Source organism: Canis lupus, chromosome 8 (assembly GCF_011100685.1).
Source record: "Canis lupus familiaris isolate Mischka breed German Shepherd chromosome 8, alternate assembly UU_Cfam_GSD_1.0, whole genome shotgun sequence".
In the NCBI taxonomy this organism is placed as follows: Eukaryota; Metazoa; Chordata; class Mammalia; order Carnivora; family Canidae; genus Canis; species Canis lupus.
In genome coordinates, this window is record NC_049229.1 from 26465563 (window position 1) to 26575980 (window position 110418).

The following is a 110418-nucleotide window of genomic DNA, read 5'->3' on the forward strand; positions in this document are numbered from 1 at the left end:
TTGAAATAGCTTCATAACTGGTTTCTGGGAACAAAGGAGGTGAAAGATTAAGAGTTACTGGAGAAAACCCCTCTCAGGTATTAGCATTAACCACTGCTGTTTTGGGCTTGGAGTTAGAGGTAATCTGTGTAAGACTATTTTTTAAGGCATAGGTAACTACTACTTCCTCTGTCCTCCTAAAATATTTATTTGGAGCATCCTATTCTTTTTCTGAAAATACAACTATTCCTCAGTAAATACTGTTTTAAATGTTAAGATTTTTTTATTAAAACTTTATGTATATGATCTCCAAAACATCTCTTCTTCTTAGAGCAGATTCTTTGATCCAGAGGAGTAATTCTTGGCTGACTAAATTTGCATTGCTTGTTGTCAATTAAATTCTTCCTGCAAAAGATTTCTATATAACTTCTAGTTTTTCATTTAAAAAATCACATATATAAAGCAAACATGGCTTAAATAAAAAGAGCTGCCATTTAACTACATCTTGTTCCAGGTGTTTTACATACATTATTTGATTTAATCCTCACAAATTACCCTAGGAGGTACTGTGAACCCAGATCAGAGATTTTAAGCCCAGGTTTTATATTGCCTTCTAAAGTTAATTCATTTTTATTCTTTAAAACTAAGAATTCTAGGGCGCCTGGCTGGCTCAGTGGTTGAGCACCTGCCTTTGGCTCAGGTTGTGATCCCACAGCCCTGTGATTGAGTCCCACATCAGGCTTCCCACAGAGAGCCTGCTTCTCGAGATCTTTGCCTATGTCTCTGCCTCTCTCTGTTGTGTCTTTCAGGAATTCTTTTAAAAAACTGATTTGCTGCGTATTTAACTTGTATCGAATTTTTTTTTAAAGATTTTATTTATTCATGAGAGACACAGGGAGAGGCAGAGACACAGGCAGAGGGAGTAGGCTCCATGCTGGGAGCCTGATGTGGGACTAGATCCTGAGTCTGCAGGATCATGCCCTGCACTGAAGGCGGTGCTAAACCGCTGGGCCACCCAGGCTGCCCGTGTATCCAATTTTTACATGTTCTTGTAGAAAGTTATTTTAAGTGGAGTTTTTAAATTTTAAGATTTTATTTATTCAAGAGAGACACAGAAGCAGAGGCATATAGGCAGAGGGAGAAGCAGGTTCCATGCAGCAAGCAAGCCCTTTGTGGGACTCCATCCCCAGACTCCGGGATCACGCCCTGAGCCAAAGGCAGACGCTTAACCGCCGAGGTACCCAGGCATCCCTAGAAAGTCATTTTTCATCATCAACAAATCAAATATATCTATGTTGGGACAAAGTGCCAACCAGCTGTTATACCCTTACCCCTTGCCCTTTGCCTTTGCATTCTTATTCATCTATGAGCCATCCCATGTAAATATCTTGGCCAAATTAAAATCTTTGTACAAAATGCAGAATTTTTTTCATAACCCATACGCTTTGTCACTTTTTTTGATACTCATGTTTTACCTCCCATGGGTTACAAGGCTCACTTGATTTTCAGCCTTCCATTCAATTTTCAGTGGTTTACTGCTTACTTTCTCAAACCTGTGACCAAGAAGTTGCAACATTTGAGTATCTCCCAAAATGATTTCTAAAAAATCTAGTTTGTGCCATCATGGACTCACATTTTTTTCATAGCTTCAGAATCTCTTGCTTTATTATTTTTTTAAAATTTTTTTTAATTTGTTTATGATAGACACACAGTGAGAGAGAGAGAGAGGCAGAGACACAGGCAGAGGGTGAAGCAGGCTCCACGCACCGGGAGCCCGACGTGGGGGTTCGATCCCGGGTCTCCAGGATCGCGCCCTGGGCCAAAGGCAGGCGCTAAACCGCTGCGCCACCCAGGGATCCCCAGAATCTCTTGCTTTAGAACTGTTTTGAATTCCTGCCTTACATTCAGGACCAGTCTAAAAGGGTGCTATGGTGCTGTCCCAAAAACTATGATGGAAAGGTTATCTGTGTTGTCCAGTAGGGGTAGCCACTCAGCATGTGTGGCTGTTGAGCACTAAATGTAGCTAATGTAACTGAGCAAGTGCATTTTTAATTTAAATACCTATATATGGCTAGTGCCCCCCGTAATTTGCAAGTCAGCTTTTTATACCTCAACTTGGATACTCTGCCCCAGTCAGCTATAGGCAGGCCTAATTTATCCTCTTCATTTACTCTTTTCAAAATCTGATTTGAGACCTTTCCCAGCAGCTCATCAGTCCTGATTACGAATTCATCTAACACATAAATGAAATTGACCAGAAAAAGTAAAGAAAATAGTTTTTTTCCCTGCTAATGTGATTTATCTCCATAACCTAGCTGTAAAGTTGGGAGGTGGGATTCCTGTATTCTTTATATATAAATGCAAAATTCCAATTTTGTGGAACTAAATATAAGAATTTGAGAAGAGGATAAATCTTAGTTCATTGACAAATTTGCTATCATTTCCCTAATTATGAATCACGTTAGGCATGTGATTCTATTTGGATTTCAAGAAAACACAACATATTTGAGTAAAAGTATCACTGCATTTATTTTCAAATGCGTAATTCTTCTACAGCGTCAACATTTTCCTCTCAAAATCGCAAAGCTTAGAACTGGATCACTTGGCCTTTTCTCTTCTTATCTCCTCCCAGTTCGAAATGCTTGCATCTCTTAATGGCCAGCATCCTCTTGGACCTGCAGTTAGGTTCAACGCATTCAAGCCTCAGCACAATCTTCTTTGTGGTTTTAGCCTTCTTCCGGAAAATTGGCTTTGTCTGCCCACCATAGCCACTCTGCTTCCGATCATAGCGCCTCTTTCCCTGGGCATAAAGGGAATCCTTGCCCTTCTTATACTGGGTCACTTTGTGAGGCTGATGCTTTCCACACTTCTTACAGAAAGTCCTTCGGGTTTTGGGAACATTGACCATCTCTGCAGTGACGTTGTCTGCACGACGAAAACTGGTGAAACATTTAAAATTACAGTAACAAACGTTAAACATTTTGAATAAAGTGCTCTAAAAATTTAAGAACACATTAATCAGTAATGTATAAACCCACCAAGTACTCCTTTTACATAGGAGTCAATACATAAACATAAGAGTGCACGCCTTTTGGGAATGCTTGGGGCATTAATGGAATTAGATTCACTAAAAATCCGCACGAGCAGCAGCACAGGGGCGCCCAGGAGACAGCTCCCCCTACAACCCGGGTCCTTCGGAGCTTGAGTGGTGGCGGTTGCCCAATTTTCTCTCTCGGAGACGGCCGCCGTGGTGGACTCTTCCTCGCAGCCCCTTCCTCCCTGTTCTAGCTCCTGCGTGGCCCGGCCCGGCCCGGCTCGGCCCGGGGGCGGGAGCGCTGCGGCCCGCCGCAGTTCCTTCTTCGGCAGCTGCCTCGTCTGGTTTCACTTTCCCCTCCGAAGCGCCGTCACCCGTCAGCAGCCCTGAAGGCTGACGTGTCCTTAGTGTCTCCGGCCCACTGGCCGCCATGCGTGAGGAGCCCCTTCCGAGGGGAGACGCCAGTCCCCTCAGTACCAGGCCAAGGCGGCGGGTGGGGCCCACCCCAGACTCCGAGCACCGGAGGCTCCCGCGGAGACCCCGGCCCTCCCGCCCCAGCTTACCGGGAAACTCGGCGTCCACCCGCCTCACCGCTTCGCTCGCGCCTCACAGGAAAGGGAGGACGAAGCGGAAGTAGGAACTGGGCGTGAGCGACAGCGCTACGGCCCAATAGGCAGCAGGCAGCGGCGGCCTGGCGTCTCCGGACGCGTCCGGGAAGCTCCAACCAGCGGCCCCAGGGGCGGGCCGGAGGGGTGTGGGCCCGAGGGCCGCGGCGCTCGGCGGGCCAGTCGCGGGTTGTCAGAACGGTCGCCGGCGGAGTGGGGCGAGGCTGCGTCGCTGGCTCCCGGCGGCCTGGGCCCGCGTAAGGATGAGAGAGCGGAGGACGCAGGGCCGCTGGAGGCGCAGGTAACCCCGCGGGGGTGCGGTGGGGCCGCGGCGGGGCTTCTTCCGGGACCCGTGCTGAATGGAGAGGACCGAGGCGACGCCGAGCCGCGGCTCCTAGCGGCGGGGCCGCTGCCCGAGCTGCCGCTGCCAGGCGAGGATGTGGGGAGCCTGGGCGGCTCGGGGGAACTGAGACCCTTCGGGCCCCAGGACCCCCGGGACCCGAGATGAGTTAGCTGGGGCAGCCGCGGGGGCCAGTACCGACTGCTACAGGCCAAGGCGACGGCCACCACCCGCCCGCCCCTTCTGTGCAGAAGCCGCTAGCTCCTTTTCGCGCCCGCCCGCCCGCCCGCGCTCCCGGCCCTGGAGACCATGAGGTTCCGCATCTACAAGCGGAAGGTGCTGATCCTGACGCTCGTGGTGGCCGCCTGCGGCTTCGTCCTCTGGAGCAGCAATGGGCGACAAAGGAAGAACGAGGCCCTCGCCCCGCCGCTGCTGGACGCCGAGCCCGCGCGAGGTGCGGGCGGCCGGGGCGGGGACCATTCTGCGGTGTCCGTGGGCATCCGCCGGGGCTCCAACGAGTCGGCGGCTCCTCTGGTCCCGGCGGCCCCGCAGCCCGAGGCGGACAACCTGACGCTGCGGTACAGGTCCCTGGTGTACCAGCTGAACTTCGACCAGACGCTGAGGAATGTAGATAAGGCCGGCTCCTGGGCACCCCGGGAGCTGGTGCTGGTGGTCCAGGTGCATAACCGGCCCGATTACCTCAGACTGCTGCTGGACTCACTCCGAAAAGCCCAGGGCATTGACAACGTCCTCGTCATCTTTAGCCATGACTTCTGGTCCACAGAAATCAACCAGCTGATCGCTGGGGTGGATTTCTGTCCGGTTCTGCAGGTGTTCTTTCCTTTCAGCATTCAGTTGTACCCCAACGAGTTTCCAGGCAGCGACCCCAGAGATTGCCCCAGAGACCTGGAGAAGAATGCAGCTTTGAAGATGGGATGCATCAATGCTGAGTATCCCGACTCCTTTGGCCATTATAGAGAGGCCAAGTTCTCCCAAACCAAACACCACTGGTGGTGGAAGCTGCATTTTGTATGGGAAAGGGTCAAAGTTCTTCGAGACTATGCTGGCCTCATTCTTTTCCTAGAGGAGGATCACTATTTAGCCCCAGACTTTTACCATGTCTTCAAAAAGATGTGGAAGTTAAAGCAGGAAGAGTGTCCTGAGTGTGATGTTCTCTCCCTGGGGACCTATACGGCCATTCGAAGTTTCCATGGCATTGCCGACAAGGTAGATGTGAAAACTTGGAAATCCACAGAGCACAATATGGGTCTAGCCTTGACCCGGGATGCCTATCAGAAGCTGATTGAGTGCACAGACACTTTCTGTACTTATGATGATTATAACTGGGACTGGACTCTTCAATATTTAACTGTATCTTGTCTTCCAAAGTTCTGGAAAGTGCTGGTTCCTCAGGTTCCTAGGATATTTCATGCTGGAGACTGTGGTATGCATCACAAGAAAACCTGTAAACCGTCCACCCAGAGTGCCCAAATTGAGTCACTCTTAAATAGTAACAAACAGTACTTGTTTCCAGAAACTCTAATTATCAGTGAAAAGTTTGTGGCAGCCATTTCCCCACCTAGGAAAAATGGAGGGTGGGGAGATATTAGGGACCATGAACTCTGTAAAAGTTATAGAAGACTGCAGTGAAAAATCACAATTACAAAAGCAAAAGTGACAGTCTTCTATTTTTGATATTTGTCCAAACAGAATATACAATTGAATAAAAGGGTTTAGAAACTGGTTTCTGCTTTAATACGGAAAAAAAAATTATTGTAAAAGGTGTCCAAATATGGTAATCTTTTCCTTCGATGTCTGATTAAAATTTAAACACAAGTTTTCGAGAGTTGGGTTTTAAAGTTCAATCTGTATCTGCTAAAGGTAATCATTGTTAATTGGTAAAAGAAAAATTTTATTTAAATTGCATCTATTAATCTTTTTATCTGGAACTTTGTACACTTTTCGACTTTCAAAACTTATTTTAAGTACAGACTTTAAAAGTGTCTTAGCAGTAAAAAGTATTACAATGGAATTATTAGAGTATTAATGGAACAAAGCCCAATTTCACTCAACACGGTTACTAGGAAGGGATTACTTCACTGGTTTTATAATTCAAAAGTTATGTTTGTTAAACACCCTAACAGAAAAGACATTTTCAGTATTACAGATTCCTGTATTATTGTGTTAAGATTTGCCTGTGCTTTGGAACCTTCATAAAACACACTTTCTTTTGGAATGTATTTGATTGATAAGAAAGTTTAAACACTGTTTTCACCTCAATGTAGAAATACAGTGGGTTTTTTTTTTCCTTTAGTGCTGCCAAAATAAAATACTCATTTTTGCATAAAAAGGTTCCCAGTTATTTTGCAGAATAAATTTTGTTGACTCTTTACACCAAAATTCAGTGAAGGTATTCTAGAAGTTTTAAAGTTTACATCTTCATATGAACTATTTGTATATCATATTCATATAAACTGCGTTTGAAATAAAGAAAACCCCACTCTTGACAATGCATTCCCTTTGGAAGAAACTGGCTTTCAAATTGGCCAGGCACAGATAATGAACAATAAAAAGCTGCTGTGTAAGTGAATACAGACTAAATTGTTTTCAAAAGCGAGAAATGATAGAAAGTTCAGTCATGCCAAAGTGAAACCTATTCTAGTGCCAATTTATTTTTAACTGAAATCATACTTTTTAAAAGGACATGGTAAATAGGGAACATGCTTAATATTTATTCCATATTTAATGTGGAAGTTTAATTGCTTGCATTCAATCAGAAATTACTCAGAGTCTAATTTCTGTGTAGCTATGACATCATTTCAGTCTAAGAATATTGTGTATTAAATGGACAATTTTGAAATTATTTCATCAAATAAGAGTCCTGTTATGGTTGAGAAATGCATATGGTCGTTGTAGGTGGAACAAATAATTCTTTTGCTTTATGAGCTACCTTTATATTCCCCTCACAGCCCAATCTCGTTCCAGATTTTATAGGGGTTATAAATGTAAATCAGGATGAATTGCCAGGCTTTGTACTAACTTTTGGTGCTCTGAAAGAGCTAGTTCAAAGAACTAGAGAAATTAGTTAATTTCCAGGACGAACTTAGGCCAGAAGTTTGAATTAGTAGCTCTTTTGAATCAGAAATAGGTGAGTCAGCTCATGGCTTTGGGGTCAGCGATTAGATCAACAAAAAATTTCCTTTCTACATTTCCTTTCATGCTGCACTAAAAATTTTTGTGAGAAAAAGTCTATTTGGATTTTCTCCTGGCCTCCAATAAAAATATTAACTTAGCCACTGTTAAGATATATTATCTGCTGCCCTTTCTTAGATATTACAAAAGAAACTGATGAAAACACTGGCTTTTTTGGTCCATTTTCATGTTCTAAAATTCATAAACGTAGGGGTGTCTGGCTGGCTCAGTCGGTGGAATGTGCAACTCTTACTCTCAGGGTTGTGGCTCAGTCGGTGGAATGTGCAACTCTTACTCTCAGGGTTGTAAGTTCGAGCCCCATGTTTGGATGTAGAGATTCCTTAAAAGCTTTTAAAAAATTCATAAATGTATTCTGTAAAACCAAGAAAGGTCTTAATACTGTAACTTCCAAAAACATCTTTCAAGAAGTTGAATTTTCAAAGGCATCACTATATAACTTATATTTTATTTGTGTGAGCGTGACACACATAATACAGTTGAAGCAAAAATACTAAATATTATTCATTGTATTTGTATTGTGATTGGATGGTTAGTATTTGTTAGTAAAGTTCTAAGAACCTATTTCAAGCATAAATATATCCTATTTAGTGAAACATAAATGCACAGTTTTGAGATTCTACCCCCTACACACACATACTGATTTCTAATTAATTGCATTCTTGAGAATTACTTTTTGTAACACACACAACTTAGCGAATATTTACTTTGAAACTTTATTAAAGTAATGGTAAACAAAAGAAGCCAAAAACAAACAAGCAAATATATACAAGTTGTATTAAAACTAAATGTTTAACTGTCCATTAGAAAAAATATACATCAGAGGAATCACAAAAATCCCTGTAATTAAGGAAACTTTGTATAAACTCTACATGCAAAAAAATAAGTATCTCCAGTTTCCCCATTAGAGTCAAAATTGCAAATTTTAATTTTATATTTTCTTGAATACTTCAAGATAGTAGTTAACAGAAAGATCATCTATTTTAAGTCTAAAAAATTTTTACTCGTAACTTTTAAGCTCTAAAATTATATAGAATTAATCCAAGTCATATAGCAAAGAATTATGAAAACTGAATGCACATTGAGTCACATGATCTTTAATAAACTGCACACTACCGTCCTGTGTATTGGTTTCTCTTATGTTACTGAGACCAGGTAAATTGTGCACTGTAGTTTTGTTTAGTAATGAAGATCGGTCATCTCCATTTAATTCCTTCTCTTCTGTTATTACTGGTTCTTTTAAATCATCTTTTTCCTCATTTGGGTAAACAAGACTTTTTTCTTTCATAAATTCAGGTTCCATTTTTGACTCAGGTTGCTGAGACTTTCCAAATACCATGTGAGAAACATCAAGAGATCCTTGTTGCAAGCATACAACCGAACCACAACTGTCTGTTTCTAGTACTTTATCTGCTATAGATGAATCAGAATCAGTTGTTGAGGTGGCAGGATGTTCTCTATTTTCAGTTAGATGACTTCCTTCATTGACTTTTTCATCCTTTTCATGAAGCTGCTCAGAGTTACTACATTCTTGCAACTATGTCAAGAGAAACAACAAATTAAGAATCTTTGAAAAAAAATAGGAAATTAAATTGTAGTACTCCCTCGAAATAGGTTTGTTTTTTTTTTTTTTTAAGTTGTGAGGTGCTTGAGTGGCTCAGTGGGTTAAGCATCTGCCTTCGGCTCAGGTCATGATCCCAGGGTCCTGGGATTGAGCCCCATGTTGGGCTCCTTCCACAGTGAGGAGCTTGTGTCTCCCTCTCCTTCTGCCCTACCCCCTGCTCATATATGCTCGCTCTCGCTCTCTGTCTCTCATAAATAAATAAATAAATAAATAAGAAAAAAAAGGTGTTAGGGAACAATGCTTGCAGATCTGCAGATAGGCTTCCAGGCTTCCCCCTCAAAGTCCTCTTCCAGATGCTGCCAGTTCTTTTTTAACAGTACAGACAGTGCAAACCTGGCACTAATTCTTGATTAATTCCTTTCAATGACTTCTTATCTCTTTCAGAATAAAATAATCCTGGCCTATAAACCCTTTAGTATTCATTCTTATAAAGACATTCTTGAATTTCTTAAATTTTCTTAAATTTCTGTAATTCTCCAGAGCCACTCTCCTCCCCAATTCATATATATAAGTCAATTGTGCTAGTTAGTAAATAATTTCTGTGTCCAATACTGAAGACTAAAAATAACTAAACTTAAGGTTCAACTAGAAAGAATGAGCAAACTGAATCACATAGCTCCTTCCCATGGTTTGAGAGTCAAAAAGCCTTGTCCCTAAAGTAGGACTCCAACTTCCCAAATGTTAGTTTCCCTGTACCTCAGTGGAAAGTTATTTCCAGATTTAATGAGATATTTGAGAAAATGAACCACAAAATTTTAGCACATAATAAAATACATGCAAAAAAGGTCTTTACTCCTCTTGTCTTCCCAGCCATTCTGTACATTTTTTTCATTTTTAATATATTTTAAAAAGATTTTATTTACTTATTCATGAGAGACACACAGAGAGAGTCAGAGACATAGGCAGAGGGAGAACCAGTCTCCCCGCAGGGAGTCTGATATGGGACTTGATCCCGGGATCCCAGGATCACGCCCTGAGGCAAAGACAGATGCTCAACCACTGAGCCACCCAGGTGTCCCCATTCTGAACATTTAATTTCACTGAGCCACCCAGGTGTCCCCATTCTGAACATTTAATTTAAAGTTATGATATAAAGAAATCAAAAATTTTCTGTCAGGCTTTAACCTTGTCCTAAATCACTACAAAGGCCACCAAATCCTTACCTTAGCATGAATATGAATCTTACTCTCAGTAACCTCAAGAACTTCAATTAATGGTGGGGTTACAGTCATTGGCTGATCAAGTGGAGGGCTCGGGACCTTTTCAAGAACCTCATCGACATTTTCTTCATTGACAAATAGCCTTTCCTAAAATAAAAAGAGACAAAATATTCTGCTTTATAGGTCATTCTTGACACAGTTGATCTAAAAACAGCTCATACAAGTTCATACTTCAGGATTATACTTTGAAAATATTTAATGTTATTCTGATGCTGTCTTGGCAGAAGAAAACTGTATTGTACAGAGCAGTAAGAATAGCAATAGTATATATATATATGAGCCTAAAAGAAAAAAGTCTTAGTTCCTTCTGTTAAGTCTTTGTTAACAATCTGAGATAATCGTACTTACAAATGGTATTTTCCTCTCCTTTTTTTCTCTTAATATTTTATTAGAAGAATAACATCACCTCTAGAGCTATAAATACAGTTGCAGATATAAAATGTAATTTAATTTTAGAATACTTCCTAATGAGATAGCTAATAAATATATACGACAGAATTCATTCAAATCTTGTGACCAGATTGCCTTTTAGTTCTTAGCCAGTTAAGAGCCAAATATACTATTTAAGAGATGTATATTCTATTTTTACACATTGAGATAATCCATTGTGACACTAGCATATAGCTATTTATAAGAATGAAGCAGATTTCAAGAGGATGACATGGAAAGATTTCCAAACTATAATTAGGAAACGCATAAATCACTTTCGCCAGATTCCCAAACACAAACCAACTTGTGCATATTCATGTCAAGTGAATATAGGTATATAGTTAGGATGTTGAAGGGATAACCATATTTAAAATTCATAAAATCAGTTTAATATTGCCCAAAATAAAAGTACTTCCATAAAAATAAATTACCAAATAGTTCATCATTTAGTCCAAATAGGAGGGCAAAATCAGAAAGAGACAAGTTTAAGGTTCTCTTACATTAAACAGTATTTAAACTTAAGAACACCTACTGTGAACGCTGGGTACAGAAAAATCTTAACATTTGGAGTAATTTCCTCGCTATTACTTTAAAGTCCAGAATAACTGTATTAGAGAAATATCCCCCAATTAAATCATTTCTAAGGTTCCTGCCTGTGGAAAAGACACATTAATTGCACAAAAATAACCAAATACTTTGGTTTTTAGTTAGCCCAAGGAAAAATGATGTTTATAATGGAAATGGTTATGATTAAAACAAAGTATTTGCATAAAGTTGCCTATCCTGATGACTGATTTTACTCTTAAAAGATTCTGAATTTAGTGGTCCTAAAGCTCTAGGAAAATTTCCAGTGAATATTTAGGACTTTATAAATCTATTTTGTTGTTGTTGTTGTTTTATAAATCTATTTTGTACTTGTTTATGTGTAAAGTAACAATTCTGACCTTGACAGTCACAAATCAGTCTCTTTAAAATTATTTTCATATAATGCATATAATCATTATATATGTCTATCCACCCATTACTCTTGTGATTTTTTTAAAATTTTACTTTAATATTTAGATCCTACCATGAAATATAAAGACAAATAACTGATTATTATGGTCCCATCAGCCTTACCAAATGTGATGATTAATGAAGTAATTATAAACCTATTTCAGGTATCAAAGATAGAAAACACATTTTCCCTAATCCCATTTTGGTCTAGTTTCTTTGGTAAAATAAGGTTAGTCTTCTAGAAAATCAAATTAAAATAATAGCCTTTAGGTATTCTTTCAACTGCTTATCCATAAAACTTTCTTCCCAGTTTTAAAGTTATTTTTACATTTATTAAAACAATTACAGGGGCACCTGGCTAGCTCAGTCCAAGGAACATGCAATTCGATCTCCCATAGTGAGTTTGAATCCCATGATGGGGAGAAGGGTAGAGATTACTCAAACTTTAGAAATAAATAGATAAATAAAACAATTCTAGAAAATGACTGCCCTTTCCTAAATTTCCCGCTTCTGATAATATAAACAGATAGTCAACTTCATATTCTCACAAAGTATCTTACTTCATTCACCCTGGCTATTTATTTTACCATTTGGGAGAGTTTCAAATTAATCACTTCTCACAGAATATACCCCTCATAAAGTGGAACTTATTATCAAGTATCTAAGAAAATCACAGGAAGGAGTGAAAATTTCTTGCAAGTTAAAGCCCAAGGCTAAAAACTTAATTCTCAACATATATATAATCTGTGCAACTAGTTTCATTTCTGGGAACTTAACCCTTGAATCTGTTAAAAGCTAAAAAAAAAAAAAAATTACATGTAACTCTGATACATATCTCAATGAAAACCACCAATTGTTAATTTATGAGTTTTAAAAAGTTTCTTAGAACTTAAAATTCACAAAGTTCTAAAAAAAATTATCAACAGTGGTGCCTGAGTGGCTCAGCAGGTTGAGGCACTGACTCTTGATTTCTGCTCATGTCCAGGTGTCTAGTCCTGGGGTGAGCTCAAGCTTAGGCTCCTGCTCAGCAGGGGACGTCTGCTTCTCTCTCTCTCCCTCTGCCCCCCTCCCTTTAAAAAAAATTTTTTTTAAGATTTTATTTATTTATTCATGAGAAACAGAGAGAGAGAGAGAGAGAGAGAGGCAGAGACACAGGCAGAGGGAGAAGCAGGCTCCATGCAGGGAGCCCGATGTGGGACTGGATCCCGGGACTGGATCCCGGGACTCCAGGATCACGCCCTGCGCCAAAGGCTGGCGTTAAACCGCTAAGCCACCCAGGGATCCCCTGCACCACCACCCCCTTTGCATCAATCAATCAATCAATCAATCAATTCTTTTGAAAAAGTCAACAGTACTGGAGTACTGAATCTGAAATTCAAGAACTCCAATAACCTAAAAATTATAGTAGCAACTAAAATAGAACACACTATTCATGCAAATTATGTCCTAAGTAAACTAGGTAATGCTCAGCCCTAAGTTCTGGAGTACCTGCCCACAGAGATGTGGCTGATCTTGATGTTAACGTTAACAAGTATGTATACAGTTGATCTTTCAACAACAAGAGGGTTTAGGAGAACCGACCCCCACAGTTGAAAAATCCACCTACAACTTCTGACTCCTCCAAAGCTTAACGACTAATAGCCTACTGCTGACTGGATGCCTTACCTATAACAGTCCATTAACGCATATTTTGTACGCTGTATTATATACTGTATTCTTATGTGTAGAGAAAAAATGTTTTTAAGAAAATCATGAGAAAATACACTTATAGTATTGTCCTGTATTTATCAAAAAGTTCTGCTTATTTAGTGGATCCAGGCAGTTCCAACCTGTGTTGTTCCAGGGTCGATTGTAAGAGCAAATTTTAAAAGGGGGGTGGAATCTTTAAACATAGTTTAAAGAGTCTAGAAAGAACTGTTACCTCCAAAGAATCCTTGTTTAAACCGTAATACCACTCTCTCCAAGGTCCACGGCACTCTGGAGATTTGGCCAGTTCTATCACCGCATTGTTTGGAGAAATACTAGCCACAGGTTCTCTGGTACTCAATTTGTTCTCCGGAGCGAATTGCAAAAAGAAGGAATAATAAACTAAGTCCTGGGTGGAGAAGCATAATTTGTACCGGCAGGGGCTCACATCCCCTTGAAGACTTTGCGGCTGGATCCGAGGCACTTGAATTAGCAGGGTCAGGAATTCTTCATCCTGATTACACTGCAAAGGAGGACACAGAGGTTCCCTGCCGCGGGTCCCAGGCCCACCCATGGCTCGATCCGAGGGCTCCCGGGCCGCGGCCTCCCCGATCGCGCGCGTCTCGGCCCTGAGAGCTCCAGACGCGCTGCCCCTTCCTGCGGAAGACCCCCTGTCACGGTTCCCGGGCGCAGCCCGAGGGGAGCCTCCTCCACCGTGCCCGGGGGCGTCTCCTGCTACGGAAGGCGGCTCCTCCTCGATGCCCGCGGTCCGCCCCGCTCGCGCGTCCAAGTCCCGCTCCTCGGGCTCGGAGGCAGGCCCCTCCGCAGCGGCGCCCGCGGCCCCCGCAGGCCTGCAGTCGCCGCCGCAGCCGCCGCAGCCGCCGGCACCAGCCCCCGCCCCCGCCCCCGCCCCCGCCCCCGCCCCCGCCGGGCCCACCGCCCCCTCGCGAGCGGAAGCGCACGCCGAGCCGTCAGTTCCGGCCGCGCAGACGGCCTCTTCCGGCGCTGCGGCGGGCTCCGGGCGCGCGGCGGGGAGCGCCACGGGGAGCGTGACCACCAGCTGTCGCCGGGCCTTGTGGAACTGCGCCCTGCCGCGGCTGTCGTCCACCGGGTACGGGAGCGACAGCCGCAGCCGGTAGTCCGGCTTCCTGGAGTCGAGGCACAGCCGCTTTCCCGTCACCTCGAGCGCCGCCTGCTCGGCCGAGCGCAGCAGCGGCAGCTCGATGGTGACCACCAGCTCCCGGGGCACCGGGCTGGGGGCCGAGTCCCGGCAGCAGCGGTAATCCTGGAGGTCCACGTGGTGGCGCTGCACCACGCTGTAGCGAGGCTCCGTGGGGGCGGGGGGCAGGACCGCCTCCGGCGGGGAGGGCGCCCGGGGCCGGGGGACCTCTGAGCTCCCGGCCACCGCCGGGCTCCGGTAGGGGTAGGGGAAATCGGGGAGAGGGCTCTCCGGCTCCCCCTCGGGCCGGGCCGGGACGCCCCCGGGGAGGGGCGTGCGCAGCACGGCGGCCTCCGGAGTCCCCTTGTACTTGATCTTGAGGGTCTTGGCATTCCTGCGGTCCAGCTTCACCCCGAACTGCTTCTCGACGGCGTCCAGGGCCGTGGCGTCCAGCATCTGGCGGAAGCGCTCGTGGCGCCGGGCCAGCGCGAGCGCACTGGGGTGGAAGACGACGTCGTAGACCATGTAGCGGGTGCCTCGGCCCCCCGCGTACTCGCGGCCGGGAGCCAGGCTGTAGGGCAGGGACCACTGGCTGCCGGCCGCCGCGCCGCCGGGGCCCGGGCGGCCGCTGGGCGCGCCCACCAGCGCGTTGCTACACACGTTCACGAAGCAGCGCCTGGCGCCGTCGAGGCTAGTGCGCAGGACGTGACCCGGCTGCGGGTGCACGAACCGAACGTCCACTCCGCGTTCACGCTCCAGCGCGGTGATCTCCGCCTCGTAGCGCCGCCGGTTCTCCGGGTCCGTGAGCTCCTCGGCGTACTCGGTGAACATTCGCCGGAACTCCGGGTCCTGGAAGGCCGAGGTGAGCCGCCGGACCTCCTCTCCGCTCAGGTCCAAGTCCTCCAGCGGCGACGAGGCTGCCGCCTTGGCCATGCCGCGCCCGGGCCGGGGGGAGAGCGACCCGAGACCAGCTGGATGGGACGCGTCGCGGAGGCGCTGCTCTGCGGAGAGCGGGGCGGCCGAGTTCCGTAACCGCCGGCGAGAGCAGCGAGCTTAGGGCACGCGTGGGCGTTGCCATAGTGACACCGCCAGCAGCAGGGAGGAGGGGCGGGAATTGGAGAGGGATGGTGAAGGGCCACAACAGCCGAGTTTCCTCAAGTCAACCAACTACTCTACTCACCGCGTTCTTAGACACCTGTGCCACGGGGCAATTACTTTTGCAGAATCACTGTCGTAATAACTGTAATTTCCAGCATTTATGAACGTTATTCACCAGCTGGAACTCAAGTTTAAGCTTGCCTACGCTTTTTACTTTACCAGACCAACATTTCAGTTTTCTGGCCATTTCACCAATTTGTCCTATAACAACTCACATTTGGGGCAAGGGATATGGGCAGGCTATTCATAAGTAACCAATGATTAATAAACATACAAGGCATTTTTTAAAGTTTATTCTTTTTAGTAATCTCCACATCAAACCTGGGGCTGGAACTCAGGACCCCTGAGATCAAGAGTTGCATGTCTCTGACTGAGCCAACCAGGCACCCTGAGACTTTAATAATAAAAATGCAAATGTAAGATCCGACATATTACCTATCTGAATGGTAAAGGCTGTTTTTACAATTACTGTATTTCCTTGGTGGTAGTATATCCTTCCTAGAGAATAGTTTGCTATTCTTTAGAAGCTACATGCTTCTTTCATCTAGCAATTCCAAGTCTAAGACTGTGCTCAAGGCAACATTTCCCATGATTCTAAAGGCTTGGGAAAAATCCAAGAATTCAGTAATGGGACTGGGTGAGCAGATTTTGATACAGCCACACAGTGGGATTTTATGCATTCAGAAGTGATGTTCTAGAATAATATTTATTGACTAAGGTAGTTATTAATTGGTAGTTGTTAAATACAGTGATTGTTTTTCTGTTCTTTGTTGAAACTTTCATCAGCATTGCACACCGTTGATGTTGGCATTACCTCAGTGACAAGACACTTTCCAGGTTTCTCTCCTACTTCTTCAGACACTAGACACTATATAGTCTGTTTTGCAGGTGTCTGCCTCTGTTCCACTTCTAAGTGGAACTGCCTCAAGGCTGGGACCCTATCTCTTCTCCATGTACAGTCTCTCCTTCACAAATATATTTATACTCACAAATACCAGACCTATATATCAAGTTCTAAATTCCAGGCTGGTATCTCCAGTTGCCCATTTGAGGTCTCCATTTCAATGATTGAATGTTTATGTCCTTCAGGTTTGAAGTGACCAAAACTCTAACTCCTTTCCCAACCTCTGCCCTCCTCTTATGATCTCTTGGCTGAATTCAAAACAGTTGACTGCCCCCTCTTTGAAACATACTGTACTCTTGGTTTAAAGAACTCCATCCATGCTCTCCCATTTTCCTCCTTTCCTTGTTCCTCTCCTGCCAGTTCTCTAAATGTAGGAGTCACCAAAAGTTTGTTCATCAGCCCTCCTAATTGTATTTCTTCCCAGATGATCCTATTCAGGCTCACAGCTTGAAATGCCATCTAAGTTCAGATTCATTCTTCCATCAGATACTGCACATTTGCTGCATCTACTACCTATATAGGTAAGCCACTATTTTAGGCACTGGAACAAAACAAAATCATTGTGTTCCAAGGATGTAAAGCAGCTGGTGCTCTCGAATGCTGGAAGTGTCTATTGGATGGATCACTTTAGAAAACTTCTGTTGACTTTAGTGTGTATCTCATAACTAAGAAATTCTACTCCTAGATACATAGCCAGTAGAAACATATACCCCAGGCATCTGAATGGCTCAGTGGTTGAGTGCCTGCCTTTGGCTCAGGTCATCCTGGGGTCCTGGGATAGAGTCCCACATCAGGCTTCCTTCAGCGAGCCTGCTTCTGCCTCTGCCTGTGTCTCTGCCTCTCTCTAGGTCTCTCATGAATAAATAAACAAAATACTTTTTTTAATAAAACCAAAACACATATCCTTGTCAAAAGGCATATGCTAGCATTTGCATATTTACAGTAGCACTATTTGTAATAAACTGTAGAAACTACCCAAATTTTCATCAACAGTAGGATGGACAAATAAAATGTATACATCCACAAAATGGACATGAATGAAGTGTGGACAAATGTTACTAACAAGGTTGTATGAAAGAAACCAGATGCAAAATAATACACCTGTATGGTTCCATTATACAATACGCAAAGCTTGTCAAAGTAAATCTGCTAGAAATCAGGTTAGTGATTATCCTTTTGAGGGGGGAGTGTGCTATTGTGATTGGAGGGCAGCAGGAGCAAGCTTCTGGGGTGAGGGTAATATTCTGATTCTTAATCTTGGTATTGCTAATAGGATGTGCAGTTTGTGAAACTTCATTGAGCTGTATACACTGATGATAGGGGACTTGTATGAATGTATCTTATAATTCAGTATAAAAGTCTTTGAATGTACTTGTAAAAAAAAACCCTTGCCTTCATGGATCTCATGTGGGATGAGCCTAGTGACTCCAAAATTTTATCTCCGGTGTCACACCTAACCCCTGAGCTCTAGGCTCATGCCATTGCCTACTAGATACCTCCACCTGGATGTGTGAGGTATCTAGTAGGCAAAGTACTTCAAATAGAAATTTTTTTTTAAGATTTTATTTTTAAGTAATCTCTACATCCAGCGTGGATCTGACTCTAAACCCAGAGATCAAGAGTTGCAGGCTCTATTGACTGAGCCAGCCAGGCACCCCTCCAAATAGAAATCTTGATTTTTTTTTTCCCCTTTCAAACCTGTTATTTCCCCAGCCTCAGTAAATACTACAGTCCACCCAGCTGCTTAAGCCTAAAACCTGTGTGTCATCCTTGATTCCTCTTTCCCCCACCCTGCACCACTATTCAGTTACCAAGGCTTGTGGTCTCTTGTTACACACCCCAAATACATCCCCAGCTTCCATTTCTGGTCTGGGCCCCTGAATTGTCTCCATCGCAGACTTCTGTAGTAGTTTCTGGATTCGTCTCTTCAGCTCTTCCCTTCTTACAAGCTCTTCTCCACACAGTAACCTTAGTGATCTTGAAAACCAGATCTGCTGAATGCCTTTCAGTAGCCCCACATCCCAATTTCTTAGTTGTGCCTATAAGGCCATCATTGATCCCTAGCCCTGTCCATACTCACCCCCTGGATCATTACACCTTAGCCTCCATGACAACTTCCATTGCTCCTGGGGAGCCTGTGCACAAGCCCTTGAATCTCAAGAACCTAAATGTCACTTTAGTGGCTCTCTGTGACATCTCTCTCCCATTTCCAAATCCCCATCTAAATTTGCCCATTGTTTTTATTTTCATCATGGTTCACATTTGCTGTTTGAAGGTACACAAATGACCTTGCCTTTCTTATTTACCACTGGATTCCTCCCTACCTGGAACATGTTAGGTCCTCATATATTTAATGAATGAATATAATACAGTAAATAAAATAAGTTCAGTATGTATAGTATGATTCCAAATTCTTTTTTTTTTAACCCAAGATACTTTTTTAGGAAAAAATGTATTTGTAGAGAAAAATCTGGAAGGATACATACCAAAATAGTAACATTATCTCTGGTGGTGGAACTGCAGGTCGTTAAAACTTTTATGATTACTTGTATCTCTTAATTTTTCTAAACTATGAACTTGTTTATTAATAAAAAATTTAAAAATAACCTGTCAGGTCTCAAAGATTTATATCTGAAGTGGCTTTGAGGCATAAAGATGACTTCTAGGTCTTTAAAACATGTGACAGATGCATAGAATTGCATCCTTCTCTATTAATCCTGATGGTCAGTGAACATAACCAGTGATTGGTTTCAGCATAAGTTACCTTTGTAACCACAAAGTTTCATCCTAAAGGCATTTCCAAATATAAACACATCATAGTACACATATGACAACAGACTACACCTGGCTGTTTAGAAATGAGAATGACCTTCAGAGTTCCTGAACCCCGTGAAATTATGTGTGTCCGTGTGCTCCTATATGTGGATTTTTCTGATTAGAGGTCCCTCCCTTAAGCTTTCATTAGATCTTCTAAGAAAGGTTCATCCCCCATGACCCACTCCCCACCACCCCACTGCCAAATTTTACTTTTGTGACAGTCCCTTTCCCAAAAGAAGCTACTTGATAAGACAGTATGGCATTGTGGAAAAGCCCTGGTGCTCAAAACACATCTCTTGACTAAAATATAGGAAAGGCTATCCTTATTAAATATGAATGCCTTTTGGGTGAGAAGGATGTGAATATTCAGGCCCATAGTTCTTTATCTTATTTTTCAACAAATACTGCAACTGGGATTTTTTTTTAAAAGCTTTTATTTATTTATTCATAAGAGATAGAGAGGCAGAGACACAGGCAGAGGGAGAAGCAGGCTCCACACAAGGAGCTCGATGTGGGACTCGATCCCAATCCTGGGATCACACCGAGGCGAAGGCAGACACTCAACTGCTGAGCCACCCAGGCATCCCCTCCCCCCACCTTTTTAAAAGTAAACGCTACCCCCAACATGGGGACTCCGACTCAGGACGCCTAGATCAAGACTCTCATGCTCTTCCAACTGAGCCAGCCAGGTGCCCCACAACTGGGATCTTTTTAAATGCCAGCAAGAAGACTTCCCTTTGGGAAGTAGAGGTCCAAAGTGGATGGCCTAACAGCTACTGAAGTGAGACAGCTCTGATAGAACATGCCAACCTCTGACTGGCACAGAACAGAAACAACAGTATCCTGAAGCGATACTTAACACTGGAATTTTCTGTCTGCTATGACCTATTAATTTTAACCCACTGATGAGTTCAACCGTCAGTTTCAAACAGAGGTCTAGGGATCCCCAGGTGGTTTAGCACCTGCCTTTGGCCCAGGGCGTGGTCCTGGAGTCCCGGGATCGAGTCCCGCGTCAGGCTCCCTGCATGGAGCCTGCTTCTCCCTCTGCTTCTCTATTTCTCTATGAATAAATATTTAAAAATAATAGATAGATAGATAGATAGATAGATAGATAGATAGATAGATAGATAGATAGATAGAACAGAGCTCTAGATGATCTTGTATAGCTTCCGTAACGTGGTACAAGAATTACTGTTCAGTAAGGAAATGGAGAGGAGACCATATGATATGGAGCCAGCTTGGCTCTGACCTATACCAGCTGTGTGACCTTGGCAACTTATTTAACCTCCCTGTACCTGTTTTCTTCATGTACAAATTAAAGGTAATGGTGACCCAGTGGGGATTAAATTGCACAGTGAATAATCAACACTTAGCACAGTGCCTAGCATGGTAAACGTTAACGGTACATTAAAGCATTAGAGCAGGGCAGCCCAGGTGGCACAGCGGTTTAGCGCCACCTGCAGCCCAGGGCGTGATCCTGGAGACCCAGGATCGAGTCCCACGTCAGGCTTCCTGCATGGTGCCTGCTTCTCCCTCTGCCTGTGTCTCTGCCTCTCTCTCTGTGTGTGTCTCTATGAATGAATGAATAAAGCATTAGAGCAGTGGTTTACAACCTCAGTCCAAACCTGACCCTCTGTTTTATTCAGAAGACGGGTCTAAAAATGAAGCCCCAAGTATCAAGAACAATAAAAGTGGAGCCTTACTGGTTGCATATCAAGGGTGGCCTACACAGAAAACACATGATTGTGCACAGGGTCAGTATAGAAACATTCTGAGGTTCCTGGGGTGGCTAAGTGGTTGAACGTCTGCCTTTGGCTCAGGTCATGATCCTGGGGTCCCCAGACTGAGTCTCACATGGGCTCCCTGCAGGGAGCCTGCTTCTCCCTCTGCCTAAGTCTCTGCCTCTCTCTCTGTGTCTCTCTCATGAATAAATTTAAATTTAAAAAAAAAGAATCGAAACATTCCATTTTAATCTTACCTGTCTGCTCTGAGCATTCCCTACCATTAGAAGAGGACATAGAACATTACACAACAGATTTTGGTGAATGATTGGGACTCAACTCCTCTTACTTAATAGGTATATTTTATAGAACGAAAGATTGAGTTCCTGTGCTTATAAGGCAGAGAAAGCAATTTTCGTGGGCACAGTCCAGACTGTAATCATGTCTTCATTAGTACAGATTGTGATTTAAATCATCACTAAATGAAAAGTTAGGATGCTTTACCTCAAATTCAGATTTCTCCAAAATGGTCACCTAGGCTGGGCTTCCCACATGACTGACTGCAACTGGCTGAAGCAGAACAGCAGGCCCGTGGGTACACCTGTGTTCCAGTCTGCCCTTTTGTGCACCTGTGTGTTCCAGTCTGCACTTCCTGTGGTTTCCCCATATGAGACCAAGTATTGGTTTTCTCACAGTAGAGAAATCTGACCCACGCCTGTCTCCTTGTGTGATCCACCTGGACCCTGTTGTAAGGTGCACCTTCATGACAGTGCCTCATACTCATATTTCTGGCAGTGAGGTCAGCCATGCTACAGCTGATTAAGCACCAAGTCAAGGAACATACCACCTCCCTGATTTTCCCCAAAACAGAAGTGCAGGATACCCTCCCAGTGCTGCTCCTCTGCTGCCCCATCTTTCAGACTTCTGCTTTTCATTTCCGGACGATGCAGATTCCCACTCGGTTCTAGTTCCTGTCTTAGTCTAACACTTATTGCCTGGTCCTGGGAACTTACCTGCTTGTAGTTGACTGCCTCGCTTCATTTTCACTTCACCTTGCTAAGTCTTAAATGCACCCTGTCTTTCTAGCCACTAAATACAAAAAGATCTAAAAAAAGCTCATCTTGAGAAACAAATCATTGAGGGGAACACTTTGTATCAATTTCCATTTATAACTCCTACCCATCATCTTTCATATTTAGCTCTGGTTCTCATAACTGGGCCAACAACCTTGAAATGTTTATTTCACTACCACTTTCTAGGCCCAGATTGTAAATTTTCCAAGCAACATAGCTTTTGAACTTATGCCTTGATTTCATCTTTAACTGTTTCTAGGCTATTCTTGAAATTAAAGCTCAGTCTTGCTCTTGCAACATCAGAACTAATGTTCTCCCCAAATTTTCCATCTTCAAACCGCTTCTCAAATTACCACTTCACCCTTAACTAATTCACTTATCACTACATTCAGATTAAATTCCATTGAGAAATCTTCCCTTCAATATGTCATTTTTATTTCTTATCAGTCTCTCTTCCCCCAAAAAGCTAATTTCCTTTCAAAGATATGTCTTCCAATCCAGGCTCTTTGTAATAATAAGATTACTCCTACATTTGAAACATTCTTTGTACCCCTAACAACTTCTGTCTGTCATTCAGTTTCATTTCTAGGCTATTACTACAATGCTGTAAACTAAAAGACAAGGGGATGGTATTAAGTAATCACATCCAAATAGCAAAACATGGTGCTTCAAAATAAACTGTGTCTACTAAATGTAAAATCAATGGGGACTCTGTGTTCTTAAATCTCCAGTCCCAAAAGATAATTATGAAATGATTATCTTAGTAATATCCTGACACAAAGGTTTTCACTATCACTAGAATAAATTCTGTGACTTGAAATTTAAACAGTTTGAAAATTGCTGAATTAGGATTCTTATGGTGATAAAAATCTAAGTCAGACTAAAATAAGGATTCAGAAAATCTTAAATACTTGTATTTTTCTTAAAATGAATATTAACATATGGCTAATCTAGAAATAATGAAACTTCAGTTTTTAAACATAAATGTATAATCAGAAATAGACCTTCATGCATACTTTCTATTAAGACAATGCAGAAAATATTTTTGCTGTAAAACTTTGTAGTGTACCATGTTTATTATAACTTAATACCAAAATTTCATAAAATACAGATTTAAGAGCATTCTAGAGTTTATCATACTTTTATTGGAACTTCTCAAAATCACATAAATATAAAATTAATTAGAAACTGATGAATTTTCTTTCTTCAGATACTCTAATAAGAATCTCAAAAACCTTGAAGTTTGCTGAAAATAAAAATTCATAAAATTAAATCTATTAGAAACCTAAGTTATTGTACATTTCTAAGTACTTAGTTTTAGTTAATTTTAAAAATAGGTCATTGCATGCATATTGTTCCAAATTCAAAAGGGGACAGTGTGAAAAATAAACCAGTCTCACACTCTATTTCTGTTCCTGGAAGCAATTATTTTTCCTTATAAAGACAATCTAATCATCTATAAGCACGTACTGGGGGGGGGGGCGCAGCGGTATATGATTTAAAAACACATACGTAAGTGGTAGAATACAATGAACACTATTCTGTATCTTTTTTCAATTAATAATAAATATATTTATAATTTTTAAAACTAATCCTTTCCTTTATGGCTTTGAAATTTAAATATACTCGAAAAGTTCTGAGTAAGTACACACATTTAAATGGGTACCCACTTATTTTTTTAAAAAGATTTATTTATTTTAGAGTATGGGAAGACAGAGGGAGCGGGCAAGTCCCAAGAGACGCCACCCAGAGCCGCCCCCCCACTCCCCCACCCCCCCCCCGTAGGGCTCAATCTCATAACCATGAGATCGTGACCTGAGCCCAAACCAAGAGTCAGATGCTCAGCCAACTGTGCAACCCAGGCACCCCTAAATAGGTACCCATTTAAACTGTTTGTTTTGCTATTATACAAACTACAATAAAAATACCTGTAGCTTTTATGCATAAGCCCAAGTTACTTGTAGGATAAATTCCTATAAGTGGAATTGCTGGCATATCCAGTCTAGGTCTTAAGAAATCCTGTCAAGTTGCCCACCATAAAGGTTTTTACCACATTTTATTCTGACCAACTATGTGTGAAAATGGGTATTTCTCCACTACATCACCAATACTGTGTTTTAAAATAAACAACTCTATGAGAGTCCCTGCTGAAACAGGGCTAGGCTTATCCACTATGTTTTTGTGATTAACACTACAATGTGATTTCACAAATAGTCTACCACAAGATTTCTTCTTTGGAGAAATTACACAGCAGTAGGACCAAACAATTCTAATAAATCTTGAAATTGTTTCCTATTCTCTCAAAAAGAAACTTAAACTTACATCAATCTGTTTGATCAAGCACTAAAAGATTCCTTCAATTATCACTACTAAATTATAGTTTGGAAATCATGTGAAGGCTTTTCAGCATCTGAGTCTATACAAGATAAAGGAATTTATCTTTTAATTTCAGCTATTCTTATAATTCCAGGTATTTCAACTCCATGAATGGTGAGCATCAACTCAGGTCAAGGGCTATACTAGAAGCTTTTAAGGAAGATGGGTACACACATGACTTCTAATATAATAATGTTGGGAACGATCATAAAATTCTGTAAAAAGTGCTTAGAACACAAACAATTGTGTATAGGAATCAGGCAATATTACCCGAAATGTAACTGAAGTGTCTTGTGTATCATAATTAATAAATCAGTTAATATCCTATTGTGGTTTACTTATTTATATCCCAGCTCATTTTATTTTATTTTTATTTTTTAAAGATTTTGTTTTTACATTTGACAGAGTAAGAGAACACAAGCAGGGGAAGCTGCAGAGGGAGTGGTAGAAGCAGGCTCCCTGCTGAGCAGGGAGCCCAATGCAGAGCTCAATCCCAAGACCCTGGGATCACGACCAGAGCTGAAGACAGATACTCAACCTACAGAGCCACCCAGGCACCCCGTATCCCAGCTCATTTTTTTAAAAGAATATAAAATGATTTGCAGAGACAGATGTAATGAAGATAAAAGTGAGGAAATTCAAGTAATGGGAAAATATAGTTCAGAAAATAAAGATGAAGCCAGGGTAATTCCTCTGCAGCTATAGAAGTGGGAGGCACATTTAGTTGTGCTTCCTAGCAGCTAGAGCAAAGGGAGTTTATTAGAGGATTCACAGTCTCCCTGAAGATAAAGAGTTGCTTGGGATAGATACAGAATCCTCTTGTCCTGAGACCTGCTAAAAGTTCCCAGTATTGGTTTTCCTAGCAGAGTAAGTTTCATATCAAATTGCAGTTCAGTAAGTCATTCTAAAGGTGGTTAAAATATGTTCCAGGCAGACAGCCCTCAGTAATCCTGGGGTCACAAAATCAAACACCCTCAGGGGCATCCAGGTGACAACAGGGAACTGTGAAACGAGATGAGTGCTTGCTCTTACCTAAGGGCCAAATCAATTTTGGTTTTATAGGATTCAGTGCGGGCTAGGTATAGTCCAACACTTTTGGGGCTTATAGAAAGGACTAGAATATCCGCAACCTTAATGAGGTTCTGGTCTGGTTATATTTATTCCAAAAACTAAGCAGTAAGTATAGAGTATAGTAAGAATCAAATATATGTCAAATGAGTGAATCCAAGATGAAAATTTACCATATCATAAAGTAAATGGACTTAAAATACTCCATGAGTATTGAGCAGCAAAAACAATGCGTAATTGTTTCTTCAAGAACTATCTATGGGCGCCTGGGTGACTCAGGCAGTTAAGTGTTCATGATCTCAGGGTTCTGGGATTGAGCTCCGAGTCCCGCTCCAGGCTCAGCCAGCAATCTGCCTGAGGGTTCTCCCTCTCCTTCCCTCTGCCCCTCCCACTGCATAAAGGTGTGCTTTCTCTCTTCTCTTTTAAATGAATCTTAAAAAAAAAAAAAATATATATATATCTCTCAAAGAAACTGTTATTCATGGTTTCAGGGTTAGGAAGCAAATGTATTTTTCCTTCTCAATTTTATACTTTAAGCATTATTTGAAATTTTCGTCATGTACTTGCATTCATTTTTATTTGAAGGAGTATGTTAATTACCAAAAAATAAAGACCACTGGGCTGTGTGTTCAAGATTAATTCTCTGACAAGAACCTGGAAGGCATTTATTTGGCCACTTGTTCTTATCTGAAGGTGGGAGCTTTTTCAAAATATAATTAAGAAATCATATGTTAGGATGCCTGAATCCAAGAGAAAGAGTGTCAATAATGCATATTCCTGGGCCCTACAACTAACTAGAGAGTCATCTGATATGTCTGGAATGAGATCCTGGAATTTAATATTACCCCCACCCCAGGGGAGAGCACAAACACAGACCCTCACTACCATAAATTATGCAGCTAGATTTCCCACATTTGGGGGAATCGCAGGGATCAGCATGTATGGAGTGCAATGGATAAGCCTTGCTCTGGGAAAACCCACTTTCATGACCATGGTATCTCCCCTGCCAGGGTAAGTGAGAAACTTAACATTTTTAACTAGTATCCTAGAGAATTCTGATGAGGGTGGTCTATAGATCACCCTTTGAAAACTGCTAATCCCCAGGTAATTATTCTTTTTTCCCAAGATAACACCCCAACCCCCCCCATCATCAGTACACTAACACCCTGCCCTGCCTGCACACACTTCTTTGCTACCAATTTAAGGCAGACTGCCTATCTTTTGAGAATTAAATACATGGAAGGTGGGGCTGACCTCTCAGAATAACAATGTTATCAGGAGTCAGCCTATAAAAGAACTAGCCCACTTCCATGGCTGGCCTGAGATAACCCTCAGAAAACACTTCTTAATCTTTTTTATCACAAATGTGCCATCAAATACATACAATTCTATATCCCACAGCATGACCAGAAGTTCAGCCTAGATCATTTCCAATGGACCACTACTGATATTTTTAAAAACCTCAACAAACCTACAGGGCACCTGATTTTCAGCCATACAACGCCAAAAGACAGGTCCTTGCTGTTTCTGGGGGTACACTTACCTATCTTCTACTGTCTTGTTGGATGGATAAAAAACTTTGAATGAAAATCCACTTCTTGGAAAAGAGCCCTTTGGGGAAAAAAATACCTGTAAGTGAATACTCAACTTTTATTTTTAAAATTCCTATTTTTAAGATCAAATCCCTTGGTCATGACTTAAAAATAAATGTATAAGGTGTGACTATAATGAGACGGATTTTTTTTCCTCATCTTTATAGAGAGAAAGTGTTACTATTAAGTGTCTCCACTTGAAGCAAAAGTCTTTCAAAGTTGACTAGACAGTCACACTAACAGATCTAACTGGAAATGCTTAAGAGTAGCTCTACTCAGTGTACGAATAAACAGTACTGTGCAATGCTACATATGCACGTAAGACACTTGAATATCATGTTCAAGAAAGATTTCCTTCCTGTCTCTCCAGTGAAAAGCTATGTTGATGGCCCTCTGAGGTGCCCCCAAAGCAACTGAGCAGTAGCCATGCAGTGGTCGGTCTACTACTAAACTCTAGGGCAGAGACGGTCTTTTCCTTTCAGTCTCTGTATCCCTGGCACTAATTCAATGTCTGGCCCATTGCAGGCATTCATCAGTGTAAGTAACAAGATGAGATGAAGAGGGGTGCCTGGGTGGCTCAGTCAGTTGGGCATCAGACTCTTGATTTTGGACTGGGCAGTGATCTCATGGGGGATTGGACCCTACATCAAGCTTCGTGCTCAGTGGGGAATCTGCTTGAAGATTCTCTCCCTCTGCCTCTTCCCCTCATCATGTTCTCTCTCTTCCTCTCTTTCAAATAAATAAATCTTAAAAAAAAAAAAAAAATGAAGGGATGAAACAATGTGAAAAGCAAGTTTTGGGCTTGCCCAAAAGGTGGTGCTTTACTAGCCCACAAAAAAGTAGAAAAATTCAGAAATAAGATGTTATCAAAAAAAGCATTAACTGTGAAACGCCCAAAGAGTTAAGTTTAAATAAAGAGGGTGCCTGGGTGACTCAGGCAGTTGAGCGCCTCATGCCTCATGCCTGGGCACTCATGCCTGGGTGACTCAGCAGTTGAGCGCCTGCCTTTGGCTCAGGGCGTGATCCTGGAGTCCCCAGATGGAGTCCCACATCCCTGCTTCTCTCTCTGCCTATGTCTCTGCCTCTCATGAGTAAATAAATAAAATCTTTTTAAAAAAATTTTAAATAAAGAAATGGCCTTATTATGAAAGAATATTGGAAAGTGAATAAAGATTCTAAAGAAATCAGGCCACACATTTCAAACCGTGAAACCAAATCCAGTGACTGTGCTCATTCTCTGAGCAGTTCTCAACCACAGAAAATTTTGTCCCCCAGGGGACATTCAGCAAATATCCTAAGACATTTTTGATTGTTACAACTGGGGGCTGCTACTGGAATCTAGTGGGTAGCCAAAGATGCTGCAAAACACCCTACAATGCACAGGATAGTGCACCATGACAAAAAATTATTTGGTTAAAAATGTCAATAATTCCACTGTTTAAAAACCCTGTCTTAGAGGAAGTTGAACAAAATAAATGAGTATCTGAGGAAAGCAGTAACCAGTAGTAAGTCATGATGTTTCTAGAAATGACCTAGATGAAACAAAAACAGTATTAAGGTCTAAAATACACAAGAATCAAGGAAGCATAGATTAAAAATCACTAATGAAGATATTTTGTTTCACATCAACAGTGCTTATGCAGTAATATTTCCTAAACTTGAAAAGGCAATCATACTTCTGTTTAAGAAATTGTGTCTTGGTAAGAATTTCCACATTCATTGGGTTTAGATTTCTAGAACTTGTATGAATTTCCAAAACTCAAAATCATTCCACAAAGGACATTAATATATTTAAAGAGAATGAAATAGAAATTCTGAAAGCAATTCCCAGAAAGGAATCCCAAGGCAGTTACTTTAAAGGGGAAAATACTTATTTGGATTTATGAGCTTTGGTGTATTTTTTTTTTTAAGTCACATTACTTTACAGTCACATGCTATCTTGAAAGTTGAAGAACTGTGTGTACCAAATTGATTCAATGTTTTATCAAATAGTATATTTTTATACAACAGTAATTTTACTAAATACATATATATATTAAATTTAAAGAAATAACACTCTAATCTTGACAAACTATGACTATATAATATATAAACTATATTCTTACAGGGTTTATGCAGAGGCATTCTGTATTGGTCAGAGTGAAAGGATCGTATTTGTCTGCGATGACAAGGAGATCAGGCACCGGGTACACTCTCAAAGCATAGTCATACGCCCAGTATACCGGGCTGACATAAAGGGGTAGAGGAGTCAGGTGTCCTTGGGATAAGATAGTCTTTACAAACTACAAAAGAATGATAGAAAACAACCTTCAGTTTATTTGTAAAAATTAAAATTGCTAACAAATCATTTAAATGAAATACCAAGTGCCAAAAGGATTCAGAAAATTTAAGAAACAATTAGGAGGACTTTGAATCACAGAGCTTTGGGAAACACTGATATGAAATGAAATAAGGGGCGCCTGGATGCCTCAGTTGGTCAAGTGTCTGCCTTCGGCTCAGGACATGATCTCAGGGTCTTGGGATCAAGCCCCTCGTCAGGCTCCCTGTCTGCTGCTGCTTCTCCCTCTACCCTCCCCACTGCTCACTCTCTTTCTCTCAAATAAATAAATACAATCTATAAAAAAAAAAAAAAAGGCAATAAAATGAACCATCCTGTACTTTAAGGAAAATCTGTAAGTTTTCATTTAGTATCATGTATCATAAAGCTACTCCCCTAAATGGTCATATTGGAACAATTGTACTTACAGCTGTATAATAAACTCAGTTACTAATTCTGTTCACCTAAAAATAATTCCATAGCTTGAGTAATGCCAAAAATAGATATGTAGCCTACATAAACTTTAAATATTAAAAATACTAAAAATGCTCTGTATGATCTACTTCCACATTTCCCAAGGTGGTACATGAATGTACATATAGCCAGGGATTGATAGGTTTATATCAGGGAACCTTGAAGCTACAAGATAAAGACTACACATCCTCCTAATGTGGACATATCATATAAAATAATGAATGTTAGGAACATAAATATTTTTTAAAATAAATATATATTTTGAAGTATAATATAAGATTTATGAGTTTTAAAAGCAAAATAGGAAGCTTCAAAGAAATTTCCTGTTCATTCTAGGTTTTCCCCTGCCCAATAGGGGATACTTCAGTGAGAAAGTTGAGAAACACTCAGTAACAAAAATTAACTTACTGACAAAAATATGTTCAAGTTATTTTGAACCATAAATATAAAAGGGCAAATTATCAAGTGGCTTAAAACATTTTTATATAATGCAACACTTAAGATAGTTTAATGAGGAAGACTCTTAACTTACATGATTAGGAATATCCAAATTGCTACTAGGAAAGCGGACACAGTTTCTGCACATTTTATTCACTAAGTCCTCACGAAAGACAATAATTTCTTGTGTGCAATACTGAATTCTGAAATGAAAACAGTAGCTGAATTTGACTTCCTCAGGAAAAAAATATGAGATAGTTTAAAAGGTTAAAATGTTTTACAATACAAAGCCATTCCCACTTCCCATTGTTTACCACAACAAAAATGCAGCTAGAGTCTATCCACTAATCCATTCATTTGACAGTAATTTATTGAGTTCCCCATATGTGTCTGGCACTGTTCTACGGATGAATGAACTAAACAAAAACACCCCACTCCTCATGCAGTTCATATTCTAAGGATAGGGTAGGGCAGTCAGAGAAAGTAAACAATAAACACAATAACTATGTAAGCAGACTGAGAGATGATTAAGTGTATGGGGAAAAGAAAAACAGGCTATTAGGAATCATTTGTGAGAAGAGAAGGGCCAGAAGCTAGAATATTAAATAGAGTAATCAAAACAGGTAGAGCTGATAATGGAGTCTGCCTTGAGCACAGACTTGAAGGAGGTAAGAGAGTTAGTCAAGCAGATATGCAGAGGAAGAACACCATGCAGGCAGAGAGCACAGGTACTGCAGAGGCCCCAAGATGGAGCATGTCTGGCATGTTAGAGGAACAGAAAAGAGACTGCAGTGACTGGAATGAATGAGAAAGAAAGATCAGACAGGGAATAGGAGGCTAGATCGTCCAGGGCCCTGACTACCACTGTAAGGCTGTGGGCTGTTACTGAATGGCACAAAGGGGATCTCATCTTTCAGAATCAGTAAGAAGGATGTGATATGCCTTTGTGTCAAAGGATTGCTCTGACACATCATTAAGACCAGACTACAGGGCAGCTCGGGTGGCTCAGCGGTTTAGCGCTGCCTTCAGCCCAAGGCCTGATCCTGGAGACCTAGAATCGAGTCCCACGTTGGGCTCCCTGTGTGGAGCCTGCTTCTCCCTCTGCCTGTGCCCTGCCTCTCTCTCTCTCTCTCTCTCTGTGTCTCTCATGAATAAATAAATAAAATCTTAAAAAAAAAAAAAAAAAAAGACCAGACTACAGAAGGAGGGCAGGGGTAGAAGCTTGAGACCATCTAGGAGGCTGTTACAGTAATCCCGACAAGAGAAGATGGTAGAGGGTCACAGAGGAGAGATTGTGAAAGGCAGCCAGATTCTGCATAAATTTTGAAGCCTTCCTTCAAATTTTTGAAGGACTTCCTGAAAAACAACATGTGAGAAAAACCCAAAAGTTTTTGATCTAAGTGACTGGAAGGATAAAGGTGGCATGAACTCTGACAAGGAAAGGTACAGAACAGGTTGGGAGCTGACAGGCAATACACAGATGGTACTGAAAGCCTTGGGAGTGGATAGGTCACCAAGGAGTGAATATGGGCACAAAAGAGAGGAGAACCAAGGACTAGTGTACAGCCTATGATGACAGTGAGCAGCACATGCAGTAAATGCATCATCTTTTCACTTTTCCATTGCAACTTTTCTTAAAGGATGTGTAATGATTCTCAATTTTTAAATCTCCACCTGGTTTTCAGCTTCTCAATTCATTATTAGTGAATTAAATAGTGTTAAAATATTTCTAAAGTTTTAAGAAACCTAAAATAGAAATTTTCTCTTTATATTTATCTCACAATCATCAAAGTTCAGATACAGTTTCAGAATCAAGTTAATTTTGAAATAAAAGGGAAAAAAGTGTAATACAAAATGGTAATATTACCTGCAAGGATTAGTAGTAAAAACTGAAAATGGTACTCTTTGTCTGAATTCATTAGTGATGCTTTCAGCAATTGGTGGCCTAAAAAAACAATTTATGTAGTACAGAATATATTTTATAATCATATAAAATTTTTTTTACTGTTAGAAAAATCTAAACAAAATTTACCTTGGTAAGATGGAACCAAATCCAGGATCCTCTGGTCCAGGTATAAATACAAAACGACTACTGTAGCAAAATTTAACATAATTCATTAAAAAAAAAATTATTGCAACACTATCCAATAGATTAAAAGCAAGTTACTGCCTTTAGTGAATTTTAAATATTGTTTTAAATTTTGTGCATTTTAATAAATTAATTACTACAAATCTCCAGATTAATATAGTCCAACAGCCCTTTCTACAGTGATGGAAATGTCTGTATCTGCACTGTTCAATTACTGGGTGCTTGAACTAGTGTGAGTGAATTTTAAATTATATTTAACTTTAAACAATTTAACTTTAAATTTAAAGAGACACATATGGCCAGTGAGTATCATGTTGCAAAGTGCAGCTCTAGATACTTAAGAGTAATGTCACCAAAAATTCAAAATATAGTTGAAAGTATTGCTCTTCCTTTTAATATTTTCACCATGAATCTCTAGTACAGTGTAACATACATTATCATGATGTGAGGATAATTTTATCTCTTAGCATACTAATTTTCTCAAAATTTTTTCCATTTATTTATTAATAATCATGGATAATAAACTTACAACTTATTTTTTATTTAAAAAAAACTGTTAAAAATACAGCAGTAGTTGGGGCACCTCAGTGGCTCAGTCAGTTAAGCGTCTGCCTTTGGCTCAGGTCATGATCCCAGGGTCCTGGGATGGAGCCCTCCTGCTTCTCCCTCTCCCTGCCATTCCCCCTTCTTATGCTCTTTCTCTCTGTTAAATAAATAAATAAAATATTTAAAAAATATATATATAGCAATAGAAATCATTACCTTTGGTGGATATTTGGATATTCACATATTATGTCTGCCAAAGTTTTTAAGGAATCTAAAATTTTAAAAAGATACACAATTTAATTTGCATATAATACAACCAAAAATCAAATTGTATTTGAATAGATACCACCCACATCTTTTGAACGAAATTAAAATATTATAGATCATTTCTTATCAGTTTAGTTTATATAAATGTAAAAACAATTATTTAATAGACCTTCAATACCTTTCAAAGCTTGAATCTGACTTTTTCCATATGGTGCAGATGAAAAATTACCACACATAATAAAGCAGGTTGGAGGTGCTGGTGAATAACCTAAAAATAAGAGAATAAAATGAATACCACCTTTTGAGTCTAGATATCAGATTAAAAGCCCTTTAACTATGAGGGTTTTTTAAGTAAGTCCTAGGTCCAACATTGGAGCTTGAACTCAGGACCCTGAGATTAAGAGTTGCATGCTCCACCAACTGAGCCTAACCATGAATTTTTAATAATAAAAACTTGCTAGTTTAATAACAACTCATTTTAATAACTATTATTTTTAAATAATAGTAGCAATGCTCCCCATTCATTGAGCATTTATTATAAACTAGGCCCTTCAATGGCTTGATTTTCATAAAATCCCAATAAACTGAGAGATTAAGTAACCTGCCCAAGGTCTCAGGCTGCAATTTCAGACTCCAAAACCCAAGATCTTATCTATTCTTATACTCTACTTAGGACTAATTCTTATTTCTTATGAATACACACACACACACACACAGATATACACACAGTCATTTTTCAAATGTAAAAATTTAAGTCTTTAAGATGGACTCATTTAAAATATTTCACTGCTAAAAAAACATTTACAAGAAAATAGACTACTCAAAAAAAAAAAAAAGAAAAAGAAAGAAAAGGGACTACTCAAAATGATACATTTTTTAACAATTTAGTTTTAAGACCTGATCCCTTGTACTGAGTTCAAAAGAGTAGAAAAGAATGGCACCCACCAGAAAACATGGTGTGAAGTTTTCTCAACACTTCTCCTTGGTCTAACCAAACATCAGATATAAACACAAACATGGCATCTTTATTCTCCTCTTCTAGTTGTTTTAGTTTTGCAGAAGTCTTCACAGATGTATTAGAAGGCCCTCCAAAAAAGTTCACATTTCCATAGTATGCTCTAGATAATTATGACATAATATTAGTTTCTATCCTAATTGGAGATGTTTTTCTTTCTCTTTTCTTTTCTTTTTTTTTTAAGATTTTATTTATTTATTCATGAGAGACACAGAGAGAGGCAGAGACACAGGCAGAGGGAGAAGCAGGCCCCATGCAAGGAGGCCCGATGTGGGACTCGATCCCCAGACCCAGGATCACACCCTGAGCCAAAGGCAGATGCTCAACCACTGAGCCACCCAGGCGTCCCTCTCTTTTCTTTTCTTAAAGATTTTATGTTTAAGCAGTCTCTACAGATCAAGAATCACATGCTCCACTGACCAAGCCAGCCAGGTGCCCCTTGTTGGAAATATTTTTCTAATAATTTTTCAAATTTAGCTTCTTTCTATCTAATGAGGTTATTTTCCCCCTCGGTATACATAGTACCATGAAAATACACTATTTGTAGCACGTAAAAAGCAAACAAGTTTATTTAAGTGTCCTAAAAAAAAGAAATACAAAAATAGTACATACTTAACAGGCTATATCTGTGTCTTTTAAAAATGACTAAAGCAAATATTCAAATGGATCAGGAATGTGGGTGGCTCAGTGGTTAAGCGTATGCTTTCAGCTGAGGGTGTGATCCTGGAGGGTACTAGATCGAATCCTGCAACAGGTTCCTTCTGCCTCTCTGCATCTCTCTCTCATGAATAAATAAATAAATCTTTAAAAAAAAATCACAATTTTCTATGTAGTTGAAAGTTGGAGAAATGGGTATTTGATTTAAACAATATCTAATAAAAGAGACTTTTAAACTAAAAAAAGGGACACCTGGGTGGCTCAGCAGTTGAGCATCTGCCTTCGGCTCAAGTCATAATCCCAGGGTCCTGAGATCAAGCCCCACACTGGGCTCCCTACTCAGCAGAAAGTCTGCTTCTTCTCCCTTCCCCTCTGCCTGCTTGTGTGCTCTCTCTGTAAAATAAATAAATAAAAGCTAAAATTAGAAAAGAAAAACAGCCCAAAAAATGTACTAACCATTTAATGGAACGATTCCACTTCTAGAAATTTATTCTAAGGGATTAAAGAGGTCTACAGAGACTAATCTACATCCCAGGATTGTGAAAATTTGGAGGTTACAAGCAAAGTATGCGTCCCTTTTTAATATTAAAAAAAAAAAGATACAGATCTGTGCATTCATGCTTAAAAGAAACTCTCTCCTTGGATGGATGGATGGATGGATGGATGGATGGATGGATATACATGTGGTTCCTAAGTAACATATGTACATATATAAACGCATCTCAGGTTATAGTCTTAAATCCTAAAAGAAACCTCATCTTGGTTGATTCTATTTTCTTTATTTTACAAAAGAGAAAACCAGGTTCAGGAGTGTTAAGTGATTTGCCTGTGGCCAGTTAGCAGGGGCAAGTGTCAGAGAGCCAGTGCCTGAGCTTCTTGCACTACTCCTGCTCTGCCTTCTATCAACCCCCTCATCTGGTGGCTGTGCATGAGGCTGACACAGAATGGTAATACTCATGGCCAGCTTCCTTGATTTTACCTCTCATTCTAGAGTAGTAATTTTGAAGCATATATGAAAATAAAATGCCCAAACAACAGCAATCTTTCTTTAAATAAATTCCAAAGAAAACCTGTGTTGTAAAAAGCCACAAACTGGCACTAAATGCACTCACTTAAAAGTGAGCTGGCTTGATGAGGTCTTGTGCTCTCCTGAGCATAACCAGCACTTTCCCGTGGACTGCTCCCAACAGGAAGAGAAGCTGCCCTTCCAGTCACTCCCTGCCAGCAAACATGGCCTTTCCACCCTGCGTTTATATAGGTACACTCGAACTCAAATCTTAATCCTTAAAATTCTTGAAATCTTCACTGTCATCATAAATAGAAGCTCAAGATTAGAAGGCAACCTTCATTCCCCCAGACATGGCAAACACAGCAACCACCTTAGGCAGCAACCAGCAGAGGCCTCGTAGGTAAGGAGCGAGGGTGCATGCCCCTGCCCTGCCCCAAGCAGCCAGTCCCTGCGGCAGAGTGGTAGCCAGGTGAGTAAGAATTCAGGTGCCCTGTTGCCAGATCTGGTTGTTTAAGGGAACTCAGAAATCTAGACTTGTATTATGAGAAATCTCCTAGTTTTTAAACATTGGGAACAAACTGTGTTTTAATACTTCCAAGGGAAAAAAAGAAGGGTCTATAAATTATATCTAACCCACAAGCCAGCAGCTACAACTTTTACACCATTATTTAGCCTCTGCTCAAATAACTGAGTGACAGGAACCTCTCTCCTCTCAGAAAAGGTCCTTTTGGAATAACTCTAATAGTTGATGCTTTTGCTTATATTAAAGAGCTTTATAATCTGCCTCCTATAACTTTTAATCATTAGTAGAAAACAAAAAAAAGGCTTTAAATTAACATGAAAATTATATTCCTCTAAGTGTTTTCCTATCTCTTACCTCAGGTGAACTTCCAATCATAGATAACTGATAGAGGAAGACTACAATCTTTCCCATAAAAAGCCAAGGTAAATGTGCTTTCAGTGGCATACACAGCCCAGTCTTCTAACTCACTATTACTCTTTGCATTGTGCACAAAGCCTGAGGCCTTATAATAACCAAGATATGACATCCTATCTTGCATTCATTAATGCCAGTATTACAAGATTCCCATAGAGCTGCAGTCAAACATTTTATACCTAGTAGTGCTTGAGGGTTCCGTGGGCGGAAATCCGAAGGCATTGACGTGAAACACCCGATCTTCAAACCAACCTGAAAAAGAGAAGTTAACAAATCACTTTCATTTGTCCAATTCTTCTTGTTTGAAAGAAAAGAAACTGTGGAACACAAAGTAGAAAGCTAAATTATTGTCTCATCCCCTGTCAACTAACACAGAAGCTGCCACTCCCACCGACCAACGTAAAAGCTTTAGATCCAAAAAGAATCTCAGTTTTATCTACAAAAAGTCATGAAATAGAAATAGATTCCAAAGTAAAACTTTTCACTTCTCAATTTCATGATGCATGTTAGAGTCAGGGAGAGATAAGGTACAGAGATTAGAAAATGTTTCATTTTATGATCCTATGTAAAATCTAGGGTTTTTTTCAACTTTATTAAGCTATAATTCACGTATCCTTATGCTTTACACTTTATAAAGTATGTAATTCAGTGGGTTTTAGTATATTCACAAGTTGTACAACCATCACCACTTATTTCAGAATATTTTATTCACCCCAAAAAGAAACTCCAGGCCCATTTAATGTTGTCAAAAGTATGTTCTTATAAGCAATGTTCTCAAATTATGTCAAGCTCATATATTTTAACCAATGTAAAAACAGTTTTATTGTAGAATGATGAGGACAGGAAAAAAGTATACTAACTTACCTTCTGCTAAAACAAAGCATGACTCTGTGTATAAGCCACTATGGAACTGGTACACAGCAGCTGAGGAAAATATTTCTATACTTGAGGTGGTGATAAAGTCAACAGACATTCTAAGCCCAAAGCCCTTCTAAATAATACATTCAAAGACTTCACACTTGAAACTGAAGAGATCATGGCTTAAAAAATTTTAGGTTTAATGTCCCATGTCTGATTCTAAGATGTAGCTTAGTAATAATGACAGTATAGATTATTCTTAGCATGCTCTAGACTTCCTCAGTGATTTCTTTGGCTTCTCTAAAGAAGGGAGAATTAAGTTTTTTTTTTGTCTCTGGCTACGATTATGTCTTGATTCCTACATCATCATCATCATATGTAAGTTACAAGGGGAACCCAAATAGGTTAACTTGAGAATGATATATAATCAATATCCCCAACTCATGCAACATAGATTTAAAAAAATAAAAATGAAGGATATAGCTTTACTAAGATCCAGTTGTACTGTGCCTGTAGGATCTTCCAGAAAAAATTTTCCCTAAAAAAAGTGAAAAGAAGTCAGTCTGTATTTGTGTAAAAATGAATACTAGAACGAAATCATTAAAATACAACTCTGACAACAGAATATAGTATATTACAGTGGGTTTTTTTTTAAACGAGGAATTCCTAGTCCAGGCCTTTCCATTTGCTAGTCTGGTCGCCTCAGATGAATCACTTGATTAAGACTGAGACTCTTTATCGGTACACAGAGAATGACTACTGCAAATGAAAAGATGGCAAGACAGATGCTCATGGGCTGCCACAGGGCCTCACCAGGTGCCTCCGCCTCAAGAGTCTTCAGTGTCTCTGACAGAGCAGGATGTGGTCTGCAGACTTGCTGGTTCAGAACCTCAGAACTCTCAGTTCAACCAGACACCACTGGGCTAATTTCAGGCCATGCAGACTGGTGGCCTGTATGAAACACTCCTTCCCAACATCTCCTCAGGAAACTGAATGCAGAGGCAAAAGTTACTTGCCAATTGAGGCAGGAGCCTTCCCTGGAGAACATGGCCCTGGATCCTCTGCAGGATTGCTAGAGTAACTGCCATTTCATCAGTCTGAAGGCTGAAAACAACAGTCTGAAGCTTATTAAGTTTAACTTACCTCTTTTAACTGGGTTATCATTCCAAGAACAATCACATCTCCAATTTTGGCTGTACTGCCCAGGAGGGTTTCTATTGTTTTAAGCTTAAAATAAGATAAAATAAATTCTTAAAGACTGAAAACACATTTTTTGAAGAAACTAATCTTTTTATGAATAAGTAAATTTTGAGTGTGAATTTTCTACTTTATAGTAGAAAATCAAATCGAACTCAGGAAATGTAATTTATCCTATAAGAAGCTAAAGTACTAACTCAGGCTCTTAGCAATGACTGTAGTCTCATACCATATTACAGCAGGTTCCCCCTTATCCACAGTTTCATGTTTCATGATTTCAGTAATCCTGTCAACCGCAGCCCAGAAACAGACAGTCCTCCTGAGGAATCGTCAGAAGGTCAACAGTAGTCTAAAGTTATATCATAATGTTTACATCATTCACCTCACTTCATCGCATCACGAAGGCATTTTATCATCTCAGTTCATCATAAGAAGGGTGAGCACAATATATTAAGATATTTTGACAGAGACTACATTCACATAATTTTTATTACAGTTTATTGTAAATAATTGTTCTATTTTATTACTAATTACTGTTGTGACTCTCTTACTGTGACTAATTTATAAATTAAGCTTTATCGCAGGTATGTATGTGTAGGAAAAAACATGACACATACAGGTTTTGGTACTATCTGTGGTTTGAGGCATCCACTGGGGGTCTTGGAACATATTCCCCATGGACAGAGAGTGACTGCTGTGTTCTGAATAATGATAAGTGCATTTACCTTTAAAATACAAAAAAGAATATAAATTTTATTTATTTGGTCAGTATATGTTAATACACACATATATAATTTATAATCATACAGTTTTTGTTGTATTTGCAAAGATTAAGCCATATTATTGTATTATTATACAACTTAATTTTTAAAATTTAATGTCTTAGAAATCATTCCATTTAACTATGAATAGATATACTTCATTCTTTTCAATGAATGGAGATTACCTATTTTTTTTATATATATATATAAATATATGTGTTATATATATATATATATATACAATAATTTATTTTACCAAATTCCTATTAAAGGACACTTAAGTTGCTCCCAGTTTTCTGATAGTAAAACCAGTGCTTAATATTTCTTGCACCTCTCTTGGCCCACTGCATGGGTAGAACTGTTGGACAAATTTCTACAAATTCCAGAAACAGAACTGCTAAATAAAAAGGCATATAATTCTTCATTTTTATAGTAATTACCAAGTGAAACTTTTTTATCTATACCATCTTATGTTTCTTATTACAAATAATGCCTGTTTACTATAAAAATTTTTAATATAAAATAAAGTCATATATAATTGCATCAACCCATAGTAATCACTAACATTTGATATTAGATTTCCTCTTAAAAAACATGAACCTAACATCAAAAGGGGTAGTACAATGTACATGTAAAATAATTTTAAAAAATGAAATAATTAGGGATAAATCTGAAGAAAACAAAAGATATGCAACACCTGTATCCTAAAAACTGGGTTAAACAGATTTCTTAGAAACAAAACCAAAAATATGATCCATAAAAGCAAAAAATTAAGTTGGACTTTTAACAAAATTATGACTTAGGTTCTCTTCTTATTGAGAGAATAAAAGGACAACTGGGGTGCCTGGATGGTGTAGTCAGTTAATCATTCAATTCTTGGTTTCAGCTCAGGTCCTCATCTCGGGGTTGTGGGATCGAGCCCCATATCTGGCTCCACACTAAGCATGGAGTCTGCTTGGGATTCTCTTCCTCTGCCCCACCAACTCTCACTCTAAAATAAATAAATAAATCTTTCCTTTTTTAGTTTTAAGACTTTACCTATTTATTCATGAGAGACGCACAGAGAGAGACAGAGACACAGGCAGAGGAAGAAGTAGGCTCCATGCAGGAAGGCCGATGTGGGACTTGATCCCGGGACTCCAGGATCATGCCCTGAGCCAAAGGCAGACGCTCAACCGCTGAGCCACCCAGGCATCCCAAAATAAATCTTTTAAAAGAGAGAATAAAAGGACAACTTATAGACTGGGAAAAATATTGCAATTTACATTAAACAAATGAATAATTTACATTAAATAAGTAAGCAAAGCAGGAATACAAAGCTGTAACAAGTATTCCTGAGGACACAATTTTTGCAGTCAATAAAGGGAAATTACCATGTAGGTACCATACATAGCAGTTTAAATAGGTAAAGTTACCAACAGGAATACAGAATTAAAACAGCTTGGAAAGATTGAAAAGAACATAAATTACATAGATAAGTCTTAAAGTTACTAAAGTCTGGCAAAAAAAGAGAGGAGAAAGAATGCTTCTGTGCGCATCTGAGTTGCCATAGGAAACCTAATATACATAAGAAAACATATAGATGGTCTTTGGTCAGGAAATAGAATGCCAATCTTCTCTAATAAAAATTAAAAGCAGAAACTATAAATGTTTTCTCATTATGGTGCTACCACCCAACAGTGTTACTGTTTTAGTATTTACCAGACTACTCATCATCATGACTTCTCATCTTCTGCGGCAGAGAATGTAACCTTACAAGAGGCTAGGCCTCTTCTGAACCTGTATGGAACCTCAGAGAAATGGCAGGGTCTAGAAGTAGCAGAAGACGTCCCCCAGCGGGGCTGTGTATGCTGAGAAGAACAAAGCCACAGACAGGCTGATAGTGACTAGGTGCATTGTGTGAACAAAAGTGAACAAAGGGTATAAGAATATAAAAGTGGAAGGAGTACAGGTGACAGAAAACATTCTTCTCACCTCTTCCCCAGGCCCCAACAACCCTGTGGCCTGTCTGTGCTGTCTCATTTATCCTGTAAATGTTTTCCTTAGTGCCTCAATAAACTTTTTACTTCAGTGGACAGAGCACACTTTAGCTGAGTAAGTGTGTGGTGGTCACTAGAGGAGGCCTGGAACAAGGACTAGGATTTTGGAGTGTGAGTGAGGGGAGGACACTGCCTTTCTGATAGCTGATCAGAAAGCCAATGTCATACCCAGCAAATAGACCAAGAGGACTAGAGATCTGTGTTGATGGCCAGAAACTGTCAGGGGGCTACCATAGTCTCAGGGCCTGTCCCAAAGATGGAATCTCTCTTTTTTTAAAAAAAGATTTTATTTATTTATTCATGAGACAGAGAGAGAGAGGCAAAGACACAGGCAAAGGGAAAAGCAGGCTCCACGCAGGGAGCCTGATGTGGGACTTGATCCCGGGTCTCCAGGATCACACCCTGGGCCCAAGGCAGGCACCAAACCACTGAGCCACCCAGGGATCTCAGATGGAATCTCTTTTAGAGATTTACAGGACCCAGGACACAGGGCATCAACTTTATCAACAGGGAGCATGAACAGGTCAATTAGCCAGTTAAACAGCTTTCAGTGATTCATTTTCACTTAAATTTCAATAAATTAGAATTAAGCAATAAATATTTAACTTGTATTCTTACACCCCCTAAATAACTTAACCTAGTTATTAACATTAACATTAACCTATGTTCTAACCTGGAATTTGCTTCCGGTTTCATCAGGGTGAGAACCTATTACTGGAGGAGTAAATAATTCATGTCTGTGGGTCCTCTATAAAAAAAAAAAAAAGAGTCACATGAATTACTGAATCAGACATCTTAAACTAAAATTCATTACAATAAAATTTAAAAATTCATTGAAGTACTCTGACAAAACACCTTTAAACTAATGTTACTATTGCCTATTCTCAACAAATTTGAAAGCCGACATATCTTAATATACAAATATATAAATTCTAGGCAAAAATGTAATTCTGAAAATAAAAAAAATATTTAAAAGAATTTTTTTAAAGAGAAAGCTCTTGTGTAGCTGACAGCAGTGCAGTCTCGGTTGAGGATATGAAGACTACAAACCAAGTATCATCCTCAGAGCACAGGGGTTTATGAGAGACAAAAGTCAAGGGCCACCATACAACAAAGCACCCCAGAGATAAGGGGGTATTTAATGAGATCCTAAACACAATAAATAAGACTTTGCTAGTAAGAAACCAAAAGAGACTGAGACAAGACTTTTCAGGGAGAGGGAGAGATGTGTCACAAGAGAGTTATGAGAGTAAGAGTATTTGGGAAGTGATGGGAAGTTTAGTATAGTTGGCTCATGAGGTGTACAAAGCAGAATGTTATACAAAGTAAGAGATTAGCTGGAGCCTCTGTTTGGGGAACCATCTCCCTCGTCTCACTGTGGTCTATAGTTTAGGCAGGGCTGTTGTCCTTTCCCCCTTCTATAGAAGACCACTAAGGCTAAGTGAATCAAAGTATTCCACCCTTAACCAGTGAATGGTTCAGGGTTGAGCAAGTGCCCCAAGCTAAGAGCTGCTAAGAGGCTGTTGCTAGGAGCACTGGAAGAGTGGAATTCTCTTTCCAGGTGCTGTTGAGGCTACAGGGGCCTCTGTCATCTCATAAAGAGAACTTGTTTGAGAGTAAAATCAATTTTTAAAAATTGCTAGGAGATGGAAAGAGGAAGAAGCCTCATGACTTGTGATATCCTGGAACCAGCCATGCTTGAAACTGGTGGACTCCTAGACCTTTCCACAAACCAATAAATGTCTCTGTTTTAGTCAGTCTGAATTTCTGTAATCTCCAGTAAAAGAGCCCTGACAATATAGACTTTGTATGCCAAGCCAGGAAATTTATCTTCCAGGCAATGGAAAGCAGATATTGAAGTAGAATAATAATAAAATCAGATCTGCTTTCAGGGAGATAACTGCAATAAAAATGTGAATGGACTAAAATTCAACCCTTTTATTTCACAGAGAAGAATAAATGAGGCAAAAAAAAATTTTAAATGAGGCTCAGAAGGGTTAAGTGACACACCCAAAATAATATAATAGACTTTAAAATGTAATTTATTTTTAAGGGGCACCTGGGTGGCTCAGTCCATCAAGCACGTGTGACTCTTGATTTCAGCTCAGAGTTGTGAGATCAAGCCCTAAGTCAGGCTCTGCCTTCAGCACAGAGTCTACTTGTCTCCCTCCTCCTACTCCTCCCTCCATGTTCTCTCTCTCTCTCTCAAATAAACAGATTTTTTTAAAAGATTTTTATTTATTTATTAATGAGAGACACACAGAGAGAGAGAGGCAGAGACACAGGCAAAGAGAGAAGCAGGCTCCATGCAGGGAGCCCAACGTGGGACTCGATCCTGGGTCTCCGTGATCACACCCTGGGCTGAAGGCGGCGCTAAACCACTGAGCCACCAGGGCTGCCCAAACATTTCCTTTTTGTTAACATATTATTCTACTGTCCTCCTCACTCAGACTCAAAACCATAATCATCCATTAGTCTTCATGCTCTCCCATCTCCTTCATATCCACTCAGTCACCATGAATGATGGCTCCCACTGCTCCAGTGTGGTCCCATCTATAACCCTTGCCACTTCCTTCTCCCTCAGCTGTCACTTCTGTCAGGACTAACACTAGAATCCCCTAAGTGTTCTCTCACATTCATAACTCTTCCCCAAATCTGCTGGTAGAGAAGTGCTCACAAAATCCAGCTGTGATTGAAGCTCCCTGGTATTCTAAGGCTCCTTATACCAAGAAACTAGAATCCCAACTACCAAGAATATCATCCAAGGCTCCCATGATCTGGCTCCCACTTGCCTTTCCAAACCCATCCCTTGCCATTCCTTCTCATGAGCCTTCCTCTACACACAAAATGAACCAACTGCTCATCTTTTCCTCCAGAGTTCATTCTTTCCCTTGGCTGTGTCTTTGTTCAACACTGTTACCACCACCTTTTCCCCATTTCCACAAGATCAAATCAAGCAAGGCCCATCTCAAGGCTTTCCCAATTTTCCCAATGAATACATTCTGTTTGTATCTCTTTTACAGCACATATAAAATTCTACTTTATATTTTGTTTGTGCAAATGTCCTTAACTTCAAAGATTGTAAGCTGCCAGAAGCCAGTTTAGTATAGTAGACAAAGGCTGGGCTCAAGTCAGACACACTGGATTCAAACCCTGTGTACATTTACAGTATGTGATCTTTGGTCAAGTTCCTAAACTTATATAGGTCTCAGTTCCTCATCTGTAAAATGAGGATAGTAGTGGAGCATCTGGGTGGCTCAGTCAGTTAAGCATCTACCTTCAGCTCAAGTTATGATCTCAGGGTCCTGGAATCAAGCCCTGCTTCTTCCTCTCCCTCTATCCACCAACCCCAGTTTGTGCTTGCTCTTGCTCTCTCTCAAATAAATAAATTAAAAAAAAAAAATGATGGAAAAAGTGAGGATAATAGCATTTATACATACACTGATATTGTAATGATTAAATGAGGTAATGTCCATACACGCTAAACAGAGTACTCAGTATACTCAAAGCAGGCAATAAATGTTAGCTGCTATTTTTAATCATTACAATTGTTTTCATTTCTGTTTCCCTCCATATGGTCTCAAACATAGACAGCCCAATGAGAGTCTACTGAATGACAAAAACTGGACTAGAAAATCCCATTCTTTAATTAACCCTGAGTCTCATCTAAGTTTAAACAGTCTCATTCCCTTCTCCCTGCTCAGCTTACCTGGTGTAAAATGGTATATCGTTCAAGAAACAGCTCTGCTTTATCCCTTGCTGTTCCAAATAAATTTGGTGCAGGGTGGTTGGTCATTAATAGACTAAAAAAAAAAAAAAAAAAAAAAAAGGAATGCCTATTTATAACTATCTCAATACATAAAGGTAGGCCAAAAATGAATCATGGCTATATGCCTTCTGAAAGAAATGTACATCTGAAATTAGCTTAAAATCAATAGATGGTATACTTACGGAAGAAATTTTTTTCTTTCTGAACTGTACACAAAGCGTGGAATATCAAATGCTCCTATGATATTGAAAATATGTTCTCTGAAAAACAGCCCACAAAACACAGACCTGATTTACTGAAACATAAGAATTTTAGGTGAGCACAAAAATTTGTATTATAATCTTATGGTATATAAATGTACTTTCCACGGGTCGTATACATAATTTCTTAGAGTGTCTTAATCTGGGGGTAAAATATTCCTCTCAGAGACAAGAAAGCATTGCCAGTACTGTCAAACAAAAATCATCATCATCATCATCAAGTTAACTTCTAATTAAGGATGTCATCTGTTGAAAAAGAACATATATGTATAAAAAATTATATCCTGAAAGAAATCTCTCCCCATGGGTACTACTTTTATGAGCTGTAATATTATTAAAGAATATGATTCATTTCCAACAATTTTTTAATCCAAAATATTATACGAAAGTGTCCCAGGAACCAGGTATAAAATAGAAAAAGAACTCCCAAAATACTGGCCATATTCTTGATACTTACAGTGTTAGAGGAAGAAATTCAACAAAATAACTTACTTTTAAACACTATTAATAACATATTCATGTTTGAATGAAGTTTTTAAAAAATTTACAGCACTACTGCATAAATATTGCAAGCTAGAAAATCTTCTCTAAAATTTTATCTGTTTATCTCCCAAATTGAATATGGTAAAAATGTTCTTGCTACCCTTGTGGTAGCACCTATTATAGAGTAGCAGAGAACCAGTAGATTTGAAGAAAACCTGGATTCCAAGTACGGTTCCACCATTTTCTAGTGGATCAATCTTGACAGGTTATTGGACTTGTCATGCCACTTCTTCATCTATAAAAATGAAAGCCTCTCTTATGCCATAATATAATAATTTTCTGACAATTGAAGTTGCAAAGACTGTTTACCATTCAGTCTCCCTGGACCTCTGCATTGGCTAACTGTGGCATAGAAAGAAATAGTTAACATTAATCCCTACTTTATGATTATTATCCTTACACTTCCATACAATCATTTGAATTTCTATTGATGGCTTTAGGGATATGTCATTGTACCCTAGTATCTTAAATAGTGTGTTTGCAAAGTTAAAATTAAAATTTTCTTCAATTTTCCTATTTACTCAGCAGCTATCATATGGCAATGACCCCTATCAGTGATCCCCATTGCCCCCGAAGAGGAAAAAAACTACTAAAGTTAATACTTTCTGTCCATTTTCCTTGTTGTCTTCCTCCCAGTTAAACTTTGTGACTTTTGGGACGCCTGAGTGGCTCAGTGGTTGAGCGTCTGCCTTCAGCTCAGGGCCTGATCCTGGAATCTGAGATCAAGTCCCACATCAGGTTCCCTGCAGGGAGCCTGCTTCTCCCTCTGCCTGTGTCTCTACCTCTCTCTCACTCTGTGTCTCTCATGAATAAATAAATAAATCTTTAAAAAAATATAAAAATAAAAATAAAATAAACTTTGTGAATTTGGAAAGAAGTATCATATTCAAAAGAGGAAAGGAAAGAGGGACACTTGGAAATAAAACCCAGAAAAATTATTGCCATATAAATTTCTAAGTTCCCATAGTTTAAGTTAGTGGAAAGAATCATAAAGGTTCTACCCTCTTTGCCATTCACCATGTGACTCAAAGTAAGTACTGAACTTCTATGGACACCACACTTTCCTAAGAGCAAAAGCAAAATATATTTCTGAATATTCAATTCAATTTATTGGCAGCATACAAAATATAAAGTCATATCCAGTGGGTAGTGGCAGAAGGTAGTAATGGTATAAACAACACTGTAATCTCAAATCCCCAGGAAAAAATAGTAAAGATGAGCCACTGAATAATGAGGTTTATAATGTATTAATATTATATAATAAGAAACACTAAAAAATAACCACTGTAAAAATACTGACCATTAAATATTTCCCCAAGAAAATCACTTAAAATAAGCACTTAATAGGGACGCCTAGGTGTCTCAGTGGGTGAGTGTCTGCCTTTGGTTCAGGTCGTGATCCTGGGATCCTGGGATGGAGTCCTACATCAGACTCCCCACATGGAGCCTGCTTCTCCCTCTGCCTATGTCTCTGCCTCTCTCTGTGTGTCAAGGAAGGAAGGAAGGGAGGGAGGGAGGGAGGAAGGAAGGAAAGGAAGGAAGGAAAGAAAAGAAAGAGAAGAAAAGAGAAGAGAAGAGAAGAAAAAAGAAAAGAGAAAAGAAAAGAAAGAAGGAAGGAAAAAACTTAATGTCTCCAACAGAGGAGAAAAATTCATTTTATCCACATACATAGTTTCATCTACCAACTGACTGCATTCCTGGACTGCCGCTTCCACTACAGATCGTTCGATCATGTTTGATGACACTGAAAAGAGAATTTCAAAGTTCAATTTTAGAAACAGGCATAAAAATCACTTATTTCCACAGATAGCTTTTTTCCTAAAAATAATCTGTAAATACTAACTCTGAGATTCTCATTATATAGTTTTTAGGACCAAAAAAGGGTTGGGCCAGAACAATAACAAAAGCCATATCTCAAAAACCTTAATCTTCTACACTCAAATACTCTTGTAATATCTTAATACACAGCCAAATGGCTTACATTTCTAAATATTGTTTAATAATATAAATTCAGTTATATAAACGCTTCTGTAAACTCCTAGGTTTAAGAAGCTTACATTAGTATAACTTTCTATCATAAATGCTATGTTTCCATAGGCATGATAGTAACAGATATAACAGCTACCACTTCTTAAGCCCTTAGTAAATGTGTGACACTATGCTCAATACTTCACAAGCATTATTCCATTAGATTAGATGTCCTTACAGATAGATTGTTATTCATATGATAATATCTTAAGGGTGCTACTTTGAGAGACTGAATAAATTGCCCCCAAGAAAACAGCTGCAAAGTATAAATGGCAACACAAACCCAAGCCTGATTCCAGAGTGGGCACCCTTGAATACTTTATGTTCTCAGGCAGAACACCATGTGCCATCTTAAATGAATATATACTACTTTTCCACAATTCATGATTTTCCAAATTTTCAACTATAAAGCAATTTTTAAAAGCAAAGGTATATTTAAAATTCTGCCTTTAGAATAAAAAATGAAACGTAATGGTAATTTCTCCTGTATCATAGAACATGTTTCCTACATAATTGAAGAAACTAGCATCGATACAACACCTGAGAGCAAGCCACACCTGCTTCTATCTTTCAGTGTTCTAGAAACACTGGCCATCTGTACTTAGAAGAACTAGAAGAAGAACATTTCTCTTTTGTGGCCCATGTTTGCAGTAAAAGTTTAAATATTTAACCAAAAGATCCCCTCAAGAAAGGCTGGAGCCAGAAGGGAGAATTGGCCCTGCTCATTTACTCATTTCCCCCACCCCCCAAACTTTCAGGAGTACAGAACCCAAGTAAGACAAAGTAGTAGGCATGCTGAGAGACAAAAGTGACCATAAGGAACAGATGAAAATCAGAAGTCAAGTGCAGGATAGCTGGCAATGAGAGCTCCATGAGGGGGAAAAACTTTAAGAGTCTCTGGAGAACATCCCAAAGTTCTAACAGAAGCAGAGATTACCCGTTGGGAAGAAGTGCAACCATGAGTATGTCTCATAACGCTGGAATATCTCAATATGGAACTTCCACTTAAATCTATAAATCTAACTGAGGATGTAGAACAGGTTTTTTTTGTTTTTCTTTCTGAGGATGTAGAACAGTTTAAGAGCTATCAGAAAATGTTACTTACAGGGTTGCTTTTCAACTGCATCGATGATTTTTTCCAGTGCATCCTCAAGCTCTACTTCACTGATAGACTCAAGAGCTTCTGTCAGGTACTTAATGGCTTCACTGGGATGGAAAGAATAGGTGAGGCAGGTCATCGGTAACTGAGGCTCAAAGTTTAATGCCCCAAACTGGCACTCATCAATTTGGCATTAAAATTAGGATCTATTCCCTCTTCACTGTAAGCAGTGCTCACCCCTCCTGCCCTTTCTGAACAAATTCTTCTTTCTATTCTCTGCCAACATAACCATTCTTAAAGCCCCCCAAATCACATCTTTCTTTTAGGAAGCCTTCCTTGACCAGCCCTACCTGCTGCAACCTTCTCTTCCTTCTGGATTATTAAAATGCCTATACACCTCAGATCTGATACATCACAATAGCCTTTTACCATTTATCACCTTACATTTAAGTCATGACTTCATCTGCTTCAATGTGCTGAAGATAATGAATATTTAAGTATATATTTATTGATTTGACAATGCATTTGCTTAAAGTAAACTTTAGTAATTTCATTGTTTTCAATTTTAAAATCAGAAAATTAGACTAGGAAAAATTATGACATATGGATATAGTCACAGAAGCAACACTCACTGAAACCACAAGAATCCCCCTGCTCCAAAAGAACTCAATAAAGCTGAACTTAAAAAAAAAAAAAAAAAAAAAAATCTGGCCACATGCAGAAGAATGAAACCAGACCATTTCCTCACACCTTACACAAAAATAGACTCAAAATGGATGAAAGACCTAAATGTGAGACAAGAATCCATCAAAATCCTAGAGGAGAGCACAGGCTGCAACCTCTTTGATCTTGGTTGCAGCAATTTCTTGCTAGACACATCTCCAAAGGCAAGGGAAACAAAGGCAAAAATGAACTATTAAGACTTCATCAAGATAAAAAGCTTTTGCACAGCAAAGGAAACAGTCAACAAAACCAAAAGGCAACCTACAGAATAGGACAAGATATTTGCAAATGACACATCAGCTAAAGGGGTAATATTCAAAATCTATACAGAACTTATCAAACTCAACACCTAAAGAACAAACAATCCAATCGAGAAATGGGCAGAAGACACGAACAGACATTTCTCCAAAGAAGACATACAAATGGCCAACAGACACATGAAAAAATGCTCAACATCATTCAGCATTAGGGAAATACAAATCAAAATCACAATGAGATACCACCTCATACCAGTCAGAATGACTAAAATTAACAAGTCAGTAAATGACAGATGATGGAGAGGATGCAGGGAAAGGTACACTCTCTCACACTGTTGCTGGGAATGCAAGCTGTTGCATCCACTCTGGAAAACAGTATGGAGTTTCCTTAGAAAGTTGAAAATAGAGCTACCCTATGACCCAGCAATTGCACTACTGGGTATTTACCCCAAAGATACAAATCTAGTGATCCGAAGGGAAATCAGCACCCCAATGTTTATAGCAGCAATGTCCACAATAGCCAACTATGGAAAAGAGCCCAGATGACCATCAACAGATGAATGAATAAAGATGTGGTATGTACATACAATGGGCTACTACTCAGCCAACAAAAAAAAAGAAAAAAGAAATCTTGCCATTTACAATGACATGGATGGAACTAGAGAATATTATGCTAAGTGAAAGAAGCCAATCAGAGAAAGATAATTATCATAATCTCACTCATATGTGAAATTTAGGAAACAAAAGAGGACCATAGGGGAAGAGAGGAAAAAAAAAAAAAAAAAAAAAGACGAAATCAGAGAGGGAGACAAACCAGAAGAGACTCTTAATCATAGGAAACAAACTGAGGGTAGGGGTAGGGGAGGGGATGGGGGGTGGGGTAACTGAGTGACAAAAAATAAGGGGAGGGGATGGTGGGACAGGGTAACTGGGTGACGGGGAAGGGATGGGGGGATAGGGTAACTGGGTGATGGGGAGGGGATGGGGGGACGGGGACCGAGTGATGAAAATTAAGGAGGCCATGTGATGTCATGAACACTGGATGTTATAAAAGACTGATGAGTCACTGACCTCCACCTCTGAAACCAGTAACACATTATATGTTAATAATTGAATTTAAATAAAATTTAAAAAACAAAAAATAAATTTTAAAAAATCCACACGAATTGCTGATTTAGATACCAATAGGGCTCAGAATGAACACTGTCTAAATAATTAGCTAATTGCATGCCATTCTGTTTGTAGCACACAACTTCACACTTCACATCAATGTTATTGTTATAGTCATCACACTAATTGTTCTTAACTTAGGTTGCTTATTGATTGTTCCATGTGTAGGTATTACATCTCTCCAATTTATTATGAATGATGCACCTTGAAAACTGGAATCATGCCATCCTCTGCAGAGTGCCAAGCATTCTGAAGGTGGTCCATAGATATATGATGATTAAGTCTCTAAAATCACACACATTTTAAATGAGTAAATGGTGGGACAGCTCTTAGGACAGATCAAAGCCTATAGACTTATATAGGATCTGCCCCTGCCAAATCTCATAAAGCTTCTTGAGGGCTCTCCTGCCTCAGGGCCTTTATACGGTCATTTCTCCCCATTCTTTTCTTCACCTACAAAAGTCCTGTTCATCCTTGAACAGTAAGCTCAAACCACTTTTTTTAATGAAACCCTCCTTTAACTCCAAAGTAGTCACCTTGTTATACATTATCAGAGCGCCTCTATCCTGAGATCCTTTTCACAAGTGAAACTAAATAACTGTGAACTACTTAATACCAAGGTAGACAGACTTCTAAAAAAACCCCTAGTAATCCATGCTTCCTGGTATTCACATCCTGGCTACATCCATGTGTAGCCCTTCCCCTTGGTTATGGGGTGGACCTAGTAACTTGCTTCTAACAATGGACTATAATTAAAAAAAAAAAAAAAAAAGTAATGGATCATTTTACTGTACTGTAATTTGAAAAGTAAAATTTTTAAAACAATGAGATGTCATTTCCTTGATTAGGTTACAAAAGATTGTGACTTGGGTCTTGCTAATTCTCTCTTTTGCTGGCTTTGATGAAGGAAGCTGCCATGTTGGAGAGGACCACATGGTAAGGAACTGAGGGTGGCCTCCAGCCAACAGCCAGCAAGGCCTCAGGCCTCGAGTCCAAGTGTCCCAGAAAAACTGAATCCTGCCAACCACTGAATGAAGTTGGAAGCAAATCCTGCCCAACTGACATGTGAGATAACCCCATCCTGACTGCAGCTTTATAAGAGACCCTGAAGCTGAGAACCCAGGTAAGCCTACCTGAATTCCTGATCCACAAAAAACATGATAGTAAACGTGTGCTGTTTTAAACCTCTAAGATTTGGAGTAATCTGTTACACAGTAATAAATAACTAATACACTATCTGTTCCCCAATCTCCAGTGTCTTCCTTTCTCTTGTACTCCTTGCCCCTGCACAGTGATCTTAGAATAGATCAAAGCCTGTAAAGCTATACATGATATGGCCCAGATCCTGTTAAGACAGGATCTCAGTGTATTTCTGACTAAATTAATTAATGAATGACAGTTGAATACTAGGTCAAATTCTAGGGGAAAAGAAAGAAAAGTTAATTGATCAACTGCTCGTATTTTCAAAATGTCAGGGATCAGTGGAACAAAATTCATTATTTTCTCCCAGGGCATATCCACTCTTGCCCTTGTTCACCACTAAGCCAAAAGCAAAGTTAAAGCACTCATAAAAATCATTATTTCAAAAACAAACAAAAACTCTCCGCACAGAGCAAGAGCAATCACAACCTAGTACCAAAAAAAAAAAAAAAAGTATATTCCATATTTAAATATGTACCAAAACACTATTGTATTCTAAAAAACAAAACAGATTTAGTGAGAAAAATCTTAGAAAAGTGCTTTCTGTAAGTACAAGAAAACATGATTATGGCCAGGAAACCTATTAGAGAAGTTCTAAAAGGAATGTTTAAGGAGGGAAGTGGAGGGAGACCTAGGAGGTCTAGGAATGTGCTTCAAACTTACCCACTTTTTAACTCTATAGGAATTCTCACTCAGGAATAACACCTGATCCAAAACTGAAAAAGGGGAGGGCTCACAATTTTCACAAAATAAGGTGACAACTACTGACACGCCTCTGGGCTTTCCCAGGTCGCCCACCTGATGACTCACTAACCACGTGAAGTTGCGCTTATTCCCATTCTGCTAAGGCAGAGGCTTGGGGGCAGGGGGAGCTGAGAGCTGCCCAAGTCACAGCGCCCGTAAGCCGCTGCTGCGACACAGGTCGCCGCTTCTCCGGCTCAACGTGGCACACGCAGGAGGAGAGCCATACAGCACCCGAGAGAAACGTTTCGACTCCGCGCGAAGGTCGCGGAAACCTGAGAAGATACCGCAGCCTTTAGACCCTACAGACCCGACCAGATCTGTTTCGTTTCTTAAAGCTTTTTAAGGGTCTCTAACTTAAGGCCGAGCCACCCATGGGCGCGCGGCGCGCACGGCTGCCTGGCGCGGTCGCCTGGCCCCGGCTCTCCCGCTCCGTAAACTACCCCGCGGAGACTCACCCGCGGAGAAGCAAGCCGCGCAGCTTGAAGGCAGAGACCATCCGGCTTCGCAGCCGCTCCGGCGCCATGTTCGCGTTTTGGCGCCACGGCCGCGGCCCCGCCCCTTCCGGGACTTGCCCCGCCCCCTGCCCCGCCCCTCCGTCCCGGATCGCCCCGCCCCCTAACCCCGACCGGGCTGGTGACCCTGAGGCCGGGTGCCTGGCGGTCTGTACCCTGCAATCCTGTAGGCTAAAGGAGGAAACGATACCGCACTCTTGTTGCCCGAAGACCGAAAGGCGAAAGCGTCTTTTCCTGGCCTGTGGTTGGGAATGTGCTTCCCTATCCAACGCATCACTGACCTACCGTCACATCGCTGTCATCTTCAGGGACTCCCGTCCCGGCTCATCCCGAGCCCGGGGCCCCTATGTACTCCTGTTCTCTACTTCACACAGGCTCTGGAAATATTGTGGCGCCACAGGGTTTCCCTGACATTCCCTCGAAGTTGCTACAAATCCCTACCATTCCCACCCACCCTGCTTTGTATTTAAAGCTTCCTTTGTTCCGTGTGATGTCATAAGTGCTTGAAATGTATGAACTCTTGTGCTGCTTATAAAACCGAATGAGTTGTGTGCTATTTTTTCAACACCCTCATTTTACAGATGAGAAAACAGATGCAAAGACGGTAGATGTTTCCCTCAAGATGAAACATTGAGTAAATGATGTGAATTTACTCTGATTCCAGCAAGTGCACTGTTAATCTGCCGCACTTTAAAAACGCTTGCTTCAGTGAATTGAACAAAACCATGGAGTGTTTATAAGTGAACATGCAGCCTTATAAAACATGAGGACGATTTCTAAGTACTTTCAGCTTACATGATTGAGTTTTAAAAAGCATGGTAAAGGAGAGGACCTAAGAATACACACATGTATATGTATTTACTTGGGTTTGTATTTTTAAAAACCTGAGTGTGATACTAGACACTGAAAAAACCGCTAACTGTATCCATTTTTTTTTTTTTTAAAGTAGGCTCCATGCCCAGCATAGAGCCCAATGCAGGGCTTGCAGAAGGTACTCAGGACCCTGAGATCAAGAGTCAAAGGTTTAACCAGCAGAGCCACCAGGTGCCCCAAAAAATGGCTAACTGTAAAGGACTGGAGAGGATAAGGATGAAACTGAGGCTTTCTTTGTAGTAAAACTTTCTTTTCTTTAACATTTTATTTATTTATTCATGAGAGACACAGAGAGAGAGAGAGAGAGAGGCAGAGACACAGGGTCCATGCAGGGAGCCCGATGCGGGACTCGACCCCAGGTCTCCAGGATCAGCCCTGGGCCAAAGGCAGCGCTAAACCACTGAGCCACCCGGGCTGCCCTGTAGTAAGACTTTCAACTGTAGGCCTATTTATATGTTTTACATACTCAAGCAAATAGAAAAGAAAAACACAAATGTAAAATTGAAAGCACTCTCAAATCAACACACCTACCTGTGCATTAAATTGGAAATATAACATCATAGAGAAAACTGATTATTGAACACGGTTCTCTATATATTTCCAGTGAACTATATTCTTTTTTTTTTTTTTTGGTATATTTTTTATTGGAATTCTATTTGCCAGTATATAGTATAACACCCAGTGCTCATCCCCTCAAGTGCCCCCCTCAGTGCCCATTACCCAGTCACCCCATCCCCCACCCACCTCCCCTTCCACTACCCTTTGTTCCTTTCCCAGAGTTAGCAGTCTCTCATGTTCTGTCACCCTCTCTGATTTTTCCCACTCATTTTGTCTTCTTTCCCCTATAATCTCTTTCACTATTTTTTATATTCCCCGTATGAGTGAAACTATATAATGATTGTCTTTCTCCAATTGACTTACTAGTGAAATATAATATGAAGACAAAAATTTTGAAAGGAAAAAAAAATTTGAAAGGAAAATTTGAACTTATATGTCAGAAAGGTGAGGAAATATGGATCCCTGAGTGTCTCAGCGGTTTAGCGCCTGCCTTCGGCCTGGAGCGTGATCCTGGAGCCCTGAGATTGAGTCCCACATTGGGCTCCCTGCATGGAGCCTGGTTCTCCCTCTGCCTGTGTCTCTGCCTGTCTCTCAGTCTGTGTCTCTCATGAATAAATAAATGTAATCTTTAACACACACAAAAAAAAGCTGAGTAAATAAAAATAGACATACAGTCTGATTCTCACTATTTGAAATAGTTATGTTCTATAAAGTCACCACCAACGCTGCATTAGTAATTACTTAGTCATTGCTACTAGAGGAAATGTAGGGTTAGGTTCTTGTGAGCCTCTGATCATAACATTTTCATCAACTAACCAATACATACCTTTGTTTTATGGAGTTTCTATTCCAAGACACCCTTACTATATGTCATTGATTTATTAACATTGAACTCAAGACCAACAGCACTATTATTTATGCCTGAAGGAAGCTTACACATGTATTTTCTTCTTAAGGCACATCAGTCCTCTCATGCCTTGGAACACTAGAAAGAACTTTAGTTCTATGTTTTAAACAACAAAATCACTATCAAAAATCATAAAAATTCAGAAAATGTGGTATTAAATGTACCTTAAAGAAGACACTTATGTATAGTAAGAGAGATGAAGAAAGAAATCAGTGTCACCTTGCTCAACCTCAGCCACAAACGTATGATGGGCAACTAAGATGTTTCACTGTTTTGTGCCTGTCTTCAAATAATTGTGACAGCCCCCAATATGATTTGAGAGTTACAGATAATTTTTATCAAGTAGGTAAAATTACAAACATGGAATGCACAGATAATGATCATTGACTGTATCTACTTAACCACTAGAAGAAACAGGAAACAAATGGTAATCTGTATGGAGTTAAGTGAAGGGAATAGGGTTATAAAATGTTAAAACCATCAGGTAAGAGTTTTAGGAAACAGATATTTGTGCAGTCCCAAAGTATTACCCTCCAGGTTACTAGCTGATAATACAAAGGAGAGAACTTACTTTTACAATGAGTCATTCAGAGGTAACCAAAAATGAGATTTAGCATCACTAAAGCAGGCTAATTTGAAGTTTTGTTACTGTTGTAATGCAATATGACATATACAGTGTCACCTAGGAATTATGCTTGCCAAAAATGTTAAGCTCAATTTAATCAAACCTAGATCTAGGGATCCCTGGGTGGCGCAGCGGTTTGGCGCCTGCCTTTGGCCCAGGGCGCGATCCTGGAGACCCGGGATCGAATCCCACATCAGGCTCCCGGTGCATGGAGCCTGCTTCTCCCTCTGCCTGTGTCTCTGTCTCTCTCTCTCTCTCTGTGACTATCATAAATAAATAAAAAAATTTAAAAAAAAAAAAAAAAAAACCTAGATCTAACTTCTGGCTTAAGGGAACATGGAGGAGAGAAAACTAACTTAAATTACAACATGAGGAAAAAATCAGACAAATCCAGAATGTGGGACAATCTAAAAGCCCAGTGTCAATGCGCCTGGATGACTTAATCGGTTAAGTGTCTGCCTTCAGCTCAGGTCATGATCTTAGGGTTCTGGGATTGAGCCCCACATCAGGGTCCTTGCTCAGTGGATAGCCTGCTTCTCCCTCTCTCTGCTGTTCTCTCTCTCTCTCTCTCTCTCTCTCTGTCAATTAAATAAATATATTCTTTAAAAAAAAACTGGCCTGTTCTCTTCAAAAAGTTAGTTGCATGGGAGGACAACAGATGGAAGCAACCATCCCGATTGTGGTAGCCAGCCTCTAAGAGAAATAGCCACCAATGATTTTTTATTCCTGGTGTTCATAACTTGTGTACTCCCCTCCTACTTTGAATATTACTGACCTGTATAACCAATAGGATATTGTAGAAAGAACTGGTCATAAAAGACATTGCTATTTCTGTCTTGCTCTCTCCTGGGTCACCAGCTCTTGGCGAAGCCAGCTGCCCTCAAGTAGCTTTATGGAAAGGTCTAGGTGTTATGATATCAAGGTTCCTGGCAACAGCCAGCACCAACTTGCCATCCAAATCTCCTTCACCTGGCTAGCTCATTGAGTCCTAGTATAACTCTGTGCTGATGACTCCAACATCTGTATTTCTAGCTCCTATTTCTCTCTGCTTCAAATCCAAGTCAATACGCCCCCAAATGAACTCACCATAATCCCTCCCAAATCTGTTCCTTCTCTCATGTTCACTACCCTAATTCCTCACCTCTTTACCCATTGACCAGGCCAGTAGGCTAGGCAGCATCCTTGACTCCTCTCTCTCCTTCCTTAGGTTCTACTCTTTTTTTTTTTTTTTAAAGTAATCTCTATACGTAACATGGGGCTCGAACTCACAACCCTGAGATCAAGAGTTGCATACTCCACTGACGGAGTCAGTCGGGTGCTCTGGATTCTACTTTTTAACTGTTTCTCAAACCTGTCCACTTCTCTCTGTCTTCATGACTAGAGGCATCACTCAGGACACCAGCCTCTCTAACCAGCAGTGCCTGACCTGCCAACTGGTCTCTTTATCTCTAGTCTTCTCTCAGAATAAACTTTCTAAAACATAATTCTTATGTCACTTTCCAACTTGAAACACTTCAAAAGCTCCCTAACGTTAGGATAAAGTGAGCAGGTTGTCTCTTTCCTCCTCTTGTTCCGTTTGCCAGGAACACTTCCCTCTCTTTCCCCCTCCATTTGCCTGAACAACTTCCACTTATTCTTCAGTTCCCAGCTCAAATATTACATTCTCTCAGGAACCTTCCCTCTGACTCTCCCAAATCTGAGTTAGGGGCTTTCCTGTGCAGCAGTAAGGTGCCCTGGACTTTTGCTGTCATCACACTTTCTACATAATAGGATAGTTGTCTATTTGGTGCTCTATAGTGACCACTAGACTTTCAGGCCCAGGAGGACAAGTGGACCATGTCAAAAATATAATATCAATATTACTACCAACAAGAAAATGATACAGTAAGGGTGTTTTAAAAATATTTTTATTGAGGTATAATTTACTTTGCACATATTGGAAGAATGCAGTTCAATGAGATTTTTTTTAAGATTCATTATTTGAGAGAGCCTGCCTGTGCATGCACAAGCAGGGGGAGAAGCAGAGGGAGAGGGAGAGAGAATCTTAAGCAGGCTCCACACCCAGCACAGAACCCCAATGCTGGGCTCGATCTCATGGCCCTTAACCAAAATTAAAAGTTGGATGCTTAACTGACTGAGCCACTCAGGTGTCGAGTAGGTAAATCCCTTCTTTTCTTAAGACTGAATAATATTCCATTGTATATATATTTATATATCACATTTTCTTTATCCATTCATCCTTTAAAAATTATTTATTTATTTGAGAAAGAGCAAGAGAGAGTATAAGAGGGAGAGGGAGAAGCAGTCCCCCTGTTGAGCAGAGAGCCTGATGAGGGGCTCGATCCTAGGACCCAATCATTACCTAAGCTGAAGGTGGACACTCAAACGAGTGATCCACTCAGGTGCCCCTCTATTCTTCCATCAATGGACACTTACATTGTTTACATATCTCAGCTATTGTCTAATAATGCTGTAATGAGCATGGGAGTGCAGAGATAGCTCTTTGAGATAGTGATTTCATTTCCTCTTGATATATACCTAGAAGTGATATTGTTGGATCGTAAGATAGTTCTATTTTTAATTTTCTGAAGCACCTCCATACTGTTTTCCATAATGGCTATACCAATGTTCATTCCTAACAACCATGCAGAAAGGTTCCCTTTTCTCCACACTCTCACCAGTACTTATCTTCTGATGTTTTGATAACAGCCACCCTACTAGGTATGAGGTGATGTCTCATTGCAGTTTTGATCTGCATTTCCCTGATGATTAGTGATGGTGAGCACCTTTCATATACCTGTTCTCCATTTGTGTGTTTTCTTTGGAAAAATATCTATTCAGGTTGTCTGCACATTTTATAATCAAGTTATTTGTTTTTTGTTTGTTTTTGTAATTAACTTGTATGAACTCCTTAGATATTTCACACATTAACCATAAAGGTTATATATTTTGCAAATATTTTCTCCCATTCTGTAGGTTGCCTTTACATTTTATTGATTGTTTCCTTTACTGGGCAAAAGCCTTTTTGTTTGATGTAGTCTTAGTTGTTTATATTTGCCTTTGTTGCCTGTGTTTTGGTGTCATCTCCAAAAAATATCACTGCCAAGACCAACATCAAAGAGCCCTCCCACACCTTTTTTTCCTAAGTTATACAGTTTGGGGTTTTGTGTTTAAGTTTAATCCATTCTGAGTTGATTTTTGTGCATGGTGTAAGGTAAGGGTCCAGTTTCACTCTTTTTCATGTGCTGTTCAGTCTTCCCAATACTGTTTATTGAAGAGAGACACTTTTCCCATTGTATATTCTTGGCTCCTCTGTCATAAATTAATTAACCATATATGTATGCATGGGCTTATTTCTAAACTCTATTCTGTTCCACTGATCTATATAACCATTTTTATGCTAATACTATATTGTTTTGATTATTATAGCTTTATAATATAATTCAAAATCAGGAAGATATACTTTTTTATAGTCATCAGATTGGCAAAATTAAAAAGATAATATCAAGGATTAAAAGCAAAAAAAAAAAAAAAAAGGATTAAAAGCAATTGAACTTGTTATCCATTGGTGATGGGCATATAGATTGTTACAATTGCTTTGGAAAGCAACTTGGTATTATCCAGTAAAGTTGAAGATGTTCATACCTTATAACCCGACAAGTTCAATTCTAGGAATATTTTGTAGATTGAGGACTAGTTAATTACAGTTTTGAGCCAAATGTGGCCCACCACCTGTTTTTGTACCCCTCAAAAGCTAAGAATTATGGTTGTTGTTTTTTTTTTTTTTTAAGCAGTTAAAAAAAATCAGAAGAATGTTTTGTGGCACATATAAATTATATGAAGTTCAAATTTCAGTGTCCATAAATAAAGTTTTATTGGAACATTGCCAAGTTTGTGCATTGTCTTTAGCTATTTTCATGTGACAAAGGCAGCACTGAATAGTTCTAACAGATACTTTGTTGTCCGCAAACCCTAAAATATTTACTAATAACCTTGCTGTTATAGTAACAACTAGGAAGAACCTAGGTGACCTTCAACAGTACAAAGGATAAATATATTCTGAAATGTTCATACAATAAAATGTGACAGCAATTGAAAAAACAGATTTACACCCCTTCGCAAGCAAGTTAATTTCAGGCATATGTTGAGTGAACAAAAGCAAATCTTAGAAGAATATCTACAACATGATTCCATCTTAAAAAGTTCAAAAACGATCTATGTGGTAAAACTATGGAGAAGAGCTGGGGAATAAGAGCCTAGTGATTACTGCTGGGGGGCGAGGGGGATGAGGGCAAAAGGCTGAGAAGAAGCAATGGCAAAGGGGTTATCCTCTTTTTTTGAAGGAGTGTGGTGAGTACAGAGGTGCTTGTTTTGTCCTTATTCTTTTTGCTTTAAAATATTGTTTGTCCTTCCTTATTATGAAATACAAATCAATAAAAAAAAACTGCAACAGCTCTGAAGGGAAAGTTGAGGCTTGCTCATGCCTTTCTGTTGTCTAATATTGATGGCGTTAAGACAAGAAGAAATGCTCTTAGATCTGAGTTGGGGAGTTTGGGATAGAAGTTGGGTAGCCTGAGTTCCTCTGAATGATAGAGAAGAATTTAGCATTCCTTGGGGACAGTCTTGGAGGGATAGAATAGTAGAGAAGAGTCAGCAAAAGGTTCTGAGACTGGGGACTAAGGAGAGAAGACCAATGCAAAGGTGACCAAGACTCTCTTCTTGACCAAACTCAAGTCATGCTCTCCTGAGCACTCCTCTCAGCTGGGCCGCAATCACAAATGATTTTATCCCCCATGCCTTCCATGTACACACACTTAGAGACATGAACATTAGCACAGTTTCTAACAGCTCAAGGCCCAACCTCTAGAACAACCCCAGGACCCCTTAGAGTTGCCTTCCTGAGAAAGCTTAATGCTGCCAGGAGAATTTGGTTTGTTCCAGTCCCAGCTCTGGTAGGGAGATAGATCCCGAGCCCCCTCTTACAGCAGTTACTTCAGAAAGTTTGCAATTATAAATACTTTCCCTGCCTTTGAGATGTAAATCTACCACTCCAAGCCGTTTCTCTGAAGATGGGAGAGCTGTCTTTTGAATGTTTATTCAGGGAGATATGCTCTCAATCCCCGTTCCTGAGTGGGAAGATAAAGGCTCAACTTTGGTAGATGCCTTGCTTTAATTGCACCACCAGCTCTGGTCATAAAGATAGAAGTTTGCTTCTTCTCTGGTTAGGCTCCAATTAACAAGCCCAGATGGCTTAGTCACAAGGATCACCCCCGCCCTTAGCACTCCTCGGTGCCTTCTCTTAGCACATCCCTGCCTTTCAAAAGTCTCCAGCTTTCTGTTTCCATGAAGTTGATTTCAGGTCATACTGGACCCTCTTCCTTATTGCAGTAGTTCACTACTAAAAAAAGAAACAAACAAACAAACTGCCCTCACCTCTTCAACTTGTGTCTGACTTTATATTTTTGACAAAAGCTGCAACAATGGGGTGGCTAATGGAGTCTCAGGAACAAGGGTATACAATGTTCTATTTGAAATTATTTTCTATGATATAAACCCTTTCTCTGTCATCTTTTTACTTTTATCTTTTATTGCAGTAAAACTTAGTAGATATGCAAATTACTTTTAAGAGTGGGTTTTAAAAGAAAATATGGTACGCCTCTGAGTTTCATGCCTGGAGTGATGCATCAGAGAAGGGATCTAGCATGCTCCATAGGTAGAAGATCCATAAATCTGTGAGTGGAATTTTGCCAGTAGCAGTAGGAGTTTTAAAGCCAGGGTGACTATGAGATTATAATCCTAAAAACTCACAGAAATCTTGGAGAGGGCTTTGGAATTCTACTGCAGGTGGAAAGGGGGTTCCTGAGTCAAAGACCCAGAGTGCACATGTAGGTTACATATATTAATAACTACTACTAGTGCTACCACCATTTACTGAGCACCTACTTTACACCAAACCTATGCTGGGTGCTATCCATCTTTCTGTCTTAAGCCCCACAATCCAAAGTAAATGTTTTAATAATTAAGTTACATTATTTCCCCCCCAGTTAAGACCATTTGGCCTTAAAGTGTAGACTCCCTGGCATAATGAACAAGGCTGTGTGATTGCTGTCCCAAGTTTATCCTGGTTGTTCTCTATAAGCATTCTAGTCATACTGAACTATCTATATGACTTATAAGTAGACTCAGGTGTCTCTCTTTGTGCATCCCCTTCCTCAATAGAGCACATCTTTCCTTCCGATTTTTCTGCTGTATTTTGTCCACATTTCTACTATATCACTTCTTATCCCACACTGCATGTATTTATATATATCTTCCCCTCTAACTGGATTTTGAAGCTTCTGTGGTAGAACTGTCTTATTTGTCTTAAAATTCACTTTGTTATTTAGTCAACAAATATTTATTTGCCATCTATTTGGTACTAGGTTCTGGGAAGTCAATACTACCTGATTCCTTCAGAATTTCCAGTCTAACAGAACCTGAGAACAGACTGTCTGCATTAACCAGGTACTTAATGTGTACTGAGTACATGAATGAGTGAACTTATTCTGAGTAATGGGCAGCCACAATCTTCAAAGAATGACTCCGGACAAGCACATTTACAGACACTGGTAGAATTATTATTTTCCTTCCTGATCATAGTTTGACTTCATAGCATCGTATAATGACAAGAGTTCGCCAGCTTTGTCTGTAGAGGGGCCAGATGGTAAATATTTCTAGCAGTGTGGGCTATCTGGTCTTTGTTGCAACTGCTCAAGTCGGATTACTCAACCCGATGGTTGTGTATAAGCAGCCTTAGTCAACACTTAAACGAATTAGGGTGGCTGTGTGCCAATAAAACTTCATGTTACGATGAACTTTGGATTCTTTTCATTTTCATGAGTCACAAAACAGCATTCTTCTCTTGATTTTTTTCAACCATTTAAAAATGTAACACCGGGCAGCCCTGGTGGCTCAGCAGTTTTAACTGCGCCGCCTTCAGCCCCGGGGTGTGATCCTGGAGACCCGGGGATCCAGGCTCACGTCAGGCTCCCTGCATGAGGCCTGCTTCTCCCTCTGCCTGCGTCTCTGCCTCTATCTCTGTGTCTCTGGTGAATAAGTATATAAAATCTTTTAAATAAATAAATAAATAAATAAATAAATAAATAAATAAATAAATAAATAAAAAATAAAACAAAGAGGCAAACAAGAATCACCAGGGTGCGAGGCTCTGGGATACCTGCCTCTCTAAAAAAAATAAAAATAAAAATGTTAACACCGTTCTTAGCTTGCGGGCCGTGCAAAAACAGGCGGCCGACTGACTTTGGCCTCCTGGCCATTTGTTGGAAGACGTCTTTGAAAATTCCTATTCATATATAACATATAGTTTCTATTAAATACACACCAACATTCTTGTGGATAACCATCTTTGCTGGAGGTTGAATGGAAAAGGAAACCCACACAAAGCATGAATTAATAGGTTGATTACGTCACAGCAGCATCAACACTGTGGACCACAAGTCTATTTGTCCAGCGAAGTAAGACAAAGCGGATAAAGAGGTGGGTTGTACTATTGCTCAAACCACGCGATCCCGTGGAAAGAAATCAGCAGGTGGCAGGGTTCGCACGCCGAGGCACCTCCTCCCTCCCGGCTGCCTCCCGGCTCCGGCCCGGCCCGAGCATCCCTCACCGGCAACGCCAGCCTGGGCCGGGCTTCCCGGGCGGGCTGCAGGACGGCGCAGACGCACTCGTTCCGCCTTCCCACCAATCTCGACCCTCGACGCGTTCCGTTCGTGCGTGGAGGAGCCCGGCGGGAGGAGAGGCCGCTCCGTGGGCAGGGGCTGCGGCGCGCCCAGCGGCTGGACCCGGCGACGGCGCGGATGGCGGACTCGCAGCCGTTCTGCGTGGCGGAGGAGCGCAGCGGCCACTGCGCCGTGGTGGACGGAAACTTCCTCTACGTGTGGGGGGGCTACGTGGTAAGGGGAAGAGGCGGGACGGGGCGCGCTCGCGCCGGGAGCCCGCCCGGCCTCTCGGCCCGAGCGGACGCCGAGCGCCCGCCCACACCCGGCCCGAGGCGGGGGCCGGTCCGCGGCCCGGGCGAGGCGCGCCCGGCGCCCCCCGCCCCTCCGCCGTCGGCCGCTGTCCCAGCCGCGCCCGGGCTTGACGCCGCCCCGCCGTTGCTTCCACTCTGAAAGCCTTCAGACCCGCCTTCGGGGCTCTGGCCACTCCCCGGCTCCCCCGACCCCCGCCGCTGTCCAGTAACCCCCGGTCTGACCGACACTAAGTCCGTCTCTGCGCGGTTAATGATCTCTAAATGCTTGCGCACAACTTAAAGGCGCAACGAGGACGCCGCGCTGTAGTTCGTAAATAGTTGTTTATTGCCACAGCGCGATTCGGAGTATTGAGATCACGGAAGAATTCGAATTTCTAAGAGATGTTTAGTGGCATTCCTTTATCAGTGGGTGACCTCGAAGTTTTTTCGAGTCTCAAAGTAGACTCCTATTAGCGGTACACTAAAAATTGCTTAAATGCTTATTACAGCGGAGGTTTGAATGTGTGTATTTTTGTTTCCATAATCCTGGGATTATAGAACCAAGGATTCTAAAGCCGGGAAACAGTTCAGGAATATATGCCCACCAACTCCAGTTTACAGGGGTTTTTTGTTTTTGTTTTAAAAAGCAAGCCATCTGGAAGTTCTATTGGAAATAGAACCTACATTTCCTTCTTTTTTTTTTTTTTTTTTGTTTTGTTTTTACTGTCTCGATACTATTATGTGACAGATGTAACATGACTGAATCACTCACTGAAATAAAGTACATACAATCTATGTTAAATGATTCTCAGATCCAAGTCGGTTTTTGTTGTTGTTTTGTGTGTTTATTTTTAATTTGGTGCAGTATCAGGACGGGAAAATTAGAACTAACCTTTGAGTGCCTACTATACCTGGCATGTGCTAGGAACTTTCATATCCCTAACCTTACGTAATCTTTACCATACCTGGTAAGGTAAGTAATATCTCATTAAAAATAAGGATGATGAGTCAATGAGAATGAATAATGGCCTTTTGACCTAAAGGGCAGGAGATTCCAACCCGAGTATTGGATTTCCAAAGGCTTTTTTCTATGACTAACAAAAAGTAGACGACTGTGCTTTCTTAATGTGTAATATTTCCACCGTTTGTTCTTTATGGAAAAGGAGACTAGATATAATGATGGTTTTATGCAGAAGAAACATTTTGATTGTTTTTGAGCTCTGCCACTTGAAGATGTAGAAGTGTCAAACTCCCTTTGCTATACTGATTCTTAATACTGTAAAAGTTAAGTGAAAAAAATCTCATTTAAAATAGTAATCTGCAATATCTCGGATCTGATGACAGTGTACATTTATTTTGGGCCTACAAATGAAATGTCTGAATATTTTATCTCATTGTAATCTTGAAAATCATGTAAGTGATAAGATTCCAGGTGTTCAGGTGGCAGTCAGTGAATAGAATTACTTAATTTTCTACTGTTCATTGATCCAGAGAGTAGACTGTTACAAGAACCACTCTTAAAAGTGCCACACAGCTTTGGATATAGTTGGTTAGTAGGCATACCTTGGGTGTTGCAGGTTTGGCTCTAGACCACCAGGATAAAACTGGTCAAATGATTTTTTGTTTTCCCAGGGCATGTAAAAATTATGTTTACACTATAGTGTAGTCTATTAAGTGTGCAATGTCATTATGTTTTAAAAATGTACAAACCCTAAATTAAAAATACTTTATTGCTAAAAAATGCTAACCATCATTTGAGCTTTCAGCAGGTCATAATCTTTTTGCTGGTGGAGGGTCTTGCTTTGATGTTAATGGCTGCTGACTCATCAGGATGGTGGTTGCTGAAGGCTAAATGGCTGTGGCAATTTCTTAAAGTAAGACAGTGTTGAAGTTTGTGTCATCGATTGACTCTTGCTTTCATTAATGATTTTTCTGTAGCGTGTGATGCTGTTTGATAGCATTTTACCCACAATAGAACTTCTTTCAAAACTGGAGTCAATACTCAAACCCTCCTGCTGCCTTATTAAGAATAGAAAATGTCATATTGTAAATCATTTGTTATCATTTCCACCATCTTCACAGTCTCTTCCATAGGAATAGAGTCCATCTCAAGAAACCACTTTGTTCATGTGTAAGAATCAATTTATCCACTGAAGTTTTTTTCCTGAGATTGCAACAATTCAGTCTCCTCTTTAGGCTCTACTTCTAGTTCTCTTGCTATTTCTACCACATCTGCAGTTCCTTCCTCCACTGAAGTCTTGAATCATCCATTTGTAAAATCGCAGTATCTGTGAAGCACAGTAAAGTGAAGTGCAATAAAACAAGGTATGCCTGTACTTTTTAAACTCCAGGGATTATCAGCAGCTAAAATATGTCTAAGGCATGAGTGGAAGGAAAGAGAGTGGGAGGCAAAAAAAGAAGACACAGCATATGAGAAAAAGAATCCTTTCGACAATTGTTTTATTCAGATCCTTCTGAACAGAAGATAGCTAAAAGGCTTTGGAATCTGGAGGTAATCCAGTAGTCTGTAGTTAAGAATAATGATCAAATAATTCCAGATTGTATGTTCTAATCACAGTTTCCTTCCTTATTAACAAAAACCAATGTGTATTAAAATTCACAACCATCCATCCATTCTAGAGCTTGAATGGCCCACAGATAACTCTCTAAATTACTCATTACTCTATTGTCAGACATACTCTGTAGGATGTTGCTCTTAAAACAAATCTACCTGTCTCGAGGTAAAAGTGGAAGTGCTGGAAAAAGTAAGAATATTCTTTTACTTATGGTTCTTCCATATCCTTTCAGTATTTCGGAACTTCATGAAAACTTTAGCACTGCTACTAGGAACGTTGAAGGGTTCAGAGTAGTTTTCCCAAATTTTGAAGGAAAAGCACAGGGGGTTAACATGTTTGTAGGTGGAATGCCTTCCTCATAGTGCTTAATAATTTGAACCGCTTTATTGCCCTGAGCTTTTCCTTATAGAAAATATCTGCATAAATGTGTTTACTTACATATTTCTGTTTTGGATATGGACTTAAAGGGAAGAAGGATCAATTTAGAATGTGTTTGAAAAGAATCAAAATGAGAGGCTTACAGTGCCAGGTATTAAAACATATCACAATACTGTAATAGTTAAATTGGTGTTCCTGATGCAAGATGAGATAAGATAACGTATTGGAATGGAAAAGAAATTTCAAACAGCTAAGTGTACCAGACTATTTTATATTTAAAATGTAGCATTTTAATTCTGGAAAAACAATTATCCAATAAATGGCCTGGAGATAACTAGAGGAAAATGATAGTGGAGCCTTAGGATTGAAGAGTTAAATGTAGGAAAATTAAGCTATATCATAACAGAAGAAAATATGTGACTTTAAAATCTTAAGTTGAAAAAAAAAATAAAAATAAATAAAATCTTAAGTTGAGAAAAAAAATGAATTGGGTAAAACTATGAAAGAAAAGATTAGTAGATAAAACTTCTAAAAAATGCTTTTAGACACCATAAAGTGAGAAGGCAAATGACAAACTGGGGAAAATATTTACTATATATGGCAAAAATAAAGATTAATATCTATATAAATAAAAGTTAATATCTACATTGAAAACTGAGCAATGGATATGTACAAGCAACTTACAAAAGAAGAAATATAAATCAGAAACTCCCAACTGAAAATCAAATTTTCCTTCTTCAATCTGCAAATATTAAAAAGAATCTTTGAGAAGAGCATGGAGAAATGAATTAGTCCGGTAATGGAACTTAAATCTGTGTAACTTTTTAAAAAAGATTTTATTTATTTATGCATTAGAGGCACAAAGAGAGAGAGGCAGAGACATAGAGGGAGAAGCAGACTCCATACAGGGAGCCTGATGTGAGACTCCATCCTGGGACTGCGGGATCATGCCCTGAGTCAAAGACAGACACTCAACCACTGAGCCACCCAGGCATCCCTTATGTACTTCTTAAGGAGAAGTTTAGTGATGTGTATCAGAAGCCTTAAATGTGTATTCTCTTTCACCTAATAGTTCTGCCGTACATATTTTTAGATGGTCATATGGGTCATTCATGTTATAGTCATTTATTCTTTTTAGATGCCCAAAATTTGAACCTCCTTTCTCTAATGTAGTATGGCCCACCAGACAAGTCTTGTATTTATTGTAGTTGACTAACTTCTACTTACCTCCAAAGAATGCAAATTCTGTGAAGATAAAGAATTTGTCCCCTATCATATTCCTAGTATCTAGAATTGTGAATAGCTTATAGGAGGTGACCTATAAAAAGAACCTAAGTTCTGCATATTCATTTTTCCAGCTTCCCTTGCAGCTATAGGCTGTGGGCAAGTGGCTTTGATTTGTTTAGAGGAATCTGTGCTAGATTTGGACTCAGAGCAAAGATGTCAAAATGAGGATCTGAAGAGGATTCTTATCCAGCAATAGAATCTGTAGGAAGATCAAGGTCCCTGGCAGTACTACAAGCTGCAGCGTATGGCTCCCTAGTGACAGCAGTTAGCTCACCAGACCTGTTCTATGGCATGATTTCAGAACTTGCTCTTCCTTACGAAGATCAGAGGCTGGTTCTCCAGGTTCCTTGATGATTTTGTGACTTAATACTCATTTCTGTAAATTTTATTTTCTTAATTTTATAATTCAAAATGTATGTACAAGAAGAATATTATAAACTATCATTTAAAAGTAAACATGTTTAACTTCCAGATTAATGAATTGATTAGAACCATACCTTAGAAGCTTTCTATTTGTCTTTCCCTGATTATAATGCACCTCCCGTCCCTACTTGATTTCCACTATCTTGGGTACCACTATCTTGATTTCCAGTAAATATTTTCTTTATAGTTTTGCCACGCACACATCTATTTCTAAACAGTGTGTTATTTGGTTTTGGAATCATAGCATACGTTTTCTTTTGTGACTTAATTTTTAAGTAAAAGTATGTATTTTAGACTCACACATTGCTTGTTTTCAGCTGGTGTGCCCTTGCATGGCCGTACCTGTTTTTACTTGGATGTCCATTCTGATTAGTCAGCTTCTGTACTGCCTGGTTATTAAATATTTTGAAAATCATCCCTGGATTTATTCATTTGATGTATGTCCTGTATAATATTCTGTTGTGTGAATTTACTGCAATTTATCAATTCTGCTATTGTTGAATATTTGAATATTTCTGGGGGTTTTTGGTATTGTTAAACAATGCTACACTGAGCATTCTTATAACATGTCTCCTTCTAACAAGCACAAAGGCTTGCACGCTCTTAGGGCACATACCAAGGAATGGACTGCTGGGTCACTTGGTATACATATCTCCAAATTTACTTGGAAATGTCACTGTTACCAAAATATATGTATCAATCTACACTCCCATCAGCCTCCTCCTTGCTCTACATCCTTGACAACATTTGGTACCATCTGGCCTTAAATACTTCGCTAATATAGTAAGTGTGACATGATATTTCATTGTGGTTTTGTTTGCTTTTCCGTGGTTATTAATAAAGTTAAGTGACTTTTCATATGAACTATTATGAACTATTTGTGTTTCCTCTTCTGTAAAAATGCTGGTTCATGTCTTTTGCTCATTTGTCTATTGGATTGATTTTTTTCTAACTGATTTATAGGAATTCTTTAAAGCATATACTTGTATGAGTTGAATATGTCTTCTCAGTTTGTAGCTTATCTTTGTGCTTGCTTGATGATTGTCTTTTGTGCAATACAAGTTCTTCATTTTAATATAATTTCAATATTTTTCTTAATGCTTTGTGCTTTCTGCATCTTTAAACTTTCCCAATATGGAGACCATAAAATTTTCTATATTCTAAACAATTTTCAGTTTTGCCTTTCATGTTTAAAACTGTCTTTAATCTGAATTTTTTTGTTTAATTGGTAGGGATCTAGTTTCATTATATCTCTATATGGATAACCAGTTGTCCTTGTGTCATATATTAAATACTCCTTTCCCTGCTAACCTGCAAACAGTCCATCACACATCAAGTTTTCATTTATGTGTGATCTGTTTCTAGGTCATTTATTATGTCCAACTGGTCTGTTTATTCTTTTGACAAAACCACAGTATGTAAATTACAAAAGCTTTATTTTAAGTTTAAATGTTTAAATGTTAAATTAGAAGTTTAAATACTCTATCTGGTTCTTCAGGAATATTTTGGGATTTTTTTTGGAGCCTTTTGTGGGTTTTCTAATTTTATTTTTATTTTGTAGTAAAATATGTAAAACTTATTATTTGTCATTTTAACTATAGTTTAGCATACAATTCAGTGGCATTAATTACATTCACAGTGTTGTACAATATTACCACTATCTAGTTCATTTCTCTGACAGAAACTCTATACCCATTATGCAATATCTCATATTCCTTTCCTCAGTCCCTGGTAAATTCTAATCTTACTATCTTTGTGAATTTGGCTTTTTTCTAGATATTCCAATTAATTGGAATAATATAATGTTTGTCTTTTTGAGTCTGGTTTATTTTACTTACCACAATGTTTTCAAGATTCATCTGTGTTATAGTGTATATCAGAACCTCATTCCTTTTTATGGCTGAATAAGATTACATTGCATTATATACTGCATTTTGCTTATCCATTCATCTGTTGATAGAATACTTGGGTTGTTGCCATCTTTTGTGTATTGTGAATAACGCTGCTATGAAATTGGCATACAAATATTTGAGCCCCTATTTTCAATTCTTTTGAGTACCTAGGATTTGAAATGCTGGGTCATATGGTTATTCTACATTTAACTCTTAGAGGAACTGTGTAATTGTTTTCCACAGTGCTTCCTCATTTGTATAAACTTTAAAGTGAGATTATCAAATAAAGTACTCTGTTGGGAATTTATGTTACTGTATTCAATCATTAGATCATTTGAGGGTGACAGACATGTTATAAAATTGAGTCTTCTCCGATTATATAGTATATCTCTCTATTCAGAATTTTTTGTCTTGATAAAGTTTTACAGTGTTTTCATAGGGATCTTGTACATCTTTTGTATTTCTTAGCTTCTTTGTATTTTTTATTTCTATTGTTAAGTTTTTAAAAACTAAATTTCCTGATTGTTGCTGGTGTTTTGAAATATAATTGACTTTGAATACTTTTGAGTCTGGCAAGCTTTCTTAATTTACATTAATTCTCATAATTCATCTGTTACTTTTCTTTTTATTTTCTATGTAGATAGTCATATAATCTGCAAGTGATAACAGTTTTGTTTCTTCCATTCAAATCTTATTCCTTTTATTTTTCTCTGGTGGACCCGAAGTACAATGTTAAATAGAAGCTGTTTTTTTCTTGTTCTTAATCTCAAAGGATAGTTTTCAACTATTAATCATTAAGTTTGATGTCTGTGTTTTATTTGTAGATAACCTTTTTAAAATTGAAGAAGTTTTCTTCCATCTAATTTCCAATGATTGGGTGTGGAATTTTGGGGAGTGATTTTTCTCCATTATACTGAGATAATCATATTTTCTCCTTTAGTCTCATAAAAGGATAATTTATAGTGATAGTATTATGCTAAATTGATATTTCATTTTCTGGATTCAATGTAAGTTAGTATATTATTTTTCTTATACATTACTAGATCCTGTTTACTAATTATTTATTGGGAGGGAGAATTTTTATATCTGCGTTTGTAAGTAGACTGAGTATTGTTCTTTTATTTTCGGAGATGGTTTTTGTAAGATTGAATTAGTTGTTCTTAGAATGTTTGGAAGATCTCATCTGTAAAACCATCTGGTCCTTACTTTGTAGGGGAGGTTTTAAATATGTGGCTCAGGGGATCCCTGGGTGGCTCAGCGGTTTAGCACCTGCCTTCGGCCCAGATCGTGATCCTGGTGTCCCAGGATCGAGTCCCACATAAGGCTCTTTGCGTGGAGTCTGCTTCTCCCTCTGCCTATGTCTCTGCCTCTCTCTTTCTGTGTCTCTCATGAATAAATAAATAAAATCTGTAAATAAGTAAGTAATAAGTGGTTCAGGGCAGCCCGGGTGGGTGGCTCAGTGGTTTAGCGCCCCTTCAGCTCGGGTGGTGATCCGGTAGACTAGGGATCCAGCCCACACCTACGTCAGGCTCCCTGCATGGAGCCTGCTTCTCCCTCTGCCTGTCTTTGCCTCTCTCTCTCCCCGTGTCTCTCATGAATAAATAGATAAAATCTTTAAAAAAAATTTCTGGTTCAATCTATTTAAAGCCATAGATTGTTGAGATTTCCCATTTTTTTTTTCTTGAGTCAAGTTTGGTAAGATTCCCTCACCCCCACCACCAACCTCAGGAGTCTATCCATTTCATGTAGGTTTTATTTTATTATTATTATTATTTTAGGTTTTATTTATTTATTCATGAGAGACAGAGAGAGGGAGAGAGAGACACAGGCAGAGGGAGAAGTAGTCTCTACACAGGGAGCCCGACTTGGGATCCGATTCCGGGACTCCAGAATCATGCCCTGGCCAAAGGCAGGAGCTAAACCGCTGAGCCACCCAGGGATCCCCTCGTGTAGGTTTTAAAATTTCTTGGCATAAATCTAAGTTGTCCATAATACACTCTATTTAATCTCTCTAGTAGCTTTAGGAATGTCCCTTTTTCCATTCCTAAAATGATTTAATGGTATCTTCCGTTCTTTCCTTTTTTGAATAATTTTGCCAGAGGCTTATCAGCCTTCTGAAACACAAACTTTTGGTTTACTTGATTCTCTCTGTTGACTTTTTAAAATTTCATTAATGTCTGCTTTTTATTTTCTTCTACTTTCTTTAGGTTTATTATGTTGTTAGTTCTTGAATTTCTGAAGTTGGATGCTTAACTCCTTCTTTTTGAGACTTTTAAATACTTGTGTGTAAGGCTGTACTTTTTCTTCTAAATACCTCTTTAGCTGTCTTCTTTGTTTTAATAAGCAGTATTTTGTTATTTTACAGTCCCAATATTTTATACTTTCCACGATTACTTCTTACTTGACCCATATGTTGTTTGGGAAAATATTTTAAATTTCTATGTTATTTTTATAGTTAGGTTACTGTTACTAATTTCTAACTTAATTGTGTGGTATTCTGAATGTGGCTTATGTCTATCTGTTGCCAGTCCTTTGGAATATGTTGAGGTTTGCTTTTCGGACTAGCATGTGATCATTTTCATAAAATATACCTTAGTACTTTTTTAAAAAAGATTTTATTAATTTATTTGACAGCGAAACAGAGCACACGAGCATAAGCAGGGCTGGGCAGAGGGAGAAGGAGAGGGAAAAGGGGAAGCAGGCTTAGCAGGAGGCCTCATATGGGGCTCTACCCCAGGGTCCTGGGATTATGACCTGAGCAGAAGGCAGATGCTTAAGCGACTGAGCCACCCAGATGCCCCTGTACCTTAGTTCTTATAGAGAGTATATATACAAATTATCAGGTGAATATATATGTCTATTTTATCAATCAATCTTGCTGATTGTGTTGTTCAATTATCCTATATTCTTTTTTATTTTTTAATTTTCTGTTCTATCAATTACTGTAACAGGCATTAAAAACTACTACTACTCTGACTTTAGATTTGTTAGTTTCTCCCTGTGGTCCTGTCAGCTTTTACTTTAATATATTTTAGGCTACCTTTTTATGTGTATGTGAATTTAGAATTATGATATCTTTCTGGGTAATTGAATATTTTATTATTTTGTAATGATCCTTTTAATCCATAGTATATTACTTGCCTTAAAATCTGTTTTCTCAATATTTCTATACCAGCGTTCTTTTGGTTGATATTTGCATGGTGTATCTTTTTCTATCTCCTGATGGAAACTTTGTATATCTTTATATTTTAGATGCATGTATTATAACCTGAAAATACCTAGATCTTGTTTCTATCTAGTCTGATACTCCGTATATTTTATTTGAAGGGTTTAGCCTATTTATACTTAATTTGATTCTGATATACTATTTTCATCAGATGTGGAGTTTTTAGAGAGAGAGAGGGAGAGCATGAGCTGGAGGGTGGAGCAGAGATAGAGAGATCATCTTAAGCAGGCCCCATGCCCAGTACAGAGCCTGATTTAAGGCTCTATCTCATCACCCTGAGATCCTGACCTGAGCCAAAATCAAGAGTCAGTCGCTTAATGAGCCACCAGGCACCCCAGGTTGTGTTTTATATTTGCCTCTCTCTGTTTCTCTTCCTCTTCCTTCTTAACTTTCTCATTTCACAGATTTCTTAATTATTGATTATACGATTTATTTCTAACCACGTAGTAGCTATTCTATTTTAGAATGAATACTTTGGGGATGCCTGGGTGGCTCAGTGGTTGAGCGTTGCCTTTGGCTCAGGTGGTGATCCTGGGGTCCTGGGATAGAGTCCTGCATCAGTCTTCCCCCCGGGAGCCCCCTCCTCCCTCTGCCTATGTCCCTGCCTCTGTGTTTCTCATGAATAAATAAATAAAATCTTAAAATTTTTTTTAAGAAACCCAAATACTTCACAAAGTTCAGAGTTTTAATAGTTTTCCTTCTTCCCAGAGAGTTCAAGTACTTCAGAAAGTTTAAAATTCAATCACCCCTTTCCCTAGGTGATTCTATTCTGTTTCTCTCCCTTTAAATTAGGCATCAAAGAAAAAGGTTAGCCCTTTTTATGTGTTTAAATTTACCCACACATTTACTAATATTTTGCATGCTGTTTCTTATCACATTTCAGATCTTTAATCAGGTCATTTTCCTTTTGTCTGAAATGGCACAGCTATTATGATTTCTATAAGTGAAGGTTGATTACCAACTGTTGCAACTTTTTGTTTGTCTGAAAATTCTTTATTTTACTTTGGTTCTTAAAATACTTTTTTTTTTTTTTAACTGAGTATAGGATTATAGGCTGACAGTTACTTTCATTAAACACGTTGGCTAATACTTAGTCTTGATTGTTGCTAATAGGAATTCAGTCATTAGTTGCCATTTGTTTGAAGGTGATTTGTTTATTTATTTTGCAATTTTTAAGAGTACATATTTTTCTTTGATGGTCTGTTGTTTTATTGATGTGGCTTGCTATGGATTTCTATTAATTTATCCTGCTTGGAACTTGTTAGGACTTCCTAGATCTCAAGGTTTGATAATGTTCAACAATTTTGCAAAATTCCCACCCTTTGGGATCCCTGGGTGGCGCAGCGGTTTGGCGCCTGCCTTTGGCCCAGGGCACGATCCTGGAGACCCGGGATCGAATCCCACGTCGGGCTCCCGGTGCATGGAGCCTGCTTCTCCCTCTGCCTGTGTCTCTGCCTCTCTCTCTCTCTCTCTGTGAGACTATCATAAATAAATAAAAATTAAAAAAAAAAATTCCCACCCTTTGTCTCTTCAAATATTACCTTTTCCTCATTCTATTACATTCTCATGAAACTGTAATTAGACTAAGTTCTTCTCTTTCTCCATGTATCCTAACTTCTTGTTTATATATTCCATCTTTCTGGGCCATTTTTTTTTCTGGGCCATATTTTCAGATAAATCAGTTAACTAATTCTCTCCTTAAGAGTCATCTCAACAGAGCAATTTTAGTGGAATGATGGGCTCAAAAGCCAGATTAATCTGGCTTGATGAGAGAATGAGAAGTGGAACCAGTGGGGACATTCATTATAGTTAGTATGGAGTTTTGTGTGAAGGGAACTGAGATATAGAAGGATTAAGGGAGGGTTTGTTTGTTTTAAAGGTGAGTGATATTAAGGCACATTTGGATATCTATAGGAATGATCTAGTAGAGAAGGAAAACTTGTAGGAAAGAGGGGATGATTTAGGAATGAAATCTCTCAGAAAACAAGTAGGAACTAAGTCCAAATTTTTCAATTCTTTGATTCGTTTGTGTTTTTGTACCACCCTATTTAAAGATTAGTGAAAAGGATTTTTTTTAAATCAGGCTGAGGTGAGCCTGCAGTCAATTTAACAAGTATTATTCAACTTATCCATTCACTCAATCAATCAACAAGCATTACATTTGGCTTTTATGTGTGGGGCACTGTGCTGGGTTCTGGGAACAGAATTATAACAAGAGAAACATGACCCATGCACTCATGAAGCCAATGGGTTAGTGGTAGTGGGTGGATGTGATACAGACAAAGGACTTGGAAGGGGAAGCACATTACTGTGGGAAAACATTTAATAGGGACTTTAATCCTTTATCCTTATTCTGGGAGATTAGAGAAGCAACATTTAAGCTGCTTTCCAAAGAATGAGTAGTTAGGCAAATTTTGGGAGAGCATGCCAAGAAGAGAGAAGAGGCAGATGAAGTCCCTGTTGGAACAAGGAATTTGCAGAAAATTAGGAACTGAAAGAAGACTAGAGAATAGCGAATGAAAGGGAAGATGAGCTTTGGAAGGATAGCAGGTGCCATGTAGTACAGAATCATAAGAATTTGAGACTATTCTGGGAGCAGTGGGGAAGCATTTGAAGGACTTAAGGAGAATAGTGACAATCTATTTTCATAATATTTCTGTTACAAAGGTGTGTACATGAGGCTGCTGGAGCCTGATGCCATTAAACCTTAGAATCATACAGTTATCACACTCATTACAATTATATGTTACTTATCCATCTAATATGACTTCCACAGTCGGACATGAATGAAAGTTTCCTTGGAATTAATGGAATGATTTTTTGCTCTGGGTGTGTGGGTATGGGTGTGAGAGAGAGGAAGAGAGACAGATGGTAGGGGTCAGATACTTGGTAGTCAAGATACTATTTTTTTAAATTTAACAAACCAAAGAAAAAATTAACCAACTCTAGCGTGTTAATAATGTATGCATCCTACAGTCTTAGAAATTCTTAAACTGCTTTCTTTTAAAACTGTTTTTGAATTATTTTACAGACTCTAATAAATTATGATGAATTTGTGTAAGGATTTGTTTTAATACCTAAAGTTTTAGACTTAAAAGAAATGATTCTTTTTTCTTATTTCTCTTTTCATCAAAAATGTCAGAATGTGCTATTCTTTTTATGTTATCAGCTTCTTTAGAGATTATTCAGATTCTGAGTTGTCATTTTGACTAAATTTATCTTGATCCTTAGAGTCTATGTTTAATGAACACCTAACACTATGCCTTGCACATAGTAGGCACTCAAAAAATATGCTCAGTAAATCAAGATATCCGATACAGTGCTCTTAATATACCTTGTAAAAATTTCTTCCTTAATTGCTTCCTTTCACCCAAAACATATTGCCCTTTTTTTGTATTCATTTTCTCTTGACTTTGTAGTCTTCAGTATTCTACTCTGAATGTTATTATTTTTGCTATTTTACCTTATTCAGGATCCCTTTTTTAAGGTTCAATTGCCCCGAGTCTTTTTCTTGAGACTCATATATTTGCTATTTTGTATTCTAAACTTTTCTTATTTGCCCACTTTCTCTTAGAAAATGTCTTTTTTCCCTTCTTTTTAAATCTATCTTAATTTAAATTTAAAAACCCATCTTGGAGCCTGTTTCTGATTTTGTATTTTGCAGCATCTTAATCACAGTTTTCCCATCCTGAGGAACTATTTAATTGTTACTGCGTAATTGATAAACATAACTTTATGTATTCTGTTTTTAGTCTATTGAAGACAATGAAGTATATTTGCCTAATGATGAAATTTGGACCTATGATATTGATAGTGGGTTGTGGTAAGTAATTTTAAATTGCAGAATGTCCAGTCTTAATATGTTTTAAATATTTTCGTAGACTACAGGGAATTTAAGACCAAACTTAGAACATACTGCAACATTTATTGTCTTCCTTTCCTTTTCTTTGAATGCTTTATTCTCTCTGGCTCTTTCTTTCCCCTACTTCCTTCCTCTGTTCTTTGTCATTTGGCATTCCTCTCGAGCTAAGGCTGTCCCAGAAGACTTTGCTTTGTTCTACCAATTAATTCTCAATTCTAGTGATCCATGAAGATTCTGCAATTTTTTTCCCAATAGGTTAAAAATCTTTACCATGGATCTTAGAGTTTTTACAGTGTTGGCTACCATTGCATTTCAATTGTAATTATCAGTGACAATTTTCATTGAAAGAGCACTCATGGAGTTCAAAGGGAATTTTAATTTGCCTTTCTGAAAAGTCACAGAATTCCATGTTATTCTTGCTGCAGGACCATGCACCTCATGGAAGGAGAACTCCCTACCTCCATGTCAGGAAGTTGTGGTGCTTGCATTAATGGAAAGCTGTACGTTTTTGGAGGATATGATGACAAAGGATACAGCAATCGAGTAATACTTTCTTTCAATTCAGGAATGCAGAAAAATGTATTATTTAGTGCATCTCACAAGTTTACAAATATTTAAAAAAGAAGAAATAAGTAGAAAATCTTGAGCTTACAAGGTTTTTAAAAATAGAGTGACAATGCAGCCATTGTGTTCTTCTCTTCTTCCACATCTTTCTGCTTCTGAATTAGCTCCATGCTTAGTTGGTGTCTGTAGGGCAGAGCATGATGGGACAAGATCCATTTCAGTATGTCTTATATGTCATTTTTCTTCTAAAACACAGTCTCATTTTTATTAACTTTACAATGAAAAATTTTACCTTTTAAAGAGAAAAAAGTAGTATTATTAGTTCTTGGATCATATATCCCTCAGACACAGACTTAATTTTTAAATGGCCTATCTGCTAATGGTGTTCTCCTCTTTTAAAAGCTTTATTTTGTTAATTTGCGAACAAGAGATGGAACCTATGTTTGGGAAAAAATCACCAGTTTTGAAGGACAACCGCCCACACCACGTGATAAACTTTCTTGCTGGGTATATAAAGACAGGTAATGTATCAAAGTCATCTCATTAACTACACTTAAGTAAGGGTCATAGCTTGTGGCCTAAATGGAGAAAACTTGAAAGTCTGGATTTTTCAAGGTATAATTACAAACTTTTGACTCTGTCAGTAATGGCAGTTCTGCATCCTGGATAAGAGCCATGTCATAAGAATAAACATTGTGGAAGCAACTATTTGTTTTTCAAAATAAATTTATTATTTAATTAAACTTTCTGAATAGTTAACACATTCACATGGTTCAAAATTCAAAACCATATCAAAAAGTTGATCGTGGGGCAGCCCGGGTGGCTCAGCGGTTTAGCGCCGCCTTCAGCCTGGGGCCTGATCCCAGAGGCCCGGGATCGAGTCCCACGTCAGGCTCACTGCATGGAGCCTGCTTCTCTCTCTGCCACGCTCTCTCTCTCTCTCATTAATAAAGAAAATCTTAAAAAAAAAAAAAAAGTCGATAGTGAAAGGTCTGCTCCCACTCCTGTCCCCATCCACTCTGTTCCCTCCCACCATGCACAAATAACTACTTCTACTACTTTCTTTTGTATTGTTACAGTAGTGGTTCCCAAACTTGGAATTCCCCTATAGGAATCACCTGTGGATTTTTTAAAAATTCCAAAGCCCACGTAATACTTTACACTAATTAAATGATAATCTCTGAGGTTATGATATTTTGAAACTCCTCAGGTGATTCCACTGGGCCATTTCATATTTCCACTGGTAATGTACACAGGTTCTAATTTCTCCACATCCTTACCAGTACGTTCTCTTTTCTGTTTCTTAATTTCTTTCTTTTTTCTCTTTTTAAAAAATAATAGCTATCCTAGTGGGTATGAAATGGTGTTCATTATGGTTTTGATTTGTATTTCCCCAGGCACTAATGATGTTGATCATTTTTTTTTAATTTTTATTTATTTATGATAGTCACACACACAGAGAGAGAGAGAGGCAGAGACACAGGCAGAGGGAGAAGCAGGCTCCATGCACCGGGAACCCGATGTGGGATTCGATCCCGGGTCTCCGGGATCGCGCCCTGGGCCAAAGGCAGGCGCTAAACCGCTGCGCCACCCAGGGATCCCTGATCATTTTTTTCATATACTTACTTGGCTATTTGTAAATCTTCTTTGGAGAAATGTCTGTTCAAGTCCTTTGCCCATTTTTAAAAATTGAGTTGTCTTTTTGTTGTTGAGTTGTAGGAGTTCTTTACTTATTCTGGATCTTAATCTCTTATCAGACATATGTAGAGTTTTTTGTTCTAACGTTTTGAGTTGGCTGGCCTAATAGAATGAGTTAGAAGTATTCTTTCTATTGGGGTGGGGGACAACTTCAAGAAGGTTGGCATTAATTATTCTGTAGGTGTTTGGTATAATTTACCACTGAAGCCATCTGGTCCTGGACTTGTCTTTGTCAGGAAGTTTTTTGTTTGTTTGTTTGTTTGGTTTTTGTTTGTTTTTTTGTTTTTTTTTTGGTCAGGAAGTTTTTTGATTACTGACTGAATTATATAGGTTTATTCAGTTTTTCTATTTCTTTATAAGCCATTTTTTAAAAAAGATTTTATTTATTTATTCATGAGAAACAGGGAGAGAGAGGCAGAGACACAAGCAGAGGGAGAAGCAGGCTCCATGCAGGAAATTTGATGTGGGTCTCCATCCTGGGACTCTGGGATCATGCCCTGAGTCAAAGGCAGACACTCAACCGCTGAGCCATCCAGGCGTCCCGCCATTTTTTTCATTAGCCATTTTTGATAATGTCTTTCCAGAAATTTTTCTATTTTATATTTTCTACTTTATTTCTAACACCCGATCTGTTGGTATAGTTTTTATAGTATTCTTTTATAATCCTTTTAATTCCTATACTGTTGATAGTAGTGTCGCCTCTGTCATTTCCAGTGTTGGTGCTTTGAGTCTTCTCTTCCTTTTTCTTTGCAACCTAGCCTAAGATTTGTCAATTTCGTTGATCTTTTCAAAGAACCAACTTTTGGTTTGTTGTCTTTATTTTTCTGTTCATTGTTTTGCTTATTTCCCCTTTATTTTTCATTATTTCCTTCCTTCTGGGTTTATTCTTCTCTTTCTGATTATTTCTTAATGTGTACAGTTATGTTAGTGATTTGAGATGTTTTAAAAAATTGTAGGCATTTATAGCTATAAAATTCACTCTGAGCACCTCCTTCACTGCATATCATAAGTTTTGTTTTATTGTATTTTCATTTTTATTCATTTCAAGGTAATTTTTATTATCTCTTGTAATTTTTTCTCCATCTATTGCCTGACAGTTTTTTTTGTTTGTTTGTTTTTTGTTTGTTTTTCTTTTTTGTCTTTCAGCACTTTAAAGATTTTACTACCTTGCTTTTGGCCTCCATTTTGCTGGTGAGAAATTCACTCTCATTCATGTTTTTGTTCCTCTGTATATGTCTTTTTCCCCTGGCTTTTAAAAACTTTTAAAATTTTTGCTCCTCATTGATTTGATTAAAATGTTCTTACTTGTAGTCTTCTTTGTATTTAACCTCTTGGAGTGTGCTGAGCTTCTTAGGTTGGTGGGTTTATATCTTTCATCAGTTTTGGGAAGCTCTTAGTAATTATCAGATATTTCCTTTACATGTTTGTCTCTTCTCCTGTGATTCCTGTTATATATACATTAGACCATTTGATATTGCTCCACAGAGCTTGGGCTACCTGAGTTTTCCCCCTCATCTCTTTTCTTCTCTTTGTTTTAATTTGGATACTTTTTATTAACCTCCTGACCTGTCTTCAAGTTCCCTGGTCTTCCCATTGCTATGCCCAGTCTACAGTGAAGCCTATTTAATCAGTTTTTTATTTCTGACATTTTTTTCCATTTTTAGCATTTCCATTTAGCAGTTCTTTTTCATGGTTCCCTATCTCTGCTGAAATTGCTCTGTTCTTCCTGCATGTTATCCACCTTTTACAAACTAGGTCTGTTAGCTGTTTATCATAGTTATTGTAGATGCTGATTAAATAATTAGAAAAATATTTATAGCTTAATTGGTAGGTCTTTGGGTCACTAGGGAATTCTTATTGTTCTCCAGTCCCACCTTTTGCTTTCTCTACCTTGGGAGATCTTTTTCAGCCTTGTACCTCCTCCCTTGGGCTTTTGAAGGCAACCATCCTTCAGATCTCCTATCCTGGTTTCAAACTTTTGTAGTCAAAAGCTCATATTGCTTCAAGGATGTTTGCTTAGTTCTCTTCTGCTTCCACCTGTTGGAGACTGACCCTGAGCCCTCTAAAGACCACATGAAAGACTTGTTGAGTGGATTAAAACTCCCACTGTGGCTGATTTTCTTAAGATACTAATTTGCTATGCCAGCCTACAAATGGCTGTTAAAATTTTGGGTGATTTCTTTAATGAACCCTATCTGTCCTGGATTCCTCCTCCTCTTATTGTAATACCAGGAATGAAAGCAACCATGCCTAGTCTCTTCCCTTCTATTGAAAGTTCATCACTTTCTGGAATTAGTTCATTTAGATTTGTTTGTTCCTTTCTCTCTTTGATTTTTTTTTTAACTATGTTGTTTTTAGTTTATTTGCCTTGTTTAGGTTTTTAGGGTGAGAGAGATGATCTCTTTCAACTTTCAATGAACAGACTGGAAATAGAACTTCTAAAGTGTGTTCTTTTGTTCTTGTTTTTCAGATTAATATATTTTGGTGGCTATGGGTGTAGGAGACACAATGAACTCCAAGACTGTTTTGATGTTCATGATGCATCTTGGGTAAGAGAGTAATCACTGTTTACATTTTCCTCTAATTTATTTATTTAATTTTTTATTTTTAAAGATTTTATTTATTTATGTATGAGAGACACAGAGAGAGAGGCAGAGACAGGCAGAGGGAGAAGCAGGCTCCTTGCAGGGAGCCCAATGTGGGACTCGATCCCGGGATCCCGGGGTCACGCCCAGAGCTAAAGGCAGATGCTCAACCACTGAGCCACCCAGGCGTCCCCCTTTTCCTCTAATTTAGTATCAACTGAAAGTCTTTAGAAATAATGAGCCCAATCTTTCTCAGTTTAACCTGCCATAATTGACACTATGAAAAAAATGTATTTTCTCATTTTTGGATTTAGATTCAGTTGGAGGAGTTTCTCTTACCTAGTAGTATTAGCCTTCGTGACTACTGGCAGAGTAATTGCTTACCTTATTAATCACTTACATCTGCTTCTGTTAGATAAGTAGAGGTTTTAGGACAATTTGGAAAAACTTCATTCGTAGACAACCAGAATGGCTGTTGCTTAGGTATGTCCACCAGAACTGTTCATAGCTCAGGCTGACCTCTGTATGACAGTAAGTTGGTAGTGATATTACCCTTCCTATTTATTCTTATTGGTTAGCTAATAAATTGTTAACTAATGAAATAAGACATGACATAAAAACAAAAATCTTTTAAAAGATAACTTTAAAAACCATTGATCCCAGCACCAAGATACATAGTAGTTCTCTGGTTTTACCTTCTACTAGCATATATTATTATTGCACATTATAATGTAAATATATATGTACATTTCATGTGTATCTTTTTATATATGAGTATTTGAAAAGATTGCTGTGTATTTACATGGTTTCTGAGTTTTTAGAACAAAATATCTTTAAAGTTTTGCTACTTACAGTATTACTGATAATTTTCAGAAATATAAGTTCCCATTACTTACATCTACATATTTTTATTCATTCTTTTTCTCCCCTAGTACAGTTAGGCTAAGGATCATGTCCTGAAGTTTCTGGTATACAAGTAGATTTTTTTCATTTATATTTTAAGCTAAGTGAATTGTTTAGTTTGTTTGACTTGTTTGGCAAGTTCTGACAAAAATGAATGATGTATTAGTGGCATAGAACATAAAACTGACACAGGTGTAAGTAAAGTAGTAATAGAGGATTTCAACAATCCAGAGAGGCTAAATATAGTATAATTGCTAAGTGGTTGCCTTGCTAACAATTTTGTCTCTTTGAGGACAAAGAAGAGTGAGCACAAGTTTGACCTCTAAGAACAAATTGCTTGGTTAAGTTGAAGTAATTGGAACTTTTTGGAAAAAGGAACCTTGGTCCCCTAAAGTTCCTAATTGAAAAGATTAGGAATTCTGAGCATGTACTCTAGGAAAACAGATTGCAAAATAGAAGTGTCATTTTGTCCTCTACAATTTTAAAAGAGACAATTCCTTGAGGGAATTGGAAGATTATCAACAAGTTATGACTCACTGCAAACAATGCTATGAGAAGAGACGTTGCCAGGTGGTGGCTGCTACTACTGGTTAGAGGCCACACTTTGTGAGTCACTAGTGTATGCATTAGCTTTATGACTATGGTAACACTTAACACTATTTTTTTAATGATGTCTATTATTCTGGTAAATATGCAATGAAATTTATTACAATAACCTAAAAATTAAAAAAGCTTAAAATATTCTAAAAATTCCTGTTTTAGGAAGAACAGATATTCTGGGGATGGCATAATGATGTTCATGTATTTGATACAAAGACACAGAACTGGTTTCAACCAGAAATCAAAGTAAGTATTTTAAAAAGTTACCTTTATATTTATATATTCATTGATACTTTAAAAGGATATTTTTTTGCTGTGTTATTTGGATTTTAGCAATCAAGTTTATGACCATATAATCCCTTAAGTACTGTCACTAATACTTTTTTTTTAATCACCTATTTTTCTCCAGGTTAGCTAAGGTTTCTAGAAAAATTTTCTGAAGATGGTACCGTCACCATTCTTTACCCACAAGTGTGACATCCTGATTCAATGATGGCACTTTAAAATATCTTTTTATAATCCAGTCCACAATTTTGAAAAGCCCATATTTCATAAACTCTTGAAATCTACGTGCAGTTAAAGCATGACAAAAATACATTATTATACTCTTTCATGTGCTGGTGAGCAAACACAAGTTCAAATTAGCTTATGCAATAATGAATTTTTACATAGAGGCAAGGTATATTTTGGAGTGGCTCACACAGTGGAAAGCTGCAGGGACTAGGGCCTAAGGAGCTAGAGCAAGTTACTGAACATCATCACAACATCTTGCATCTGTCTTTTTAACCAGTGCACAATGTGATGATCTCAGAGACTCTAAAAAATTACATCTGCCCTCTCAAACTCTTGGTGTCTCAAATTCCACAGTAAGAACTTCACTCGTGCCTTAAGCCAAACAGTGCTTTATCACTTATTAAAACTCTTCCATTAACTGATAGCACTTTCCTATACTTTACTTTGAATAAATATAGCAGTTCTTTTCTCTAGAGAAGTTTTGGGTTGGTGGAAAAGAGAATATAATGGGTTGATGAATGAATGAGATCTGAAGGAAACATCTGCATAATTTCCATATGTTCATGGTAGGTGCCTTTGCATATGCATTTCATTCCAAGTTCTGAAAGAACTCTTTAAACATTTTCAGTGCATTGGCTACTGAATGTGGGCATAGGAAATTTAAGCTCTACATCCAATATCACAACTTTTCAGGATTACTTGAATGACTGTCCTGAAGCCAAGACAGTAAGAAATAATTTAGATATTACCAATTTAATACTTAAATAAGTGAGAGAGAACTTTCTGAAATGTGGTTCCCAGCCATCTGGCAAAACACAATTTTTATTATTACTCCATTCCTGATCTGAAATTTTGGAAAAATTATTCTACTATATACACATTTATTATAAAATAAATATTGACCTTCTATCAAATGCATTTAATAGCTACCTAAAGCTTCTGAATAAGCTGAGTTCATGAAATAAATAAATAAATAAATAAATAAATAAATAAATAAATAATAAAGCTGAGTTCATGTAATTCCAAACAAAAACAAAGAAATGGCATTTGTGTTAATCCATGTGTCTAACTGCCTAAATAATGCACAATGCTTATTAAGTTGCTTGAAATACTGAAAATAACTCAAGGATCTCTATTACTAATACATTGCTCTTAAGGGGTAAAAATCCCATGTAGGAAAAACACTTTCAACACTTCCATTTTATAGATGACACACTAAATGTCTTTCTAAAGTACACAGCTCTTTTAGGACAGAATTAGAATGCAAATCCATTTTTTTTCCAACTTTGACATCAACTGGTACACTCTACTATGCTGCCTTGTCTTTTGATGCTGATATTTGAGAATAATAAAGTACTTTAAGAATGTCTCTAAAAAATGAATAAAGTGGATTCCAGCTACAACTAGTCAGATAAACTTTTGGATAAAATATAAATAATATAAGAACTTATTTGAAGAAATCACCAGAGAAATTACAGTGAAAATATTGGTAAATGCAAACTAAAATAGGGTCAAGTGTATGTGAGACTGTTGGAGGGGGCTATGGACTGAGGTAAGAAGAGAAAGGAGTCAGAGAAAGACAAAAAGTAAAGATCAGGATGAGTAAATTTCATTATTTTTTAAAGGATTTATTTATTTATTTGAGAGAGAGAGAGAGCATGAGTGGGGTAGGGAGAGGCAAAGGGAGAGAAAGAAGCTCAAGCAGACTCCCCGCTGAGCTCAGACCCATGGTGGGACTAATCTACAATCTTGAGACCATGACCTGAACCAAAATCAAGAGTCAGGTGCCCAACCAACTGCCCATAAATTTCATTCTTGAAGAATGGTATTTGTCTGTAATCATTACTATTTATTTTTTTAATATATATTTTAAAGATTCTATTTATTTGAGAGAGTAGAACAAGTAGGAGGAGCAACAGAGGGAGACAGAGAAGCAGACTTTCTGCTGAACAGGGAGCTTGATGTGGGTCTAGATCTCAGGACCCTGAGATCATTACCTGAGTGGAAGGCAGATGGTTAGCCAACTGAATCACCCAGGTGCCTCTATAATCATTACTATTTAGAATGAACTTCTGCGTTAGGACTTTTATTGAGTTACAGAGGCAATGGTGGTTTGGTAGTCAGGCATTTCTTATACTCAGCATAGGAGTGTGACTTCCTTAGACTTCCTTAGAGATGTTTCAAGGCTTTGCCCTCTGTTTTCGCATGTCTTCTTGCAGGGTGGAGTTCCACCACAGCCACGCGCCGCGCACACGTGTGCAGTTCTTGGGAATAAGGGCTATATCTTTGGAGGACGTGTTTTGGTTAGTGTTTTTAATGGATATGATATTTTTATATGTGATTCTTCTTACAAAAATTATTTTCTGATTTGGGGGAACAACTGAATATTCAAATTATCTAGATACTAAATTGCCATTTAATAACTATTATTTATTTTTAATCTCCTAAACAGACTATAACAAGTAATCACAGATGATTTATAAATCATATTTTAATGAGAGAATCCTTCAATGCATAACCAGAAAAGTTTAACTTCTTAATATTTAAATCCTGTTAGTTTTTTTTTTTTAAGATTTTATTTATTCATTCATGAGAGAGAGAGGCAGAGACATAGGCAGAGGGAGAAGCAGTCTCCCTGCAGGAAGCCCAGTGTGGTACTGGATCCTGGGACTCCAGGATCACGTCCTGAGCCAAAGGCAGATGCTCAATCACTGAGCTACCCAGGCATCCCAAATCCTGTTAGTTTTCTTCTTTTCCCTTTGACACATTAATTGGGTAGCTCTATATTAATTTTATTAACCCTTAACATGGTTTCCCAACATGCAAACTTCTGATGTTAAGTAAAATGGAGATGGTCTATTTTTAATCTGAACTAATTTTAAAACTGAAATTTTAGCCCATAAAAGATGTAAAACACAGACTAATAACACACTTTTGTTTTAGCAAACTAGGATGAATGATTTGCACTATCTGAACTTAGATACCTGGACTTGGTCTGGAAGGTAAGTTTGAGATTTAAGTATATTTTAATCGAAAGGAGTATGTGTGTGTGTGTGTGTGTGTGTGTGTGTGTGTGTGTGTTTGGGACTGTAATCCAAATTTAAGTCTGTAAAACTGAACTAGTATCATTTTCTTCAGATTATATATCTAATATAGGAATATACAGATTTAAACTCAGAGTTTGTTCTTTAACCAAACCATATAAAACTTGAGAATACCAGCAGTTGAAAAGTGACTATGTAAAAGTACTGGTTTTATATTAAATATTCTTGAGAACTGGTCAGTAGAAGAAATAAAGGAACAGTTTATTGGGATCATCACAAGTAAACAAAATGAAGTTGGTAAAAGTCAGATTTTATTTGTAGTTCAAAATATATGTTTAACAATAGAACAAATCCATTTAGCTATCATTTCAGCTGTTCATGTAATGAGATGGAACCATAGCTATATATTATTCCAAAATAAAAATACTATTAAAAATGAAACTGTGAAAGTACCAGAAATGAAGATAGCAGATTGTGTTTAAAATCTTGGCATAGAGAAAGTTTTTCTAAAGATGGTATAAACCCAGAATTCATAAATGAAAAGACTGTTAAGACCACGTAAGAATTAAGTTTTTCTGTATAGAAAACTATATCAAAGTTAAAAGGCAAATTGGAAAATTCAAACAAAAAACAAACTGGAAGTCATATTTGCAGTATTTTTAACAGAGCTCAAACCCACAGGAACTCAGAAAATCAGTAAGAAAAAGACAATCCAACAGAAAAGTGGACAAAGAACATAAATGAGCAACTCATAGAAGAAATACAAATGGGCAAAAATTATTTTAAAAAGATGTTCAACCTTAAAGACAATCAAAGAAATGGAGCTAAAAATAATAGTTTTCACTTACCAGATAAAGAGGATTACAAATGACCAGTGTGCTAGGTTGTAATAACACAATTAGTGGGAGTATAAATTAGTACAGTTTTTCTGGAAGATAGTTTGACAGTATGTTTAAAATGTAAAATCAAATTTCTACTTTCATCCAGAATTTCTCTAAAGACAATAATTGTGTGTGTGTATGAGTGCGTGTATTACAACATTATTATAAAAGCAAAAGCTAGAGGTCATCCCTCATGTTCACAAGCAGGGATTCTTTAAACCCTGGTTCATTTGCCCAGTGGGCCACCATACTTCCATTACCAAAGGAAGTTACACTCATAGAAATATTCTAAAATATTAGTTGAATGAAAAAAGTTGCAAAGCAGAATATATGATCTCATTTATATATTTTTAATAGGCTAAATGTACATTAAAGCCTAAAGAGATATATACAAAATTATTACTATTTCCTATTGCTAGAGGACAAGATTATAAGAGCATGCTCCTTTTTAAAAATAATTTTGTGGTTGTTGAACATTTTGTAACCAAAATAATTCTTATAGTCAACACAAACAGTAAAAATAATTCCATTTTGGAAAAAATAATTTTATCTTTCACAAATGGCCCAGATTATTCTGGAACATTTCAGAATGCTGGAGAACGATATTTTCTCACCTCCTAAATTAAACTTTTGTACTTATGTTTGGTTTTTTTTTACTTTATTTTAAAGATTTTATTTATTATTTGACAGAAAAAGAAAGAGACAGTAGAAGCAGGAAGGAATAGCTGAGGGAGAGGGGAAACAGGATCCTCTGCTGAGCAAGGAGCTAGACATGGGGCTCAGTCCCAAAACCTTGGGATCATGACCTGAGTCAAAAGCAGACACTTAACCGACTGAGCCACCCAGGCGCCCCATGTTTTTATTTTTTTTTAAGAATAAGGCAGTATTTTTTGAAATCTTTAGAGATTTATCCTGGATCTGGAATGGCTTGTATACCTTTATTTTGAAACTAGAATAGCTAGCATTTTCAGGTGAAGAAGCTTTGGGAAATTATACAGCAAGTAAACCAAAGTAAAAGCAACAACACCCAAATCCCATAATGTCCTTGAGGAAATCAACTGAATATATAAAATTGAACATCGGCCAACAGTAAAAAGTTACAGACATGAAAATAATTATGTTGAAAATTTGAGGAAGTTATATGGATTAAACAACAAGAAACTTATGAAATATGCCCTGGGAATTAACTGGGAATTCGCTTTGTAATTTTCAGTCTGTGTTCTGTGACCAGGTGGAATGGACGCTAAATAGAAAGATTGTTTTAAATGGAAAGCTTGTTTAAATTCACCTAAGCATTTAAGAATGTTTTTAAAATCTTAATGGAAGTGAAGATAGTAAAATCAGCTTTTTAAAAAAGTTGTGAGGGCAGTTTTTTTATCTGAGATGATCAAAAACCTTTTCTTTTTACTAACATAGTAAGTAGATTTATATATATATATTTTTCCCCTTGCCACAGGATTCCTGTTAATGGAGAAAACCCCAAACATCGGTCATGGCATACTTTAACACCAATAGCTGATGATAAACTTTTTCTATTTGGTGGACTAAGTGCAGACAATATTCCATTAAGTAAGTCAATTAAAGTTTAGCCTACAATTATTATTTCATTCTTTTTTCTTAATATTTGATACTTAAGATGTCTTTCTTTTTATTTTTTTATTTTCTGGTTTACCTTTATTTCCAACTGTATGCTTGCATTAAGAATTAGAAGACCCCTTTGCTTTATTTAGTACCTTTGGCTCTCCATGTTCTCCTGTTTCCTAGGTATATAGAAAAGGAAGGGTGGTTGAACCTAGATGAATTAAAGCCCCTTTCAACTATAATATTCTGTGATTCTGTGCCTTCCTGATTTTTGATCCAGATTCTTACACTGTAGGCTGGAATGGGGATTAGAAGAACAGTCTTCCCCAGAAGGCTCTGGAAATATAAGGTGGGAAGGCCAGTTGCTTCTCTTTTTGTTCCAGAACTATAAAGGAAAGTGCTTAGCCAGAATCTTTAAACTCCTGTCACTGCTGATTCCAATGGCTAGGTTTTGTAATGTGGGTTTTTTTTTTTTCCCAGCAGTAAAATTGTGACATCAGTATAGACACATGACCAAGAGTATCCGTTTCTTAGTTTGGTATGTTAGATGTTTTGTGTTTTCTTAACCCAGAAATTTTCCATGACTAGAGATGTGTTCATAAGGGACTCATTTATATAATTCCATATAGGATCTGGAAACAGTGACTTATTTTTCAACAAAAATTGAGCATCAGCTGTGCATCTGGCAGTCTGCTGGGCAACAAACTCCAGAGGCTGGTTAGAGAAACAGGAGTTTCTAGTAGTGGATGTTAGTTACTGCGGATTGTTATGCTTCTCCAATTTGAAGGTTTTAATTAAAAGAGATTTGGAGTCTAATAAAAAACATCTATTTTTTTTTCAGTAGGGCTTGTTTAATATCATGTCTTTTTGAGCTCTAATGTTTTTAATTACAATTTGCTGTTTTGGGTCATTGACATGTGGGAAATTCCATGTCCTAACTCTTAGTCTAGTTGGTTTCCTCCTGTACAGACTCAGCCTAACTTCTGGCTAGTATGTGAATTCTTTTAATTTTGTTGACTATGATAGTAGCATTGTGGTAATGAGATAATGGCATTGTGGTTCTGTAAAAAAATGTATTTTTTAAAGCGATATTTACTGAAGTATATATGGGGAAAATGACAGGAGATCTAGGATTTGCTTTAGAGTAATTGAGCCACAAGAATAACAACAACAAAAAAAAGAGATAAACTAGGCACATGTGATAAAATCTTGGTAGTTGAATCTGCGATATGTGAGGGCTCATTGTCATGGTCACTCTACCTTTGTATATTTCTAAAAATTTTTTTGAGTAAATATGCATACATACAAAAGATAGTTGCATAAATGTAGCATTATAAATTGGGGAAATTTTAAATTTTATCCCAAAGACCTAATCTGAATTTCTGAACTGTCATAATATTGCAGGTGATGGTTGGATTTATAATGTCATAACAAATGGTTGGAAACAACTTATTCACTTACCTAAAACAAGACCCAGGTAAGTCTAGAAATTAATGAATAGTAAAATAGTTAAGAATTTCTGAAGTATTAAAATATAGCACTGATTTTATAGTGTTTGCCATTAAAATCATAAATCATCAAGAAAGATCTTTCAAATAAGCTTGATGTTGCCTAAATGATTTAATTATCATTTTAATTATATCTGATTGTTAGAAATGATCTATTCTGTTTTCATCTATGTTTAAATATTTGAAAATGTTACTCTTTTAGGTAAATGTATAATCTTTCCTGATAAATATGAAAAGGCTAAGAAATTGGAAGTATCATATGTTAATTTTTTTTGATAAGTAGACAAGAATGAGTTTGGCTTTAGTAGTTATTTATTTTTGGAAGAGGTTTATTTCAATGTAATGAGAAAATTACTTTCATGTTGATCAAATAGATGGCAGATTGTTATTTTATTAACTGATGTATTCATTAATATAAATTTTTTGAAAAAGAAACATGTTAGTTATTTGTGGTATATTATAGAGTGAAAGTTGTAGAAACAATATATTTTTAGACCACAATTGATCCTTGAACAACATGAGTTTGAACTGCATGGATCTACTTATTATATGGATTTTTAAAATAAATACAGTACTGTAAATGTATTTTCCATATGATTTTCTTAATAAAATTTTATTTTTTAAAATATGAGTCTAGTTGACATACAATGTCAGCTTCACATGTACAACATGGTGATTCTACAACTCCATACATTGTCCTATGCTCCCCACAATTGTAGGAAACATCTGTCACCATACAATGCTACTACTGTGCCAGCAAGTATATTCCCATGCTTTACCTTTTATTTCCTTGAGTTATTCATCCATAACTGGAAGCCTGTATCTCCCAATACTCTTCACCCATTTTGCTAATCATTCCATTACCTTTTCCTTTCAATCATCAGGGTGTGTTCATAGATCTCATTTTGCTTTTTATTTATTTGTTTTTTTTTATAACATTTTCTTTTCTCTAACTCACTTTATTGTAAGAATACAATATATAATACATATAACATACAAAATATGTATTTATTGACTTTATGTTATTGGTAAAACTTCTGGTCAACAGTAGGCTAGTAATACTTAAGTTTTGAGGAGCCAAAAGTTATATGTCAATTTTCAACTCTGGGAGGTATCAGCATCCCAACCCCTACGTTGTTCAAGGGTCAACTGTACAAAGAAAACCACATTGGTATTGTAATTCTTTTTATTCTAATTTAAGTGAGTAGTATAATAAAAATACATTCATAAGAAATTCAGAGTCAGCACGTTATAATCATTAGTAATTTTACTCTTTTCCTTGCTATGTATTTCAGAATTTTTTTGCTATAGATTATGTATAGTATGAAGTCAACTTAATGGTATGCATTTCAGAAGTTTAATAAGTAGCAATGAAGCAACTTACTTGAGAAAAAGGCCTGAAAATTTTTGTATATATTTCAGTGCCTATATCTATATTAATATGCACGTTTAGAGTTTATCATATCTACATATGTGATTCTTATATTTTCATGTGTAAAAATTCATTGGAGTGTATTATTTTAGCAATTTGGATCTTTTGAAATGCATTTTTTAATTTAAAGAGTTTTATAGTAAGATATGGGAGCCCAGAGTTCTAGTCCTTGCTCAGCCAAGTCACTTAATGAAACTGAGCAATAATTTCTTCATCCCATGAAATGAGGGAGTTGGACTAGAGAAGCTCTTAGTTCTCTTGCAGTTGTTTGAACAATCAATGAATTCTTCAATTAACGAATGCATTAATTTTGGACCAAAGTGATAGTAAGAATATGTTTAATTTTTAAATTGCTCCTATTTTATAATTCAATCCTTAATAAGTAATTAGAGCAACACAACTATTATCAATAATATATTAGTTAGAACTGAGCTATGTAAAGAGATTTCTTTGAATTCAGCTGATATGTCATGTAAATAATATGCTTTATTAGAATGTTTAGGTGATAAGTTTAGAGCAGCTGTGAGAGGACATAAACTATCAGTCTAGAGACAAAACATCAGGTTGCAAGCTAGATGTCACCAAAATCAAGGCAGGAAAGGCTTTCCAGTGTTCTTCGATGATGAAGTCCAGGCCAGAGTTTCCCTAAGGCAGATAAGACAGAGGCAAATCTATCTTCAGGTATGAGGTGAGGAGAAGAACAGGTGGGATACAGTTTAGTGTAAGGAGAACATATATATGTGTATGTGTACTAATTTTTTATGACTGAGAATTTACCTAACATCTAAATACATTTTGTACAAATTGTTCCAAGTTTTGAAATGTAAATGGCCCAATTCTCCTCTTGTAATTCCACAGCAGGATTTCTTGACCTCGGCACTATTGGCATTTTGGACCAAATTATTCTTTGTTATTAGGAGTGTCTTGTGCACTGTAGGATGTTTAGCAGCATTTTTGGCCTTTATCCACTAGATGCCAGTAGTACTGCCCCCCCCCCCATACCTGGAATTATGACAACCAAAAATATTTCAGATATTGTCAAATGTTCTTTGGGGGCCAAATCTGCCCTGGTTGAAAACCACTGTTCTATAGCGTGGCACTCTTTTCTCCAGGTCTCACCATAGTTGGAGCAATGCTTGGTTGAAAGGCCATCTATATAGCTATATCTCATTGCCTGTAAAAGTGGCTGTCAGCAAGGACCCTTTTTTTTTTTTTTAACGTGTCTGTAAAAGAAGTCCAACAAAGTGTTGACCTATGGAGCCTCAGGGACTTCCTGTTGGATCCCATTACTATTGCTAAAGTTATACATGGCCTTCTCACCCTGGAAATTTAGCATTCCTTGCATTCTCTTCCTTTTATCCAATCCCCCTCCCCAAGCCCACATCATAATCTGGATGTCATGAGGACTTATATCAATTCATGTTCTACCATATAAGTTGGAGAATTGGGCAGAGTATTTCCTAAACAAAATCCCTTAAGATTCAGTTCTATCCTGGGTCCTGAGTGCAACTGTCGTTGGGTGTGTGAGTGATTATTTGAGGAAAGTATTTAATTTAACACATTGTGCATAATCCTACTGTTTGCACTTGTGGGAGTTGAGTGAAAAGGTTAAATGTACTAAAAATAAGTTACGTGGTAATAAAATAATGTGTAATGAGGTGTCTTTTGCTTCAGCAATTTGGTCTGTTAAGGAGAGTCATCAAAATTCTCTCAGAGTCAGAGCAATGACTTTGTAAAATTCTTGATTTATCTTTTAAAATTGAGAAATTTACATGTACTTTTTTTCCTGAGAGTGAGAGCTCCCAGAAATATTGAATTTTATGAAACATAAGATTATTCTTTGTAAATAATGTGAAATTGGAGATGAATATGAGCTATTAGATCATTTCCACACCATGCTCTATTCTTATGAGATAATTTATTTAATAATTTAATTAAATATGGTGGTTTTGTATTTCCTTTTGTTAATTAGACTTTTTGAGCACCCACTGGATGCAGAACACCATATTTAGGCATTTTTAAAGAGAAGCATAAAATTAGATTACTCAAGTTCCAGTGGTGTGCTGGTAAAGGGTTAACAACTGCTTTCCAGGAAAAACAAAACAAAAAAGCCCTAATTTGTAGTGTTACTGTGGTCAATTTCAAGCTACCTATGTGATGGCACTGAACATGGATTTGGCAGAATTTATTTTAGCTACCCGGTAAGCTACTTCCAGCACACCATTGTCAAATTTTGATCCCAGGATCTCATATGTGGACCTTTAGAAGATCCACACATCAAATAATTAAAGTAGTATATAGAACAGTTTATCTTCAAATGTAAGGCAGAAGATTATAAAATGAGCACATAAATGTTCAAAGGTGCTAACCAGAGAGGAAGTAGAGCCAGTTTGTTTGGGTATTTTGACACTTCCTGGGGATTTTGAACCTGTGTTAAAGGCTCTGAAAGAATGATTTCTCATCCTAAACATAAGACACAGGGTGAGCAAAAGCCTACAGATAGATAAGCTTTTCTCTTAGGAGACACAAATAAATGAACTTGATTGGAGTAGAGGGTTAATTGCAGGGGGAGGAAGCTAAGAATTAAGAATTATGGGAAAAAGAAATAATGGTTTTCTTTTTAAAGAAATAATTGTTGATCGTGATTATGAGCCTAAGAAAAATGGCACAGTTGCTTCCTGATCAGGACATGCTCATGGTTAAAAACATGTGAAAAATATTATTTGTCAGCTAAATATAGCTGAGAGAGAGTAGAGACAGAAAAACCAATAATAATTCTGGTATTCTGTACCCAGAGTGCTAAGTAGTGTGACAGTATAAATATGAAGGGATTGCCATGTTGGGTTTGTTAGGTGTTGGGGAACAGAAAACAGGAAAGAAAATTCAAAAGTGATTAAAAAAAAAACCAGTAACATGGCAGATCATAATAAGAAACTTGGGAAAGGGGACCATTTCACCAATAGGCTGATCAGTTTCTTTTTAATTCATTTTATTTCAGTGATAAAGTCTATGAGATAAAGAGGTTAGAAAAAGGTTGGGGAATATAATAGAAAAGAGTTATTGGGAGTTACCTCCTTAATTGACATGATTTAATGAGAATCTAATCTTTTAGTGATTCTAGAGGAATCTTCAAAATCTAATCTCTTTTAGGATATGCCAAAGGTTCAAGTTCAATCATGCCCATTTTGAAATAGATTAAAAGTGAAAATGTGCAGTTTAATATGGATTTATATGTCACATACAGTTTCTTTCTTCATAATATTTTACTCTGCTTATAATTTTCAATTATAGGTTATGGCATACGGCCTGTTTGGGGAAAGAAAATGAAATAATGGTATTTGGTGGGAGCAAGGATGATTTACTTTCCTTGGATACAGTAAGAAATTTTCATATCTAAATATTTCCTCTGAGTAGTTTTGTTAATCAAACTAAATGGCTGTTCAGTAAGATTGTTGATATTCCCACATTGCAAAATATGGAAGAATATTAAATGTTACTCTGTAGTGTGATTAATCTTCAGAATGAGTGGCTTTTGTGAAGCATTTAAGGATATTTTGAGTTTACAAGTCAAAATAGGTCTATTAATCTCATTAGTCAAATTATTAAGAAGATTTTACTTATTTATTCATGAGGGATACAGAGAGAGATAAGCAGAGACACAGGCAGAGGGGGAGAAGCAGGCTCCATGCAGGAAGCCCGATGCAGGACTGGATCCCAGGACCCCGGGATCACGCCCTGAGCCAAAGGCAGATGCTCAACCGCTGAGCCACCCGGGTCTCCCACGAAGAGGTTTTAAAGGAGGACTCTTCCTTTCCTCTTTGAGCCTCATCATAGTATGGGTGTTTTTAATTTTTTGAAATTAAAATATTTGCAAATTATAGATATTTCATAAGAATATATATAATGTATATATAAACTAAATAGAGTAATAAATACCCATGAAATTTGATGCCTCACTTAATAACTAGAACACCAATGCTAGCTTCTCCCATCAAGAGGAATGCAGTTTGAAATTTTTAAGTGTATTTTTCTTTTTATTCTATGTGTCTTTTGCCATTGCTTTACCCATTTTATATTTAAGATGAAAGCATTCCAGTTTTAAAATTCGATAAAACTAAGGTCAAAGAAATAAATTAATAACTTTTGGAGAGCATCATTCTTTCACTTCTAGCACCTCGGGCAATTCAGAGCAAGGTAGTCATGCCCATACTGTGTTGTGATGGGACAGGAGCTCAGGATCGGTTGCCCTGGTTTGTATAGGGCATTGGGAATAGCTGGCCTCTGAGCTGGCAGGGATAGGGTGCACCAGCCAGAATCCAGCCACCTTGGCGCCAGCTCACTGACACATGATCTCCAGAGTTGTGCCTGCCATGTGGCAAACCGTGAAATGAGCTGGCTTATCTCCAGGGAATTTGGTTTACTTTTAGTTTTGAAGCCTCTGATTTAAACACTACATACATTGAAAGTTTTAGAACTTTTCTTTGGCTGAGAATTCAGTTTTTCAACAAAAGATTAAAACCACGACTTTGCATTTAATTAAAAAGCAAATTTTGTGGTTTGTTTTCTTTTTCTTGGCACTAGAAATCAGTAGGATACAGAGTTTATCATTAAAACAGGAATTCTGGGATGCCTGGGTGGCTCAGCAGTTGAGCGTCTGCCTTTGGCAGGGTGGCATGTTCCTGGGGTCGGGCTCCCTACATGGAGCCTGCTTCTCCTTCTGCCTGTGTCTCTGCCTCTCTGTGTGTGTATCTCTCAGGAATAAACAAAGTCTTAAAAAAAAAACAGGAATTTTGATTAAAATCATGATCATAAATTATGAAATTCTACAGACTTCTCTGAAAGGATTAGGGACATTTTCTGCTGATTCTTTGACACTAACTTTTAGATGAGAGAATCATTATTCATAAAATCTTCTGGATCTTTTGGAAGTAGATTTCCAAATGAAGATTCCCAGGATGTGGAAAAGAGAAACAAGATAAAGAAATTTTAAATAAGAGTCATTTGGAAGAGAAAGTTCTGCTTAAAAAACAAAAAAGCTTGAAAACCACCACTTTTCTCATTTTGAACTCACTGTTCTAAGAGAAGAACATGCATCTGAGTTTAAATTTGCAATTGTATAGGTTGTGATTAGGTAAAAACTTAGTCACTGAGAAATGGTAGCAATTTACCCAAAGTTTTTGTGGCTAGCAGGTGTGTGTATGCATATGTATGTTGTGTGTGCGTATGTGTGTATGTGAATAACTAGAGGGAGAGAGTTTTATTTGCTGCTTTATGTAATTTCTTTTACATTTATAAAATAAAAAATTCAATTATTAATGCATTTTCATTCTTTTAAACACCTTGATAATTCTTTTTTTTATGTTGATTAGGGCCACTGTAATGATTTATTGATCTTTCAAACACAGCCTTATTCACTACTCAGGTAAGTGAATTCATTATATATGTATATATATATATATATACACTATTAATATATAATTTCTTTCATCTTTTTGGGAAGTGTGATAATTTTTCAAATAGTTTATGATTTGAATTTAAGAAAATGTTTACATCTTCCTAAAAGTATAATCAAATTTATAGTAGTGAACCACATACCAACAGGACTTTTAAAAATTAAAATACACAATACAATCATATTTTTATTTTGTGCATAAAATTGCATTTAGTTCACATGGGGAGTATTAAACATACTGTATTTCCTTTATTCTAAGCTTGAATTTTTTCATATTTTAACTTTTCTGAAATCAATGTGTGTCCAGTAATAGACACACATATATGTGCACTTAATTTAGTAGAATTTTTTTTTTTACCACCAAAAATGTTACTAAATTGGTGGTATGACTTATGGTATCTTAGCTCATACACTTGTGCTCTAAAAAGAATATATTCAAGGTTCAGTTGAAAGATTGTGGAAGAAGCCCCTGTTTCTGCCTGTGAGGGTCAGGAGGAAGGGTTTGAGTGAAGTAGAAGTTGCCAAGTGACCAACTGTAGTTATTTATGCAGGGGGAATAACACGGGTGAAGGCATGTGAGAGAGAAGCTGACATGCTAGATGTCAAGGAGTAGTCTAACTTCCAGACATTCTACAGCTTGAACTACTTGAAAACCACTGGACCAGCTCAAATTGGACCATCCTAATGGCTTTCTTAACTGCTCCTTCTGTTATTGTAGTGGTTCCTTCGGTTACTGCAGGTTAGAATCTCAGGGAACTTCAAAAAGTACTGATGCCTGTGTTCCATGCCCACATGTTATGATTTAATTGGTCTGGGATGTAGCCTGAACTTTGGAATTTTTGGAAGACCCCAACATAATTCTAACATGCAGGCAGTTTGGAAATTGCTGATGTCATGATTATTGCCTTGTATTGTTTCTTAACTTTTGCTGTGAACGTAACTACTTTCCCTAAGTAGATTGCAAGTTCCTTATATTCAGGGATAATACAGTATTTGAGTGCTTACCATGGGAAAGCACTATGCTATGAAGTGAAAAGTCATGTTCTTTTCCTTAAATTGCTAGTAAAATAGAAGGCAGGTTTTCAACAACTCTAAAAGAAAAATAAAATTGTTTAAGAGAAACCTATACAAAGATAATGAGACTGGCAAAGAAGACCCTTTATTCATGTGGTTAAGATGGAGAGAGTTAGGGGAGTCTTTGCAGAAGAGGAAGAGTTAGAGACAATTTGCTATGAACATGCGTTGCAAGGGTGTTTGTACAAAGTATATGAGTATGGTATGTTCTGGAAACTGAATTCTTGAGCATTCCTAGACATAAGCATGAGATATGGAGTAGGAGAAGAAATCAGAAACCTTGTATCAATTAGAGCTTTTGTGTTTCATGCAGATGAGTTTACATTATCTTGTGGGAGATCAAGAACCACTGAAAAATCTGGAGCAGAGGAATAAGCTGATCATATTACAAATTAGAAAGCTCCTTTGAGAAGAATGTGGTTAAGAGATTGGAGGGATATATGACTGGGTAACGAAAGTTAATAGAGACTTGCAGGGATCCCTGGGTGGCGCAGCGGTTTGGCGCCTGCCTTTGGCCCAGGGCGCGATCCCGGAGATCGAATCCCACGTCGGGCTCCCGGTGCATTGGGCCTGCTTCTCCCTCCGCCTATGTCTCTGCCTCTCTCTCTCTCTCTCTGTGACTATCATAAATAAATAAAAATTTAAAAAAATTTAAAAAAGACTTACAGTGGTCAAGCATAAAGTGTGGGGCTGAAAAGTGGAGTTGGAGAAGGGATAGAGATAGAATGGGCTTGGTAGGGGAAGGAGAGTAAAGAATAATAGTCTATGAAGAAGGAAGTGAGGGCAGCCCGGGTGGCTCAGCGGTTTAGTGCCGCGTTCAGCCCAGGGTGTGATCCTGGAGACCTGGGATCGAGTCCCACGTCAGGCTCCCTTCATGGAGCCCTCTCCCACTGCCTGTGTCTCTGCCTTTCTCTTTCTCTGTGTCTCTCATGAATAAATAAATAAATAATCTTAAAAAAAAAAAACAAAAAAACCTATATTAAAAAAAGAAAAAGAAGGAAGTGAGTTTGAAGGTGGGACGGCATAGAAAGATGAATTTGGTTTGGGGCCTTTTGAAGTTGAAGTACTTACAGTGTCTTTAATGGAGCTATTCATTAACTAGTCAAATATATGGAGAGATGTCTGGGCTAGACATAAAGATTTAAGAATCATAGTTAGGGGCTCCTGGGTGGCTTAGTTGGTTAAGCATCCAACTCTAGATCTCAGCTCAGATCTTGAGCTCAGGGTCATGAGTGCAAGCCCCATGTTGGAATCAACACTCCAGCTGGGATATAGAGCCTACTTAAAAAAAAAAAAAATCACTGGAGTATAGATTGGAGTTTTGAGAGCAAGGATGAAGCCAACAACTGAGCGCTAGGAACTCATAACATCTGAGGAGTTAAAGAAGCACAAGATAATGAAAGACGAATCAGGAGATAATGGGAATGCAAAATGGAGGGAGGAGAGAACTGAAGATGGAGAGACTAGTTGCTGGAAAGAGGTCACAGAATATCTGGATTGCAAAGTGCCATGGATAATTTCTGGGGAGCAGCACTGAAACCACAGGAAAAGTAAGGATACAATTGACCCTTTAACAGCACCGATTTGAACTGCACAGTTTCACTGATATGCAGGTTTTCCCCGATAAATCCACACAGCACTGTAAATGTATTTTCTCTTCACTAGGATTTTCTTAATAGAATTTCTCTTTTCCAGTGCACTTTACTGTAATAATATGGTATATAATACACAACATACAAAATGTATGTTTATTGACTATGTTATGGGTAAAGTTTCCAGTCCACAGTAGACCATTAGTAATTACGTTTTGGGGGAGTCAAAAGTTAGGTGTGGATTTTCTACTGCATGGGGAGCCGTGGTGCCCCTAATCCTCAAGCTGTTGAAAGGTAATGGTTTATATGCTGAGAAGCTGCTACCAGGTTTTGGAAACAAGAAAACAAAGGAAAAATTGTCAGAGCAGGATCTTGAGGTGGATTTTAGTGAACAGGTAACTGAATTAGTTGTTGAGAAGAATACTTTAAAATAATGGGGAAAGTCGGAAGTAGGGATATAAAGGCAGAGGAATTTGTTGGCTGGGAGGGGTACAGGGAGAGGGCGCTGAGCAAGTCTTACTTGGTAGTGAGGTCATGGGGGGGGGAGAAAGAGGAGATGTGAGGATATGAACTGCGAGGGTTGAAGATCGGAAATCACTGCCTCAGTGGCTTCGAGAAGATAGAGACGAGGGCTGTGTAGCACAGCTGAGCACTGGGGAGGGGGTGGAGGGCTGAGACCAAGGAGAAGGGGGCAGGGACGGCCCGTCTGCCCAGCAGGCCTTTCTGCGGCGGCTCCGAGCAGCCAGGTGGCCCGGTCCACCGGGGGTCGGAGAAGGACGGCGGCCAAGGGGGGTAGAGTTGCTGGAAGAGAATGAAGCGCAGACGGCCCGGGCTGGGCAGGAGAGGAAGCTGAGGCTGGAGGGGCCGGTGTGGCTGGAGAACCGGGAAGCGAGTGCGCGTGGGCCCGGACGCGAGGCCACGGTCCAGGAGGGGCGTGTGCACGGGAAGCTTTCGGGGGTGGAGCTGCAGAGTGCGGCTCTCAAGGGCAGACCCGGAATCAAGGACGGGGGAAGGGGAGGGGGGGGGAGCCGGCGAAGTGACGGCAGCCCCGGAGCCTCAGGGCCGCGCTCCCCACCCGGCCGCGCCGTCAGGGAGGGGAACCGGGATGGGATGGGGCGCTGCCCCCCACACAAACGACGGACACCGATAGGCCACACAGGACGGGCTTGGGTCTGAGGTTGGGGCCGAGGCCGACGGCCGGCTTCGTGGCAGCGCCCTTTGCCCCTAGTGTGGCGCTTCTGGGAAGGTGCACACAGTGTTTTAAGGCTGAGCGAATTTCGATGCAACAAAGGGAATATAAAGGGCGCCTGGCTGGTTCAGTCGGTTAAGCCCTGTCTTCAGCTCGTCAAGATCTCCGTGTTCTGGGATCGAGCCCCACGTTCGGCTCCCGGCTCAGCGAGGAGTCCGGTCTTCCGCCCTTCCTTCTCTCTCTCAAATAAATAAAAGCTTTTTAAAAAGGGGTTGAAATGGAAGTTTTCTCAATATTGGGCTGCTTCCTCCTAAATAGTGCACACGAATAAGTATTTGTTGAATCAGTGAATGAATAGTAACAACAGAGTCCATCTCCCCATCTGACTCTTCCTTCCCCCATGTGGAAGGGGCACAGGAGCTATCGTGCTACCAGGGCAGCAGAGTGAAGTTGACATCAAGTGTAAGATTCGTGTCATTTGCTTGTACTTCTCCCCTATCTATGTAGAACATTTTCATTCTCCTTCCTTAGACTTCCCAGAGTACAGAGAAAAGGCTTCATGAAAGTATGGAAGAAGATGCAAATATCTAGAGTGTATTTGTAAAAATGACAATGGAAGTTAATGACAGAATCAAGTGAATCTATCTTTAAACCTTTTAAAAAGATTTATTGTTTAAAGTTTATCCGTTCAAACAGATGCTCTGATAGTTTTTTTTTTTTTTTTTAAGATTTTATTTACTTATTCATGAGAGACACAGGAGAGAGAGGCAGAGGGAGAAGCAGGCTCCATGCTGGGAGCCCGACGTGGGACTTGATCCTGGGTCTCTAGGATAAGGCCCTGGGCTGAAGGCGGCGCTAAACCGCTGAGCCACCCAGGAATCCCCTCTTTTGATAGTTCTTTTTTTTTTTTTTAAGATTTATTTATTTATGATAGACATAGAGAGAGAGAGAGACAGAGAGAGAGAGACAGAGAGACAGAGAGAGAGAGAGGCAGAGACACAGGAGGAGGGAGAAGCAGGCTCCATACACCGGGAGCCCGACGTGGGACTTGATCCCGGGACTCCAGGATCGCGCCCTGGGCGGAAGGCAGGCGCCAAACCGCTGAGCCACCCAGGGATCCCCTCTTTTGATAGTTCTTAATCAATTTTCTTTTGGTTTTAAAATCCAAAATCCTCTTCAAAGTAGCTGAAGAAAAAAAGGGAATTGTATTTGGAAGGACACTAGTCTCCAGGAGACTCAAAGGGGAAAAATGAACAGAGGGGAAAGCGGAGAACCTCAAGTGGTCTCTCATTGACTCTTCCTTTATTGCTGCTCCATTCCTCTCTTCAGACCTGCTGTCTCTGGGTCAGTGTAAGTCAAGGGTGCCAGTGCACTGAGTTACAGCACGGGAATGGGGAGGACCGGACCATATGGCATAAAAATGGATGTTAGATACTTCATCTTGGGGCAATGGAAGAAAAAGTTCTCAAGAAGATTAAGTAGTTTTTGGACTGGAAGGATAAACGAAAAAAGATAGACTAACCTGCTTTGAAATCAAGTCTGAATTTTTTCTGCTTAAATAACACGAGCCTTCCCAGGTGGCTCAGTAGTTGAGCATCTGCCTTGGGATCAAGTCCCGCATTGGGCTCCCTGCAGAGAGCCTGCTTCTGTCTCTGCCTGTCTCTCTGTGTCTCTCCTGAATAAATAAATACAATCTTTTTTTAAAAATAGAAAAATAGGGGATCCCTCGGTGGCGCAGCGGTTTGACGCCTGTCTTTGGCCCAGGGCGTGATCCTGGAGACCGGGGATCAAATCCCACGTCTGGCTCCCGGTGCATGGAGCCTGCTTCTTCCTCTGCCTCTCTCTCTCTCTCTCTCCCCCCTCTCTGTGACTATCATAAATAAATAAAAATTTAAAAAAAGAATCTAAAAAAAAGAAAAAGAAAAATAACATTTTGTGTGGTGCATGGTGAGTTGTAATTTTTGTTTCCACTGGATTTTGGTCACAATATGCTATGCTATATATGCTCCATGCTATAAAAATATATAATTATTGTGGTGCTCTGGGAAGAACATGTATCCTATCATGTTCCAAACAATACAGAGGAAATGCATTACCATTTAAACATTTTATGATGATTTTTATTAAGAATACTTACCTGTAAATATTTTATGATTCAGGTTCAAAAACCAATAATTCTATTATGTTTTATTTACAGGTCATGCCTTGACTGCATTGGCAAAAATGCTATAATTTTAGAAAGTCAGATATCTTTATTACCTCCTAAACTTCTGCAACAAGTACTCAAAAAAATAACATTTTGGACTGCAGCTAATCACCGAGAAGAACAAAGAGCCCAAAAAGAAGAAACAGAAAATAAGTATCAGTGGATCATTAGCAATTAAATTGTCATATACTCTATATATTTAATATGTGTAAACATTTTAATCAGACTGTATATTTACCCCCCAAATTGGAGGCTTTATTTAGAAGATAAAAATTGAAACAAAAATGCTATGTTAAAGTGATTATATGTCATGAATATATGGGAATTAGATGTTAATGGAAGATTATATTTATATTTGTAAACTAATTTCCTAATAAGCTGCGGGAAGAAATATACTTTCTGAAAGTAAGAACAGTTGTAAGAGATTTTAACTCACTGTGTACTCTTTACTGGAAAGTTTACATGAATTTGAGGAGAATAAGAAATTAACCCAAGGACTTTAGAAATCCCCCAACATAATAATAGATAAAAGCATTATACATCAACTTTCAGGAAGAATGGATGTTCTCAAGCCACTTTAAAATTAAAGCTTCTCATTAAATAACCCAGTTATTTATAAAACTTCTCCTTAAATAACTGATCCAGCTGGGCAAAATGATAAAATTGGCAAACACTGATGTGTGTTTAGTACCGGCCTCCTACCCTTCTGCACTTACCTAGCAAAATCTTGTTAAGCATCGTCGTAACTTTTCCTCACCTTTATTTAAGGAGCGGAATACATGTCTTCAATTGTCCATTACTCCTAAGTTATTAGTTTGTCCAAATTTATATATATATATATTATATATATATAATATATATATATATAAAGACCATGTTTTAAAGTGTCTAAAGTGGAGGTTTGCTTATCATACAGGCTTTGAAATATTGAGAAGCAGTAGATGTATTAACTTTTCAGACACATTAAAAAATACTTTTGCTTTGGAAGAGTGCTTCTAAAGCAGTTTTTGTAAGTAATGAAATGGGATGATAACCTAGTAATTTGCCTGTATAGAAACCCTGCTATTTGGCCCACACCACTCTACAGAGCTGGTACTCAAGACCCACGAACCTGGAAATATGTTCTTCTCCCACTGATGGTCAGTATTAACTGCCTCTACGGAAATGGCACACTGTATTTATCTTTATATTCCTTAAACTAGTACTTTTGCCATAATTAAGAAATTACTCATATTATCGGTTATACCCTTCCACTGAATTATTAATAACAATGAATTATTTAAAAGCTCAGTATATGAAATTATTCTCCATAATACCACCATTCAGGTTATCTCTAAAATTTAAAATGTTAGAGAGAATATATTTCTATATTGAAAAATATATGTAATTTATAATATAGTAGCTTATACTAGGTCATTAAATTTTACAGGTATATTTTATATATGTACTGTATTTTGGATGTGTAAAGCTTCTATTTATGTATTGAAATACTTTGTGCTTACATTTTATTTATTATATGAACCATATATACTATTTTCCTAGTTTTGTTAGTGTGAACCAGTCATTAGAGTTGATTGTGCAAATAATATTTCAGTGTAAGTTTTATTTTTTACTACATTTAGGCTGATTAACAGATATAGAAAATGAATCTCACAGGTAATATACATCTTAGAAGTAATTATTACATGAATTTCTGTTATCAGCATTTTTAAGGGAAAAAATATCAAAACCTATTGGACAGTGATAGATGACATTGAAGGAAATGTTTTATTTTTTACTACATTTAGGCTGATTAACAGATATAGAAAATGAATCTCACAGGTAATATACATCTTAGAAGTAATTATTACATGAATTTCTGTTATCAGCATTTTTAAGGGAAAAAATATCAAAACCTATTGGACAGTGATAGATGACATTGAAGGAAATGAACATCTTTTAAAATGTGAATTATGTGAATTTAAATTCTAGATTATGTGAACACTTTCCCTAGCCTCTTAGAAAAGTGCTTCTGATTTTAAATGGTTTACTTAGAATGTGAAAAGTTGGGAGTAGCCTCCTCAAAATACACTATCATTTAGGCTTCAACAGAAATCTGTGATCTGTGGCACACAAAACTTTTGACTTAATACACCGTGCTGCCTCAGGAACCTGTATGTCCTGAGCAGTAGCCCCATGGTTGGAGTGGCAGGAAATTCTGATCTTTACCTTTAAGCTCCAAAAGTTGGATTAAACCGAGCTTGGCTTGTCTGCTATTAGAAATTCTTGGAGTCTGCAAAGCCTGTGTTGAAGTCTCAAAGCCAAATAGTATTAATTCCTCACTTCCCATCAGCTGATGGTTTGCTGTCAATTTTTGTGCTGCTGACCTGCTGACCTCCACAGTACAGAGGAACCCAAGACAGTAATAGCCCCATAACTTTCTCTCCGAGCTCCCCTCACAGGTGCTCTGTTTGAAAAATGACTCTACAAGGGTTGACAGTCTTTTTCAGATGGTTCACAGAAAAGGTTTCCAGTCTGGTTCTCAAGGAAAAAGATTTCTGGCCATCTTTATTATGGTTATTCTCAATATATTCTTCCCGCTGCCAGGAAGAATTCTTTTGAGTATTATCATTTTTAGTACGATATAGTCAGTAACACATCACAGTTAGGGTACATTTTTTTCCAAATCACATCTTTGCACACGTAAAAAGTGATTAGCCTTTGGCTAGAAGCATATCCAAAGAACTTTATACCTTCTGTCTAGGCACTAAAGTGATGCTTTCACTAATACATTATTTATATTGTATGTGTGTGTGAGAAAGAAATAATAGAAACTAAGAGAATAATTTTCAGGATAGTACACACTGACAAATATTTTTTGACATTAGAACACTTCAAAAGAAAAGCAACTTTGAGAAACATGTAATACTCCCTCCCTGCTTTGTGCATGTGTGCGTGCACATGCGCACACAGTCACACACACATGCCTGTTTTTCATTTTATTAATGTGATTGTATTGGCATTTCAAGTTGTTGAGGCTATCATACAGTCCAGTGTGGGAACAGCAAGAACATTTTTTATCATCCTGTTACAGACTGAATGTTTCTGTTCCCCCCAAATTCATATATTGAAACCCTGATCCTCAATCAATGTAGTAGTATTTGGAGGTGGAGTATTTGGGAGGTAATTAGGTTTAGATGAGGTCATGAGGGTAACAACCCCACGATGGGATTATTGTCCTTATAAGAAGAGGCAGAGACCAGAGCTCATTCGCTCTCTCACCTGCCACGTCAGGGTGCAATGAAAAGGCAGCCATCCGCAAGCCAGGAAGGGGGTCCCCACTTAAATCTGCCAGCACCTTGATCTTGGACTTTCCAGGCTCCAGAACTGGGAGAAATAAATGTCTGTCATTCAAACCATCCAGTCTGTGGTACTTTGTTATAGCAGTCACACTAAGACACACCTAAAGTCCAGAGTTTACATTAAGATTCACTCTTGATGGCATTTATCCTATGGGTTTAGATAGATGTGTAACAATATGTATCTACCATTATAGGAGCATATAAAATAGTTTCAGTCTCCTAAAAATCATCTGTGCTCTGTTCATTCATTTCCCCCACCCCACTAACCCCTGGCAACCATTGATCTTGTTACTCCATAGTTTTGCCTTTTCCATAAGTCATATACTTGGAATGATGGAGTATGTAGCCTCTCCAGGCTGGTATATTTCAGTAGTTAGAAGCATTTAAGTTTCCTCGGTATGTTTTCATGGCTTAAAAAGATAAATCACTTCTTTTCAGCACGGAATAAAATTCCATTGTCTGGATATTCTTTATCAAGTTGAAGAAGTTCCTCTGTACTCCCTAGTTTGCTGAAATTTTTTTTAAAAGATTTTATTTACTTATTTATTTTATTTACTTATTTATTTATTTTTATCTGAGAGGGAAGAGCATGAATAGGGGAGGAGCAGGAAGAGGGGCAAGCAGACTCTGCAGAGAGCACAGAGCCCAACATGGAGTTCGATCTCAGGACCCAGAGACCATGACCAGAGCTGAAACCAGGAGTTGGATGCCCAACCAGATGACCCACCCTGGTGCCCCTTTCCACTTGCTGAGAGTTTTAATCCTGAATAGGTGTTATATAATTTTTCTGCTTCTATTGATATGATCATTTGATTTTTTTTTTTTTAGCCTTTTGATATGGTAGATTCCATTAGCTGCTTTTTGAATGTTGAACAGTCTTGTATACTAAGGATAAGTTTTACTTGGTCATGGCGTATAATTCTTTTAAAAATTTTTAAAAATATTTTGAGAGAGAGAGAGAGAGACACGGAATGAGCAGGGTGAGGGGCTGAGGGGAAGCAGACCCCCTCTTGAGCAGCGATCCCCAATCAGGGCTAGGACCCTGGGATCATCATGACCTGAGTAAGCTGAAGGCAGGCGCTTAACTCACTGGACCACCCATGTGCCCCTCAAGTTGTCTAATTCTTATGTGAGTTTTGGCAGATTGTGTCTTTCAAGGAATTGGTCCATTTCATCTAGGTTATCAAATATAGGGGCAGAGTTGTTTATAATATTCCTTTTAATGTTATGGAATCTGTAGTGCTGTCCCCTATTTCATTTCTGACATCATTAGTAATTTGTGTCCTTTCTCTTTTTTCCTTAGCCTGGCTTAGAGGTTTATTGATTTTATTGATCTTTTCAAAGAACCAGCTTTTAGTTTTTTTTGCTAATTTCTTGTTTTCTGTTCTTTTTCTGTTTGTTTGTTTGTCTGTTTGGTTTATTCATGAGAGACACAGAGAGGTAGAGACATAGGCAGAGGGAGAAGCAGGCTCCCCCAGGGAGCCTGATGTGGGACTTCATGCGAGACTCCATCCCAGGACTCGAGCCCAGAACTCTGGGATCACTACCAGAGTCAAAGGCAGACGCTCAACCACTGAGCCATCCAGGTGCTCCTTATTTCTTGTTTTCAATTTCACTGATATGGCTGTAATTTTTTTTTTAAAGATTTTCTTTATTCATGAGAGACACACACACAGAGGCAGGCTCCATTCAGGGATCCCATGTGGGACTTGACCCCCGGCCTCCAGGATCACACCCTGG

At 38.5% G+C, this 110418-nt stretch overlaps 6 protein-coding genes and 1 non-coding gene across 26 annotated transcripts in view; 3 read left to right on the forward strand and 4 right to left on the reverse strand.

Moving 5' to 3' along the window:
• LRR1 (leucine rich repeat protein 1) overlaps positions 1-482 on the forward strand; it is a 12275-nt gene extending 11793 nt beyond the window's left edge. For all 5 annotated transcript variants that reach the window (XM_038544651.1, XM_038544647.1, XM_038544649.1 and 2 more), the window contains one exon: positions 1-482. This exon is cut by the window's left edge. The gene's annotated coding sequence lies outside the window, so the exon portion shown is untranslated.
• A 2001-nt stretch (positions 483-2483) lies between these two features.
• Positions 2484-3645, reverse strand: RPL36AL (ribosomal protein L36a like). The gene is made up of 2 exons (NM_001313800.1): positions 3577-3645; positions 2484-2918 (listed from the first exon to the last, which is right to left on the reverse strand). Exon 2 carries the CDS (start codon positions 2885-2887, stop codon positions 2567-2569), a length of 321 nt encoding a protein of 106 aa, NP_001300729.1. The 5' UTR covers positions 2888-2918; positions 3577-3645; the 3' UTR covers positions 2484-2566.
• Positions 3646-3757: 112 nt separating this feature from the next.
• On the forward strand, positions 3758-6548 carry MGAT2 (alpha-1,6-mannosyl-glycoprotein 2-beta-N-acetylglucosaminyltransferase). Its single transcript, XM_038544641.1, has one exon. The coding sequence runs from the start codon at positions 4268-4270 to the stop codon at positions 5606-5608; it is 1341 nt and encodes a 446-aa protein (XP_038400569.1). The 5' UTR covers positions 3758-4267; the 3' UTR covers positions 5609-6548.
• A 1317-nt stretch (positions 6549-7865) lies between these two features.
• Positions 7866-15307, reverse strand: DNAAF2 (dynein axonemal assembly factor 2). The gene is made up of 3 exons (XM_038544628.1): positions 13359-15307; positions 9956-10099; positions 7866-8705 (listed from the first exon to the last, which is right to left on the reverse strand). The coding sequence occupies exons 1-3, from the start codon at positions 15213-15215 to the stop codon at positions 8205-8207; spliced, it is 2502 nt and encodes an 833-aa protein (XP_038400556.1). The 5' UTR covers positions 15216-15307; the 3' UTR covers positions 7866-8204.
• Positions 15308-23080: 7773 nt separating this feature from the next.
• POLE2 (DNA polymerase epsilon 2, accessory subunit) lies at positions 23081-64788 on the reverse strand. Of its 11 annotated transcripts, none has more exons than XM_038544632.1 (20): positions 53844-53944; positions 49301-49401; positions 47836-47911; positions 45547-45624; positions 45305-45398; positions 42269-42343; positions 39413-39520; positions 38742-38825; positions 38080-38136; positions 37605-37653; positions 36920-36992; positions 34068-34240; positions 33301-33390; positions 33072-33126; positions 32253-32312; positions 32088-32165; positions 30315-30423; positions 29097-29273; positions 26943-27010; positions 23081-23201 (listed from the first exon to the last, which is right to left on the reverse strand). In XM_038544632.1, the coding sequence occupies exons 1-20, from the start codon at positions 53909-53911 to the stop codon at positions 23183-23185; spliced, it is 1692 nt and encodes a 563-aa protein (XP_038400560.1). In that variant the 5' UTR covers positions 53912-53944; the 3' UTR covers positions 23081-23182. The 11 variants fall into 11 exon arrangements, with proteins under 11 accessions (XP_038400560.1, XP_038400562.1, XP_038400561.1 ...); XM_038544634.1 differs by having other exon boundaries at positions 37605-37607; positions 38088-38136; positions 45547-45651; XM_038544633.1 differs by having other exon boundaries at positions 37605-37610; positions 38088-38136; positions 45547-45651.
• Positions 26253-26418, reverse strand: LOC119873104. Its single transcript, XR_005363935.1, has one exon. It is a non-coding gene; the product is annotated as a U1 spliceosomal RNA (small nuclear RNA).
• On the forward strand, positions 64472-106925 carry KLHDC1 (kelch domain containing 1). 6 transcript variants are annotated; one of them, XR_005363224.1, is made up of 14 exons: positions 64472-64815; positions 66638-66745; positions 78406-78476; positions 78941-79058; positions 79482-79600; positions 83248-83326; positions 85028-85111; positions 87598-87681; positions 88322-88380; positions 90760-90872; positions 92289-92361; positions 94318-94512; positions 97116-97200; positions 99194-99242. XR_005363224.1 is itself a non-coding variant. In XM_038544645.1 (14 exons), the coding sequence occupies exons 1-14, from the start codon at positions 64720-64722 to the stop codon at positions 100665-100667; spliced, it is 1146 nt and encodes a 381-aa protein (XP_038400573.1). In that variant the 5' UTR covers positions 64483-64719; the 3' UTR covers positions 100668-100942. The 6 variants fall into 6 exon arrangements, 5 of the variants coding, with proteins under 5 accessions (XP_038400571.1, XP_038400573.1, XP_038400570.1 ...); XM_038544645.1 differs by lacking the exon at positions 94318-94512 and adding an exon at positions 100664-100942 and having other exon boundaries at positions 64483-64815; positions 99194-99246; XM_038544642.1 differs by lacking the exon at positions 94318-94512 and adding an exon at positions 105329-106925 and having other exon boundaries at positions 64490-64815; positions 99194-99246.
• The last annotated feature ends 3493 nt before the right edge of the window (positions 106926-110418 follow it).

Coding starts and splice junctions, on each gene's coding strand:
- RPL36AL (NM_001313800.1), bottom strand. CDS start 2,887: ATGGTCAATGTTCCCAAAACCCGAAGGACTTTCTGTAAGAAGTGTGGA.
- MGAT2 (XM_038544641.1), top strand. CDS start 4,268: ATGAGGTTCCGCATCTACAAGCGGAAGGTGCTGATCCTGACGCTCGTG.
- DNAAF2 (XM_038544628.1), bottom strand. CDS start 15,215: ATGGCCAAGGCGGCAGCCTCGTCGCCGCTGGAGGACTTGGACCTGAGC. Junction 10,100..13,358: donor TAAACAAGGATTCTTTGGAG/GTAACAGTTCTT, acceptor TTTTTATTTTAG/GAAAGGCTATTTGTCAATGA. Junction 8,706..9,955: donor AGATTCATATTCATGCTAAG/GTAAGGATTTGG, acceptor CTCTTGACATAG/TTGCAAGAATGTAGTAACTC.
- POLE2 (XM_038544629.1), bottom strand. CDS start 53,911: ATGGCGCCGGAGCGGCTGCGAAGCCGGATGGTCTCTGCCTTCAAGCTG. Junction 38,826..39,412: donor CACAGATAGTACCAAAACCT/GTATGTGTCATG, acceptor TCTTATTTTAAG/CTTAAAACAATAGAAACCCT. Junction 37,654..38,079: donor AACTGGATCTTAGTAAAGCT/ATATCCTTCATT, acceptor GCTGCTGTGTAC/CAGTTCCATAGTGGCTTATA.
- KLHDC1 (XM_038544642.1), top strand. CDS start 64,720: ATGGCGGACTCGCAGCCGTTCTGCGTGGCGGAGGAGCGCAGCGGCCAC. Junction 64,816..66,637: donor ACGTGTGGGGGGGCTACGTG/GTAAGGGGAAGA, acceptor TTGAGCTTTCAG/CAGGTCATAATCTTTTTGCT. Junction 85,112..87,597: donor GGTTTCAACCAGAAATCAAA/GTAAGTATTTTA, acceptor GTCTTCTTGCAG/GGTGGAGTTCCACCACAGCC.